Source organism: Leptodactylus fuscus, chromosome 2, assembly GCF_031893055.1.
Source record: "Leptodactylus fuscus isolate aLepFus1 chromosome 2, aLepFus1.hap2, whole genome shotgun sequence".
NCBI lineage: Eukaryota > Metazoa > Chordata > Amphibia > Anura > Leptodactylidae > Leptodactylus > Leptodactylus fuscus.
Genome location: NC_134266.1, coordinates 219,400,525 through 219,534,895, shown reverse-complemented (window position 1 = coordinate 219,534,895; position 134,371 = coordinate 219,400,525). Strand labels below are relative to the sequence as shown.

The 134,371-nt window shown below is 42.1% G+C and overlaps 2 protein-coding genes across 2 annotated transcripts; both read left to right on the top strand.

Annotated features, from left to right (window-relative positions):
* Nucleotides 1-14,804: 14,804 nt before the first annotated feature.
* Nucleotides 14,805-18,939, top strand: RPS26 (ribosomal protein S26). Its single transcript, XM_075265704.1, has 4 exons — nt 14,805-14,896; nt 16,066-16,243; nt 16,339-16,469; nt 18,859-18,939. The coding sequence occupies exons 1-4, from the start codon at nt 14,894-14,896 to the stop codon at nt 18,892-18,894; spliced, it is 348 nt and encodes a 115-aa protein (XP_075121805.1). The 5' UTR covers nt 14,805-14,893; the 3' UTR covers nt 18,895-18,939.
* Nucleotides 18,940-64,540: 45,601 nt separating this feature from the next.
* On the top strand, nt 64,541-130,460 carry ERBB3 (erb-b2 receptor tyrosine kinase 3). Its single transcript, XM_075265585.1, has 28 exons — nt 64,541-64,667; nt 92,038-92,189; nt 96,790-96,976; nt 99,101-99,226; nt 104,930-104,995; nt 105,394-105,512; nt 105,603-105,741; nt 106,176-106,289; nt 107,144-107,258; nt 108,432-108,505; nt 108,608-108,695; nt 111,122-111,324; nt 111,611-111,743; nt 111,833-111,923; nt 112,022-112,173; nt 112,905-112,961; nt 115,791-115,932; nt 121,990-122,109; nt 122,318-122,416; nt 122,603-122,794; nt 123,438-123,593; nt 125,038-125,113; nt 125,279-125,425; nt 125,521-125,618; nt 126,283-126,459; nt 126,874-126,945; nt 127,704-127,971; nt 128,544-130,460. The coding sequence occupies exons 1-28, from the start codon at nt 64,592-64,594 to the stop codon at nt 129,107-129,109; spliced, it is 4,005 nt and encodes a 1,334-aa protein (XP_075121686.1). The 5' UTR covers nt 64,541-64,591; the 3' UTR covers nt 129,110-130,460.
* The last annotated feature ends 3,911 nt before the right edge of the window (nt 130,461-134,371 follow it).

The following is a 134,371-nucleotide window of genomic DNA, read 5'->3' as shown; positions in this document are numbered from 1 at the left end:
GAAAAACTGAAAGAATGCCACTGTTTTACTACAATTTTACATTCTACATTTTAATGTGGAAATTGTGTTAACAAAAAGTGTGATTTCTCTTCACTGTGTGAATATACCCTAAGGTCACATTCACATAGCCATGATGTAGTTTCACATATATTTTCAGTGCTAATAATGGCATCAGGTCATATTAGGATACAGCAGAGGAACATTTCCCAGGTAAAAATCATGGGGAAAGGTTTCTATGTTTTGACCAAACAAGATCCAGTCTTATTCTTGGTAGTTTCCATACCAAATTGTACTATGCTAACTCAATGCAAAGTGGAGGTAGTCAAGGGGTTGTACCATGAACAAAACTTCTCTTCTATCCCCAGGATAAAAAGTGACTGATGGGGACTGAGAACAAGCATGTCTAATGGCGCTCTATTTAACCCTTTGGGACTGCTTAGGATAACCGAGTATAGTGTGTGAATAGGGAATAGGTCTTGTTCACGGCACAACTCCTTCTAATGTCATTAAATGTAATATTTCACCACTTTTTTCCATATAAAGTGTTTACCGGATCCTAGAGCCCCATTCCACCTCCAAAGAGCAACCTATACTGTGAGTTAACTCGTGTTGTCAAAGGACGTGCGCTCTCACTTGTGTAACAAGTGTCTATTAACTAAGAAAAATGTGGAACTACACAAAAAGCAAGCAGGTATTTCATACTCTGCTAGATTCCAGGATTTCAATCTACATATTACTTTATAAACAAATATCCTACCGTTACCAGTCAGTATAATTTATGGACATATCGTACAAGTGCCTTCAGTACTCTGGCAATCTAGTTGGAGAAATATAGCACTGGCCAGGTATAAGAAGATGAGTTTTCTACAATACTGATACCTAGAAGAAGTCCCGTGAAACAAGACTTAGCAGTGTTGTATGCATTGGGGAAGGGGGGTTTATCTACATTGGTTTGTACATTGTTCCCTTTAAGCCATCCATTGTTTGAGTATTGGTCATCATTGTAATTGTTCTTTATTCTATGTAACTCTATTATGTTCCATTTGTATTAGTGTACGTCTGATTTTACATAACATGTATTATAATTCTGTGATTTTTCTTTTGTGTAATACAGTAGTATCTCAAGCCTGGTGCCTGAAATAGAAATAAAAGTGAAAGCCCTTAGATTAAATTTGCACTATAAATCTTAAGGAAAAACCTTCTTATTTGACACTTCTTTCCTGACACCTACAGCTTCCATGTAGAGCAGTATAGTGTCATTTATTTGTGAGGTGAGCTTATTTTTATCTGTCAGTAATTTAGTTTGCCATCTGGTATGTGTAACCTGATAGCTTTAAAGTCTGCCCAGCTGACATGGGCTTCATACCAGACATATTTTATACATTGATCCAGAATTGTAAGCATTTACTCATTATCCACAGGATAGATGATAAATCTATGATCAGTGGGGGTCCAACCACTGGGACCTTCACAGATCATTAAATGGAGGTCCTGAGCCTCCTATTGTGGAGGCATTTGGCTATGTATGCACCTTTGTCTTTTCTTTTGAAAGTCCATGAGATGGTCAAGTTCAGTGCTCCACTATCTCCATCAGTCCAAAATAAACAAAAACAAATGCCGACCTGTCCCCGGCGCTTTGCAACCAGTACCATTTCCATCTTGAGCTGGTGCCACGTTGCTGGAAGTCTTGAGGCTCACGTGATCACTGAGACCAATCTGTGACCTCAGAAGTCGCTAAAGATTTGGTGATGTGAATGGCATCACTGGTCCCTCTCCAGCAACCGAGGTCACAAATTGGTCTTGGTGGTCACGTGAGCTTCAGGGCTTCTGGCAATGCCTCCTAGGCAGACAAGGGAGCCCTGGGGACAGGTCAATTTACTTTTGTTGTTTTGGGGGGGGGGGGGGGGGTTTGCACCTCCCTCGGCTGTCCCAAGGGTTGCTCCAATTCCTGGAAACACCTGTAAATCCAGCAGCAGTGCATATGTGACCACTATGACATTCAAACTCCTAGGGGTCCCAACACTCAGACCCCCCCCCCCCCCCCCCCGATCATACACTTATCATCTATTCTGTGGATAGGTGACATGTTTTTTTAAATAACCTGTTAAGTGAAATATGATACTGTTTTTAAAGCTTTTTTATTCCCCCCCCCATATCTATCCCCTATAGTAATAACCTATAGGATCTGCATTTGGGGCATCCACGACTCAGCCTAGAAGATGGGACAAACCATACAATTCTTTTTAGAAACCTATCATCTTTTCTATCACCTCTGTCCTAAGTAATGTAACCTGTTTTTTGTGTATTTTATATGTTATGATACAAACTGTTTCCTAGTCTCCAGCAGCTAAGTGATCTCTATGGTGCGAACAACTAATCTCTCCCAAGAATAAATCTATTCCTTTCACTGGGTTTATTCCCAGACTTAAACCAAAGGCTGTTTTTAAATCTTTGTAATAAACCGAGCAACACTGAACACCTCTGGAATAATTTTTATCTAGTGTAACTGGAAGTAAGTTGTATTTTCCTTCTGTTCTGTAGTGGGATACAAGATGACATTCCCATCAGCTTTTGGGCTCAAGCTCCGTGCATGTAATGAACAATATTGTGGGGAAGGTCTTCAATGGCGAAATGTAACGCAATTGCACTAAACTGAGCTTTTAAAGCTTACCTTTCATTCAAGAAACCTCACACGCCTCAGGCATTGGTAGTTGTATGTTACATATAGTGCAGCCAGAAGTTACCGTATGTATTTCCAGTCCGCATGGCTTCCATATTCAGTATGTATTACTTATGCTTGCCTGCTTTCTGAGTGGTTAGGCTCTTTCTGCTGCAATGCTTGCTGGTTTACTGCTACCTCTGATGTTTCTTTCCCCACTTTTGCTATTCCTCAACTTTTTATGATAACAGGTTTTTGGGGCCAGAAGAGGTTTTTTCCATTGGTAGAAGGGGCTACAGACTGCTCGATGATAAGGTATGCATTAAAAGTTAAAGGTATTTTCGGGACTATCTATTGATGATCCCTCCTAAAGCTAGGTCAGTATTGGTTCTTAGCATCTGAGACACACAAGACAGCGCTGTTCTCTATGTAGTGGCCAGACCAAGGTACTGCAGATGAGTCATTTGAATAGGGTCTGAGCTGCCGTGACTCGCTTTATCTATTACACAATAGTATAGAGCTGTCTGCTTCCTGCTCGATTGTCTGTTTCAGCTGCTGAGAACAGTTCATTGGTCAGATCCAGGTATTGGACTCTTACCAACATTTTAGCCTGTAAAACCTCTTTAAAAAAAAAAGTGTAATTCTACAATTAAATACAACATGTAAACTTGAGACTTTACAGATTTTGTATTCTATTCATATAGCTAGGTTATAACAATCTCTTTAAAGGAAACCTTTAAACCTAGAACAAGCTCTTTACAGGAAACTTGTCACATTGAAAATACGGTATAAGTGGAGGCAACATGTTACAAAGTAAGCGAATCTGAGCAGATTGATACTGATTTTTTTGGTAAAAAGCAGTAGAACAAAAGATGCAAGCTTGTAATTCTCTGCTCCTTCTGGGCACTGGAGTCTAGTGGGCAGTCCTATACAATGATTGACAGCTCTGTATACACATACATATATATACTCTGTCAGTCTCTGAATTGGACCACTCAGTGAACTGCTAGGTCCAGAAAGAGCAGAAATTTAGATGCATAAACGTTACAGCCTGGAGACCTGAGCTCAAGCATCAACATTAACTATTATGCTCGGAGTCCGGTCTGCGGACTAAATTCAAGCTGGGAAATTTCAGCATATATGGATTTTCCAGACCATATTCCCTCCTGTGTAGTAAATAGATTCAAGCTGCTCATCTACTTTTTCTCTATAACATGCCACCTGCAGGTTTAAATGCATTCTCAACATGAACGGCTCTGTTTGAATCAATTGTTCTAGCTCCCCCTACCTGTTACATATATAATATAGCAGACTTAGTCCTTAATCTGTGGTGCGAAACAGTGCAATGCAGTGGAATGGGGTCATACTTCTCAACAAACAAACAAAAACCTGCTAAATTTAACATTAAACATGAAATTTAATAATATTACTATACGCATATGTCCTTGTCTCTTTTAGTAATAATAATAAAATTCATGTTTATTGTTAAATTTAGCAGGTTTTTGTTTGTTTGTTGTCTTCTAGTCTGTTCTGATTTAAGAACAAAATATCTATAACTTTTTAGCAGTGCCCCAATGTCCAAGGGGAAAGGATTAAGGGCTCTTTTACATGGGCAAATTTGTGCCCAGAACGAGTGGTCCTTTAATTGGAAACCTGTATGGGGAGGACAGTTTATTACAACTGGTAAATCCCTCATAGCTTGTAACCTAGTTAGCTGCACCTCCACTATATACACATGCAGATGCCTTCAAAAACAAATCCCCTCTCCTTACAAGCTTCTTATGGCTGATCACGGCCCTGTTTACATGGGCCAGCACTTATTCACCTGGTCATTGGCCTGTGTGCATGGGCTCCAACAGTCCTGCGCCAGTGTTTTAGTCCCCTTTTAGTAATTTAGAGATGAGCGAGTACTATTCGAAACGGCCCATAAGAATGAATGGAAGCAGCCGGCTGCGTCCATTCATTTCTATGGGTGCGTGCTATTCGAAACGGGAGTTTCAAATAGTACTCGCTCATCTCTAGTAATCAGTAAGAGGGCTACTTCCCCACTAGTTATCTTCAGCACTATGCATCATCATGAAAGATTGGTCTTCTATGAAATTACACATTTGCATTTTTGGGGGAGATTTACTAGGATAAAACTAACATGCATGCCTTGGCACACTTGACACACTTTGCAATTTACTAGTTTCTTTTAAAATTCATCTAGAAAAGGCGAGAGGATTCTTATTGTGCTCCAGATTGCTCCAAAATTTTGTATAAAATATTGGTCTAAAGTCAGTCAACCAAGAGGTAGAATCAGGAAAACTGTCTAACATGCCTCGTAAGCTGCCACAAATCTATTGCACAGCGTAAGCCACTGTGATCGTCTTCTGCCTGTCTGATCTAGTTCTAAGTTGCCTGACTTTAAGACCCTAATATCACCTATTCTCCTTTTTTTTAAGTTTTAATATAGATCACAGTATTTGTACATCCTCGATTTCTGGTCTTCCGTCCTATGAGTTCCTGTGTGTGCAGTCAGGACGTGAACCAGCACCGTAAAGTACCCAAAATAACATTCATTGTAATTTTATCTGTAGGATACTCAATTGATCTGGTACCATAGTATTCTGTATTTATACGTCTAGCAAAGCAAACCTTTCAAAGTGCTTAGTATAATAAGAGAGGTTCTTCTTTGTTAAACCAGAGATGTGCGCTCAAAGCATTACTTTACTGGTGACAGATTGTAGGCTGCTTCTTACTCTGAAAATCTGGACTGCTGCAGTGACAACCTGTAGGCTGCTGACAGATGTTCAGGGCAACAACACAGAATTTGAAATGGTAAAGGTGTGAATGTGTTTGTTCTCCAAGGAATATATAGGTAAATCTGCACTTTACAGTGACAGATCTAACAGTGCTGCTTAGTGATCACTTTTCAGGACTTTCCATACAGGGTAAGTGATCACTTGTAAGAAGCCATTGACGTTCTGATCAAGACACTACAAACTTTAAAAGAAAAAAAAAAGAAAAACACTAAAGGATCGGGTTTTCGGCACTTTGAGAAGCAGTTGCAGATTAATCCGAGTGGCTGCCATACTATATTTAAAGGGGTTATCCCACCACAATTTATGACCAATGAGTGTCTGACCCTTGGGACCTCCACCATCACCCCCTTGTAGTTTTAAATGGCACATGCATGCACACTGTCTCCATTCAGTCTTCTACAGCACTAAACTAGGGCAGATGCAGTTCCATTTTAACAACAAGCATGTGACTCTTGCTCTTATGACTGCGAAGGGCCCCAGTGTTGGGATCCCCAGGAATCAAACTTTTACCACCTATCGTGTGGATAGATAAGTTATTACGATGGAAATTCCATTTTAATCCCGAGCCTAGGTCTGGCTGCCACTCTCTTTAGCCTGGGTGGTTTCTTCTTTTAAAGTATGTTTTTATAAACTAGGTCAGGTGCCTTCACCAATGTAGTATTCTTTTAAATAAAACTGGGGGGGCATAAAATGTGGCTTCATGTAATAAAGGGCTTTTTAAAGGGCAGCTGCCAGAGGATCTTCCCTGCTGAGCTCAACCTCCTCACTGACTACATATAGTCTTACATAGAAACTAAGAGAATAACATTTGCCCAATTGTCTTTCCTTGTTCCTACCATTTAAGCAGCAAGTGCAATATTTCTACCACTGGGTTCTCCTTCTATTTTATTTTCTCCCTTTTGTTTGTGAGGTTATACTTGCTTTTCAAAAAAAAAATTAAAAAAGTTGCTGCAAAGCATTTTTGTATCTGTAACATAGTGTAAGTAAACATTTGTGTAATGAAGATACTGTATGTTTTGTATTGTTCTGGCTGAAGATCTGTTATAAATAAAACATAAGTAATTTATGTTCTATTTCTTTTTTTCCTCCTATATTATACTGCAGATAGTAAATGATGTTTTGCGTTCTGAATTTTAGAATTTTTTTCTATTGCGTTAATGTAATGACACCATTTTACGCTAGGTTCACACCTGCGTTCAGGGTCTCCGTTCTGTGGTTTCCGTCTTCTGCATGCCAGAAGACTGAAACCACAGACCGGGTGCAGCGGTGAGCGGTTTATGCTCTCCGCCGCGAAACCGTTTTTTTTAATCCGGACACAGAGTACTGCATGTCCGATTCTGTGTCCGGATTATAAAAGCCAGTTTCGCGGCAGAGAGCATAAAACGCTCATGGCCAGACAGCTTTCCTGCAGGTTTCAGTCTCCTGCTCTGTTTTATGCAGGAAACGGAAACCTGCAGTACGGAGAGCAGAACGCAGATGTGAACGAGCCCTTAGAAGTATTTATTCACTTACCTGGTCCCAGAGATGCTTTTAATGGATATGAGGGATTTTTTTCAACATCACAACCCCTGGGTCAAGTGATTGGAGGCAGTGTTTGGGCCCCTTCACATGGCGTAAGCGCAACGCTCATTTAGACACATATACACGTGTCCGAGCACGGCGCTTCAAAACAGAGCCCATTGATTTCAATGGGAAGCGCGCGTATATCGGCATATATGCGAACTTCCCATTGAAATCAATGGGCTCTGTTTTGAAGCGCCGAGCTCGGATACACGTCTAAATGAGCGGCTCGCTTACACCGTGTGAAGGGGCCCTTTGGCTTCCCAGGTCGCTCCCTTTCCCCAGAGCACAGGTATTTAATTACTTTTGAGATATGGGGAGGAGTGGGCCGAGCAACCCAGGGAGCCGAAACCCCCGGGTCCATGAAAAGCAAAATACCTTTTTAGGCTAAGGAATTTTTTTTTTTTTTTTTTTTTTAAGCCAAGAATGGCTACAAAAGGAATGGGAATTTTATTATACTTCTCCCTTTTGCTCAGTCCACTCCTGACTTTGGCTCAAAAAACCGCAACAAAATCTGCAACAGAAAAAGCTGTGTTTCCCCAACCTGGGGCCTCAGCCTAAACGTAATTAGTTTTGAGAATTTTGGGGGTTTATAGGAACTCCAAGACTGCATTCCTATTAGGGTCGCGCTGGTTACTTGAACACCAGTTCTGAAAAATTCAGGCGACCCTCCGGTAGCTCTGGTTAGTTGACTCCGCTCTTGAGTGCGCCAAAGTTCTTAGCACCCCCTGGGATAATCCTCTTTCGCCAGCTAAAGGCTGGCTGACCTCCAGGCAGTGAGGTTGAATCTGTTCAGGCCTTGATAGGGCCGACTGTTCCGGATTACCAGAGTTTACACTGGTGGAAGCCTTCAGGTGTTCCTCCGTCTCATGAGAGTGAAGACGGTGAACCATGCCCTTTCTGACCAGAATGGCGTGCTCCTTGCCAAGCTCTGGTCCTGCCTGAGTTTCGTCAATACCTTCCGAATCCTCTGTAGAGGAGGGTAAACGCCCTTCCGTTTGAACCTCCCTGGTATTGACAGGGCATACAGCGCTAGAGGATTGTCTTCCCGAACTGGGGAGCAGTGCTCCTCTCTTGCCGCGCTGTTTGAGGTGGCCATCAGATCCACCTCGGGGAGACCTCATCCCTTGGTAGGATAGTGGAAAGCACCCTGGTCTGGGGATGACCTGGCTGAGGTCATCCGTACTCTGGTGAGTCAGTCCCACAGACTGTATAAGTAACCTGGAATTTGAACCGCTGGCCGCTGGGAGATTTCTAGATCTGAATAGATGAGGATCCTGGCGTCTGGTAAGGTGGAGAAGGCTCTGATCCTCCATCCGTGACGACTGTATTAGGCTGTGATCAGGTTGTCCATCCTGGTCCTCCGTTCCCGAGAACGTGGAGTCCACGTCTGAAGCTTCACTTGAGCTCTGGTAATCTCTCACCAGCTGGGTAAGCGCGTTCTCTTCAGGTAACGCCAGGTGCTTTGTACCAGGGTCTCCCCCAGATGAGCTCCCCCGGACAGGGAAGCATCTGTGGTCAACAGGGTCTAGGTAAACCTGACCGAGGACCTGCCATCGCGAAGATGGGTCTGCCGGGCCAGTAATGGCCGGGCACTGATGGTCTACTGGATAGGCTTTTTTAGTCCCTAGGGACAGCGATTCCAGACTCGCAGTTTCTTGACATAGAGAAGCTGCCTCCAGGTAAGAGAGTCCCTGGTGAATCCCCGGAACTGGATTCGATTTGATGGAATCGTAAATAATCCTAACGGGTCTTTGGCTACAGTCTGAATGTGCCTGAGGTAGCCCTCCTTGATCCTGGCTCTGAGAAGCCTTCTGCCCAGTTAAAGGGCTCCCCAGCCTTACTAGAGGGCTGGGGGAAGACCCGTGGATACTACTCCCCTGGAAGTAGGGGGGGCTGAAGTTCTGCCGTCTGGGAGGGTGGAAACTTGAGGACAAGGTTCTCCATCTAGGTATTCGTCCCCTTGATCTAAGGTCCTGGACCGAGCTATGGGAGCTCCTGCGAGTATACCTGGCCTGAAGATCTCTTAAAGAAACCGCATCCTGTGGAGGAAACGGTTTAGGTAGAAGACGATGAACCTGAGTCCTTCGCCCAAGATCCTGGGTACCAAGAAACCTGGAGAGAGATCCTTCTGGTCGGGCACTCACAGATGAAGTTGTTTGGGGCCCTAAAAAGGGCAAGATGTTCTCTCGGTCGGTGGAGCCTTGATGTACTGAGCGACCCCGGGACCCTTGCATCGGGGCCCTAGATGGAGGATGGGCCCGATTTCTCCCAAGATGGCAGACCACTGACGGGTCAGGGATCCTTCTTTCGGTCGCGGGAAGTACTGCGTCCTCTGCCCTGGGGAGCGGAGCGTCCACGCCCCCTGAAGCCTCTGGTGCAGGAACCTCGGCCCCGGAAGGCGGTTCTTCTCCTTTCTGACGACTGCGGCAGATTTTTGGTCTTCGTGTCCGCCAGACCCTCCATAATCTTGTCCAGGGCTTTGCCAAAAAGCCTGCCTGGCTCGAAGGGCAGTGTACAAAGCCCTAGTCTGGAGGCCGATAGGAGGTTGTCCCGGTGGACCCCTGTGTCTATATCCCTAGCAAGGGATGATAATTCGGCCTGTAGGCCAGAGACCATCATCTCATTTGCCGATATGGCCATGGAGGCCTGAGACGAGGCGACAGAATATGCCTGCCTCAAGGACTCCTCTACGCAGCGGTCCAACGGGTCCTGCAGGCTTGACCCGTCTTCGGCCAGAAGGACAGGACGGCGGGATAATTTGGCCACTGTCACGTCAACTTTGGGTGGTGGTCCCCAGGCACCCTGCTGGGACTCCGACATCGGGAAGAGCGCCCTGAACCTAGCGGAAGGTGTAAATGCTCTCTCAGGACACCTCCACTCTCCTTCCATTACCTGGACCAGGTCAGAATTAGCCTTAAAGGACTTCGCCCTCCTGCTTGGCCCTTCCCCCGCCTCCCGATCACTTGATCTGAGGACTCTGAAAAGTCTGCCCATCTTATCGAGGGGAAATACTTCCTTCTCCACCTCCACAGGGTCCTCCTCAGAGGACTCAAACTCCCCAATGTGAAGCCTCTCCAGAGGCGTGAGGGAGGGCTCAGATGCCTCAAGCCGGGGCCTTTTGGCGAGGTGGGAAATGGTCTCATCCATTTTTTTCATGGAATGGGACACAGTCCTTTACCCAGGAGACCATTTCTCTAATAGGGGTAGCCTCAGAGGGAGGAGCTCTGCATCCCTGGCAGTACCTGTATTCACAGGCATCAGGGAGGGGGATCCTACACCGGGCACAAGACAAATGTCTCCTCTTTGCTGTGGTCTTCCTCCGAGGGAGGGTTGAGGAGGATGAGGACGAAATTCTATAAGGGGGAAGACAGAGACAAGCACCCAACAGAAAGAGTAGCATAAAAAATTCGGACCTCCTAGGTTACAGCCCCAGCCCCTATCCCCTCCACCAACCTTGATAATAAGCACTGGTTGTTCCAACTTCTGGAGATTCCAATCCTGAGGCAGCAGCACTCAGGAGTACCTGTAACCGGAGCGACAGGTACCATATTGTGGTGGAGGGGGGTTTAAATAGGCGGGCTGGGGGAGGGACAGGGGGCAGAGCCACACCCCCTTACTCAGGTCCAACTTCTTTCCCCTGTGCACTTAAAATAACTCGCCCCCCCTCCTCCAGAGCACGGGGGGGAAGGGGGGGGGTAACAATGTCAGCAGTACTCTTACCTGCTGTTTCTTTAAGTTGTTTGCCGCCGCAGCCCTCCCACGGGTCGCACGGCCTGCGCATGCGTGGTCTTTCCGGAAGCGGTCCCCGCAGGGTCGGACTGGGGTGCCTAGGGCCCACCAGTGGGATTATTTCCAGGGGCCCACCCTACTGCCATATGTAATATCGCCCGTCCAGTTTTTGCCATTATACACGTTTAAAGTGCATTTTCACGCACAATACAGTGTGCAAAACAGCTATGGCTACACTACTACTTCCTTCATGCAACCAAAGATCGCAGTGTCCCTTTGGGACTCTTTCACATTAGTGAATGGAGTCGCATTGGGTCCCTCAGGTTGCAATGTGACTCCATTCACTAACATGAGTGAAAGAATCACAGGGCGACATCTTTGGTTGTATGACAAAAGTTATAGTGTAGCAACAGCGGCAAGCTCTCCGTCATACAGGTCCACAATGGGACCAGAATGACGGAGAGGTGGACTATTAAAATGGCGGTTACACACAGACAGTGGCAGACCTCATTAACATAACGAGGTCCGCCAGGTGTCAGCCATTTTCAGGCAGATAAGGGTATGTTCACACATCAGTATGCCATCCGTCCGTTTGAATTCAGTTTGACACTTCAAAACGTATGTGTATCAGTCCGTTTTGAAGTGTCAAACTGAATTCAAACGGACGGATGGCATACTGATGTGTGAACATACCCTAAGTCCTCAGCGTTTCTGAATCTTGGATATTGTTATGCTGGAGCTCTAGAAAAGGGCACCAGCATAACAATAGAGTGGGACATTATCTATAGGGTGGGTGGACTACAACTCTCAACAGTTCCAGGGCATCTGGAGCTGCTGGGAGTTGTAGTAATTGAAAGATTTGGGGGCATCTTTCGATTGTCCACCTCAGACAGCGGGGGGATTGGGGGTGCTAGCAGTACCATTACAATAAATCACAACATTACAATAAATACAATGCAGTAATATTTTGTGCAGTAATACTCACAGGAGACGTCTTCCCACATTTCCCGTCTCTTCCCTTTGGACCGCCATGACCACTTCTTCCAGCTGTGACTTGACTCTGTAAAGTTTGAAACACAGACATCTTTGACTCCTCACTTCTCCACACATCCACACCATATATATATATATATATATATATATATATATATATATATATATATATCACAGCAGCCCCTGCAGCCTATATTATGCCCCACGGTGGCACAATAGACTGTGGGGCATAATAGAGGTTGCAGGGGGGCCACTGTAGGGCATAATAGAGGTTACAGGGGCCACAGTGGACCTTTCAAGCTCTATTATGCCCCACAGTTGCACACCCATGAACTATTATTATACTCAATGGTCTTTTCAGACCCTGAGTATAATAATCGGAGCCCCAGGAGAGGTGAGAGAACATAATAAACACTGTTACTCACCTCTCCGGGATCTGATGTTACGCCTAGCAGGCTTTGGGCCTATATGGTAATGTGTCAGACGTCACGTGGTCTGGGATATTACCATATAGGCCCAAAGCCTGAGCTAGAAGTAACATATAGGCCCAAAGCCTGTGGTAGCAGTAACAGGTTATTACTACTACCACAGGCTTCGGGCCTATATGTTACTGCTAGAACAGGCTTCGGGCCTATATGTTACTGCTAGAACAGGCTTCGGGCCTATATGGTAATATTCCAGACCACGTGACGTCTGGGCATTAACATATAGCCCCGAAGCCAGCTAGGAGTAACACTGGATCCCGGAGAGGTGAGTAACACTGTTTATTATGTTCCCTCACCTCCCCTGGGGCCCCGATTATTATACTCGGGGGTCTGAAAAGACCCCTGAGTATAATATTAGCGGCAGTGGGATCGCGGCCTGGCCCGGGCCTATTCACTACCGCCCGCCGCGGCCTAAAGTACAAGGGGAAGCGGGGGCGGCAGTGAGCAGGTCCGGGTTGGTAAATAGGCCGCTGCCTGCTGGTAGATACTCCAGCAGGCAGCGGCCTATTATAAAACAAAAAAAAAAAGTTATTATACTTACCGTCCGACCGCACGCTGCTGCTCCCGCTGCTGCCGCATCCTCTTCTGTCAGACGTCTCTGTATCAGCGTAGGCGGCGTGATGACGCCGCCTACGCTGATACGTAGATGGCTGAACAAGCGCAAGGAGATCAGTAGCTCTCCTTGCGCTGGTTCTTAGGATTAGGGGAGGCGCCCTAAGCGCCTCCCCTAATCCTCCTCTGACATGGGCAGGGGCCCGATTGAAATCATTTTAGCATAGGCAGGGGCCCGATCGGGCCCCTGCCTATGCTAAAATGATTAGTAGTATAGTCCGGGCCCGGGGGCCCACCGGGGGATCCCCCGGTGCTCCGGCGGGCCAGTCCGACCCTGGGTCCCCGGCTCGGGCGGAACCCGGGAACCAGAAACTAGTTCCCAGACCCCGCCGGCGGAGAAAGGTTCCTACCTGCCGGCTCCACAGACAGACGACCGCGATGCTGCCGACCGTCGCCTCAGCTCAGGACCCGGACCGGAGCAGGGAAAGAGACCCCCATCAGGAACCACGCAGCAAGGTACAATCTAGGGGGGGGGGGACTCTATAAGAAGCCAGAGCACCTCTCCCCCATCCACCTGTCCTGTCCCACAGGACAGAAAAAAACACAAAGGGGAGTTGGTCCTCTGACCTCTTATAGGGGTTGATTGCTGTTAGGACAGGTGGAATATTTAATTACCTAACAGCTTATAGGGGCAGGATTACCCCAGTTGTGCTGCTGTTGGGCATAGGGGGAATACATTTTATGTTTTATGACTAAAGTGCTAAAAATAATGTTTTTGTAGCTCAGGAGAAGCATGGAAAAAGAATTGCAAATGGATAGCAACCAGTTTGTGTCCTTTTTGCAATTCATTTTTTCCCTCTGCGCATGTTCAGAATGAAGAAGGGGGAAGAAAAAAAAAACGGATTGGTCAAAAATAGAGATGAGCGAGTACTATTCGAAACGGACGTTTCAAATAGCACGCACCCATAGGAATGAATGGAAGTGGCCGGCACGCAGACTTTGCCGGCGGCCGGCCGCTTAACCTCCTGCGTGCCGGCTGCGTGCATTCATTCCTATGGGTGCGTGCTATTCAAAACGGGATTTTCGAATAGTATTCGCTGATCTCTAGTCAAAAACTGATATAAATGGTCAGGTTTTTTTTTTTTTAACTGATACCCATTGACATTTATATATATATATATATATATATATATATATAAAATCTCTGCTGTGTAACCGTTTGGAATCCTTTTTGTACCAAACCGTTTTTCTCTTAAGATGGTTTGTAAGCGGACAGATACCAGACACAGATGTGAACCCAGCCTTACATGAAGATAATTGTATGGTATGTATGGATCTTTATAGTTTTTAATAATTAAGCTGCAGATGTTAAAGGTTGTCTCCCATATTAGAGCAGTCTTGTAAAACGGTATACCTGTCCCATGTGATGTAGCGGTTTCCTATAACAATACATGGCTCTCTTTCTCTCGGATTATAGCAGTCTCTTAGAACAGAATACTGCACTGTCTCTTGTACTAGTCTCATAATAGTAGACAGTTCAGTCTCCAGTATTACAGCAGTCTCACATAACAGTATAGTGCTGTCTTCTGTACTAGTCTCATACAACAGTACATCCCATTGAACATTTGTACATCGCTGTTTCTTGTGCTAGTCTCATATAAAAGTACATGACTCTGTCTCCTGTGTTAGAGCAGTCTCATATAAAAGTACATGACTCTGTCTCCTGTATTACAGCAGTCTCATAGAACATTATACTGCTGTCTCCTGTATTACAGCAGTCTCATATAACACCGGTCTATATATCTACACCACACATGTAACGTCTTTCACTTCCTCACTCTCACGCTGTATTTTTCTACACGCATGCGCTCAACCAGCCTGCCCTACAACTCATCATAATCACTCGCACATGTCATTGATACGTCCGCGACGCACAGAATATAGTCCCGCAGGCCAGAACTCGATTCTCGCACTTTTATGGGCGGAGCTTAGGACATTGGCTAATCCCAGTGAGTCTTCACGTCCTACATCATGTCCGCCGCGGAGGGATCGGCTTTATAAGCATTGCACAGCGGTTTCCGGTCCTCTTTTCAGCCTTCGAGTCCAAGATGGTGAGGGAGCGCGGTGTTGGCCGGCATGGCTTCTCTCCGCGTGTTTCTGTCTTTAGCTATTGGATGTGTTAGGCACCCGGCTGTTCCATCTTGTATTGTAGTCTCTATTCCCGTGTTGTATCCGCGCTGCCGCCCGCTTATATTACCCGCGCGGGTGACTTAGGCCGCGACCACGTTCACACCCGCCCTGCTTAGTATTATGCTGTAATGCTGCATAACGTCATCTGGGTGTATTACTCTGCCAGCAGCCTCCTTGTGGCCTCGTCTACATACACAATGCAATTCTTAGAAGGCAGATGTCATGGCAGCAGATCTCTGCCCATAGAGTAGTTATGTCTGTGTGTGGTGCAGTGGTGATGGGGGCTTGTACTGTGGGGCATGGCGGTGGTGGCTGGTGATGCTCTATGGCGGTGATGGGAGCTGGTACTCTGTAGTATGGTGGTAGTGGGTGCTGGAACCGTGGGGCATGGCGGTGTTGGGTGGTGATGCTCTATGGCGGTAGTGGGTGCTGGTACTCTGTAGTATGGCGGTGGTGGGTGCTGGTACTCTGTAGTATGGCGGTGGTGGGTGCTTGTACTCTGTAGTATGGCGGTGGTGGGTTCTGGAACCGTGGGGCATGGCGGTGTTGGGTGGTGATGCTCTATGGCGGTGGTGGGTGCTGGTACTCTGTAGTATGGCGGTGGTGGGTGCTGGTACTCTGTAGTATGGCGGTGGTGGGTGCTGGTACTCTGTAGTATGGCGGTGGTGGGTGCTGGTACTCTGTAGTATGGCGGTGGTGGGTGCTGGTACTCTGTAGTATGGCGGTGGTGGGTGCTGGTACTCTGTAGTATGGCGGTGGTGGGTGCTGGTACTCTGTAGTATGGCGGTGGTGGGTGCTGGTACTCTGTAGTATGGCGGTGGTGGGTGCTGGTACTCTGTAGTATGGCGGTGGTGGGTGCTGGTACTGTGGGGCATGGCGGTGTTGGGTGGTGATGCTCTATGGCGGTAGTGGGTGCTGGTACTCTGTAGTATGGCGGTGGTGGGTGCTGGTACTCTGTAGTATGGCGGTGGTGGGTGCTGGTACTCTGTAGTATGGCGGTGGTGGGTGCTGGTACTCTGAAGAATGTGCTGGTTCTGCCTTGTTTTTAGCTTTTGTTTTGTATATTTTAAAACTTATTTTCTTAAAACAGACCAAGAAAAGAAGGAACAACGGACGCGCCAAGAAGGGCCGTGGACATGTCCAGCCAATCCGCTGCACCAACTGTGCTCGCTGCGTCCCTAAGGACAAAGCCATCAAGAAGTTTGTGATCAGGAATATTGTTGAGGCTGCGGCTGTCAGGGACATCTCTGATGCCAGCGTCTTTGATTGTAAGTTTCCTTTAGTGTGTGTGATATCTTTTTGTACATATTTTTGCGGTTATGCATTGTGAGTCAAATGTGAATTGGATTTTCTTGTCTCCTAGCTTATGCCCTGCCCAAGTTGTACGTGAAGCTGCACTACTGCGTCAGCTGCGCCATTCACAGCAAGGTGGTCAGAAACCGCTCCCGTGAAGCTCGTAAGGATCGTACACCACCTCCAAGGTTTAGGCCAGCGGTATGTATCTCTACATAAACCACATTCAACTCTTTACTTGTGTTTTAGAATGTAGTTCATGTTTGTCTAATGGAAATCTGTAAAGGGTTAAAATGAGTGAATTATCAGAGGACACCTACAGCTTCCTGGACTGCAATTTTGGGGTGCCCACTAGGTACATGGGTTTAGAGGATTTCTACACTTCAAGTGCAGTTATTGTAGTTCATTAATTGCATACAAATGTTATGGAGCAGATTTCTGCAGATTTGGGTATAACTGTCGTTCCTGTGATCACTCTTGCAGAAATGGTCATGGAAGCAGAACATAAACATGTTAAATGTAACTGTAAATCCTCTATTTTTTAAACTTCTGATTTAATATATAATTAAGAACTAGTTAGTGAGTCTGTTTCCACATTTTCTTCTTATGTGGTGAAAGTTTGGTTAATGCCCAGCCTGTGGAGTCACCTATATCTAGATGAACAAGCTGTCTTGTTTCAGAAAACCTTTTCAGATTACAGTTGCAAGTGACTGGACCAGTCATAAGAGATTTCTTGCACACCTTATTCAAACATATACTCTGCAGCCCCTAACATAGGCTCGCAGGAATCTATATGGGACACTTACATTCATGGGAGAGCCTCTAAATGTAAGTGTTTCTTGGTGTTGTGACTACTATTAGGGTGTGCAGTGGGTTGTTTCCTGTGGATGCAGTCTTAGGGCCCCTTCACACAGCGTAAGCGCTCGGCTCATTCCGAGCCGTACACGCGAGCGCTTCTTAACACTTCCCATTCTCTTCAATGGGAACGCTCGTAAAGCCGGCTTTACGTGCGCTCCCATTGAAGTGAATGGGAAGTGTTTAGAAGCGCTTGCATGTACAGCTCGGAATGAGCCGAGGTCTTACACCGTGTGAAGGGGCCCTTACGCTTTTCTAAATCTTGGTTTATGACTGCTCCTTTTTCTGTTAGGGTGCATTCACACTACTGATACGCTGCCTGATTCTGAACGTTAAAACACGTTCAGAATCAGCGCGTATAAAGCAGTTCCCATTCATTTGAATGGGAGCCGGCATACGAGCGCTCCACATTGAAATGAATGGGCTGCTGTTTTCACTACGAGCGCTCCCATTGAAGTGAATGGGATGTGCTCGCGTGTACGGCTAGGACACGGCAGTACACGTGCACGCTTTCCATTCACTTCAATGGGAGCGCTCGTAGTGAAAACAGCCCATTCATTTCAATGTGGAGCGCTCGTATGCCGGCTCCCATTCAAATGAATGGGAACTGCTTTATACGTGCTGATTCTGAACGTGTTTTAACGTTCAGAATCAGGCAGCGTATCAGTAGTGTGAATGCACCCTTACTCTTTAACAGCCAGAGTAGAGCAGCTTGGTGCACTGCCAAGTATCCAGTAAGTCGATGACTCTTGCCTCAGGTTGAGGCTCGATACACATGACTGAGGTCCATTTTTCTGATGGGGACCAATTTTCATTAATCACCCCTCAATTACGATTAATGGCCATTATCTAGGGCATGCACATTTTACAGTATTAAGTATTTGGGGAACCCCCACAGAATTAGTTTTGCGGGGTTTGCTTAGTGGTTTTATTTAGTCTAAACAGAAAATTCTGTTATACTCGGAGGTCTCTTCAGTTTATGGAGCTGGAAGGAGATGGCGGTATACACAGCAGTGGCCTGGCTGCACTATTACAGCCAACTCCCCTCCCATTTATTTGCTGTCTGTTCACTCTATAGAGCGTGGAACTGTCCGCTTCCAGCTTTGTACACTGCAAATAAGTGGTGTTGAAGTTCCCCCCAGTCATCTGGTTTATGGCCCATGATAATTATAGGTCTTTCCTTTTGGGTCTTGGATAACCCCTTTAAGATACTGGGAAGGCTGATATGCTGATTTATGGGAAAACTTATTTGACGTTCTAAATTCTCAGTGATAGTTTGACCCATGCTGGACTTTCATCACCCAGTGATTGTGTATGTACATAAGAGAACAGGATGCCAATCACTGTAAGGTAGAGATCTTTTCTTTCTGGCCTGGTTTTACACATATCCTCGTTATGTTTGGTCTTTAAAACTTCGACCTTTGTGTACTTGGCATCTCTCTTAAATAGAAAACAGTTGTATAGTGTCATATTGTGAGTCCCATAATTCTATATGCTTGGCTGTAGGGCTTACAACCACACAGGAGAAGGGGCAGAATTGTAGCCGGTGGATATAATTCTCTTTAATAGCGGCTAACATTCTATTACAACTCAGGTTTATTTACAGACGGCTCATCTAAGACCTAAGTGATTTACTCACACGTAGCTGTTTGTTATGGAAATTGTATAAAACAGATCTGTATGCTATTGTATATTTGGTTGGTTGTACCTAATTCTTTCTCTTCTTTTTTTGTAGGGTGCACCTCCAAGAGCTCCACCAAAACAATTGTAGAAAGCCTGGTTAAGATGCATCTTGTCCAATAAACTGTCCAAAAGATGTTGGTCTTCTGTGTCAATTTCTTAAGTTTATGAATGTAATTTCTTATGGTGCAGAACTATAGGTTTTGTTATGGAGGACCTTTCATGTCCTACAATGTCACATATTTCTGTAATGCAGACAGTGCGCTGATTTTAGTGTATTGTCACTTTGTTGGCATGTGCCAGAGAGATCTAGGCCATTAGCTTTGGTTACTGATATCACAGCACTGTCAGAGGCTTGAAGGCCATGAGCAAACCACTGGATTTTAGGCATCACAACTCAGCACCATAGCCTGGCTGTGGAGAATACTCCATTGACAGTACAAGTCTGTAAAAGTCATGAGGCTGGCTTCTCTGACATTGCAGTGATATCGACAGCTGAAATGAACTCCCCAGACATCCCCTTTAAAAGGGTATGTTCACACGGGGGGTTTTGGATCGGAACCTGAGGCGGAGGCCGCCTCAGGTTCCGATTCAAAAACTAGGTAGCTGTTACTGAAAGCCGGTGCACTGCACTGGCATACAGCCGCGCACTCTGCTCCGGATTAGGGCCTAGTCCAGAGGAGGGACTTTAAGGCACCTCAGCCTGAAGAATGAGCACCTTGCTTCTGATTTCAATGGGAGCTGTCTTTTTGGTCAAGATTTTGAGGCAAATACGGCCAAAACCCTGACCAAAAAACTCAGTGCGAACTTACCCTTACAAATTTGAGAAATGGCGCTAATGTCCCACAAAAAACAGTGGAGCTGTGGAGTCAAAATTCTCATTATGCCCCTTGATAAATTCCTGAAGGTGGTTTCTAAAATTGGGTCACTTTTGAGGGGAAGGGAGGGGGGGTGGTTCTATTGTTACAGTTCAATTGAAAATGAATGTCATGCCAGCTTGTTGCACTGAAAAGTCAGTTCTCCAGTTGTTATGCTCAGTTTCCTGATCTTCGAAATGCAGCCCTAATTTTTTCCCTGAAAGTGTGACTGGATTCACAAGTGAGAGCACACAATTGAGGCCTAATTTGTTTTTTTTTACACCATATTGGGGTACGATTGCACAACTAAGAATTGACCCCTAAAAGAGGGGACAACTTTAGAAGCTACACCCAACCAAATAATTTATCAAGGGGTATATAGTGAGTATTCTGAGCCCAAGTACTTAGAATTAGAGTGACTGGTGTTTGGATGCATGTCACTTTTTGCAAAGTGGAATTTCTGAAGCAGTGACACTGTTTTGTAAAGAAACCTTGAGGGGTGAATTTGTTTGCTACACCCATGGATAACTTATTTGAGGGGGTGATGGTTTAAAAATAGGGTCCCATGTCAGGTGATTCTACTATACTGGCATTTCATGGTTTCTGTGAAAGTGGCAATGGTGTCCAAAAACCAAACACTCAACCTGTGGTCCAAATATGTCTCTTTCCCTTCTGTACTCAAACAGCATTTTATATGCACACGGAAGCACGTTGTTTTTTTTTTGTTTTTTTTGTTTGTTTTTTTTTTGGAGGTGCCCTTGAACTGGAATTCCCCAAGAAGTGACATTTTGTAAGTGTCATATTATGCTCTCTGCAAATGTGATCCAGAAATCACACAGCACCCCTTCGTATCTGCACTGAGCCCAAACAGCAGTTTCTTCCAACATGTATGACATTATTCTACCCAGGATATCGTACGTAATGTCATGTGGGTATAAACTACTGTTTGGGCACTAAAGGGAAGGAGCGTTATTTTGGTTTTTGTATGTCATACCACTTTTATAGAGTCACTGTGACCAAAAGATGATTCCAGCAATTGATCCCGTACTTAGCCTTTATTCTAAAGTCATTCGGAATATAGTACAATCCATTCAATTTAAAATGCTCATGATGGCAAAGACAAGAAAGACAGTGTCTGGCTGATGCGTTTCGGAGCGTATAATAGCCCCTTACTCAGCCTGGCGCTGTGAACACATAGACACACATAAATACAAAACCCAATTACCTAAACACCTGTGTTTGGACTGGAAATAACAGGGAAGTCAACACGTAACAAAATAAAACATGAACAATATCCATAAGTATATCATATAACAGAAAAAGGGAAACCATATCCTACCGTCTATTTTGCTTTGATATACATGCAAAAACACCGATGACGGTACTGTGAAGCTCTTTACTTAGAGCTTAACTAATTGTTGCTCAACAAAAATGGCCGATAAATTCTCATTACGCATGCGTGCCATTACTTAGGCTACATGATTTTACGGAACTATCCAAACACAGAAAACACGAAACACCACAGTCAATAAAAAAAGGACAACAAAATGCCAATATCACCGCATCTAGTCATCTATATTTGTATGTCTCCATAAAGAACTGCAAGATGAAAGACAATTTCATATCCCTGATTTTCCATGGATAAATCTACAAGATACAGTCGCGGTCTTAGACCATATTGGCCTCGGCTCTGCCATGAAGTCTTGGATCTCCTCCTTGTACTCTGTTCCCCGGCGTCCACTAGGGTCAGTGGGGTTTTGTCCTCCCCTTTCCCGATAGGTAATGGCACGCGTCAGGGATGTCCCCTTTCCCCTCTAATTTTTGTCCTCACTCTCGAACCTCTCCTCCGGAAGTTTAGGGCAAACACCGCCATACTAGGTCTTGAAATGGGTAAGCACCACCTTAAGATTGAGGCTTACGCAGACGACCTCTTGTTCTTACGGGACCCGGTCACCTCCCTCCCTGTCCTGTTGTCAGAACTGGACGAGTTCCACCGCCTGGCTAACTTTAAAATCAACTACCAGAAATCTGAGGCGCTTGACGTTTCCCTGCCGCCGGGGCTTGGGTCTTCTTTAGCTCTTACCTTCCCCTTCCGATGGTCCTGTTCGGCGATTAGGTACCTGGGGGTTTGGATCCCTAGTGATCTTAGTGACCTCTTTGCTAAGAACTACCTTTCTCTTCTCAGAACTGTCCGACTAGATTTGAAAAGATGGTCTAGAGCAGGGGTAGGGAACCTTCGGCTCTCCAGCTGCTGTGAAACTACAACTCCCAGCATGCTCCAATCACGTCAATGGGAGTTCCAAGAACAGCAGAGCAAACATGCATGCTGGGAATTGTAGTTTTGCAACAGCTGGAGAGCCGTACGTTCCCTACCCCTGGTCTAGAGGTACTTACACCTGGTTCGGCCGTTGTGCTATTTATAAAATGAATGTAATGCCTAGATTCCTCTACCTGCTGCAGACTCTGCCAATTCACATCCCTCCTAGTTTTTTCAGGTTACTTTACACGGATCTTGTCCGTCTTGTCTGGCAGGGTAAGCGAGCCAGGTTGGCCCGTTCCATCCTGACTCTTCCGAAACAGTGGGGGGGCCTGGGCCTCCCTGATCCTCGCCGCTATTATGAGGCCGCCCTCTTACAAAGAGTTATAGACTGGTGTCGTCACTCCCCCTTCAAGCAATGGATCTCCCTGGAGTGCTCTTTCTCGCGTCTCCCGCTGCACTTGCTCCCCTGGTTGGACTCGGTTGCCCCTTCCTCTGTCTCTACGCACCCAACTATTGGCCCCACCCTTAGAATGTGCAGGTCGCTTTTTAGAAAGGACTGTCTCTCTCCCTCTCCTTCTCCCCTCTTCCCTATCCTAGGCAACCCAGCCTTCCCGGCGGGCCTCTCCCTTGGTCCGTTCCGGTCCTGGTTTGATGCGGGAATGCAAAGAGCTCTCCATTTCCGATCTGATGGCTCCTGGTGCGCTCTCGGAGACGTGCCTACTGCCCGTGACCTCCCACCTCTTGGCCCCTGGAGGAAGATGCAGCTTTCCCACTTCCTTTCCTCTCTGACTGGTCCGGAGGCCTTTGACAGGCCTCTCACGGGCTTTGAGAAGGCCTGTACAGGTTCCGGTCTCCTCCGCCACTCTCTTTCGGAGCTCTATCTGTTCTTGGTCTCCCCTCCTCCTGGCCACAGACCCCCCTTTCTAGCTAAATGGGAGTCTGACCTTGATGATTCAAGAAGAATGATTCAGTGTATGGCCAAGGATAATGGATACATCTACTATTGGACCTATGTGAATAGCATCCAATATAGAACAAAATCGCATGGCATAAAATTATGTATATTATCCTAAGATCATGTTTGTTGTGTATTGAATAAATATATAGATGTTAAAGGTTAAACTACGATATATTATTATTTCCATAAATAAAATGGACAAAAATCAACAGAAAATCTAAAAAGACAAAAGCTAATTAATTAAAATTTATAAATATAAGATAGATCATGTTTGAAATTCATGCCCTTTGGTGTGCGTGTTTCTAATTTTAGTATCCAGAAAGCTTCTCTTATACGAACTAAATGTTCACAATTCCCCTTTCTTTTCGGTTTTACTATTTTTTTTAATAGCTTTAAATTTAATTTGTGAATTTCTCGGAAATGTTTAGTAGCTCCCGTGATTTTTAATGAGTTCTCATTGTTGATACTTTGGCCATGCTCTGAGATTCTTGATTTTAGCAGTCTAATGGTGCAACCTATGTAATACATGTTACAGATAGTACAAGTAATCATGTACACCACATGATCTGTAGTACAGTTCATGAACCTGTTAATATCAAAATTTTTTGCTGTCTGCTTGAAAAGTCGGACATCTTTGGGAACGGACAGTTAAGGACACCCACGGACAGTAAAAGAACGCACCCGATGTCCATTTAAATCAATGCAAAATGTCACGGACACAGCTAGTGTCCGATGCTAATGTCCACATAAGATTTTGAATGGACATTACCAGCAGATACTAGCTGTTGGACACCGACGGTAGTGTGAACGCTCCCTTAGCTCCAGGTATCTCAGGTAGCTATGGCGACCACTCTGCAGCAGTGTGGCTGCCATCATCTTTACAGACCCAGCATCTGCTGTTATAGCACGGAGGATGCCGGGATGGGTTCACACTGTTTCCTCCAAGACCAGCGCCCACACTTCATCCTACTCCTGCCGCTGCAGGAAGCCAGTGGTGGTAGAAGTGGGGCAATGCCATGACCCCACTCCCCTGCCTCCCACCAACATTTGGACTATAAGACGTACCTCCATTTTCTTCCCAAATTATGGGGGAAAAAGTGCGTCTTTTTGCATAGACAGAAAAATATAGAAGATGTTTGGTATCTGGATGCCATGTCATGTTTGCAGAGCCTCTAAAGCAGGGGTAGGGAACCTTTGGCTCTCCAGCTGCTGTGAAACTACAACTCCCAGCATGCTCCATTCACTTCCACAGGAGTTCCCAGAACAGCAGAGCCAGTATGCATGCTGGGAGTTGTAGTTTTGCAACAGCTGGAGAGCCGTACGTTCCCTACCCCTGCTCTAAAGTATCAATAACGTTGAATCCCCCAGGAAGTAACCCTATTTTGAAAATTGCACCCCCTCAAAAAATTTATCAGAGGGTTTAGTGAGCATTAGTATCCCAGACGAGAATGCACAGCGGATGGTACATTGGAAACACCAAATTCCCTACAATTTTTCCAGTAGGTCCTATGATTGGGGAAAAAGGGGGGCCCTCTGGGCTCACTTTTGATTTTTGGGGTTTTCTTGATCGTCACATTGTACAAGTTATCATTTTTATTTTTTTTTCTTGTGATGTAGCCATATAAGAGCTTGGTTTTTTTTTCCAGACTGAAATGTATTTTCTAATAATAGCATTGTGGGGTAACAGCATTTTATTCATTCTTATGAGTAAGAAAAATAAGTAAATAAATAATAAAAAATATTTGTGTGTAAAAATTAAAAAAAAATCTTGCATTGCTTTTTAACATTTAAAATTTATGCCCTTTTGCCATACAACATAAATAATATATTACATTTATTCTATTGGTTGGTCCGATAACTGCGATATCAAATTCATAGTTTTTTTTTACTGTTTTTAACTTTGCAGAATAAAATTTTTTCCATCACCATCGTCTGAGAGGCATTACATTTTTTATTTTTATTTATTTTTTTTATCGGAGCTGGTTGAGGGGGTTTTTTTTGCGTGAAAAGCTGTACATTTTATTGGTACCATTTTGGGCTATGTATGACTTTTTGATCACTGTTCCATATTATATGAGGTGTTATTGCAAAAATTGTTACTTCTAGTATTTTTATTTCCATTTTTTTTCCTCGACGTTTACCATGTGGGGTAAGTAATGCTTTACTTTTATCCAATATATCAAATATACCAAATATGTAGTATTTTCAACTGTATTGTGTTTTTATACTGTATAAGGGGTATTTTATTGTTTTTTGTTTTTTTTTATACTTGTAAATTATTTATTTATTTATTTTTTACACATATTTCATTTGTCCCAATAGAGAACATGAGTGCTTCAGTGTTATACACTCCCATACAGGCCTGCATAGTTTATCCTGAACACAGGATCAGAAGACCTGGGGCTACAGAACAGACCCCGGGTTGCCAAATAAGGATCACCTCCCCCCCCCCCTCCTTGAGACAGAGTAGGAGGAGTCATAGAGATACCGGGTTGCTAAGGCAACCCATTAGATGCAACAGTTATGACTGATAGCGGCATCTAAGGGGGTTAACGCCCACGATTGGAGCTCAGTTTACAGTTCACACCCGCTCTCGAGCTTCTGAGTTTGTGACATTATCATGACGTACAAGCAAGTCATTTTGCGATAAGGGGTTAATTTTGAGATTTAACAAAAACCCATTTGAGGACATAAGTCAATTGTTTTTGCATTGCTATCTTCTGAGATGTGTAACATTTAGATTTTTTTTGTTGGCAGAGTTTGTTGAGTGTTTATTTCTTGCGGAATGAGCTGTACTTTCTATGGGTACTGTTTGGGGGTACACATGACTTTTTAATCACTTTCTATACCATATTTTATATTATGGCAAAAAATACTTCCGGTGTTTTTTCTCCACAACATTTACCATGCAGGTTAAATAATGTTTCAAGTTCATAGTACCGGTTGTTGCTCACGTAGTGAAACCAAATATGTGCTGTTTTTTAATGAATTTTTAGGTTTCTTTTTACATAATCACTTTTTTATAGAAAAGGGGCATTTTTTAGGTTTTATTGTTTTGTTTTGTTTTTGGGTTTTTTTAACATCCCTCTAGGGGACTTGAACTAGTAAACTTCTGATCACTGTATAAACTGCAATACACTGGAACACTGTATTTTGTAACTTCATTTTGTTCCTTATTTGCTGTGGACCTGGCCGATTACTCCAGTAGGTAGCATTTGCTACAGATTCACATCAGTGTACTATGTTTGTGATGTGCTGAGTGCCTTTGTTGGTAAAGATCTTTTCATACTCATTACATAAATGTGCTGCACGTTTTTGTTTTTTTTTTGTTAAATGTGCCATTATGATTTTGATTAAAAAAAATATTGCGCATTCTTGATCTATGTCACTAGATGGCGATACAAACACAACATCACAGTGGTGGAAGACTTGACAACGTTCTTCTCTAATTGTCACACATGAACTCCCCTCTCCTGGTGCCCCTGTTTAAACTGGGGGCAAATAGAGGGGGACATTCAACAGGGGGGTTAGTTGGATGAGGACATGAAACTGAGGACAACCAAAGGGGGACATGAAACTGAGGCAGCTGGAAGGGGACACTAAACTGTGGGGGTAGCTTAAGCGGGACATTAAACTGGGGGTAACTGCCCCCCAGTTTAATTTCCCCCTTCATCTATCCCCAGTCTAATGCCCTCTCCATCTGCCCCCAGTTTTTTTTTAAACTTGTTTTATTGAAAAGTGCATAACAGAGCAAATAACATTTGAAGAGAACAGAATGGAAGCACAAATCAAACATAAAGAAAAATCACAAACGAACAAAGATAAGCCACATCATCATCATCATCATCATCTCCTTCCGTCCCTAAACCTCCTCCCGTTCCTAAACCCCTTCCCACCACCCATACACTTCAGAGCAAAACATGACATATTATACAGAGAAAAGGAAACATTATCATGACAGAGGGGGGCCGTGAACCTAACCGACACGGGCCACCCCTTACGGAGTGAAGGCATCAATAGCCGAACACATTGAAGGGGCAGAATATTGGGTTATGGGGGAGTCACACCAGGCTCCCCAAACTTTATAAAACTTCTGGGGACAGCCTCTGCCTTTATACAGTCCTATGAAAAAGTATGGGCACCCCTATTAATCTTAATCATTTTTAGTTCTAAATATTTTGGTGTTTGCAGCAGCCATTTCAGTTTGATATATCTAATAACTGATGGACACAGTAATATTTCAGGATTGAAATGAGGTTTATTGTACTAACAGAAAATGTGCAATATGCATTAAACCAAAATTTGACCAGTGCAAAAGTATGGGCACCTCAACAGAAAAGTGACATTAATATTTAGTAGATCCTCCTTTTGCAAAGATAACAGCCTCTAGTCGCTTCCTGTAGCTTTTAATCAGTTCCTGGATCCTGGATGAAAGTGTTTTGGACCATTCCTCTTTACAAAATAATTCAAGTTCAGTTAAGTCTGATGGTCGCCGAGCATGGACAGCCCGCTCTCAAATGATCTGAAAACAAAGATTGTTCAACATAGTTGTTCAGGGTAAGGATACAAAAAGTTGTCTCAGAGATTTAACCTGTCAGTTTCCACTGTGAGGAACATAGTAAGGAAATAGAAGACCACAGGGACAGTTCTTGTTAAGCCCAGAAGTGGCAGGCCAAGAAAAATATCAGAAAGGCAGAGAAGAAGAATGGTGAGAACAGTCAAGGACAATCCACAGACCACCTCCAAAGAGCTTCAGCATCATCTTGCTGCAGATGGTGTCACTGTGCATCAGTCAGCAATACAGCGCACTTTGCACAAGGAGAAGCTGTATGGGAGAGTGATGAGAAAGAAGCCGTTTCTGCAAGCACACCACAAACAGAGTCGCCTGAGGTATGCAAAAGCACATTTGAACAAGCCAGCTTCATTTTGGAAGAAGGTCCTGTGGACTGATGAAACAAAGATTGAGTTGTTTGGTCATACAAAAAGGCGTTATGCATGGTGTAAAAAAAAAAAACAGCATTCCAAGAAAAACACTTGCTACCCACTGTAAAATTTGGTGGAGGTTCCATCATGCTTTGGGGCTGTGTGGCCAATGCCGGCACCGGGAATCTTGTTAAAGTTGAGGGTCGCATGGATTCCACTCAGTATCAGCAGATTCCTGAGAATAATGTTCAAGAATCAGTGACGAAGTTGAAGTTACGCCGGGGATGGATATTTCAGCAATACAATGTCCAAACACTGCTCCAAATCCTCAGGCATTCATGCAGAGGAACAATTACAATGTTCAGGAATGGCCATCCCAGTCCCCAGACCTGAATATCATTGAATATCTGTGGGATGATTTGATGCTCGGCGACCATCAAACTTAACTGAACTTGAATTGTTTTGTAGAAAGAAATGGTCCAAAATACCTTCATCCAGGATCCAGGAACTGATTAAAAGCTACAGGAAGCGACTAGAGGCTGTTATCTGTGCAAAAGGAGGATCTACTAAATATTAATGTCACTTTTCTGTTGAGGCGCCCATACTTTTGCACCAGTCAAATTTTGGTTTAATGCATATTGCACATTTTCTGTTAGTACAATAAACCTCATTTCAATCCAGAAATATTACTGTGGCCATCAGTTATTAGATATATCAAACTGAAATGGCTGCTGTAAACACCAAAATATTTAGAACTAAAAATGATTAAGATTAATAGGGGTGCCCAAACTTTTTCATAGGACTGTATATAATCTGATTAAACGGGAGAACCGCGTTAACCAGTTTTCCCCACTGGGGAACGGATGGGGATTGAAGGGACATCCACCGCAAAGCGATGGCTTTCCTTGCATAAAACAAGCATTCCCAAAGGAAAATGTGGGTGTGATGCTGCCACAATTCCTCCTCCAACACACCAAACAGGCATACTTTGGGAGAAAATGGGACAGACGGTGCAGGACATCTGTCAGGAGGTCTACCACCCCCTTCCAAAAGGCCTGAATAACTGGGCAGCTCCACAGCAGGTGCCAAAAGTCCGCGCGGGGGCATGAACACTGAAGACAGTTAGGGTCAGGTAGCCGACCCATCCGGTGTAACCGGACTGGAGTCAAATAGCATTGGTGTAGAATGAAAATCTGAATCAATTTGTTATTAGCCGAGGGTGAGACGTAGAGAGGAGATTCTAAAATCTCCTGAAACGTCTCCTCAGTTCCGGAATATTTGTACGCCATCTCGTCAATGTCGGGGCTTCGGCTAAAGATACCTTCACATGAATCAAATGATCATAAAGAACTGAAATAAGGCCCCCTGGGCCCTGGGATCGTAGCACACCAATAAGCGGGTATTCTGATATGGCACAGGGTTGATAAAGAAAAGATTTTTCTGGCACTCAAAAAAAACCACTTTGAGTGCCAGATAAATCTTTTACTTTATGGACTATGGCAGTGAGATGCCTTTTCTGAGCACCTAATCCCCTCATACCGAGTGACGGATCATTATATCCAATATGGCACAGGGTTGGTAAGGGAACAATGAGGAAAGGGCATGTCGAATCTGAAGGAATCTCATGGGAAGAGACCAGGGAATCAAAAGTGACAAACACCCCTTGTGTGTATAAGTCTGCGAGGGAAGATACCCCATATCTGGACCAGGTCCTGGCATCAGGTAGTTCAAACAAATCAGATAGCCCCGGATTGTCCCATAAAGGGGTCTCTGCGGGGGTGTCAGAGTACGAGGATACCTTCCGAGCCTGTTTCCAGACCTGTGCTGCCAAGGCGTGGATGGGCAGCAGCCGACCTCTAAACAACCGAGACTGGTCCAGAACCGGCCACAATACGCGTAAGTCCAGGTGGTGAGCCAGGTGCGCCTCAAGTCCCGAGAGCTGGGTCGGGGACAGCCAGGGCTTTATAAAACGGAGCTGTGCCGCTAAATAATAGAGAAGTAGGTTGGGGAGTGACGCACCCCCAAGCTGTTGCGGCCTCTGGAGAGCAGATAATCGTAATTTGGGTCTAGAATGTCCCCACACAAAAGAGGTCCACACAGAGTCCATCTGTCTAAAAACATCGGAGAGGGACGGGCACGGATGATTTACTAAGGGAATATAGGCACTTAGGCAGAACGATCATTTTTATCAGGTTAAGTCTACCGGCTACAGACAATGGCAATGTAGCCCAGGTCTGGAATTTAGAGCGAAAGTGCGGGAGGAGAGGAAAAATATTGAGGTCCAGGTACCTCCTATAGTCTCTAGGGATCATAATTCCAAGATATTTAAAAGCCGAGACCACCGGCAGTCCGCACACCACCTCTTCCTCCGCTGCTGTCAGAGTACGAGCTATGGGCATATAAGAGGACTTGGACCAGTTGGTACGCAGGCCCGAATAATTACCAAAAGTAATGGGCACGCGTGTGATTTGGATTAAATCAGCCAGAAGAAACGAAGATGGAGGCGGGGAAGCAAGAGCCCAATCTTTGTTTCACTGCAGCCATTTGCTAAAATCTAAAACGTTCATTTCATTTCTCATTAAAGAGATTCTACCATTAAAACACATTTTTTTCTCATTGACATGTAGGAATAGCCTTAAGAAAGGCTATTCTTCTCCTACGTTTAGATATCTTCTTCGTGCCTCTATTCTGTAGAAATCCCTGTTTTCCTCGGTATGCAAATGAGTTCTCTCGCAGCACTGGGGGCGGTCCCCAGCACTCAAACAGCACTCTCCAGAACTCTCCAGCACCGCCTCCATCTTCTTCAGGAACGGCCTCTTCACGCGTCTTCTTCCGGTGCAGGCGGTCAAACTTGTAGGCCTCAGGCAGAACCGACTGCGCATGCCCACACGCCACAAGAAAATGGCAGCTTACTTACTGTGTAAGTGGCCATTTTTCTTGTGGCCGCGGGCATGCGCAGTCGACTCTGCCTGAGGCCCGAGGCCTACAAGTTTGACCGCCTGCACCGGAAGAAGACGCGTGAAGAGGACATTCCTGAAGAAGATGGAGGCATCGCTGGAGAGTTCTCTCGCAGCATTGGGGACTCCCCAGAGCTGCGAGAACTCCTTTGCATACTGACGAAAACCAGCATTTCTATGGAACGGTGGCGCGGAGAAGACATCTAAAGGTAAGAGAAGAATAGCCTTTCTTAAGGCTATTCCTACGTGTCAACAAGAAAAAATTGTGTTTTAATGGTAGAATCCCTTTAATGTACACTCAGCTCCATCTTGACAGAAAAAAAAACAGAAATGTAGATGTTTTGGCAAATTTATTAACAAAGAAAAACTGAAATATCACATGGTCATAAGTATTCAGACCCATTACTGTGACACTAATATTTAAAGGGATATTCCCACCTCACATACTCATCAGTCTTTACTGCTGTAAAATCTTCTTTCTTCCTGGTTTCTTGCATCATTTGGTGGGCGGGGTTTCACAAGCAACCTGCCGTTTAGCTCCGCCCCAAAATTTGCATGTAGCTCCGCCCACCCATATTGGACTATGAAGTACAGGCGGCAGCAACTCCATTCTGTGTTACATACAGAGACTGCCTGTCTCTGCCATAATGAACACAATTGAATTAGCTAGCCTGATAACTGGGAGAACAGAAGAAATGAAAGCAGCTCCTCTCCCCTATCTGATAGCAGGAAGCTAGGTCACGTGGTGTAGACACAGGAATAGCTAGATACATAGGCTCGCTCCCCTGCACTTAGCCCCTCCTCCCTCCCCCCTGAGAGCAGCAGATACATCACTTGACTCATGAGCAGCTAAGTCAGGGCTGTGGCCACAAAGAATTGAATAAAGTAAGATAGTGGACAAACAAAGCAGTTTTGCTGAAGCAGTGTATTTAGGAAAAGTCTTACATCCACATTAACAAGCAGTATAGATAGGATCCTTGTGACGGGACAACCCCTTTAACTCACATGCTGTCCATTTCTTTCTTATCTTCTACTCCTTCATTGGAGTCCAGCTGTGTTTAATTAAACTGACCTCACAGCTCACAGTGCATGTCAGAGCAAATGAGAATCATGAGTGCAAAGGAACTGCCCAAGGAGCTCAGAGACAGAATTGTGACAAGACACAGATCTGGCCAAGGTTACAAAAGAATTTCTGCAGCCCTCAAGGTTCCTAAGAGCACAGTGGCCTCCATAATCCTTAAATGGAAGAAGTTTGGGACAACCAGAACTCTTCCTAGACCTGGCCGTCCAGCCAAACTGAGCAATCGTGGGAGAAGAGCCTTGGTGAGAGAGGTAAAGAAGAACCCAAAGATCACTGTGGCTGAGCTCCAGAGATGCAGTAGCGAGATGGGAGAAAGTTCCACGAAGTCAACTATCACTGCAGCCCTCCACCAGTCGGGGCTTTATGGTAGAGTGGCCCAAAGAAAGCCTCTCCTCAGTGCCTGACATATGAAAGCACATGAAGGACTCCCAGACTATGAGAAATAAGAGTCTCTGGTCTGATGAGACGAAGATTGAACTTTTTGACGTTAATTCTAAGTGGTATATGTGGAGAAATCCAGGCACTGCTCATCACCTGCCCAATATAATCCCAACAGTGAAACATGGTGGTGGCAGCATCATGCTATGGGGGTGTTTTTCAGTTGCAGGGACAGGACGACTGGTTGCAATTGAAGGAAAGATGAATGTGGCCATGTACAGAGATATCCTGGAAGAAAACCTCTTCCGACGATTCACCAACGTTCACCATCCAACCTGACGGAACTGGAGAGGATCCCCAAATCCAGGTGTGAAAAGCTAGTTGCATCATTCCCAAGAAGACTCATGGCTGTACTAGCTCAAAAGAGTGCAAATACTCAATACTGTGCAAAGGCTCTGAATACTTGACCATATAATATTTTAGTTTTTCTTTTTTAATAAATTTGCAAAAATATCTATATTTCTGTGTTTTTTTCTGTAAAGATGGGGCTAAGTGTACATTAATGAGAAATAAAATGAACGTTTTGGATTTTAGCAAATGGCTGCAATGAAACAAAGGGTGAAAAATTTAAAGGGGTCTGAATACTTTCCGAACCCACTGTGTGTGCTGTATGGTCCATGACTGCATTGTACTGCATCCATAGACTGACTAAACAGGAAGACATGCTTATATGATCTTCACCTCTCTTTTGCTCCTTGGCACTTAGAATAGTAATGTGTAAAATTTCATCCAGTGACTGAAATACAGCAATGGTGAAGCAAATGCAATATCTACATGCCTGGGCGTCTCTGGCAGCAACAAGCAATAACAGCATGTGCACATCTCTAGGCAATACCATCTAGGAAACATGACATGACTTCATTTTTCCTGTACAAGTCTTGTCCGACAAGAAAGCAGGATGGGCATTGAAACTGGGTCATATAGGTATCTGTGTCAGGTGAATGGAGGGGCAGGTATATGTTTCAAGGCAATGCTGGTTGTGTAGTCTGGTCATAAATAAAAGGAAATAATAATAATCATTTGCTATAGTAGAATGACACCCGTGGGTGGATTGAGCATGGCGTAGTTATTATCTGAGGCGGGAAAGGAAGGGTGTTTCATAATAACAATATAATACGAAGGAAACAAGATGAAATACATGACTGTGGGTGGAGTGACGTCGTAAAAAGACTGAACTCTTTATAAAACGGCATCAATGAGGTCTCGGAAACCTTGTAACAATATCTGAACAGTTGCAGATAGGTCTCTATAGGATTGCTGCTGCTACAATCATGGCTGGGCATGCAAAGTGGGCTTAAAGTTGTAATTTTTTAATATCCATGGAAAAGTAATAAAAAATTCTATTTGCTTTCCCTTTATGCCTTTATATACAGAATGTATAGTTCTGGGTCATCAGGGATAGGTTTTTTTGGTTGTAGACACTTATTTTAATATTATTTTAATTTTTTTAATTTGACATATTGTGCCACCAAATACATAGCTCTATCTAGGGAAACATCCATACAGGAAATATTGTCAATCACTGAGTAGGACCGCCCCCATGACTCCTTAATCTATAATCAGATTACAATATTACATTATTATATATTATACAGAATCTTTTTCCACAATATATGAACCTGCTCAGCATAACTTGATGCCTGCAGATTGGACTGCATTTTCATGATGACAGGTGCCCTTTATGCTAAGGCCCTGTGTAGCGGACCGCAGCAAAAAACTATACCTATAGGGAAAGCGCCGGTGTTAGGTATAACTGACATGCTGCAATTTCCAGTAATGTGACGGTTTTGGAAGTTGCAGCATTTCCACTGCACTTATTTTTCAGCAATGTGTGAATAGGATTATCTAGAATCCCATCCACATTGCAGGGACTGTAAAATGCCGGCCTTAAGGTCACTTTTCATTTACTTTGATCTAAGTCTACCCTTGTACTGGGTTACAAATTCCTCATAACCACACAGCAGAAGGGGTCATTCAGATTTGTTCTCCTACCATCTACTTTCCTATGTGTTGTACTAGCTCCATGACAGGGAAGTGATACAATGCTTCTTGTTATAAGAGATGCTCACATGCTGGAGGTGCGCTGGACAAGTAAATCAGACGGAACTGTCACGGAATTTTACTATTCTGGAACAAATCACTAGCCTTGGTGTTACCACGTTCACAAGCCTGTAGACTGATTTTCCATAACCCATGTTAACCTATAACTAAGTATTATGAACCTTTGCAATGCAAAAGCATCCCCAAAGCATTATTATATCCTGGACAATCCGGGCTGTCCATTGTCCTCCATTCCATGAGGGGAGCTCAGATACAATGTGCTCACTTCTTTCACATCCTTACTTCACGTGGACCCTTAGCTCTGAATGAATGGGTGAATGGTAATGAACCTATGCAGCCTTATGGAATATTTTCTGGACTGTCTGGTATGATGCGATAGTGTATAGGTGAATAATTTTGGGATTCAATTAATGACATATAGGCTTGTCAAAATGTATCTCATCTGAGAAAGTCTCATATAACTGTACAATTGCTTCTTAAAGGTTATTTCAAGTATTTTAATGTTTTATACACATTCTCATGATTGGTGGAGGTCCCAGAGATGAGACCCCTGTGATCATACACTTTTACCCTATACGGTATACAAGGTATATGTGTTGTTCCTGGGAAACCTTCTGCTTCATACATCGAAAATATTTGTTTTATGTATCATTCAGGTCTTTAATGCTCTGTTAAAAAGTCCTATTCTGCATATGTATGTAAATGTATGCTTCTAAAGTCAAAAAGAAAAACCAGAGTATCACCAGAGATATACTTTTGTTGTGGAAAGCTATTGTACTTCATAGGCAGCACTGTTTTTCAATACAGTTAAAGAAGATCTTTCACCACCTTCAACAAGTCCAGTTCTTTACATTATTTAATAGGTGCTGCTCCACTGATTCTGGCACAGTTGGAATTTTTTTCTCTACCCCCACCATTCCTGAGCAATCCTCCCTGTTAGTTTTGGTGCCTGATATGCTATTTATCCTCTGTACTGTCAAGAGGGTGGTGTCAGGCAGGAACAGACAAAGGGCGTGATTCTGAGCTCTGACACTGGCTGTCTCTGATTGGTGCTCTGAATCACACCCCTTGCCTGACACTGCCCTTCTGACATTACAGAGCTTAAACAGAAGATTAGGCATCAAAACTACCTGTGCTTGCTGTTCAGGAACAGTGGAGTCTAGATAAAAAAATTCCAACTGTGCTGGAATCTGTGTGTGAATGTGTGCTGGTATCTGCTGTGCTGAGTGGAGCAGCACCTATTAACAGATCCTACAAATATGAATTGGTGGAGGGGGTGAAAGTTCCTCTTTAAAGGGAACGTGTCACAAAAAAATTACCTATTTTTCAAACAGAGTTTTTGTTAAACATATGTTTAAAAGTAATACCTGAGTTTTGTTTTTTTTTTTAGGGGTCTATGGGTCTCTGGCTGTATCTGTTTACTTTGCTGCAGTTAAAGGGGTTGGCCACTTTCAGACCAATATTAAGAAACAAATGTTATTGTTTGTACAATAAAGAGATATACAATTTTGCAATATGCTTTCTGTATCAATTCCTCACGGTTTTCTAGATTTCGGCTTGCTGTTATTCATTCTGTTACTTCTAGTGGATAAAACGCTGACCATGGTCATGTGATTTACAGTCCATGGTCATGTGATTTATGGTCCATGGTCATGTGATGAGCACACAGGTGCACAGCTGATTACCAGGCAGATGTCTGATTACTGTGCTGTGACTCTAACGAGCGGCACCTGTGTGCTCATCACATGACCATGGACCTTATATCACATGACCATGGTCAGCGTTTTATCCACTAGAAGTAACAGAATGAATGACAGCGAGCAGAGATCTAAAAAAACCATTAGGAATTGATACAGAAAGTATATTGGAAAATTGTACAACTTTTTGTTATACAAACCATAACCTATCTCTCAATATTGATCTGAAAGTGGCCAACCCCTTTAATGTCTGAAGCCACCAGCCTATGATGGATGACATCAGTGGGCATTAGAAACAGTAATGTGAATGTCCTCTAAGCGTTCAATTATTTATACAATGTCAATAATTGTTTAATATGATTAATAATAATTCATCATTTTATTTTAAAGCCGGATTTGGTAACTTTTTTCTGACTCCGATTCTGAGTCTCCCCAGAAATGACCTATACTCTGACTCCATGACTCTGACTGCACAGCCTTGAATAGAACTACAGTTGACTTGAGTTCTTTGGGTATACTCTTCAGGTTGGACGATAAGCTCAATCTGGATCTACCTTTTGATATTTTTAATACACTCCAGTATTTCAGCACAATAGCAATTATTATGTAAATGTAAAAGAAAATATTCCAAGAAACCTGGCTTGTTAATAAATTGTTGCCGTTGAGTGTTGTACAATGGTTGTGGATTGCCTAGTAACAAGTACTTGTCAAGCCCTGCTACTCTTGGTTGAATGGACTCCATGAATTGTGAGGTGCTTCATGCATAATGTCACATACATTCCTGGTATCTGTCCCAGCAAAGTTATCTATTAATGTTCCTGTAAATATATATCAGGTCTAGCATACCTCAGAGGTTCAGTATCAACCACTTGTCATTTGTTGTGTGTAGAGTCAAGTAGGGTGGAAAAAATACCCATGAAGATTATGTGTCGTGTTTGATTTGGTGTTTATAGACACAATGTTATGAATAATATGTTTCAATTAATTCTGGAGCTCCTCCTGAGGAAACTGTTATGTCAACATGGTTAGACTGAATTCACACTTTGTTTGCATATACTAAACATAACCTAGTCTTTTTGGTCTAAGTATTTACAGTGGCTTGCAAAAGTATTAATTCCCCTTGAACCTATTTGCATTTTGCCACCTTACAACCACAAACTTAAAGGGATTCTACCATGAAAATGCTTTTTGTCTCGATAACACATAGGAGTAGCCTTAAGAAAGGCTATTCTTCTACCTTTACATGTCTTCTCCACGCCACCGTTCAATTGAAATCCCGGTTTTCTTCTTGTCACTCTTCCATAAAGGCCAGATTTGTGGAGTGCACGACTTATAGTTGTCCTGTGGATAGATTCTCCCACCAGAGCTGTGGATTTCTGCAGCTCCTCCAGAGTGACCATGGACCTCTTGCCTGCTTCTCTGACCAGTGTTCTCTTTGCTCAATCTGTTAGTTTAAGTGGACGGCCATGTCTTGATAGGTTCTCCATTTTTGATGGATGATGGATTGAACAATACTCCTTGGGATTTTCAAAGCTTGGGATATGTTTTTTATAACCTAACCCTGCTTTAAACTTCTCCAAAACTTTATTTCTGACTTGTCTGGGGAGTTCCTTGGTCTTCATGATGCTTTTTGTTCACTAGTGTTCTCAAACAAACCACTGAGGCCTTCACAGGACAGGTATATTTATACTGAGACTAAATTACACATAGCTCGACTCTATTAACTAATGAAGGGACTTGTGAAGGCAGTTGTGTGCACTGGAGTTTATTTAGGGGCATCATAGTACAGGGGGCTGAATACTTTTGCAAGTCACAATTTTCAGATTTTTATTTGATTAAAATTTTGAAAACCATGTAACATTTTCCTTCCACTTCACAATTATTTGCTACTTTGTGTTGGTCTATCACTTAAAATCTCAATAAAATACATTTAAGTATGGGGTGACATAGCCATCCATTTAATAGATACAACCCCTGGAAGATTGTATATGAACTAGATCTTCCAGGTTACATAACCTATTGACTGTAATGGAGTTTGCCAGGTGTTTTATACTGAAAGCAGCGGTATCTCCAATGTCAGAACCCAATCTTACACAGAAGCAGGTAACATTGATAAGAGATGAGGGCAGCATGGTGGCTCAGTGGTTAGCACTGCAGCCTTGCAGCACTGGAGTCCTAGATTTGAATCCAAACAAGGATGACATCTGCAAGGGGTTTGCATGCGGTTCCTCCTGGTACTCTGTTTTCTTCCCACACTCCAAAGACAAACTGATAGGGAATTTAGATTGTGAGGATAGTATTGGCAATAACCCTGTAAACCGCTGTGGAATATGATGGTGCTATACAAGTAAGAGAAATCAATAAATAAGAGATGACAGAACACCTCCAGGCAAGATGTCCTGAGTAAATTCACACTGGCTTTAATTCAGAAACACAAAGTGTTCCCTTTGCACACAAGTGTTACATTCAACAGCTGCCAAGATGCCTCGTTCAAGGGATATGTTTTATTAGGATGATGCAAAAAATCTTCCTGTGCTCAAGAAAAAGTTATGTTCCTTCCGGTCTAGAATCCTCCGGAGCAGAACTTCATGGGAGATACTTGGGTTTGGCATAATCCCCTGGGAATCAATGCAGCATGCCATAATGTAATTGTTATTTCATCACTGACAATTCAGATCAGATTTTCAAATACACAATTGTGGGATTATTTGTCCTATGTGTAAAGATCATCTGTCTTGAAATACTAGCCTTCATTTTGCACAAGTCTGTTACGTATGATGTAATACATATATTGTGTCCCTGGCGTCAAAAGAAGAAAGAGGCAATGAAAACCAATGTACTTACCTGATTTGTGAACGGTTTTATAAATCAGATACTTTAATAACCGTAACAAAGCACTGAGATCAAAAATATAGCGAGCGTAAGAAACGAATACAATTGTAATACAATACAGAAATTTCTGCAAGGCCAGCACAGGAATAAAATGTTGAAGGATATTACAATAGTAGAAAAATGAATTACAAGAAATCTCATCCATATGTTGCGGAACAAAATCTGCACGAAATATGTGGTGTGGATTTTAACCAAGAAAATTTTTTTTTTCAAAATTTTAGACGGTTGTAAAGATATTAAAATATAACAAAAACAATATAACATAACTTTAATACTGCCAGTAACCTGTCATTCTGGCTGCACAGTGGATACCATAAAAAATCCAAAAATCCAACTTCCCAGTACATTGTACAGAATATTAATGAGTACCCATTAGGACTTATGCCTGTTATCTATGGGTGTTGGACAGCTTATAGGAGAAGGGAACAGTTTGAGGGTCTGTGGAAAGCATGAAGGTTCAGTGGTCAGTTTGTGGGGTGTAGCAGACTCATAACTGCAGAGGATTGGCTCTATGGTGGTGGGCAGTACATTCCCCATGTCTGCAGAGTTGCCCCAGATGTGGCCTGGAATCTTGTGGAGCCAGGCCTAATGTTTGTATGTTATCTGTCATCTACTGTGTTTCTCCGAAAATAAGACCTACCTCAAAAATAAGCCCTTGCATGATTTTTCAGGAGTTTGGAGTATGCTTGAAATATAAGTCCTACTCCAAAAATAAACCCTAGTTACAATTTATTTAAAAAAAAAAAAAAAAGTGTCCAGACAGGTATACATGTAAAAAGGTAAATAGAATACAGCAGAACCGATACAGTAGATCTTTCAACAATGAAAGCAGATACCCCAAAAAGAATTGCACCCCAAAGAGAATCACACGTTGACTTTAAGGGAGCTATCTGCACAAGATGGCGCTAGTGAGAGTTTGCCAGAGCAATATGGGTTGTATGCCGCTAGTGCTGGGCTCTCACACACAGATCAGGTAGTCCCGCTGGCATGACTACGTTGTGGCTGCCTCTGGTCACCAGGGGGAGCTAACTGCTACACTTGGCTGCAGTGGAACACAGCTGCAATGCCAAAGGACCTGAGACAGGAGTGACACAGATTTGTGTGTGAGAGCCTATCCACCATTTGCACTAGCCAGCTCTAAATTGTTTTGGGTGTAAGGGGGTCTGATGAATGGATTGTTGTTCATGGAAAAAATAAGACACCCCCTGAAAATAAGCCCTAACCTATCTTTCAGAGCAAAAAATAATATTAGACCTGTCTTATTTTCAGATAAACACGGTATCAACTGTAACTTCACTGAAGAGTTCCATACATTCTGTCTTCAATCTGTGAGGAATTGAGTGTCATGTGTCTCCTTCATTTCTGGTGGGCACTTGGAGAGGGCAGACCAGGTACAATGTTATGTTGGCTGTGGAGGAGTGTGGTGCCAGGCAGAGCAAAGCCAAAAGGAAGCAGTCATATTGCCATTGCCCATCAGCACCTTACATCATCGCAATTTTACAATGTTAATGACTCCATAGTTGTACAGTGTTAGTAAGAAGCATTTGCATTGCTTCCCTTTGTACTAAATCCATATAAATGATGTCTGTAATATTCCACTGCTCAGGATAAACCATAGCTATAGTTAGGCTGCAGGCAGTGCTGAAAGGTACTTTGCAGGCCCTATTTTAGAGCTGGCAGCGTTTACCCAGCTTCGCTTTTTATCATTTTTGTGTACAAGGACTCGCTTGTCTACAGTCTCCTTTGAAGTCCTTTGTCACAATGTCATCTCCTTGTGCACAGACTGTTGTAGCCCATGTGTCTGGAAGAGTTTCCATTAATCCAGTGCTATTAAATAAATCAGTACACTGGCATTATACTATGTTATGTATCACAAGGTGCTTATTATGTAGCGAAGATCTGTAATAATAGTGCATAAAGCAATAAGTACAAGCATTGACAAAGATTGTACTGTGTGTTCTGTATTGGTATATACACATTAAACAAGTGCTAGTATATGTCTTGTTATTGCAAACTATAACTTTTCAAGACTTTTCAGGGGTTAAAGAGAATTTCTGGTAGTTGTGACCCAGCCATCAGGATTGGGTCTGGGCTTATGTGGTTTTTGGCACCGTGTACTCACAGCTCTCTTCTTCTACTTCCACATCTTATCAGACTACTGGCATTGGCTGCCCAATTGAACAGAAATAGACTGGGAATCTGCAAGGAGCTGGAAGAGAACAGCATAAGAAAGCTGCTCAGATACCCCATAAAGTTCAAGGGGTTCTTCAAGACAATGATATTGATCACTTGACTTTAGGATAGGTCATCAATATCAGATCAGTGGGAGATTGGTGTCTGAAACCTCCATAGATCAGCTGTGTGAAGGGGCTGACATGTTTGGATAAGGGCTGTAGCCTATTCCCTGCTTGCCAAGCATAGCGTTGTTATACATTATGTAGTGACTTTATTTGGATTTGATAATACTGCATTTGAATAGTCTGAGCTACAGCTTGTGCGCCATGTGACCGGTGGATGTGATGTCACTAGTCTGGGAAGAAGAAGGAAAGCTAACCCTTTAATTTCTTAAAAAAGCTGATTGTGAGGGTCCCTGCTGTCAGACTTTACTAAAGATAGGTCATCAATATCATAGTCCTGGAAAAATTCTTGTGGCTATGGCCCCAAGTCGCATCCCGCAGAAAAAACAGGCTGTGGGATAAACCATGGCGCAGTGCTTTTCACAGAAAGTTTGCAGAGTTTTACGGACTTTCTGCTTCAATTACATCTATAGGGAAACTGATGGCGTTTCTGTAATTTTGATTGACATACTGCAATTTTCCAAAACAGCAATGGTGTCTGCAGTGCGTATTTTAATGCAAAGTGCAGATGGGATTCGCTAGATCAGATCTCTCTCTTCTAGTGCGTCATGTAAGGCCCGGTTCATGTCTGCGTTCGGGTTCCGGTTCAGGATGTCCGCTTGGGGACCCCCGAACAGAAGCCTATACGCATAAAAAAGCAATTACCTAAGTAAACCCGCTTACCACATGGACTGGAAGCAGCATTTTTTTCTCCGCATGTTTCATGCAGAAACCACACGGACCCCATTTTAGTCTATGGGGTCCACGGGTTTCCTTAGGCAACCTGCTGTTTTTTGCGTATAAGTTTCTGTTCGGGGTGTCCCCAAGCAAACTCCCCAAATGGAAACTTGAATGCAGATGTGAACCGGGCCTAAGAGTAAACAGCACATAAATAAGGCAGGTTTATGGGATCTGGAGGTAAAACATAACTAATTATTATTGTTATTATTATAATTCATTTTATTTAAATAGCGCCAACATATTTTGCAGCAGTTTACAATTTGTAGGGTTCAAGTACAGGAAAAATGAGAATAATAAATCAATTCACACAATGGCACTGAGGGCCCTGCTTATAGTTTATGTATCACTGACAGCAAGCATTGATCATATACACTTTAGGAAATTGATACACAAATATATATGATACAGTTTATATAACTTTTCACATATAATGAATACATTTTAGGTTCAGTACATGCAAAATTCTAATTATTGTTATATATATGTTCCTATATTGATCAGTTCTGACATATTTTGTTACTTTGTCATGTGTCCAGGACTTCACTTTAATTTCTCTTGGATACTATAATAGTCTGAACAGTTTTCCATAGAGGAGTCATTCTAGTCATTGCAGACATCTCACAATGTGATGATCAGTGTGGTAAAAGGGAAAGTCATATATGGAGCACATTGACCTGTGTATGGTTTTAATCCTGACAATTTGCCCTGTTATTTGACTGCATCCACAAAAAGCCACCTCTGCATATTCACAGAAAAAGTGGAAAAGGAATAGAAGCTTTGACTTTCCCATTGAACTTGTATTGTGAGTGTGGAAATATATTTACAAAGAGCATTCACTATATTATACACCATTCAAGTCTAGTTCAAAAGCCTACTGTATCTTTCTGCATGACTTCTCCTAAGGCTCTGTTTAGGTCTAGTTGTTCATTCTCATCACCGTTGTCTTTCCCAGATCCTTCAGTCTCCACTGTGTTCTGCCGGCCTCATTCTTTAGCCACATTCATCAGTCACTGCTATGACTAGACTGGACACCAGTGTGGGGCCATTTTATCCATTCTGAAGAGTTTGGCAGGAGCTCCAAACCCTGCAGGGGAGATACAAGCGTGAAACCATGAACAAAACCTCATATGGAAGCTCCTGGTGCTTGTCCTTGGGCATCCATGGACAGGAGAGGCTCTGTTCTCGCAGTCACTAAAAGCATATTTTATGTGTATTGAGCTGTCAGCAGTAAGTGATTATGTGGATGGGGAAGAATTTGTTACCACAAAACAATGAAAAAAAGTTTAAGAGCCCAATTTTCATGCTAACTACACTATGTCTCAAGCCGTTCGCTTCTCTGCAAGGGAGACTGTTGTGTGGGGCCATTCACTACAGCTATTTAGTTCACCCGTAATGTAGCAACCTAAACATTTCTACATAGACTATACTGTAAATAGTTTTTGTGAAATTGGATTTTGCACATTTTGGCAAAAAAAAAAAAAAATTGTTTACTGAACTGTGGTGTTTGGAGGTATTTACTTTTGCATATATACGTATAGAAAGAAAGTGCCATCAAATTCTACATCACTTTACATTGAAGTCAACACATATTGAGCCTGTCTTACTATTAATAGTGCTGTCGGTTGATGTGTCAGAATTATTAAAAGGGAGGTCCTATTCTCTAGCATTGAAATCTATGGAGAGTGTCATGCAAACGTAAAGTATGCAGTAAGTCCGTTTCATGACCTGTGTGAATACAAACACAGAATTTGCATATACTTTGTTTTCAAGTGTGAAATCCTTTCCCTAGCAGTGGAGGCTCATCCTCAGTAGAGATGAGTGAAAACTGTTCGGATCAGCCGATCCGAACAGTACGCTCCCATAGAAATGAATGGAAGCACCTGTGACGCTGACTTTGCCGGCGGCCGGCCGCTTAACCCCCCACGTGCCGGCTACTTCCATTCATTTCTATGTGAGCGTGCTGTTCGGAACGGCTGTTCCGAACAGTGTTCGCTCATCTCTAGTCCTCAGGGCTCTAGGGAATCAGATGTAGGTGAGTATAATGGTTTATTTATTTATTTATTTATTTATTTATTTTAAACTTTGGGCATTTTAATAGGGGGGAGTAATACATGTAAGAGGGCAATTCGGCGCATTGTAAATTTAAGGAAGCACCTTTAACAACATAAGGGGCATAACTGATATATGGAGTATTTGGGGGTATAATTTATAAGGAAAGTCAGTAGCAGTAATAATATAAGGGGGGCATTGAGGCAGTATTGAGCAGGCTTAGTTCACACAGAGTTTTTTGGCAGCAGATTTTGACACGGAATCCGCCTCATAATCCGCTGCCAGAAACGGCTCCCATTGAAGTCAAGGGGAGCCACTCAGTTCTTTTTTCCGCTATCTAGTAGTGGAAAAAAGAAGGAAGCAACATGCCCTATCTTGCTGCGGATTCCGCGGCTGAATCGGCTCCGGTATCCACGTCTCGAGACAAGCTCCAGCTGGAATTAGTGGTCATGGCGATCAAGATGGAAGAGAAGAGAAATGTGAATGAATTTAGTCACATGAGTGACTAAATTTGCATATACTTAATTTTCAAGTGTGAAATCCTTTCCATAATAAATGTTCTGAATTGGGACCCTATTATCACACCCTAAACCTTGCATGAGCCTGCACTGCTGTCACTGCCACTACTCACTGGAAAGCACCTGATGCAGAAGGCGCAGGACAGTGATGTCATCATGCAGACGTCCTACGGCAGCTCGTAGACCACAGGCCTGTAGTGGATTGTGACTTACTAGTTACTTACTAGTAGAACAGAATGCGAGAGGCTTCCTCTTCTACTCTGCACTTCAATTGCATTGGGTTATGCAGACACCGATGCAGTTGACGTGTAACTTGTGTTTCGGTCTGGGAGTGTACCCAAGGCTGCTGCACTCCCCCTCCCTTGGGTAACTATGTACCTGGTGGTCATGTATAAGCAAAGGAAATAATACATAAAATAAGCATTTAAGAAAACAGAAAAAGTTTTGCTTATATAAAAAGGTATGTGCCCAAACAAACAAATGAACTAAACATGGCTAGGTTTACATCTGTGTTGGAGTCTCTCCAGATTGGCGGAGAAAAAAGTCCTGCACCCTGCACATAAGACTTTTGTCATTACAGTCTGCGGGTAACCACTTTTTTAGAAGACAGACTGTCTGTCTTTTGGGTCTCCATGCAGACATGATCGACGGAGCGACAAAAACTAGTGTGAACCTAGTGTAACATGTCTTGTTACCCAATGTATGAGAGGGGAGGATAGGGGACAGGGAAAGATATAAGGGAGAGATGGGCAGATGGAAAAAAGAGGTTGAGAACAGATACAATATCTTCAGGAAGCTCTTAGATTTTTATATCTTATACCTGACCATGTGAGAGACAATGCTCAATTTTATCAGATGTGTGCTCTTGATTTACGGAATCTCGCAGCACCAAATGGTTGGAACAGATGACATCATTCAAGAAAAACTAGTGGTACAGCCAACAAGATGCACTTTTGGAATCATGTGATCAACTTAACACAGGCCATCTTCATTCAAAACAATGGTTTATCTCAGAACAGTCCGAAAGAGGGGGCAGATGGTTGGACTCATGTATACAACAGGAATTTTACCCTAGTAGAAAAACCATATGCAGAAGTTTTCTTGAGTGCATAAGGGAGAGGTTCTATATATCCAACAATTGCCCAGGGGATGTCAGATATGTGGCAGACAGTAGTTTTCTTAAAAAGTAAAATTTAGTTCACAAGTCTTTTTAGGACACTGATAACGTAACTGAATAAATACTACTTCTGCTCAGGGGCAGATTGAGGGGTTATGGAGTCAGTTCTATCCTATAAAAATGTACATCTAACACTGTATCTGCTAAAGTCATCTTTTACTCATAGCACGTGTCAGTTGGCCAAATAGAGAATTATACTGACGTCTGTCCCTCTATTAATACAGAAAATTTCTAATTTTAATTATAATATAATCTTTGCCATTATCATTGCACATACCAGACATATCCTCACTATGGTATAATAGGTTATTTTTGATTCATCCCAATAGAAATAGACCCCAGTGATCCAGAGTCAGCTATATGTGATTCCAAAGACTGTTTCTCTAAGTCAAATCACATAGTAAGAAGGTAGACTGTAGTAATAATTATCAAAAACTTAAAGGGAGTGTATCATCCCCCCCACCCCCCAAGCATTGCCCCACCATATTACAGAGCACATTATATACAGTGATAAACAACATATAGTGGTGTGAAAAAGAACAACATGGACAAAAATGGTATCCAAGGGAGAGTTCCAAGGCTGGCCAAAAAGAACACAAAGGCTCGTCTCACAAATGCCATAAAACATCTCAATAAGACTTTTGGGGAAATATTCTGTGGATTGGTTGAGAAATAAACAGACATTTTTGGAAGGTGTGAGTCCCATTACATCTGACGTAAAAATATAATATCATTACAGATAAAGAACGTCATACTGACAGTCAAACATGGTTGTGGTAGAGGGATGGTCTGGAGCCGCTTTCTGTTTCAGATGACTTGCTGTAATTGATGGAACCATTAATTCTTCTCACTACCAAAAAATCCTGAAGGAGACTGTCCGACCATCATTTCGTGGCCTAAAGCCCAAGTGTACTGCAGCAGGACAATGATCTGAATCAGGGGTCCTCAAACTGCGGCCCGAGGGCCACATGCGGCCCGCCAAGCACTTCTGTCTGGCCCAGCCGACAACGCTGGCAGGCGTGCATTTATAATGAAGCTCCTGGGGAGCTCGGGCCAGGCCATGGAGTGCACTTCACTTTACCTATTGGAGGGCACCGCTCCCGATGTCTGTGCGTTTGCTCTGCCTCCGGCACCCTATTTAAAAAGTTTGAGGACCCCTGATCTGAATGATCTGAAGAGCACCATGAAGTCCACCTCTGAGTGGCTGCAAAACAAAAAAAAAATATAGGTTTTAGAGTAGCCTAACCAAGGTCCAGACTTAAAGAGGACCTTTCACATCCTCACAGATGTGCAGTATTATATACCACTAGAAAGCCGACAGTGCACTGAATTCAGCCTACTGTCAGCTTTCCCGGTATGCACCCCTGTGCTGGAGGTATTGGTGGCAGGCCTTACAGGTTAGAATGAGCGCTGGGATGTGAGGAATGCTCCCCATCACAGTACTCTTCCATAGTCTTGTAGTGTCAGGTGGGGCGTACCTCATAGTTGGCTTTCTATTGGTATATAATGCTGCACATCTATGAGAATGTGAAAGGTCTTCTTTAAATGCAATTGAGATGCTGTGGCACAACCCTAAACAGGCCAATCCTGCTCAAAAAACCTCCAATATGACAGCAATATAACAATTCTGCATAGAAGAGTGGGCCATAATACTCCACAGAAATGTGGAAGACTCATTACCAGATATCGCAAACTCTCAATGGCAGTTGTGGCCACCAAGGGTAGCACAACCAGTTATTAGGTTTAGGGGGCAATTACAGTTTCACATAGAGCCGGGTTGTTTTACATTGCTTTTTTCCCTTAATAAATGAAATCATCATTGAAAATCTGCATTTTGTATTCTCTCGGGTTATCTTTGTCTGATATTGAAATTGTTGGGTAATCTGAAAAATGTAAGTATGACAAAAAAAGCAAATAAAAAAAGAAATCTGTAAGGGGAAATACTTTTTCACAGCATTGTACCTTTGTTATGTATATGACTTTTTAGATTTGGAGAAAACAACTTTGAAGTCTTATGCAAATGAAGCAGTTGTGCACTGGAGGCGGGCCTTAGCTCCCAGTGGACTCTTGTTCCTCAAGTAGGATGGTAAAGATCATAACAGCCGGAGGATCAACTCTGTATACACAGGGTCTGCACAGACAGGACATGTAGGTGTTTGTGTGGCAAGGGTAGTGCTCCAGAAAACTGAAAGCCCGCCTCCAGAGCACCAACTGCCTCATTTGTGGACTTTCATGATCTGTGCCCCCGATGAAGAACTATTGGTGCTTGTACTGTAGCTCTTCACCAGTGGCGTAACTAGGAATGGCGGGGCCCCGTGGCAAACTTTTGACATGGCCCCCCCCCCCAAACCGACGCCGAAGACCTCGATCGACCCCCTCCTCCGCACTCTATTATGTCCCTTAGTAAGCCCTGCACACATTATTATCCCCAATAGTGTCCCCTGCACACAGTATTATCCCCAATAGTGTCCCCTGCACACAGTATTATCCCCCATAGTGGCCCCTGCACACAGTATTATCCCCCATAGTGGTCCCTGCACACAGTATTATCCCCCATAGTGTCCCCTGCACACAGTATTATGTCCCACTGTGGACACCCATAAACAATTATTATACTCTGGGGTCTTTTCAGACCCCAGAGTATAATAATTGGAGACCCGGGGGAATAAAAACATTTAAAAAACAGAAACAGTTGCTTACCTGTCCCCCAGCTCCTAGGCTGTCGGCCGCCGCTCTTGTCCTGCTTTAATGATGTCGGACATCACATGACCCGGGAAGCAGATCCGGGTCATGTGACGTCAGAGACGTCAGACACGAATGACGGGGGCCTGGCAGGATCGTGGAGAGGTAAGTAACAGTATTTTTTACATTCCCTTACCTCTCCCGGTCCGCCGATCATTATAGTCAGGGATCTGCAAAGACCCCCGAGTATAATGATAGTATTTGTGGGGCCCGCGGTGTCATTTGCCGATCCCGGCCCAGCCAGGATCGACAAGTGAATAGGGCCCGTAACGGCCTATTTAAAAAAAAAAAAAACGCAGCGGTAGCGGCTGTCACCAGGCCCCCTAATGGCCCGGGCCCTGTGGCAGCCGCTTCCGCTGCCTCTACGGTAGTTACGCCACTGCTCTTCACCGTTAGAAGGGCGTTTCTGACAGTCAGTCAGGAACGCCCTTCCTCACAGCAGCGCCAATAGTGCTGTATTGTGAGAGCAGTGAGGAACTTACTGTCAGAAACGCCCTTCTGATGGTGAAGAGCTACGGTACTGGCACCAATAGCTCTTCACCGGGGGCACAGATTGTGAAAGTCGACAGTACGCCGAATTCAGCGCACTGTCGGCTTTCTAGCGGTATATAAAATCGTATGTTCCCCATGTGGTGAAAGGTCCTCTTTAAAGCTGACAGTTTTCTCATGTATACAGCATTGTGTCATACATAGCATAAGTAAAGCTCCATAAGTAAAGCAACGCACATTGTATTACATTCTAAATCTTATAAATGTATGATATCAATATACTGTATATATGTATAATAAAAATGTACTTGTGACTAATAGCAAGGCAACTTATTTCTTCTTTATTTAAAATATAATTAATCTTTACAGTGCAATTAATCAATGATTGATCAATAATTGTATATTTACATATATGATATACTGTACATGTTAAACCGTGTAACTGCCTGGAAATTAGATTATATAGACAATTCTGTGACACCTAAAGTGATTCATAGAGACCAAATAGTGTAATAATCCGCAGACAGATCAGTCATCCGCTGCTTCCCACATTCCCCCTCGCAGATCAGTACAGCATTGTACAGAGACATGGGGGCAGAGCACACAACATTCATTACACTTGTCAGCAGCCACTAACATTAAAGAACACAAGAGACCTCTAGTAGTGATGGGTTGTGGTAAAGTCACCTTTGTTTTCTATGATGTCAGGCAGTAGACAGTGAACGACCTGTCTGTATGACTGACGGCCACCCTACACTATATAACAGCAGATAAACTCTTCCAATCGTTCTATAACCAGAGAATAAAATGCATTATGTTAAAGGAAAGCAATGTTCACAAAACCTAGAATTTAGAATACATATCAACAGGAAGTATCCATTGAGATGTCTGTAAATATTACTTATATAAATATAATATTCCAGTGTTACAACCTGATGCCTTTACCATACCTGTGAAAATGCAATGAAGAACGTTGCAGGAAAAAAAAATTGATGTGTTTCCATTGCATTTTTTGCTGCAGAGGTTTTTTTTACTGTGTCTCGCTACCTGGGGCCTAAGCCTTAAAGGGGTTTTCTCCACAAGGGCAAGTTATCGCCTATCCTTGGTTTGGTGGGAAAACCCCTTTAATAAATATAAATATAGGGGATTTGGGTACCGTGTGCTGAATGAATGGAGTGGCAGATTAAATATGTGCACTGTTGCTCCATTAAATCCTGCGAAATTGCAAAAGATATTGCTGCTGTTGGAATACCGTTAGGCTAAGACCACATGTTGTGGAAAAGCTGCTAATTTGTTGCAGATTTTGATGCAGTGGCTTTGAGGAAAAGCTAGGAATGGATTGAGCAGAAAGTGAAGTATACTTTGCTTCCTAGATACTTCCCATTACTTGTGGGAATATCTGCATAAAAAAAGCTGTGTTTCTGCAACGTGTGGCTTCAGCCAAAAGGAGCTTTCACATGGCACAAAATGGTTCGGGTTCTGGCACGACTCCACGCGGAATTCACACAGTGTCCGCGCAACTTCCATGCGGGATTGCCGCCAGAATCCGCGCAGTTAAAAAGCCTCCCCATAGACTCTATAGAGAGGCTTTAATCACGCAGATTCTGGTGGCAATCCCGCACGGAATGTGCGCGGAATTCGCGCCAAATTCCGAGCCATTTTGCCCCATGTGAAAGCACCCTTAGCCTTAAAATTCTCTGCCGTGCTGCTTTATTGCACTATTGATCAAGAGGGAGGAAAATTATGATCAAGTAATCAAAATATCAATTCATTCAAAAGAAGGAACTCTATCCTAACTGAAGATATAAATGCAGAATATAGCACTGAATCTATACCAGAAAGACAGCAAATACAGCTCTATACGAATAAGGCCGTTTCACATCTGCGTTCGAGTTTCCGTTCACGGAGTCTGCTTGAGGATCCCCTAAATGGAAACCTGTACGGATTAAAAAGCAGATACCTAAAGGAAACCTGCGGACCCGGTAGACTATAACTATAGCAGCACTTTTCTCTCTGCATGTTTTGTGCGGAAACAGCCTTTTAATGCTTATAGGTTTCCCAAAACCCAAATGCAGATGTGACCAGGGCTTAAGACAAAGAAGAAATCCCAGTTTAGGCTAATCTTCTGTCCTACAAAACCAACTTCATACCGCTAACATATGATCTCAGATTATTTTACCATTAGTACTGTCTGGTGGTAAGGAAAATTCTACTAATACAAAGGAGAAATCTGGTTAGAAGTCAGAATTTACAGGTAATTGCCGAAGGTTTCCATAAGATTGCAAAAAGTATTGCATTTAAATAGTTATGCCAAAAAAATGTATCCTCTATCCATAGGATAAATTGCTGACTAGTGGGGATCTGACTGCTTAGACCTCCACTGATCCTGAAGATTCCCCATTGAGAATACAGAAGCTTCATAGCCAGCCAAACCCCTGGTGGACACAAACGCGCTTCCGATCCCATTCACTTCAATGGCGGCACCGGAGATAGTCACGTGCTGTACTTCGGCTATCTATCATGGAATAACCCCTTTATAATAGAATTATAAACCCTGCAACAATTTAGTTCAGAGTAAATTCAAATGAGTATGCAGTTATACAGACTACCACCAGGGGGCAGAGAAGGGGACAGGTGCAACATATCAGAATTCTATATCTGCATATTAACAGCAAAAAAAACTCTGAAGTGACTCAACTTTGACTCACTACATCTAGTTGTTAGAAGCTCATTTCTGTGTCCTCGCCCTGAAAATAACATGTGAGTGTTTTGTTGTTCAGAAAGGCTGCTAATCCAGCAAGTTTAGATATAACACCCAACCAGATTAACCCTTCCCTGCCATCTAAACAACAAAAGAGAAACATCATCTTTAAGGGAGCGTTCACACTACCGTCGGTGTCCGACATGTAGTGTCCGCTCAAAATCTGTCACGGACATTAGGAGCGGACACTAGCTGTGTCCGTGACACCTGTCATTTATTTCAATGGGCATCGGGTGCGTTCTTTTGCACTCCGTGCCCGTCCTTTCCTGTCCGCAAGTGAAGATGTCCGACTTCTCAAGCGGACAGAGGAACCCGGTTGCCCATTGAAACGCACCCGATGCCCATTGAAATAAATGACAGGTGTCACGGACACAGCTAGTGTCCGCTCCTAGTGTCCGGACAGATTTTGAGCGGACACTAGGAGCGGACACTACATGTCGGACACCGACGGTAGTGTGAACGCCCCCTAACCCAGCTGCTCTGACAACTAATAGTGTTAACCCTGTGTGTACTGATCTGAAATACAGAGCACAATATAAATTTAAACTTTAAGTATGTCGTCCGGGATTACTGAATGAACGATTTGCATCCAGAACCAGTGCCAGTCTTGACCCCGGGCTGAATATGGCTTTCAATGAATACCAGATACAGTCTATTACCAAGATTTGTGTTTGTTGCATTGGAAAAAAAAGCGAATATTTTTTTTTTCTAAAATCAGACAACCCCTCTATATTACCATTAGATGTTATTTAGAGAGTGTCCTAAATAAAATAAAAAACTACTTCTGCTCCACTCTGTTTTGTATGGATTCCCTTATATATGGGCTTAAGAAGCTAGACATGTTCAGAGACACATTAAGTAGGAATAAGTCTAATATATTCTTAGATATGTTCCTGCTCTTAACATAAGACAAGGCTGTGAAAACAATAGATGTCACAATAAACAGCTCAGAAATCCAAACCAGGTAAAAACCTTGAAAAAAATGACAGTGTCATAAGGAATTTATGTCATTTGGGTGGAGTTACATTTTACCTTTTGCACACATTGCATGAACCGAATGACACGTAGATTATAAAAGTATTCCCAAATGAATATGAGAAGAATCTGGATAATGTAAAGGTCACTCCAGGCCGATGCTTGTTAGACTGGCCCGCGTACTCTGCTATGATTTACTAGTGAAATCTTCAAGTTTGGCCTTACATTGTAGATAGCTGTTGGCCAAATGCTCATTCCGTTTTTCTGTAAAACTCCTCTATACATATGCACATTCGGCCAAGCGTGCATATGTTCTGAAAAAATGCAGCATGTTAATCCAGTTTCTAAGATTGATGGTCTGTCCTATGTCCATAACCTATGGCACTGCAGTACCTGCACTCACCACTACAGTTTGTACGGTGAGTGAGCAGCATGGTTCTTCCGTATGCCTTGGGGGCCCGACCTCACTCAGGGGCCCACGGAGGATTCACCTGCTTCTCTGTGGATATGTCTGAGCTTTGGTCAAGAGATTGGTAGAGCATCATAACCTATTTAGTTTGATTATACTTGTCAAAATTTGACCATAGCTGTGTAGGAAGAAAATTTTGGAGCACTGCCACTACCCCTTTTGGGAAGTGACAGATATATTTTAATGCATACTATGCCCCTTTCTGTGCTGTGGAAATGAAGTGTTCCTATCACGACCATCAAACTTAACTGAACTTGAATTGTTTTGTAAAGAGGAATGGTCCAAAATACCTTCATCCAGGATCCAGGAACTGATTACAAGCTACAGGAAGCGACTAGAGGCAAAAGGAGGATCTACTAAATATTAATGTCACTTTTCTGTTAAGGTGCCCATACTTTTGCACCGGTCACATTTTGGTTTAATGCATATTGCACATTTTCTGTTAGTACAATAAACCTTATTTCAATCCTGAAATATTACTGTGTCCATCAGTTATTAGATATATCAAACTGAAATGGCTGCTGCAAACACCAAAATATTTAGAACTAAAAATGATTAAGATTAATAGGGGTGCCCAAACTTTTTCATAGGACTGTATGTATGTAAAGCAGTAGATGTATTACATATTATATTCATGTAACCGTCTCTACCCATAGCCAGTACTCTGGAACATGCTATGTAATTTTTTATTGCTTTATGCTAAACCAAATTACTCTTAGACCTGGTTCACATCTGTGTTCGGTAATCCGTTTGGGGAGTCCGTATGGGGACCCCCAAATGGACTACCGAACGCACTGGCCAGCGGTGAGCTGGCCAATATATAGTTACATGTAGTTGCTACTTGCTTAGATACCTTTACTAGATGTGCTTTTTCTGAGGAGAGGTCTGTTTGTTATTTTTCTGTGGTCCCATTAATGTATGTTTACATATCTTACATTTTCTTATGTGTTAATAAATTAAAAAAGAAAACATTTGGCTATTTTTGTGCAAAATAAAAGATACTAGACTGTCGATAATATATTGTTTCATGTAAACAGGGGTCAGTGTTGCCCTAATACAAACAGTATGGGGGTGAATGATAAGTTTCTCCCCATACAGTAGTGATGATCTACTGCATGGAAATGCAATAAAGGAGCCAATTATGACTAGTAACAAACTCTCCTAGGACTGTCCATTCCTGAATATTGTCTGCCGGCTTGGCGCATGTGAAGGGACCTCTAGCCAGGGATGCCAATCATTTGCCTAGGGCAGAACTAGTTCTTGTTTAGGGCAAAACTATACAGAGAATTACATTTATTTTTATTTCTCTTCTTTTGATTAATTAATTGATTGATTAATTAACTAATGATGGATTGTGGTTTGATACTTAATCGTCTTTACACATCAGAAGAGGTGTTTGGTAATAGGGCCTGTACATGTAGGTGGTGACATTGACAGTTCTGGTATAATCACTCATAGTACTAGCTCAGACAGCCCTAAGCAAGAAGGATTCTTTACTGTCGTCCTGAAACTTAGGCTCTCCGTGACAGCTAGTGTTATCATGAAAACCCTAAAGGGATGAAAACTTAATGGTCTATTCATAAGACTACAGACAAACAATAGACACTTAGCCAACCAATTTACAAGACAATTGTAAGCAAGAAATTCAGTCTTGAAGGTTTAGTGTAAAATTTGCAGCAATTAATTTCAGGAAACAATAGGAAACAGGCGACATGTTTTGCGTGAAATTTGCAATTTTTCCAAATGTCTATTTGGGATCAGAGCCATTGGGTCTATGTAATTAAATGTATCTTTTAATGAATTGCTAGTAATTAATCTTGTAAGGATATACTGTACTATTTTTAACATTTATCCATAGAAGGCTCTGTTCATATCTGCTTTGTAGGCAGTGTGCACCTTTATTTTCAAATAATTTATAGGATGCATTTTTTACATCAAAATATCGAAAGTAGAGACAACTTCAATAAGTAAATTAAATAATGTGGAAGCCATTTTAGAGGCAAATGTAGTTGTTTAGAAAAAAAAAAAATTAAAGAGTTCTTCTATGAAAAAAAATTTCCGCCACCACTGAGTACTGGTGTAAAAAGAAATTGGAGCACCTGTGTAGAAGCCAGTGGAGGTGTAAAATATTAAAAAAATAAGCATACTCACCTGTCCCCAGTGCTCCATTGTCCAGCACTGCAGTCTGTTGAGGTACATGCTGGGGCCTAGTTGTCAGAAGTTCTGCAGTCCATAAGATCACTAAGACCAATCAGTGGTCACATGGGGCACTGGACTTCCAGCAATGAGGCCCCATCACAAGCCTGGATGGACTCCAGCAGCAGATAACAGACCACCCATACGTTGGTCCCTTCATTGGTTCCGCCCAAACAGCGGTGCTTTCAATAGCCTCCCATACTTTATATAAAGGGGTTGTCCATGAATTGGATCGACCCCTGTGGTCGCCAGAGAGGTGTAAAATTAGAAAGAACAAAATGCTCACCTGTCCAGAGCATCTGGCTATCCACTGCCACTGTTCATTCAGTCTTGTACCGACTCCTCATTTCTGGAAGTTCTACGCCTCATGAGCACTGAGAGCAATCAGTGACTTCAGTGGTTGCTGGAGAAGGATCGGTGACATCACTCATATACATCACCAGTGTCTTACCAGCAGATGCTGAGGCCACTAATAGGTATCAACAGTTATAACAGGCACAGGACTCCCAGCAAGGTGCGGCTGGTGAAAAACTGAATGGACAGTGGCGGTGGACAATGGAGCGTTGCGGACGGGTGAGTATGCTTTTTTTTCCCCTTACTTTTACACCTTTTCAAGGGGTAATACACACTGCTTTAATTCGTAGACAGCTTCTTGAAAGCTAAGGCGCCACGTAGCAAAATGCAGTATAAAAAGACTGCAGAAAAAAACACAGTGGAAACGCATTGTGTATTTTTGCAGTTTTCTTCTGCAGACTTTCTGCCTTTATTATACCTATATGTAAAACAACAGCATTTCCGCAGGTATAATTGGTACGCCGTGACTTTCGACAATGCAGCTTTTTAGGTTGATTTCACGCAGCATCTTTTACTACAATTTAACCTTGATATTTTTGTATTTGTAATGATATGTGTAAGTAAATAGAAGTGAGGAGAGGCGAGTATAAAGGTCCTGAATGAACCATGCAGAATGTTGGGAGGTATGATTATAGTAACAAGTATGTTCCATCATGATTAGTTGTGTAATTGGTTATTTAGTGTATACAAACCCTTGTTACATGTGATGTTATATGTGATCTGATGACTAATAGTTATGGGGAAGACACAGGAAAAAAATCTCTCTGTAATGAAGCCTTGATTATTTTCAATGGGCCTATAATTGTACAGAAATCAGACCCTTCGCTTCATGTTGTATTGACTTAAAAGGGTGTCTACTACCTCCCCCGCAACTTCAAATCACTGCCATAGTAGAGGTTGTGAATATAATTCATACCATACTCTCTAAAGTCACTGAGAGCGGGTCTGAAATCCTGAACATGCACAGTACACTTTTGATCGGCTCTCCGTGATGTCAGAACAGTAGATTAGCTTCCACTACCCTGGGGAACATACTAGAATCCAGGATGGGTGTGTTTAACGATGACGTGGCTGTGCTTGGGGACTGCAGTCCACGACCCCTGTGCACCTCATTTACGTAAAAAATAAAACTGCTATTTAGATGCATCCCTGGGGCTCAGAAGATATTATTTAAATTGCATTTACAGTCTAAAAACTATTACAACAGTGGTCTAAAGTTGCTTGGGGAGGTGATAGACACCTTTTGAGGTGGGGGTTCCAAGTAGCGTAAACACCATGATTTTACCACAGTGTTTTACAGTACCTGCAAAGTGGATGGGAATCTGGCTAATCCCATTCACACATTGCAGGAAAATATCTGCAGCAGTTTCCACCGCGGTTTTTCCTACAGCATTTTTTTTGCTGTGGCTTCTACATGGGGCCTTAGCTAAAGACTTTTTCCTGGACTTTTATATTGATGACCCTTTTTATTTTTTTCCCTGTCCCCAGTTTATTTCAACTTTAAAATTTTTTGCCTGGATAACCCATTTAAGAATGCAGACAGTTTTAGCCTGGGACACACTGATTTTTTTATTCTTTTAATTTTGCATTCCGAAAACCATTACTTTTCATTTTATTTTTTTTTAACAATATATCGCTTTTGGACTTTTTTTTGTGGGATGAGTTGTATTTTTTAATAGCAACATTTTTGGGTGCCTATAATTTATTAAATAAATTTTATTCACAGTTTCTAGGGGATAAATTAAAAAATACCAATTCTGGCATTATGGGTATGCCTAATTTATTAATTTTCAGTGGCTGAAACAGATGATCAGGACCAGGGGCAGGTTAGCAATGTACAGTATATTACTGGGAAAACTCTTAGTGGGCTCATTGGAATATGGGCTGCTGGGTCAGCAAACTACCTGCCCCAAAGCTCCTTACCCTAAGTATTACTACAGAGTGAATTCCAGCGGCCCCCACTCTATACCATTAGAGCAGAGGCCGCTGGGCGGTAGTGAGAGTATTTTTTAATGAACCTCGCGAGACACATCACATGAGGTTCACCCAGCAGTTTAATTTGAACTAAGCAGGTCCAAACTGAAACTGCTATTATACCCTGGGGTCTCTTCAGACCCAGAGGATAATAAGTGGAGGCCCAAGGGAGACGATTAAATAAAATAAATAGTGTTACTCACCTCTCTGTTCTGGCGCATCTGTTCTGGCGCAGGTTTTACAGTCTCTTCTGGTCTTAGAGAGGCCATGAATGATGTTAGAGAATGAGGCCTATGACTGAGCCTTAACAGTTACATTGGCGTCATGATGCGAAAGGACAAAGACGTAATCCACGTCACTTCATGATGTCTATAAGACCTGAAGAGGCCAGGAGACCCGCGCTGGAGCCTGGGAGAGGTCAGTTACACTGTTCATTATGTTTAATCACCTCCCTTGGGCCTCCATTCATTATACTTTGGATTCTGAAGAGACTCCAGAGTATAATAATGGTTCATGTGTGGCAAACCCAACAATTTTGTAAAGAAAACTGTATTGGCCATCATAGGACACTATAGTGTGTGAAGGGGCTACTGTGAGACATTATACTGTGTTCAAGGAACAGTATAGGGCAGTGATGGCAAACCTATGGCACGCATGCCAGAGAGGGCACACAGAGCCCTCCATGCTGGCACGCGTGCGGGTGCCCGGATCGTTCAACAACGGGGAATCCGGTACAGGATTCCCCGTTAATGAACGATTGCTGCCTTCAGTTGTATGTGCAAATGCACTTACAGCTGAAAGCTGTCAGTGTAGGGCGCGGATCACGCAACTACAACCTACACTGACTGCAGAGTTTGACCTCTGCCCCGATACGGGCGAGATGGCGTCATTAGCGCCCACACTGAAAAGTAGGTGGACACCGGCAGCTCTTCATGGGTGAGTATGAGAGTGTGTGACTGACTGCGGCTGACTGTGTGTGAGTGTGTATATGATACTAAAGAGCATATAGTACTGGGGGGGCGTATTAAAGAGCTTATAATACTGGGGGGGGGGGCGTACAAAAGAGTTCATAATACTGGGGGGGGTGTATTAAAGAGCTTATAATACTGGGGAGTATACTAAAGAGCTTATAATACTGGGGGGCGTACTAAAGAGCATATAATACTGAAGGGGGGCGTACTAAAGAGCATATAATACTGAGTGGATATGTACTGAGGAGCATATAAGATGGGGAGGATATGTATTGAGGAGCATATAATACCGTGTGGGGGGGTACTGTGGAGCATATAATACTGGGGGGGCATATTTATAAGCATATAATACTGTGTGTGGGTGCCTCTGTGGAGCATATAATCCTATGGGGGGGCTACTATAGAGCGTATAACACTGTGTGGGGGGCCTACTGTGGAGCATATAACACTGGGGGCTACTGTGGTATTATGGAGAATATAATACTGTATGGTGGGCCTACTGCGGAGCATATAATACTGTCTGGGGTCCCCTCACTATTTATATCACACAGTATCTGTTTTATAGCAGACGTGATATTAGTACAGGATGTAAGAATATTACACGGTCACTATAAAACCGATCCTGTGCGATGTAAATAGTGAAAATTAATTGTTCAAAGTACAAAATGCAGAGACCTTTACATTTCAGTACAAAGTTGTTTGTATTATTGAAAGCTCTGTAAAGTCCCATTCACACGACTGTAATTTGTGGTCCGTAACTGTCTGCAATTGTGGATCCACACCGTATTAAGTTTAAATTGCCGTGTTGGCACCCCGCGATAATTTAGTGGGTTTTGGGTTGCAGTTTGGGCACTCGGTCTCTAAAAGGTTTGCCATCACTGGTATAGGGCATTATAGTGTGAGTAGGGCCACTTTGAGACATTATACTGTGTGGAGTGGCTACTGTGAAACATTATACTGTGTTGAAGGGCCAGTATATGGCATTGTAGTGTGTGTGGGGGCCACTAAGGGACATTATGCTTAAATAAATAGTCGGGACAGATGTAACATGAAGGAAAAAAACATACTCACCTGTCCCCAGGGTTCCAGTGTCTGTCTAAAATTACAGAAGCTTATTCAAACGCTCCTTTTCATGGATAATTGTAAAACCCCTGTAATAGGTACATGCTCTGCTGGCAACTGGGCACAGAACACAAATAAAGAACAATGTCAGACAAATTCCTTTCCTGTTAATCAATAATCCCTTTCTATTCACAAATTGGTCGCATTGATCTTAGTAAACAGAGGGTTACTCTGTAGTGGCATCTCCAAGTCAATTTGTACCATTGTCAAGAAAACAATAGGATTCTGACAAATAGTCTCTATATTATATTTAAAAGAATATACAATATATGATTATTTTCTGAATGTAAGTCCCTAACAGAGGAGGTGGTGGTGAGAAACATATTTTCTGGACAATTTGGTAAAAAAAAAAATCATGGTGTCTACAATTTTAGGCAAAAGCCCCATGTAGCAGTCAAAAAGAGCTGCAGAGAAGACCTCATAGACCTCCGTAGAGATTTCCAAAATCGCAACATTTCCGTTGTGGATATTTTTCTGCAATGTGTGTATAGTATTAGCCAGAATCCCATACACTTTGTAGGTAATGTAAAACGCTGCAGTTTCTGCCATGGTGTTTTCGCAATGTGGGGCCCATCCTTACTCACAAACCACAAGGTATTCACTGTGAGCTGTAAAATGATGATAATGATAATAACTAGAAATGAGAGAACAGCGTTCGATCGAGTACATGTTCGATCGGATATCAGGCTGTTCGAGATGTTCGATTCGAGTCGAACACCAGGTGGCAAACTCGCTAAAAATTCGATTTCCCTCCCACCTTCCCTGGCACTTTTTTGCACCAATAACTGTGCAGGGGAGGTGGGACAAGAACTACGACAACGGAGGCATTGAAAAAAAAATCGGAAAATGTAATTGGCTGGCTAATTCAGGTGACCTCCAATTTATACGAATAGTGGATTTAATATCCGGTTCATATGAGACTGAACTATGTGACTGTGAGACAGGGATAGATGTACTGGCAGGGTTATCTAGGGATTACCTTTATTTAGGTGGGAATGTCACTCACCCAGCTCTTTGGGGCTCTATCTGGTCGGGATCCCTGTCAGCTTGCGATATGCGCGAGCTGACTTTTTTCCATAGGAATGCATTGGTTCTGCCGGAGACTCGTCTGTGAGGAGGCGGAGTCTAAGATTGGACCAAAATGGAGACTGCTGTGGACCGATCTTAGACTCCGCCTCCTCCGGCAGAACCAGCGTTGTTTGGCTGAATGCTGTACTCTGTATGGTATTTGGGCAATCAACGCTGGTCAATGCATTCCTATGCCAAGATGTAGCAGTGCTGGCCGTGCATTCAGCTCGACTACTCCGGAGATGTAGCCGAGTTGAGTGCACAGCCAGCACTGCTACACCGGAGATGAAGCAGAGCTGGTGAAGCAGAGCTCCGGTGTAGCAGTGCTGGCCGTGCGCTCAGCTCGGCTTATCTCCGGAGTAGCCGAGCTGAGCGCACAGCCAGCACTGCTTCATCTCTGGTGTAGCAGTGCTGGCCGTGCGCTCAGATCAGCTCATCTCCGGATTAGCCAAGCTGAGTGCACGGTCATCACTGCTTCATCTCCAGTGTAGCAGTGCTGGCCATGCGCTCAGATCAACTTATCTCCGGAGTAGACGAGCTGAGCACACGGCCAGCTCTGCTACATCTCCGGTGTAGCAGTGCTGGCTGTGCGTTCAGCTCGGCTCATCTCCGGAGTAGCCGAGCTGAGCACACGGCCAGTACTGCTACATCTCCGGTGTAGCAGTGCTGGCCGTGCGCTCAGATCAGCTCATCTCCGGAGTAGCCGAGCTGAGCGCACGGCCAGCTCTGCTACATCTCCGGTGTAGCAGTGCTGGCTGTGCATTCAGCTCGGCTTATCTCCGGAGTAACCAAGCTGAGCACACGGCCAGTACTGCTACATCTCCGGTGTAGCAGTGCTGACCGTGCGCTCAGCTCAGCTCATCTCCGGAGAATCCGAGCTGAGCGCACAGCCAGCACTGCTACATGTTGGCATAGGAATGCATTGACCAGCGTTGATTGGCTGAATGCCATACAGAGTATAGCATTCGGCCAATCAACGCTGGTTCTGCCAGAGGAGGCGGAGTCTAAGATCGGTCCATAGCAGTCTCCATTCTGGTCCGATCTTAGACTCCGCCTCCTCACAGACGAGCCTCCGGCAGAACCAGCGTTGATTGGCCGAATGCTGTACTCTATATGTTTCTCCTATAGGAAAAAGTCAGCTCCCGCATATCGCAAACTGACAGGGATCCCGACGTAATACAGTGACTTGGGCATGTTAGATGCCCCCAGACATGCTTCCCCTGCTCTCCCAGTTGCATTCCAGGGTGTTGGCATCATTTCCTGGGGTGTCATAGTGAACTTGGTGACCCTCCTGAGTCAAATAGTGGTTTCCCCCTAAACGAGTATTTATTCCCCATAGACTATAATGGGGCTCGATGTTCGAACAGTCGAGTATTGAGCGGCTACTCGAATTGAGCATCAAACTTCGAACATTTCACTGTTCACTCATCTCTAATAATAACCTATACTAGCTCCTTCAGCTTCAAAACAATCACTAATAGGTTTTATTTTTTATTAGGAACACAAAATTCTAAAAATTTTATAGACTGCGCACATATTTATGGTTGGCTGACTAGTCTGTGTTGTTTATGCTGTTGGGTTTGTAGTCATTTTGTTATGGGTGATTCACAGCACTAACAAGTTTCTGTGTATGAGATTGATATCTTCCCTCCTATGCTAATGGATCAGGCTGGGTTCACCTCTGCTTCAGAGTCCTGTTAAAGACTCTGCCACAGAGACTGCTGAAAATTGGCGGAGAAAAAAGTTCTGTACAGAGGACTTTTTTCCTCCGTCACTTTCAGTTTCTACATGGAGGACACCTGAAGACCCCACTAAAGCCAGTAGGGTCTGGCAGACTCCATGTGTAACCGTAGTTGTTGTGACGCATCTCTCCATCATTCAGGTGCCATTGACTGCCATACAGTAGTCGCTATATACCTATTGATGCATGCCACATGCAAGCCTTAATACATATATGGCTGTAACAAACTTGGGAGCCTTCACAAAGCTCCAGGCTGCCATAAAAAATGGGATTGGGCAGGGGAGGCACCACAGGAAAGCCATTTTTAGGACCCAGTTTGAAAGAGTTAATTCCCACGATTCCACATTGTGGAAATGCTATGTTTTTTTGTTGTGGATTTAGTGGTTTTTTTGAGCCACAGGCAGGAGTAGATTTAGCAGAAGGTGGGGTCTAAGGGTGCTTTCACACGGTGTTAACGCTCCACTCATTCTGACACTTAAACGCGTTCAAAGTGAGCGGCGTAAAACAGAATCCCATTGACTTTAATGGGTTCGGTCTTACGTGTGCTACCCATTGAAGTCAATGGGAGGCTTTTTTACCTATTGCTTTCAATGTGATACGCGTGTTCACACGGCGGAAAATGGATTCCGCATGTGAACATACCGTGCGGCTAGCTGCGACGAGAATGCTGATACATGCAGCATTCCGCTCAGGATAAGGTCTGAATGGATGGGCCTATTCAGGAGGGAGTCTCGCACCGCGGAAAGATCAGGCATCTCACTTCTTTTTTCCGCTACTAGCTAGCAGAAAAAAGAAGCGAGCAGCTCCCATTGAAGTCAATAGGAGCCGCTTTGGCAGGTGGATTTTGAGGCGTATTCCGCGTCAAAATCCGCTGCCTAAAAGCCCAGTGTGAACTATCCCTCAGTTCTCCCTTCCTTTCCTTTTGAAGCCACTTTTAGCTTTGTCTCAAAAAATGCAGCAAGATTTACAATAAGAAATGCAGCTTTTCTACAACACGTGGCCTCAACCTTAGTGCATGTCAGGGCATACCTTAGGCACATATTCCCTAAAGGATGCTGGTACAGTTTAAGAACATATTCCCATCTTTTAAAGAGATGGCACATTGCCAGGATATATCACCATTTCCTCATTGGTGACGGCAACCTCCTAAACATGAAGTTGCTAGATTAGGGCTCCATTCCCTTGTAAGTATAGAGCGCCACTCCCAACTGTCTGGATATGTGGGGAACTGCAGAAAGCCTCATTCATTTCCTGACACAGTGGCTGACCAAGGCGCAATGTTGTGTTCCTCTCATTCTCAGGTATCTCCTGACTCATAACAGCAAATGCACTAAAGATGTCAATGGCAAAACTGTTTTTATGCATTTCATCATAAAAAAAAATAAAAAATCCTAACCTGTAATACCCATGATAACGTAAATGATACCAAACACTCTGCATATCATCCCTCAAACACAACAGCTTAAGCAGCTACATAGTCTGATAAAATTTAAAAAAGACTATTAAATGTTGTAAAGAAATAACTAAAGAAAAACCCCTGATTTTTAAAGATGAAGTTGGAAAATTGGCTTGGTCTTCAAGGGGTTAATCTATACATTCCCACCTTCCTCTTATAGGCAGCCTTGGAGCAGTAGGATGACATACACACAGGTAATACAGTAAATCCTGGTATTTGTCTTCTGCTGAGGGTTTCCACACTGCACAGACCCCCGCAGCCTGCACTCACCTCTCAGCAGACGAGACACTGCGAGCTAGTGAGTAACACAAGCCATTGACTGGTCTCGGCCAATCAGGATGGCGGTGGGCGGGGCCTGAGTAACTTTCTCGTGAATGAGGAATGTGGAGGAGACAAGTGCTGTCACATAACGTGCGGTGCCGCGGCGGTAACGGTGTGTCGGACCACAGCAGGATATTATACGGCTCCGCCTGTCATGGCCACAGCTCGCTATTAACCCTCACAGCCCCGCTGTCACTGGCCAGGATGGAGCACTTGGCGGGGAGATGGACTCTCTTATTTCTCCTGGGTCTTGTGCTGGAATGTGTCACCGCTCAGAACGGTAAGCGGCATCTACAGAGACTCAGGTGTAGGCAGCCCGCAGTGCTGGAATAGTCCGGGCACATCCCGGGGGCACTGCCAGTCTGTGCCCGGGCTACGAATGGCCGCTGCTGGGGTCTTGGCTTTGAACTTGCTGTGGGGAGCAGAGGAACCTGTTCTCTCCTCTCAGGCTTTTGATGCGATTGTTTTCGCAATTTGCTCATTCTGACTGACCCAGCAAGTCATTGTGTGAAGGAGTTTCGGGAAGGTGTGTCTTAAAGGTGCAGTCTGAGGAGCTGGTGGCAGACTGGGTATGACATGTACAAAGGGTTAATAAAAGATATGCAACATGAATATGCAATATGATTGTGCAGGGGATTGTATGTGCTTTGTTACCTCGGATAGTGGGCCAATTAATATATAGAGAGAGAATTTATATCTCTATATAGTTATATGTTTATACTGTATATAGATAGATATTACACAAATATTGTGACATGTTTGGAAAATACCTTTACTTTCTTCCTGATCTGCTGCTATTCCACCATTAAGTTCTTGCTAATACCAGACAATTGTCACCCCCGTCTAGTTTTTGCATCTGCTATGAACTCTGGCTAGCACAAGGCATGCTGTGATCTGTAGTACCACACCACAGTTCACACTGACTGCCTTAGACATTGTACTGATGCCTGACGGAGATGGCCTGAATGTCGCTTTGCACACCTGTAAGACCCGTGTTCACATTTATCATTCTCATCCAGTCTGGTGTTTTATGCATGAGCTGGGTAATAAAGCTGATGATAGTTTTGTCTACAAATCCTGAATCCCGAGTCAGACTGAGAACGTTTGATGCAATGTTTTCTCTCCAGCTCAAGGAGATGCCAGAAGTGATCCCGCAGACAGAGTAGGATCAGTTCTGGTATCCAGGGTTTCTGTGCCATCCCAAAGTGAAAGTGCTGGACATATGTCAACCCAGCCGTAGGGTATGTTTGGCTGAGGCCACACATTGCATAAACGCCGTGTTTTTGGCTGTTGTGGGAACGCAGTGGAATAAAGGTGCATTACAGTCTCAGCAAAGTGAATTATAGTTCATTTAATCTCATCCGCACATTGCAGAAAACACAGTATTATACAAGGTTCACACCTGCACTCAGTTTCCATTCTTCAGGTTCGCTTGGTGACCCAAAGAATGGAAACCTAAGCTTAAAAAGCGGTTACACGAGGAAACTCGCGGACCCCTTAGACTATAATGGGGTCTTGCAAATTTTCGACTGAAAAATGAGGAGGAAAAGTCAGGCTTGCAGGACTTTTCTCTCTACATTTTTTAAACAGATTTAGGAACAGAAATCCCAAATGCCATGGAACCCAGCCTTACCTCCATTTTCCATGTAGACTTATATGGAGAGAGGCAAAAATGTAAAACTGTGTGCAACAGCAATGAAAAGCACAAGCGTTTTTGCTTAGTTTTTTTTCTGCTAAGTTTTTTTGATGCGTTTTACTACACATTGCTTTGGCCGTTCAGAAATTTGTGCTGGCTAGTTAGGGATCTTGATATGGCACACACATCGCTTGTCATATATAGATTTTTTTGCAGAAAACAACTGTTGATCTAAAAAATTTAGGCTTATTTACCCGCCTTTTTTATTTCTATATTTCTATTCAGACTTCACTCTTCTTTCATAAATGTAAAAAAATATATAATTTTTGTCCATCTTTCAGATCAAACACATGCATGCTAGTGACTGGTCAGAAGCGTAGCTATAGGAAGTGCGCTAGTAGCGGTCACTATTGGGCCCCGGACCCTGAGTGGGCCCCAGAAGGTCCCTCTGCCACATAAAGTATACCACTTTTCTAAATGGCAGGGACCCCATTACAGATGCCATTAGACTGCGACTAGAGGACACGCTGGAAGTTGCATTTATGCTGTCATGTGACCCTTTTCAATAAGTTAGACCTCCTTTGGATTTTTTATATAAGATATAAAAAGAAGATGACATAACAATGGAAAGTCACAGAGAAAACTGATAAAAACCCAACAGTCATAGATGAAAATATATCTGTTTATCCACAGTTGAAAACCAGACACAGGCGATAAATAATGCGCATTACCAAATATTTTAAAAATAAACACTTTCTTGGCACAAATGCAATTTTTTATACATTTGCCCTATTTTGTTACGTCCTCTGTTTGAGACCACTTGCTATACATTGTGGATATAAAAGGGTTAAGGAAAAAAAATGACCTGATAGCAAAGCTTTTCGTATAAGACGCCTTGAAGAGCAGTTATTCAAGAAAGCCCAGTACTACAATTTAACACATGAATTTCCTACATTCCTTATTGCTGAGAACAAGTAGGGGTGGAGAATAATCACTTATTGATATACAGCTTCCTGCCAGATTGGGAACAATAGTGCACAAGTTGGTCAGGCAGGATTTTACTAAGGGCACAAAATGGGGTAACTACTGGGTCGCTTGGGAGTAAGAGCAAAGGTTTTCTGCCATTATTACTAGGCACCTTTACTAAGCTCCAAGCAGGAGGGCGCCATTATCAGGATTAGGTTTGTACATTTCTTGGATCAGGTGCTTGTGGATTTGGTCATATCATATGTAACCAAAGTGCCCAGGCTGAGATTTCTTGAAACCTCATCTGTTTACCTGTGTATTTGCCTTGCAAAGCTTTCATGATGCAAACAAATTCTAGTCTTATTGCATTTGGCTTTCCTTAAGTGACCTCTACTGGGTTCGTTGTCAGTAGTAATCGGGGTAACATCTAGTTATCAATCTATTCATCCATTTCTAGGAGGAATAACAGAGGAATAGATGCCCCAGAACTATTATATGTCGCTGGGTTCACACTAGCGCTGGCTCTGTTTTGTTGGGGGACCCAAACAACAGAAAGGCAGACCGCTAAAACAGTGTTCTCAGGATCAGTGAGGGTCTCAGCGGTCAGCCCACCACCTATCTGTAACATATTGATGATAGATATTGTTTGTTGTATAACTCTCTGCTCTAGATAACCCGCCCTGGCAGGACAAGACGACTCTAAGGCCCTTCTCAGATAATTTGCATAATAATACAATGATGATTTTCATGAAAATGGAGTTGCTTGGCAGAATTAGAACGGCATCTCTGGAAATTGTAGAAGGTATTGTCATTAGGTTGATACTGACTTTCCTGCTGACAGACTCCCTTCAAGTGTACTGGGCTGTCTAGCAGTTCCTTGAGTCTTGCAGGACTGCTGTTATGAGGGGAGAGTTCAGAAAGAAGCTTTGTCTATTAACTGAGGATTAGTCGGTGTCTGAATGCCTTTTACGTTAGGTTGTCCAGTTATGCTATAACTTGTGGTCTGACTGTTGGGACCCCCACAAACAACCAGAACCAAAATGTAATAGCGCTTTCTGGTTTACAGGTTGTATGGCCCTCTCATTCAAGCTGTGAGCCTTTGACGCCACTGTCTTATCTGATCTTTAAAGGTACCAATGAGGTTAAAGGGAGCCTATTACATGGAGCAATCAAATCTGGCGGCAGCATGTTATAGGATAGGAGATGCTGAGTGATACGGGGGTGGGGGGCAAAGTATAACCTATCTTTCATCCATTGAACTCTCAGCACTTTCTGTGCTTAGGGGTCCAGTGGGCGGTCCTTTCAGTGACTGATGGCAATGATATTACATGATGTATACACAAGGCCCCTAAAACTGATAATAGATGCTAGGATATATTTTTATTAACTATGTCAACATTACCAGAATATGGGATTGAATATTCAGAAATTGCAAAAATAACCGTTCTTACCTTAAAGGGCACACAGGACATTGCAGAATAGTCCATTATTGTTCCCAGGACTGCACTGTATTGTGAGCCTTGTTCTACTGTATAAAACATCCCTGTCTATCATCTATAGGAAAGACTACAAGAAACATGGTATAATAATCTGGATATTTATATCATGTAGGCTGGAAAGACTCCAATACTGCACAGTCTCTGATAGTGGACTGTGGTTGGAGACACTTTTCTTGTATAGTTACAGTTTTAGTTCTGTACCTGCAGCATTTTACCTTGTATTGTTGGATTTAGGATGGCAGGATTTCTTTCCCCAGAACAGGATTGCTGGGGGATTGTACATTTTTGGACAATTTTATTGATCCGCGTTGTAGTAAAAGGCTGTGTGTACAGGTAGAACAGGTTTACTACCTACTGAATGTTTTCTGTGACCTTGGGCAATACTCTCTCTTGCGGTTGATGGGAGTCCAGGGACTCAAGGGTTTGGATTCGAAGTGTATTTTGGCGTTCAATGTTAGTGACAGTTGTCTAAAATGAAAGTCTTCAGATATAGTAGTTATGTCTTTATGAGCTGAGATATGAATGTATTTTATTTTGTGCCCTATTGAGTGAAAATGCTCAATTTCTAAAGAGGGGCATCAGGAAGTCACTAAACTTGGCATAATATATGGCCAGTATATGGTCAGTACTGCTGATGTTACAGCCGTCTCTATGCAGAGGCCTGTTGCCATTAAGTGCGTCTTGTCATTAAATTTTTCGCCCCTAGATCTTTTTTTTTTTAAAGGCGTTATTCTCTTTCTACAATTGGAAAACCTATCCTAAGGAAAGGTCATCAATCCATAGTTGTCAGACACCTATTGAAAGCTATAGGACAATTCTGCATGTACCTACACTAGCTATTGACCAGCATGGCTCTCTGTGCTGCCTCAGGACTTGTGATCTGTGGGGGTCTTGGGTGTCGGACTCCCACAGATCTAATACTGATGACCTATCCTAAGCATTGGCTTAATTGTAGGAAGTTGATAACCCCTCTAATGGATGTGACTTGGACGTATGACAGACAAATGTATGAAAATGTCTGGGTTTTTTAACTGACCATTTTTTGGTCCAACAAAAATCTGATGCATGAACACACTCATTTATTCTTATTGTTTTTAAAACAGTCGCAATGTGTTGTTGAGATAAATCCCATTCACCTTGCTTGTTCTGTAAAATGCAGCATTTTTTAGGGGTTTTTTTTTGGCTGTGTTTCCAAAGCAAAAAAATTGATTCCGCAGTCAAAATAGCCTGCTGCTCTAATACTTTCCTGTAAAAATGACCTCTTATAAGTAAATGGCATCCATTAGGAGGCGCTATACAACAGAGCCATCATAATTGGTATAACCTGGTAATAAGAAAAGTTGTAATGCTATTGGGAACCAAGAAGAATGGTTTCCTTACGATAAGTACAAAACATAACAGATAAGAAAACCTATGCAATAACTTATGTATAGATGGTGAATAGATTGGGATTTGGCTATTTGACTATGGAAACATAAAGCTTCAATGGGACAACATAGAAATGTTGATGTTAGAAATATAGCAGAATATCAGTGTTACATAATGCACAAAAAAAGTTGTGAGGGTATTACGGAGCTGAAATGGCATAGATACTGGGGACAGGAGATTTCACAATTAGAAATATGAGAAGTATTTCATTACATCAATAGAGAGCAAACAGCGGAGTGACTCTTTGAAGGAAATAGCAAGGACAAGTAGTGCGGCCAACAGGACACTATGCAAAGCCTTGTGATGACATTATAACAAGAGTATACACTGCTATGTTTGCCTTTATGATAAGTGGGGCACTGGGATCACTGCATGCTTCTGCTTTGTTCTGATGTGCATGGCAAATCAATGGTGGGAAACATGATATATTCTATAAAAAAGATGGCTTTGATCCCCCAGGAAAGTGCTAAATCACATTTGCACTGAAGCATTGGAATAAAGGGCTCTTTGGTAACAGTAGCCTCTACAGTGACATCCCACACGTTCCTGTGTCCAGTGTATAGAAACAGAAGAGAATCTGCAGCATTAGGAGACAGCAGTCAGTTGTTACAATAAAGTCTATATTGAAATATAAAACATGCTACATATAAAGCACTTTCATCAATATTGTGGTGATTTTTATGGATTTTTTTTTCTAAATGCAGCCCACCCTGGGTGCAGCATATTTTCATTATACTTGAATATAGTAAAAAAAAAAAACATGTTACAAATGTAAAAAAATAAAAATGCCACCAATAATGCTTTAAAAAACACTATGAGAAATTCATGGTTTTTTTTTCTTTGTTTTTTAAAACATATAGACTGGGGTGTGAGAAATGCCCCTCCCTCAGCGTAGTCTTCCATAGCCTTGTACTGTCGGGAAGGGGGGGAAGAGGAGACGTTCCAAACATGTCAAATGTTTGCCTTGTGGCCCCGCCATTCCTAGTTACGCCACCGGTGCTGAAACTAACAGTACCAATATCTCTGGCACTGGGCGCATACCGGCAAAGCTGACAGTGCGCTGAATTCGGCATACTGTCAGTTTCTAGCAGGATATAATACCGCCGATCTCAAAGCACATGAAAGGTCTTCTTTAAATTCACACAAAAGTTACACCCGTACGCATGTACTGAGCCACACAAGTTACTGCTTTAGTGATCCAATAGATGGAAGGAGGCACTCTGATGTTTCATTATATTACTCTAAGAGTATTATTATTCAATCTATTGGAAAATATCCATTAAAGGGGTTTTCAGAGCAAAAAATATTGATCGCCTGTCCTAAAGATCATTATCAGTTTAGTGAGGGCCTGACTCCTATTACCACTATGGATCAGCAATTTATACTCAGAGAATGGAGCAGGAAGCAGACAGCGCTGTTCTCTGTGTAGTGGCAGGATCAGATACTGCAGACCGAAATTGCAGTGAATTAGTTCTGCCACTACTCAGAGAACAGCACTGTCTTCAGGCCTGGTGCTGACATGTCAAGCAGGAAATTTGAAATTAGGGTGCAGATGGAAACAGAGTATAACTGCAGGATAAAACAAACTTGGTATGCAGCTTGTAACCATGGGGGCACATAGGTCTGACTAGGAGCTGGAAGTACAAGACTGTAGCTGACTTTTAGGAACGTAGAGGTGACCATATTGGATTTCCAGAAGTTAAGTTGTTTGATAAATGGGCAGATGTGGACAAATCTAAGATATTTTTTTATTTTAGGAGTAAAAACACTTTACAGTCCTTTTATCTGTGCACTTTAGCTTCTTATCAGCTAAAACAGCATATATGCCTTATAGGGCTTTCATGCGGTTACATGGTAAGAGGGTCCTTTGATACAGTATGAGCAGCCAAGAGGTGGAGAATATCTTCTCCCATGTCAGGATTAAAGGCGTTTTGTTAGCGGTGAATGAACCCGCCACACGTCACCTCTTAAAGTCACAATCGCTCGAATACTCTTTCCATAACAGGTGCCTTGAACTGTAAATTTGGAAATCTGATTCTGATATAGGGGATCCTGGCAGGGAGAGGAAATGGGAGGCTGTAATGTGTATTAGAGGCTGTAAATTATGGCATTGCTGGCACCTTAAACAGCAACTGAGTTGGCACACTTTAAAAGAGTAAGTAACAAAACCCTGTAAGACCTCATATAACCTCCAGCAATACATTGTAGGAGTCTGACAGCAAAGGAATCAAAGTATCACAATTAACAGATGACTCGTATTAGTTCCATAGATGCTATTTAAGGCATGAATGTAAATCTACTATGTGAAATAAATTGCAACCGTATAGCTTCATAGACAGCACTGCCCAGATTTGTGCTGCTAAGAATAGTTGTACATCCCGGGCTGCTGCAACAGTTGTCTGTATATAGCAGGAGGTGGATTATAGTTTGTAGGTCAGGAGATGGGTGGAATTCTCTCTCATAGGTAAACTTGCTGAGATCATAAAGCTCAGTCATACATGGACTTTGTTTTGGAACAACTCACATTTATTGGAGGTTTTATGACTTGAATAAATTGGTTTGCTTCATCCACTAACAGCTGCTAAATGATAAGGTGGAAAAGTAATAGAACACACAGGAATAGCTGGGAGCCCTGCACAAAAATACATCAATAGCACTGCTATAAACCCTATTCACATGATGTAGAGACAAATATTGTTTGGGGGTATAATTTGGGTGATGAATAGATTTGCTACTTGATACATCACTACTTGTGATCCTTTAGGCTGATGCCCCATTTCTGCGGACTTTCTGCTTCCATTATACCTATAGAAAAACTACCAGTGTGTCCATAGATTTAATTGACATGTGAGGATTTTGGATATCGCAGCATTTCCGCAGCAGATTTTTCTACAATATGTGGATGGAATTTACTAGAATCTCATCCACTTTGGGAGTGTAAAATACCATGGTTTATGCGACATGGGGCCTCGCTCCTTAGGATTTTTCCTCTGGAAGGTTATACTCATATGCAAATAAGCATGCAGGTTCATGAAGTGGATTTTAACAAGGATTTTATTCACTTGCGATAGGTTCACATCTGCGTTGGATTCTCTGCCGCAGAATCCACCTAGTATAAAAAACGCAGAAACCCAGCGGACCCCATTATAGTCTATTGGGTCTGCGGGTGTCCGCAAGTAACCGCTGTTTTAGAAGATAGTCTCTTTATCAAACACTTTGAATCTTGTTCAAGTCTAAGTTTGCATTGTCTAGCTTTTAGATAGTATTAGGAAGGCTAAGGCCCCACGAGAGGATCTGCAAAGTGCTGCGGGAAAAACCGTGGCAGGAATGCATCGCGGTTCTTCCACAGCGCTTTAAACTGAAAATTCGCAGAGTTTTCCTCTGTGGATTTTCTGTTACAATTATATCTGTGGGGAAGCCGCCAGCGTTTTGGTAGATATAATTGACTTGCTGCGATCTCCAAAACCGCGTTTTTGCTGCAAAGTGGACATCAGATTCACAAGAATCCCATCCACTTTGCAGTTACTGTAAAACGCCGCAATTTTTCCCATGGCATTTCCATTACGGGTAAATCGCAGTGTTTCCAGCCCATGGGGCCCTGGCCTAAATCTGGGATAATGTCTGTTAAATGAATCCATATTATCAGTAACAAAAAGACTGTTAACACAATGTAGATGTGAACGTAGACTATGCTATGGTACTCTAGATGTAAACCATTTATTTACGGTCACATATTTATATTCTGCTGTAAACACATTACCGTATTTTTCGGACTATAAGACGCACTTTTTTTCCCCCAAATTTGGGGGGAAAAGAAGGGTGCGTCTTATAGTCTGAATGTGGCGCCTGGCACCCGCTGTACTAGAGAGGCGGAAGCCGGCAAGGGATAGACGCCGGGGCCTGAGACATCGCTGCCCTGCCCTGCATGAAGCCAGCAGCGGGAGGAGTGATGCTATTCTGCTCCTCCGTCCCCCCGCCGCTGGCTTCATTTAGGGCAGGGCAGTGATGTCTCAGGCCCCGGCGTCTATCCCTCCCCGGCATCCGCCTCTCTAGTACAGCGGATGCCGGGTCAGTATCGGTGGCCCCTTCTCCCCCGGGACCGGTCCCCACCGGCCCCGTACCTGTAGAGTTGCAGGCCAGCTCCTGCGCGGCAATATCGCAGGAGCCGACCTGTTCGGGTGACAGCCGGGAGCCTAATGAGGCTCCCGGGCCTGTCACTGCTGTATTAGTATTGCGGCTGGTCTCTATGACCAGCCGTAATACTAATAGACAGAATGTCCCATAGACGGCAATACAGTTGTATTGCCGTCTATGGGACTTGCAATCAAGTGACCGCAGGCTCAAGCCCCCGGGGGGGAATAAAATAGTAAAAAAAAAAAAAAAAGCTTTAAAAATATAAATAAAAGTTCTAAATCACCTCCTGTCCCTAGAAAAAAAAAAAAAAAAAAAAAAATATATATATATATATATATATATCATAAACCACCAGGTTTTTTTTCAATAAAAGGTGATCTAAGCAATAGATATTCCCCAAAATGGTATAACTAAAAAGTACAGCTGGCCCCACAAAAAAAAAACACTCTATGCATCCCCGTACAGCTGCAGGGTCACCTGTCAATGTGGCCTTGCAGCTGTTGCAAAACTACAACTCCCATATATTAAATATTTTACCATTTTTTGCTTCAAAATTTTTTTCCCCTATTTTCCTCCTCTAAAACCTAGGTGCGTCTTATAGTCCGAAAAATACGGTATATTTAAGAACTGTCCCTCAGTCCCACCTACACCTTAGTGTCTCCATTATGGTGAATACAAGGCCTCATAGAGTGAACTTATAATTCATCAGAGCAAATTGTGTTAAATGCAAATCACTCATATGTAGGAACTGACTCTCCAGGCTCCAGGCATAAGATGCAAATCTGGATATTCAGTAAACAGAAAGGTCAGCACTTAAGAGGAAACCTGTTTTGCAGCGAAACTTTTTCTTTATTAAGACATACGTGGTGACATTTATCAAGTTTCAGTGCCGCAGCATTGGCAGCTTTTGTTTTGTCGGTAAAGCAAGAGGGCAACCTACTATTGCTTTGTGTTGATCCACCCACATCGGGAACATTGCTACATCAAAGAAGCAGTTAATCATATAATATGTAGTACATGCTATTTAATGTGTAACCATAGTCACATTCTAGGAAGTGGCACTATAGATCAGCAAGGTGGATGACAACTGGGTAAACCCACCATTGTTCACATCCATAATATAGCTAATTAAAGAATTCATGAATTAATAATATCGACTATAGTACATGCCCTTATGATATTAAAGTCAATGTATAACTGCAGCCACATTCTAGAAAATGGGAATATAGCATTACTGTGACTAGTTGGATGACAACTGGATTTCTCTGTAACATTTCTACATTATAACATACTAGGTGGCTGAAAGTGAAAGGGTAAGGGTCCTCTATAGTTATCTATTTCCTTATATTCTTCTTCCTGTTAGTCACACGGTTGCCTGTAAAATCTTCAGTCTCAATGACCGCTTTAAGGCTACCATCAACAGTATTTTATGGCAATGTGTACACTTACTGGGAAGCCATAAGTGGTTTAGTCTGTTATGTATGTACACAGAGTCATTGACTGCGTACCTGAGTGTTATATATGTACTGGGTTTGCACAGTCCAATCTAACTTCTCTATTATACACTGGATTTCTCAACAGTTCATAGAGCGGTGAATAAAGCCGGCCATACACTTTCAATAGCTGTTGGCTGACAGTTATTCCTAACAAGCTCCACATACACAGACAAGCATGTATCAATGAGGAAAGGAGAATAAGCCGCTGTCAGACACATCTAGTAGTGGCTTATAGCATTTGAGTACAAAGGATTGGGTAGGTTGAAATTTACAAAGCTCATTTATCTCTATCCCCAACATATGGCAAATGAACATCAACCAAGTATTTCATACACATTACATAGTCAACTCATCTGACCAGAATTATTTCTAATCTATATGAACACCTGTCATTAAATGGACGCAAGAGCTCCTGTAAGGTTTACACAGTAATAAGGCTTCCTAAGTAGCCCATAAAGTACTCTATGTTGCCACGCTTATTGTAATGTAAGTATTTGGAGGTAATTCAAGCATCCCTCAGTTGCCAACCTTAGGGTAAGTTCACACAGAGTTTTTGATCTGCATTTTGACGGGGAATGACGCGGAGCCATTCCCTTCTTTTTTCTGCAAGCAGTTTTCTCCCGCTCGCGGAAAAAAGAAGCAAGCTGCCCTATCTTGCTGCAGATTCCGTGACTAAATCAGTGGTGGGCGTTCGCAGTGCAACATTCTTCCCAACTAGGCCCATTCATTTGGGCCTAATTGGAAGCGGAATGCCGCGACTGGATGCCGGTGCACGGGAGGCGTTTTTTGGAGCGCTGAGGGCAGTGAAAATTTTTAAAAAAAATATACTCACCTGTCCCCATTGCTCTGGTGTCCTCCCGTGCCTCCCCATTTATGGGTCTCTTCCGGAGTTGTGCTGAAGCTGCTGATTGTCCTCAGCGATCATGTGACCACTGAGGCCAATCAGCAGGCTTCAGGAAGAGGACCTGTCCTGTGATGTCACAGGTAGTGACATTCAGGCTCTTCGCTGATTGGCCTCAACGGTCATGTGACCGCTGAGGCCAATCAGCGGCCTCAGCACAACTCTGGAAGAGACCTGTCAGAGCAGATGAACACTGGACACTGGAGCAATGGGGGACAGGTGAGTTTACTTTTTTTTTTTTTTTTACTGCCCTCAGCTTATTTAAACGTTGAAAGCGTTGTCCACTTTTGCCTGGACAACCCCTTTAAGGCGAAAGCGCCACATTGCAAAAATGCAGTGGCAAAAAAAAGCAGCGTTTTACATTACCTTCAAAGTGAATGAGATTCTGGCTAATGCTATCCACTTATTGCAGAAAAGAAAATCAGCTCCGAGAAAGCTGTGTTTTAAAAAATGTCCATGTTTTTGAAAATCCCAGTGTGTCATTTATACCTGTGGAAACACTGGTGTTTTTCCTGTAGGTTTAATAAGGGAAGAAAATCAGCAGAAAAAAACTCATGCTATGGAAAACGCTGTGGAAAAAAAATCAGTTTCCACTGCAGATTTTTTTGCTGCATCTTTTAGCTGCGTTTCTCTAAGTGGGGCCTTAGCCTAAGGTGTCTTATGGATGTGTCTGACAACAAGCTTATTCACTGTTTCTACTGACTACAAAATTAATAATGTGGCATTAGGCTATAGAAAGGTTTTACGTGCAACATAAGTAATAAAATGTATTTACAAAGTTATTTCACTTCTGATGTTGATTCATATTATGTCTACAATGGTGTTGAAGCCATGAAGCCATAGCCGCATCTAACCAGACACTGTGTGGCAGCTTGTAAACTGATCTTTTATCATTTCCTCTGAATGACTTTGTGTGATAATGTCTGCATCATCCCTGTGATCTACAACTATGAGCTGGAAGAATTGTTGGATATTGTTTGCCCTGTATAATGGCCATACGTAAAGCCACAATGTATACACAGAATGTGTTATCATGAAAACATGAAGCTTTATTGTAACAATGTGGGAATCTGATGGATGACTAGACATTAGAAGATGATAAGTTCTCAATCAGCTGTTCCGGCTTTCCACTGTCTGTGGACCTTCAAAGTCACCCCAAGGGGGGCCCCTTCCCTCAAAAGGCACTTTGTAGTAGTGACACATTCTGCATCCTCTTGTCTATTTTTACCCTCCCAGCCACAATGGATCCCTAGCTGAGCCTTTTCACCCTCCCCCTGTCTGTATCTGAATCATTGGTCTTTTATGAAGTCAGAACACAGGCTTGGTTTAAGAAGCTGCTTACACCCTGCAAGGATCACAATGCAAAATAACATGTTTATTAGGGCCTGGATTTGCTACAAGGAAGCAATTGACTACAAATGACTTTGGAGGCAAAACATAGACCTCCTGGAAGACTATTGAAGCCAAAGGTGTGCCTGCCATTCACTGAACTGCCTTAACCCCTAACTGTCTACATACTTCTTTTGTTTTTCTCTTCTTCTGACTTGTATGGTAACATGACTTTGTTGTATGGTTAGAAGGATAAACTGCTTGTCCCAACCATAAAAGCAAAGTAAATATTATCTGGGCTGCTAGTTATCCACCAGAACAGAGTTTATGAGCAATCTTTCACACTGGTTTGTATTCATCAATCCATTAGAATTTCTGAATTTTGGTGCCCATTTGAAATATTTTAAATTTCAGAGTCATGGAGCCAACCAAAACCCAGGCTCGATGAATGGCAACCCATCAAACTCAGCATGGACGCCTCTGATGTGCTGCATATGGTGACTGAAGAGATTTAGATTCTTTTTATAAAATACATTTTAGTCTTTCGAGGTTAAGACCCCACGTTTCAGAAACACCACTTCTTTTGTTGCAGATTTTGTTGCGTTTTTTTGAGTCAAAGCCAAGATTGGCTTCCAAAAGAAGGGGAAATATATAGGAAGTTGTTAAACTTCTACCATCTGCTCAATCCACGACTGAGTTTGGCTCAAAAAACCACAGCAAAATCTGCAACAAAAAAATCTGCATTTTCACAATGTGGGGTCTTAGCCTAAGGCCCCACATTGTGGAAACACAGCGTTTTTTGTTGCAGATTTTGCTGCGTTTTTTTTAGTCAAAGCCAGAAGTGGATTTAACAGAAGGGAAACAGATAAGTACCTTCATTATCTCCCCTTCCTTGGCTCAAAAAACTGCATCAAAATCTGCAACAAAAAAATGATTTGTTCAGTGAGTTGTGAATATGAGGATATAATGGACAGTCCTGTCACCTGACATTATGTAGACAGTACAAGTAAGTTATATTTTCTATTAAGGTTACAATAGTTATTACTCATGTTGTGTTAAGTATATATATTGTGAGACTCATTGTTATCATGTGTAATATTATAAAACATGTCATTTTGAGGTGAAATACTTTGAAGCTCGACCCTCCATTAAAGGGAAGGTTCCTAATACACATCTGAGGTCTTTATTGAGGGTTTGTGCCCTGTGATCCCTATCCTCACCAACCAGCAGACCAGTATATTATGCATCATTGTGCTGTATATTTACAGCCTGCAATAAAATTAACAATATTTGGCAAAGTTGGCAGCTTTTGGGCAATGATCGACCATCTTACACAGACTCAACAGTGTATTTTTTTAACAACTGAACTGCCTCTTGTACGGCCAGTTTGGTTTTTATTGTTGATGGTGGGAGGTCTCATATGATGATCAAAATCTGCTGTAGATGTTCCCTTTAGGAAGTCATGTACACCACAGGTAAGCATTGCTTTAGAGTGTGCAGTATGTGTAGTGTCTGTAGCTATAATCCTTTTGGGAGGCCAAACTAGCTTTTCTACACTTGGAGTCAGGGGAGGAGAATGTTTTTCTTATAATACAAAGCAATAGTGCAAAATTCCAGATGTCACTCATCACAACCTGTGATATGAACACACCTCACCCCCACCCTACTCTGTGGTAGAAATACCCAGACAGCACATTTATTGAATGAGATCATCCTATTCACTATGGAAAGAGAAGGCATGTACACATATACAAGATGCCAGCTATCCACAAACTCTGCACTGTGGGTAGTGTTAGTGCTCAAAATAGCTGTGACTTGGTTCCTAATGCTGAATAATCAAGTGGTGATGTCATCATTTCACTAATTATAACTGATGATGACATCACCAGAACTCCTAAGTTATATGTTTATAATCAAAAACATAAATATTTTTATACTAACTGAGAGATATCACCAATAATGAAATGTTGCAAAGGCCCAATATACAGTCCTATGAAAAAGTTTGGGCACCCCTATTAATCTTAATCATTTTTAGTTCTAAATATTTTGGTGTTTGCAGCAGCCATTTCAGTTTGATATATCTAATAACTGATGGACACAGTCATATTTCAGGATTGAAATGAGGTTTATTGTACTAACAGAAAATGCGCAATATGCATTAAACCAAAATTTGACCGGTGCAAAAGTATGGGCACCTCAACAGAAAAGTGACATTAATATTTAGTACATCCTCCTTTTGCAAAGATAACAGCCTCTAGTCGCTTCCTGTAGCTTTTAATCAGTTCCTGGATCCTGGATAAAGGTATTTTGGACAAACAATTCAAGTTCAGTTAAGTTAGATGGTCGCCGAGCATGGACAGCCTGCTTCAAATCATCCCACAGATGTTCAATGATATTCAGGTCTGGGGACTGGGATGGCCATTCCAGAACATTGTAATTGTTCCTCTGCATGAATGCCTGAGTCGATTTGGAGCGGTGTTTTGGATCATTGTCTTGCTGAAATATCCATCCCCGGCGTAACTTCAACTTCGTCACTGATTCTTGAAAATTATTCTCAAGAATCTGCTGATACTGAGTGGAATCCATGCGACCCTCAACTTTAACAAGATTCCCGATGCCGGCATTGGCCACACAGCCCCAAAGCATGATGGAACCTCCACCAAATTTTACAGTGGGTAGCATGTGTTTTTCTTGGAATGCTGTTTCTTTTTGGACGCCATGCATAACGCCTTTTTTTATAACCAAACAACTCAATTTTTGTTTCCAAAATGAAGCTGCCTTGTCCAAATGTGCTTTTTCATACCTCAGGCAACTCTATTTGTGGCGTACGTGCAGAAACGGCTTCTTTCTCATCACTCTCCCATACAGCTTCTATTTGTGCAAAGTGCGCTGTATAGTTGACCGATGCACAGTGACACCATCTGCAGCAAGATGATGCTGCAGCTCTTTGGAGGTGGTCTGTGGATTGTCCTTGACTGTTCTCACCATTCTTCTTCTCTGCCTTTCTGATATTTTTCTTGGCCTGCCACTTCTGGGCTTAACAAGAACTGTCCCTGTGGTCTTCCATTTCCTTACTATGTTCCTCACAGTGGAAACTGACAGGTTAAATCTCTGAGACAGCTTTTTGTATCCTTCCGCTGAACAACTATGTTGAACAATCTTTGTTTTCAGATCATTTGAGAGTTGTTTTGAGTAGCCCATGATGCCACTCTTGAGAGGAGATTCAAATAGTAGAACAACTTGCAATTGGCCACCTTAAATACCTTTTCTCATGATTGGATACACCTGGCTATGAAGTTCAAAGCTCACTGAGGTTACAAAACCAATTTTGTGCTTCAGTAAGTCAGTAAAAAGTAGTTAGGAGTATTCAAATCAATAAAATGATAAGGGTGCCCATACTTTTGCACCGGTCAAATTTTGGTTTAATGCATATTGCGCATTTTCTGTTAGTACAATAAACCTCATTTCAATCCTGAAATATTACTGTGTCCATCAGTTATTAGATATATCAAACTGAAATGGCTGTTGCAAACACCAAAATATTTAGAACTAAAAATTATTAAGATTAATAGGGGTGCCCAAACTTTTTCATAGGACTGTATATGTTCAGAAGCAGTACTATGTCTCCTTAGGAAGACTGCCTTTGCAGGCCACCTTATGGTGTGTAAAAATTTATTTGATGTTATTCTGATCCAAATCTGGTATTGACTCTTTGCTGCGGTAAGTGTTAGGCTACATGTACATGAATATGTGTGATAGCTTTGTTTTTACCATTATTTCTTATGACCCCATACACATGCCCATTAATCCTATTCCTTTCTGTTTTGTAGCCCATGTTCACTGTAGGAAATGAATTGGTTCATGAATGGCACATAGATATCCTCTATGTCCTGCCTGTGCCATTTCTCCACAGACCCATTTTTGTACACGTTCTTGTGCATTTCGCCTTTCATTGCATTTTTATGCAGCTTGATACGGGTTTCAGTTCTTGACACAAATCACAATGTATCTACCTTTTCCTGTTTGTGACTTCAGTTGTACTTTGACATGTACACAAACTCTGCCAGTAATCTCAGGAGCAGAGTACATTGTGGGAAAATTAATGAATAACAAGTTGGTCAGTCCGGCCATGTAGACAAATCACCTAGCCTGAGATTGATTAGTTTCTTATGGGATCAGTGTAGACATTCTCGTGTTAGGTCTCATGCACATCATGTACAGATGTCTACTAGGGCACCCATAGAGGTACATAGGAAACCTCTAAATGCATGTCAGTGTACAGAAGTACATGTCATAGCACTAGAAAAGGACAGAACTTGAAACGTATATGAAAAAAGATGATGGTATATGAAATGCATGATGCAGTTGGCTACATGCTGACAAGCTTACCTTGGTTTGATTTGAAGATGGAATTTGAATGGCGTTTGTGTATCTTTTTTTTTTTTTACTTTTTTTTTTAGGATTTTCTCTTAAATACGACAATCCCTATTCACTGTTCTGCCTGCCTGAGAAAATCTAGGATATGTATTTTTTTTAAAGGGAGTCTATCATTAGAAAAACACCTTTTCAACTAATGGAACGTTCGAATAGCCTTTAAAAAGCCTTTAAATTTGGCTTTGGGTGTGTGAAAAAAATATAAAAAACCCCATACCTTTCACCAGCGCTCCGGTGTCTCCTAGGGTGGTCCAGTTCTGCCACTCCAGCGTTTTCTACCAGCGGTAGACCCCATCTGCACATGACCGCTGAGACCAATCAACAGCCTCAGCGAAGGACACGGGACGTCATTATCTGTAACATCCCTGCTCCTTTCCTTAGGTTGCTATGTTGCTGATTGACCTCATACACATGTGACCGCTGAGGCAAATCAGTGGCCTAAAGAAAGGGACCCACTATGTCACAGCCAGCAAGGACTGAACTACATGAGAACATCACAGAAGCAGGACTGGACCGCCGCTTCCTGACTCCCGCACACATATGCATGCTTGGTTCGGCCATGAGTGTCATGTGTTGTGACTAAGGACACGGGCAAAGCTACAACCCGACTCTGATACTTGCTTATTTCCTGCCAGAAGAAAATGTTTGCGTGTTAACATTTATGGTATCCTGCTTTCCATCGACACTATCTGCTTTATGAGAGTTAGAAGGTCCCCATACACATTAGATGGTTTTTCAGTTGCAGCAAAAACAACAGGTTCAGCTAACATTAATGTGTATGAGGATCTTAAAGGGCCTCTCATCACTTCAACCAACTCCAGTTATTTTCATCATTTAATAGGCGCTGCTCCACTGATTCTGGAACAGTTGGAATTTTTTCTCTAGCCCCCACCATTCTTGAGCAATAGGTGCAAGTCGTTTTGGTGCTGTTATGCTATTTAGGCTCTGATTCTGAGCTCTGACACTGTCTGCTTCTGACTGGAGTTCTTAGCCTGAGCCCTGCTCCTGTCTGATATTGCCCACCTGCTAATAAAGAGCCTACATAGCATATCAGGCACCAAAACTAACTGCACTTAGGAACAGTGGGAGCTCAAGAAAAAATCCCAACTGTTCCAGAATCAGTAGAGCAGATGCTAAGAACTGGAGAGTTGTTGGAGGTGATAAAAAGCCCTGTGTAAGCCATACTGTGCATGTAATTGTATGAGAATGTTCAGCATTGTTGAATAAGTAAAAGATGATAAATCAATTCTCTTCCCCTGAGTATTACATTTTATATTGTAGCATTCATCCAAAAATAACTATTATGGAACACATAATGTATAAACATGATAGCTGTATCTGAAAAATGACCAAGGTATTGCACGGAAATTCCCACACCAATTGCCAAGCCTTACTGTAAAATGACTTTCTCCCAGGTCACAGCTATGTATGACTGGAGACATGTGTTTCTCTAATAAGACTGTTGGCATCTGGGTATGGATGGTATGTGACAAGAATTTGACCTGACTGCTGGCATAGAGTAGAGGAGAAGGGGTGGTAGATGAGTAGGTGGGGAGATGTGTAAAATATTATTACTGACTAGTGTATTAATAAAATACCGCCAGTCTATTCCCTATATGAATCTGCGGCTGACTATGAATCTGTGGAGCATGAAACAGTGAAACTTTCCCATTCTCACAACATTCTCAATAGGCACCATTGTCACGAGGCTTGATCAATACAGACGTGTCAATGATTAATGACCACTTGCATTGGGGGGGGGGGGAAGAAAGGGAATAGGACACAGGCGAGCAGCAGAGTTATGGGCAGATATTTTTTTTTTGTCAAAAGAGAAAAAAAACAAGACATAACTGCAGGTGCAGCTTTAGAGGCCACGGAGGCGGCTTTAGCTCTTGTTCAGTTTGTTTGTCAGACTGTTGCTATTGTGTGTATTTTAGTTGTAAAGCCTTTTGATGTTATTTTCATATTTTCCTTTGTAGCAACAATGTGACAAACCAATATTGAATTTAAAAGGATTATTTTTAGATTATATTCTGTAAAGCAAACAAGTGATCATATGACCAGGAAAACCAGTATACAACCCAGTATGGCCAGTGGTTGTTTCTGCATGCCTTGTTCATGAAGGAAGATTGCATACATAGTGATTATATTCTTCATCCATGGATAGTCTGCATGTAATGGTGTGCATGGTTTGGGACATGTATAGTTTAAGCATATTAATTATGTTGATAACACCCCCCTAAACAAACCCCTTGAAACTGCTAGTTGTCAATAGTGCCCATTCCCAATGAAGTGCTAGCCCCTAGTGTGTCATGTGTTAGCTCTTGGCTCTGCTGAATAGATAAGGGTAAGTTCATACGGAGTTTTTTGGACTGGAGGCCGCCTCAGGTTCCGGTCCAAAAGCCGGGTAGCTGCGACTGAAAGCCGGTGCTCTGCATCGACATCCAGCCGCGCACTCCGCTCCGGATTAGGCCCAATGAATGGGCCTAGTCAGGAGGAGAGAGTGTCTTCAGGCCAAATTGCGAGGAATCTCGCTTCTTTTTTCCAGACGACTCCTGGAAAAAACTTTAACTTTAACTTTGGAAAAACTTGATTTCAACGGGAGCCGTCTTTTTGGTCAGGATTTTGAGGCGGCTACGGCCTCAGAATCCTGACCAAAAAACTATGTGTGAACTTACCCTACGTTTACACAGGGTTTTTTGGTCCAGAACCTGAGCCGGAGACCACCTCAGGTTCCGGACCAAAATACGAGTAGCTGTGACTGGATGCCGCTGCACTGCACCAGCATCCAGTCGCGCACTTCACTCTGGATTAGGCCCAATGAATGGGCCTAGTCAGGAGGAGAGAGTGTCTTCAGGCCGAATCGCGAGGAATCTCGCTTCTTTTTTCCGAGAGCCGGAGGAAATGGCTCTCGGAAAAAAAACTGACCGGCTCCCATTGAAATAAATTGGAGCCGTCTTTTTGGTCAGGATTTTGAGGCAGATACGGCCTCAAAATCCTGACCAAAAAAACCCATGTGAACTTACCCTAAAAGGGATCACAGAGAGGCATATCTATTTTGTGGTCCCTGGAGGTTATATAAAGGGGTTGTCCAGGCAAAACTGGACAAAAAAAAGTCCAGTCCTCCCAGTCTGTTGAAGTCCCCACCGCACGTGACCGCTGAGGACACTCATCGGCTTCATTGGAAGGGATCCGGGTATGTCACAGACGGCAAGCAGTTTCACTTTGAGACTACAGTACAACTGCAGTGTCTACAGGGGTTTCTAAGATAGTCTGAGACACACTCTGTCTATTGTCATTGGTTCAGGCTGCTGCTCTCGCCCTCCTTTGAATGGCCTCTGTATATAACCACCAGCCTACCGCAGGCTTACCAGGATGTCAGTGCAGGCACAGCTCATTTCTATCAAAAGGACGAGGGATTATAAAGTACAAATTAGTAAACCACATACAGTGAGACAAATTAGCCTGAAGAGTCGCCTTAAACCATAGTGATTCAGTATTAACTATTTATGAACTGTACAAACTAAAACTACAATATGGCCTTTTAGTTAGACCGCTGATTTGTTGTTTTTTGTTCTATGTGGGTTTTGGGCATAATCTTTATGCCAAGATGTCACTCAGCCTAATCTATTTACACGAAGAAAGACATGAGCTCATAGTGAGACATGTATGTTTGTAGGTGCTAAAGATTGTCTGGGCAGTGGATTTCTGTCCTAGGGTCATTAATGTTTTCCTCTTCCATCTATCTATTAGGATGGCTTCCACCCAGGAGAGTCGGAGCACAGACTGCCCTTTGTCATGTAGAGTCCCATTGCTTCAGTTGTGCGTTTGGCTACTGTGCAGAGAAATTAATTAGATGGTAAACCACATCCTACACTGCGTGAGGAACACAAAGATGAAGGGTTTAATCTCTCCTGCTGCTTTCTGCCAGTGCTTAGGAGGCCTGGAAAGTAGACAAGGTCTGCTCTGTTTTCCTGTCACCTCCATTGGAGGACAAACAGGGACACTGTACAGAGACCCATTCCTTATCTTTTGACCCAGGAATGCCACCAAGCCCTAAAAGAGACAGCATTCAATATGAAGAATGTACCTCAGGGCTTAATGACTTTGCCTTAAGTGAACAATATATAACACTATATATATACCCCACTGTGCCAGTTGGTCACTGTTAGTATTATATCTACCTGTATATTTTGTTTATTGTGTGTAACCCCCAAATGTAAAGCACCATGGAAATAATGGTGCTATATAAATAAACAATAATAATAATAATATATATATATATATATATATATATATATATATATATATATATATATCCCACTGCTGAGCAACATACTCATCCAAGCTTCTGGACCCCAATGCAAAATATACTTACCATATGCTATGTATAATACTGCTGGCTACCTGTGTTGTACATTTGGACCCCTTGAGGCTCTAGGGCCTGGTAGTGATTGCTTCCTCTACATCATCTGTAGCTCCTCCCCTGCATTCCTTTTATGACTGTAAACTGATTATCTTTTTCCATATATGCAAATCATCTTGCAAGTGTAACGGAAGCTGACCTGATTTGCCAGAATTTCCTACAGACAGCCAAAAGTTCTCTGGCTCACCTTTGGAGCACTTTTCCCTCTACATGATTCATTCGCACACCACACGGAAACCACATGAACCCCATTATAGTCTATGGGGTCCATGTGGCTTCTTAGCTAACCGCTTTTTAATGTGTCCGGTATCCGGTGTCCGGACTACCTGAACAGAATACCGAACGCAGATGTGAACCAGGCCGAAGTCCGCAGCAGAGATATTCCTGGTGGCAGAAAGATTTCCTACTCCCATTCCCTTCAATGGCTAATTCAGGCAGAATTTAGTCAAAGATCAAGCAGGATGTTTTTTTTTCTGCTAGTAGATTTTTTTCAGAACTTTTGCGGCACATTCCAACCCATAAATTCTCCCATGTAAACCTGCCTTTATACGCCATAAAATGGGTGCTTTATAATACTAGTGACTTGTAAACTTTCATATTAGAACCTTTCTATTATTCAAAAACCACTTAGCTTAAACTCCACATGTCAACATTCAATTTTGGAGTGATCAACTGATCCCCCTGAGTACTTCTCCCAAGACCCCCAGCAATATCAGCCAGCACTGTTAGTACTTGCAGCACTTGGGTCCTGGGTTCAAATCCAGCCAAAGATAACATTGGTATTGAGTTTGTATCTTCTCCCAATATTCCCCTCCAATACTCCTAAAGACATACAGGTCAGCTTAGCTTGTGAGTCCTATTGGAATAGTGTTGACAATATCTATAAAGCGCTGCAAAATATATTGGTGCCATATAAGTTAGAAACACATATGCATTTTCCTAGCAAGGTAAATGTAACCTTACACGGAATACATGGAAATGAATAGTTGTCTATGCAATAATAGGTAACAAAGTAAGGTCCTAGGACAAGGTCTCTATGACATTAATATAGTGTATTAAGGCATATGCACAGAATTTGTTCCATCAGGGCGCCATTATTAATAGGCGTATGCTGTCTCATCTTATAATTACCCTGTAAATAAATGCCATTATATGGTTATGTGAGCACACACATCAGAGTCTCTTGTAATGATTATTTACAATGAGTCATTGCATTGCTTATATAGTCATTTATAAGATCTGGAAGCTGTTGTGCAGAAATGGTACTTGGTTTATTGTAATGTTCACATTTTTTGTATATATTTTTTTTATTTAATTTTAGAACTGGCACACATTCAGTTGTAGTTTAGGGTCAGTCCCATGGAGGTTGTGACCCAGCATTCCAGAAAGGGGACTTTTCCTAGTCATACAGCAGTATGGTGTTATGGGATGTATCATTGTTCAGCTCTTTAAGTGAATCATCAGTGAGTAAAGCCACCTTATTTCTTATTTAGTGTTGTACAACATAGGGATTGTGGGGGGGGGGATACCACCTCCATTATTGCTTCTACACCACTTGTATGCTATTTTAGGGGCTGTTAATGATATAGTGAACATATCTTTTTGTGGCAAAGTGCAGTCTTGCTGCCTAGAAATTCTTCTATTAGTCTGCATGTAGATGAGCTCTCAGTGCATCTGGGGAATGGCTGCATCTGGTTATCTGTGCCGCCTGCTAACATAAAGGTTGACCATTTTTGATATTTGTTGACCACAGGTGAACATAGGTGCTTCGGGAGGTGCAGCCACACTCTGGATGCACCAAACACCTTATTTACATATGGAATAAACATTATTTTCTTGGCAGAAAGATTGAACTTTTAGACATGAGAAAGATGTTCACTTTGTCGCTAACCACCCCTATAAGTGACTTAGAAGAGATTTTGGTGGTGGTGGTGGTTGACTCCCTTTAAGAATTTTTTGTAACAATATCGTCTGCAAATGAGAACTTAACATTTCTGTCACTTTTACTTTTTATATTAGTGGGAGGTCATGGTGCCATAAGTGCTGTCTCTTATCTATGAGAGATTTGTAGCTTCTCTGTTGCATACACCTCAGTATAAACCAGTCTCATGTCCATTTTTTTCTTATGACCCAGGCTCTCTGGTCATTCGTGGTAAAGTATCTAATGGTCACGTAAAGGTTTGTCAGGTCAGAACCCACCTATCTCATATCTGTAGCATGACCATAGAGTGCTGACTGATACACCTCCTAAACCACTTACTATTCTGGCACATTGGGCAGTGAGTTCATTATAATAACACCAAATACTTTTATATCTTTGGCATGGGTATTTATTGCCTGAAACTTTTTATGAATACTTTGGAGCTTAATTCTAGAGGGACCTAAAAATATTCAGCGTATCTACAGTATCTAGCAGAATGGTGGCTTTTAATTGAATTTGACTTCTACAAAAGGCTTTTTGTTAACTGTAGTAAGTATGTGATTATGTAATAGTGATATAGATGATGCTATATGTGACTTTGATGGCAGGCAACATGTCCACAGAGCATGGATGCTTCTAACATGGTAAGAACTGCATGTGTGTTCCCTACATATTAAAGCATGATACAAGAGCTACATTCAACAAAACTTGTGAATATTAAGTATTTTAGAGATTTAAGAAATACGTTACTGTCTGAATCCAAATCTCCCTCCTTCACAGACCCTGCCCTTAGAGTCCCCCATTAAATTCCTGCCCGAGGCACAATGAGATGCTGTGTCCAGCTGCAGAGAAGGACACATTGTGTCCTGCACAGAGAGAAGCCATTCTCTCCAGGACAGGCAGAGGCGGGGGCAGCATTGCTTGGACGATTGTCAGTGTTCTTGGGTTTGTTTGGATCCTTTCTAATGTTTGACCTTTCCCAGTTCTACGTCTGGAGGGGAAAATCGCCCCTATCTGTCACTGAGCTCCTCTCAAATTTTCAATATTAACAACAGTAAAGGAAAAGCGAAGAGTAAATGGAGGCCAAATAAAGGGGGGGAGGGGTTCTCCATAATTAGACTGTGCTCCTGTATTGTTCAGGGTTGTAAAAAATATTTGGGGGTAAAATGGCATATTTGTTTTACTCCATAGACCTACAGCTGAAAAATTTACTATGCACAGCTGTGAAAACACGATGTCCACAATATACTGGACCCTTGTGTATGAGTGTCATAGCGGTACACTTGTCCTCCCTTCCATTTATTCCCAGCTCAGATAGTTGGTTAACATCTAGGTAGTGTGTAGTGAAACAAATCCCTGGTCTGCTTTGTACACCTAAGGTGGCACTACTCTTTAAGGTGTAAATTCCTTAAAGTGAGTCTACTACCTTCTCCAAGCATATTCATCTATCACCACCATACTATAGAACACATTACATCAATAAACAACAAAACTTTATTATGTCTTTTATAGAGCTTGAGAAAACTACTGTGAAGTCTGCAAATTAGGTGCACTGGGGGCGGGTCTTCAGTTCCCTAGAGCACTGCTCTTACCAGGCCGACCCCTACCACTTCCTGACTGCACCACCCCATGCAGTGATCATCCCATTGCTCGTAGAAAGTGGACAGAAGCGTTAGACTTATAGTTGTGTCAAATTGATCAAATATCTTCCAACAAAGACTCCCACAATGTCTGTTTTGTTCGGAATAAAACACTTTTCACCTTCCTCATCTGTTTTGATCTTGATGATAAAACAATACCTCTACATACTTGTAAAGGCGCTATGTCAATGACCTGCCTGTATTTTTCAGATGTTTATTGCTTTCTTAGGGACTGTAGTTTTTTACCTTGTTTTTACTGTGTAGCTGACATTTATTATCCGAACTGTAATCTCTCCTGCACACTCCAAAGAGCACATCTATAAACCGCCTATAAATTTCAGATTATCTTCAAAGTTAAAATGTAACTATGGTGTGTTATATTATATTCTATTTTATCTCCCAATATTCCCAGACATATTTCGAAATAGTCCAATGTGGCGATGTTTGTTCCTTCTTGGAGTCATTTTATTATTTTCTAGCTATGCAAACATATTGAAGAAGGCTATCCTGACATTCTTCATAGTGTACGAACAATAACGGCAGATGATCTTTAGTTTACTTCGGAGTACGTACGATTATTCATGGAAGGTCGATATCAACACAATAATATGTCCACCACTGAATCTGTAGATTGGGGACTTGTCCAAGTACTGTTTGCCCCATCTTCTCTTCTTCATGTGTAATATTGACCTGTGTAGGACTCCAGTGTATACAGTGGTCCTTCTCTAGTACAATATATGGGAAGGGTGATCCAGTGTATACAGTGGTCCTTCTCTAGTACAATATATGGGAAGGGTGATCCAGTGTATACAGTGGTCCTTCTCTAGTACAATATATGGGAAGGATGATCCAGTGTATACAGTGGTCCTTCTCTAGTACAATATATGGGAAGGGTGATCCAGTGTATACAGTGGTCCTTCTCTAGTACAATATATGGGAAGGATGATCCAGTGTATACAGTGGTCCTTCTCTAGTACAATATATGGGAAGGGTGATCCAGTGTATACAGTGGTCCTTCTCTAGTACAATATATGGGAAGGGTGCCATGGTGAACTAACATTGGGCCTTCCTATCATGAGATGGATTTGTCAGAAAGTGTAATATTGACCTGTGTAGGACTCCAGTGTATACAGTGGTCCTTCTCTAGTAGGAAGGGTGATCCAGTGTATACAGTGGTCCTTCTCTAGTACAATATATGGGAAGGGTGATCCAGTGTATACAGTGGTCCTTCTCTAGTACAATATATGGGAAGGGTGATCCAGTGTATACAGTGGTCCTTCTCTAGTACAATATATGGGAAGGGTGCCATGGTGAACTAACATTGGGCCTTCCTATCATGAGATGGATTTGTCAGAAAGTGTAATATTGACCTGTGTAGGACTCCAGTGTATACAGTGGTCCTTCTCTAGTAGGAAGGGTGGTCCAGTGTATACAGTGGTCCTTCTCTAGTACAATATATGGGAAGGGTGATCCAGTGTATACAGTGGTCCTTCTCTAGTACAATATATGGGAAGGGTGATCCAGTGTATACAGTGGTCCTTCTCTAGTACAATATATGGGAAGGGTGATCCAGTGTATACAGTGGTCCTTCTCTAGTACAATATATGGGAAGGGTGATCCAGTGTATACAGTGGTCCTTCTCTAGTACAATATATGGGAAGGGTGGTCCAGTGTATACAGTGGTCCTTCTCTAGTACAATACATGGGATTGGTGCTGTGGTGACCTAACGGTGGGCCTTCCTATCATGGGATGGATTTGTCAGAAAGTGTAATTTTGTTGTGGGACCCCTGAATTTTAAGGCTCAGATTAATAGTTTTATTGTATGTCTTTTTCTTGCAGTCTGCACTGGCACAATGAATGGACTCAGTGTAACTGGCGAGGCCGAGTACCAGCATCATACCTTAAAGAACACGTATAACAACTGCCATATAGTGATGGGAAATCTTGAGATTGTGCTTGTTGAGAACAACAAAGATTTATCCTTCCTAAAGGTAATGTACACCACAGAGTTCATCGTGGGAGACTGAAATAAATATGGCAATGTTTTCTTTCTAAATTGTTCTTATGCAGTGTGCAGCAGATGGAAATCAGCGGGCATACTGAAATAATACATATCTGGTAATATTCACTGCGCACCTGTATTACAGATGTCATCTTCACATTAGTAAATGGTTTGAAAGTGCGTTCAGCGCTTCTGTCATTGGAATGTGACTCCAGCCTATCCTGTTTAACCGGCCTTTTCGCCTGAATATTGCACAACTGGTTTCCCCTCCCTATTCCGCCTACAGAGTTTAGGAGGCAAAGTACTGCCGTCATTGGGAGAGGCTTCCTGCTGCTTCAAGTGAACATGGCCAACCTTGTCTTACATTGCATTCCAGGGGTTTAGCAGCTGTTCACCTACTAATAATGTAATATATTCATTTGCATTTCTTATGTGCAGCATTAATATAAGATAAAGGCTATCATCATTGAGTACTATTTTGTAGAGTTAAAGGGGTATTCTGCCTGGACCTACGGGAAGTGCCATATTTCTGTCAGCAGCAAAGGGCATCTGCCATAAGAGCTTTATTTTACTTGAGACCGAGGCCCCACGTCGTGTAAATGCTGCAAAAACCATGACGTTTTACAGTACTTGCAAAGTGGATGGGATTCTGGTTAATCTGGCTGCTGCTATTTACGTACCTGTGATTTACTTATACCTATAGAAAAACTGGCATTTTACGTATAGGTGTAGTATAATAAAAGCAGAAAGCAGAAGAAAACTCTGTGGACTTCCTGTGAAAATCGCTGCGGGAGAAACGCAATGCGTTTCCACCATAGGTTTTCCTGTAGCGGCACGCTATATGGGGCCTTAGTCTTAGGGTGGGACCCCACATTGCAGAAATGCAGCCCTTTTTGCTGCAGATTTTGTGGCGGGTTTTTGAGCCAAGGTCAGTAGTGGATTGAACAGAAGGTAGAAGTATAAGTACTTCCTATATAGTTCCCATTTCTAATGTAGCCATTCTTGGCTTTGGCTCAAATAACCACAGGTAAATCTGCAACAGAAAAAGCTGTTTCCTCAACCTTAAAGGGGTTGTCCAGGCAAAAATGTACAACCCATTTAAGTTTTAAATCAGTCAGGCAGTGAAAAAGATTTTAAAAAACCCAAAACATACCTTTCTACGGTGCTCTGGTGCCTTCTTGCCCAGTCTTCTCAGTCCCATTCTGACGTGTGGCGGATGTTGCAGCCACATGTGACGACTGAGGTCAATAAGCGGCCTTAGCAAAGGGCATGCAATGTCATCACTACCTGTGACACCATGGGTCCCTTCCTGAGGCCACTGATTGGAGTCAGTGGTCACGTGACCACTGAGGCCATTCAGTGGCTGCAGCGGAACTCAGGAAGAAACCGCCCAAGCAGAAGGACTGAAACACGCTGGAAGGACACCAGGGACAAGTAAGTATGTTTTGGGGGTGGACTTTCAGCCCTGGGAGATCTGCTCTTGCCACTCAGACCCCTACCATCTCTTGTCGGTGCCAACCTGTGTTGTAGAAGTTGATCCTCCTACTGCCAATCCTACTTGTGCAACAAGTGCTCACAGGGAAGAAGGCCTGAACCCAGTATAATAACTGCCTCAATTGCATAAGTTGTTTTTCTCCAAATCTGCACAAGTGACATATATAACAAAGGTATGTTTGTTTATCACTGCAGTGTGCTCTGTAACACAGCAGTGGCAATTGAATATTCTTGGAGGTGGTAGACCCCCTTTAACTTTAACTGCACATACACTGTGGAGCAGATTATTTTGCCTTGGACATGTTTTTTGGCAATCAAGGCATGAAAAGTCACAATTTTTTTTGTTGCACTTAAATATTGTGACTTTTTCTGCCTGTTCTTCCCTTTTCAAAAAAAATGGACAGAACAGGATGGGAATCTTGGCTTGTGGGGATGCCTTAGCCCATTAAATTCTTATAACTCATGTAAAAAAAAACTGGTATAAATGTTTAAGGGTGATGAAAAATCACAGCAAAAACAGCAAAATTTCTGCAAAAGAAAACAATAAAAACACAAGTGCGGGATGGTTTTTTTTTTTTTGCATTGTGTCTTATGTTGAGATTTTACTGTCCTATTGCTGGATCTTTTTTCTGCAGTGGTTTCTGCTGCACTTCTACAATATGTGGCCTAGGTCTTATACAGGTTAGGCTACTTGACCTAATTGTAAAAACTAAACTAATTAAATGGGTTGTCTGAATAAGCAGACAGATAAAACAATAAAACAAATATCTTACACAGTTAAGTATTTTAAGGTATACCGTAATTGTCATTTTACTTGTTTTTTTGTTTTTTTTTGTTATTTTGTAGGAAATGGTTTGATGGACATTTTTGTAATTTACTTTATTAGTATATGGTAGTTTCACTAGACAGATAAGAGGTTATAAACTTCTCCCCAACAATGCTCCATCCCATATTCACCCTGCACCACCGGAATATACAGATATAGCAGTTGCCATGTGGTGGGCGATCACTTTAAATAGCTGTATCTCTAGTTTTATAACGCCTAGAAAAGTATTTCTGGTGTCGTTTAAAAGTTGAGACCCCAGCTATAACAGAAACATAGAAATCTCTGTCCGAAATATGATTTTTTTGATATGCTAAAATATTGGTATCATAAGTTATGAAAGCTGAGACTCACAGCTGTCAAATGACACCAGAAGGTGGTGTAAAAGCAGTAAAATAAAGTACAATCGGTTAATAAATTATATTGTTCAGAAAACACCTCCCTGCACAATAGTGAAAAAAAGATAAGATAAGATAATCCTTTAATAGTCCCACAGTGGGGAAATTTCAGCATGTTACAGCAGCATAGTAATACAGATACAGGATAATACACAGTAATATATTACAAAGTGAAATGACACGAGGCTTAGTTCCCACCTTGTGGAAAATCAGCTTTTTTTGTTGCAGATTTTGCTGCGGTTTTTTGAGCCAAAGTCAGCAGTGAATGGAGCAGAAGGTTTATATATTTCCCATTACTTTTGTAGCCATTCTTGACTTTGGCAAAAAAAACACTGTGTTTTACATTACCTGCCAAGTGGATGGGATTCTGGCTAATCCCATCCACACATCGCGGGAAAAAATCCATAGCGGAAAAATTGCATTTTTTAAAATTGCAGCATGTGAATTATACATGAGGAAACGCCGGCATTTTCTATATAGGTATAACAGTGGCAGAAACTTTCTATGAAAACATTGCATGAAAAATGCACATTTTTTTCCGCAGCATTTTATTTATATATATTTTTTTGCTACGTGGGCCTTAAACTTAGTCACACTTTATAACTAAAGATATTAGTTTTCTGTTTTAGTTGTCTGCTTCTTCATACAGCCCATTGTAATGTATCTGTACTGTAAAAGTGCTGCGAGTTGCCAAGGAAGAGGGACTGATCAATAGCCTGTGCCAGAGTGTCTTCACATAGGCTTCTTTCAGTTAGGAAGAGATAACATCAAAGACAACCTGTTTTGGTTCTCTTGCCAGGGGTATGGTTCTCATCACCCCTGAAAAGGCATTTCGCCTGCAGGGTTTAGTTCTGATGAACTACATGGTATTACAACTCGACCCTTACCCGTGATGGACTTTATAATGCCTGTCATTGTATACACCTGTCTATATAGCTGAGGAGAACCACCATCTAGAGAAATGCACTGTAATATGGCATTATTTGTGGAGAAATATGTGGTTTATAGGAAAAACAAGGAACAGGGAAATGGGAATAAAATAACGCATTTCTGTGGTTCTTCAGACAATACTTATCTTCACAGATTGTCAAGGCTCCTGAACCTTTATGCTATAGAACATGGTTCCTGAAACAGAGTCCAGCATTTTCCTTTATATTTCATCCTTTTTTATTAAATCTATAGGGAAAATCCTTGTAATTCTGCAGCTAAAATTAACATGTTGCATTTTTCAACACAGCTTTTGTTTTCCCACAGTGTATGGATGACATTAACCAAAATCTCATTCACTTTGCCCGTGTAGTAAAATACAGCGTTTTTTCCCCTCTCTTTCAGCAACGTAGGCCTTAGCCTTAGCTTATTTTAGATTATTACTTTACACCAGTAAAAGTGGTGCATATTAGGACTACTGCATACGAGCACATTTAGCACTGCAAACATGGTCCGCGCGAGGGCTTTATTTTCTGGACTGAACATGGCCGTGTGGGATATGATACAGAAAGCTCATGAACAGCCTGATCATTACTGTATTAGATTGTCATAAAGCTGCCAGGCTAATACAGTAGTGATCGAGATGTTGTGGAGCTGAATGTGGTCATGTGTAGGAAGCCTTACAACTAGATAAAACCACACAACCACAGTTCCTAGCTAGGTGTAAGAATCAGTAGTGTTTGGGTCAAATAAGTGATACATTTTATAAGTGATAATTTTCTCTCAACCATTTTGTACCAATAAGAAGGTGAAGCTCACGTAAGAATTCTAGCACAAATGCATTAGTAAATATGAGCCATTGTCTTTTGTGTAGTTGACTATTTCAGTAATAATAGATTTAGATATGAAGTTTGGAAGTAACATGTATTTCTCTGCTTTACTTTCAGTCTATACGTGAAGTGACTGGATACGTGCTTATTGCCTTGAATATTTTTACCTATTTGCCATTAGACAACTTGCGTGTCATTCGAGGGCAGAGTCTTTATGAAGACAAGTATTCACTTTACATGATACTTAATAACCAGGTTAATGGTACCCGTGGTATCCAGAAGCTCAGCTTCTACCATCTTACAGGTAAGAAGAAATGAGCTTGTACACACTGGGTTGGTTGTAACATGAATAAACTGAAATCAAAAAGGGTACCCCTTTGTCAAAGTGATAACACTAAAACATGACTTTTATTCCTTTCTATTAAAATTTTTATTCCTTTCGTGTCCCCACCATAAAAACCAAGCAATAGGACTCTATAAATACAACTAGACCTATTATAATGTTTGTAACTGATGTAGTGGGTGGAGAGCCCCTAATACACAGCTGGGTTGACACCCCACATAAATAACTGCATAGGCCAATTTCAGCTGGAGAGGGCTACAACCTCCATTCCCCCACCTTTGATATTTCACACACTATAGATAGTATAACTAGGTGAGTCCATGGGTAGATACAATAAAATGCCAATGTGAATAGACTGCTGCCTTAGTGAAACTGATTAGGAAGCCAAACCCAAAAGTGACACCTGTGGGTCGGTTCTACACAGGTCCTTTTATATTCACCAGGGCTGATAAATTCAGTCCGCAGCAACTAAACGGCATATAAACCCGTGATAAACTCATTCCTATGTAAGAGTACCCTATGGATACCCATACCCCTATACTATGGTCTCTCAACGCGTTTCGCCATTAGCTCATCAGGAGATTGATAAGTATAGTTTTGAAATATCCAAAAATAAAAAAGGATTGCAGTAAGAACTGCAGTTCTTGCGGCCAAGATGGTAGGTCGCAGTACTAGTGAGTCGGACTCCAAAGTACTTCATGATCTACTTTCCTGTCCACATGATTAGTGCGGACACCACACGGACCCCATTATAGTCTATGGGGTCGGTGTGCTATCCAACCCTGAGTACAGCACTTGGCTATCTCCAATAGTCTCAATGAATGATAAATGAATAGGCGGTACATGTATGACCAGACACTTTATTCATTTGAGACTACGAGGGACACCCCCTCCTTCCCCTCTTTCTCAAGATTCTTGAAGGTTGGTAACTTGAAATAACCTTTAAATTTACATTGTAATGAATGCCAAATGCAGAACATGGACAAGAGTGAGGCAGGGAGATAAAGCAGACACTTTCTTCCCTTGGGCAAGCGTTTTAATGTTTGTTATATATAATTTGATGCAATTCTCACTACATAGCGCACGCCATCAAAGACTTTTACATTTCATCACTTCCCAACCTTATGCCTATTCCAGATAGATTGTAAAGTCATTTTGCGCGCTGTCTCCATATACACTGTTTTTTGTTATTCCACCTCAAAAAATGCTACAAGGATCTGTAAGCTTTTTCATGAATTCAGTATGTATTGGTGAAAAAGAAATCCCTAACCTATGCAGTACAATACATTTCTACCAATCTCCATCCCAAACTAGAGTTGGATTTAAGCGCTCCTCTTCAGACTGGAGTTGCATTGAGCGCTTTTCCTTCCATCTATCACTCCCTGTCAATTAGAGCTTGAGAAAATTAAAAGAATTACTTTAACCATTGTGATTTTTTTTTTTTTTTTTTTTTTGGGGGGAGGGGGGTAGAAAAAACCCCAATAGTTCTAAAAATAAGCTACTTTCCCAGAACACAGACTCATTGAGAGGACACGCTGATTTGCCCAGTGGGTAGAGCCTCCTACAATAACCTCTGTCATTGGCAATCAAGTTCTACAGCTAGCCTTCCTTGTGCCCGCTCTAATCAGACAAGTGGCACAGCCCCTATTGACCTCTCTACATACTGCTTACTCCTTCCCAGCTGAGATACTCCCTTATGGACTTTAGACCTTTGTTATGGTAGTCACTGCTTTACTACTAGTGGAGCGCTGCCAAAACTATTGTGTTTTCTTCTCTATCAGACAAACAGATAAAATAAGAACGTGTCTCTATCGTTGGATAAGCGCACTGGTTATACAGGTTTGAAACTTTAGCAAACAAAACCTGTTCACAAAAGAGCATACATTTTTCCCATATGAACAGAACACATTAAAATGTCAACACTTCTGTGTACAGGATCCTGGATACTGACAATCTTAAAGTACACCTGTCCTCTGCACGCTCTGCAGTCTACCATTTTATACTGAGTGTTTGTATAGCTCACAAAATGGCAACCTTCACATTGTTTTAATTGCAATCTTTATTTCTTGTTGTACTTGTTTTCAGAGATTCTAGCTGGAGGTGTCCATATAACTAAGAATGAGCAGCTGTGTTATACTGACACCATCGACTGGAAAGACATCATTCGGGATTCAAAGGCTCAAGTTGAAATTAGTGAAAATGCGGTGAATTGTAAGTTCTGCTCAATTCCATTATTTACATATCACATGTAGATAGATGGGCATATTATATAAATCTCACTGCCTTTACGTTTCCTCCATCATTCATTGTTATCTGCCTTTACTTTTGCATATAAGCTCCATTTCATAAAAAGTGGCAAGTGCGGCACAGAAGGTAAACCATGGCAAGAAGGGGATGTGTGCCAAAGATGTGTCCCATTTACACCCATCTACGTCACGGGTTAATAAATGTCATCTATTAGGCCGGGGCCCCATGGGACGCTGTGAAACCACAGTGTTTTACAGTATGGGCAAAGTGGCGAATCCCATGCCCACTTTGCGGTAAAAACCGCTGTGCGGACACAATGTGTTTTCCAAAACAGGCGCAGTTTTGGAAATCGCAGCATGTCAATTATATCTACGGAAACACCAGTGGCTTCCCATAGATATAATAGTAACAGAAAGTCTGCAGAGGAAAACGCACCTGCGTTTTTTCCCCACAGCGCTTTTTTGCAGTGGTACATCCCGTGGGGCCCTAGCCTTACTCTAAAGTGCAGAGGAGTAAAATGTGGCAAAAATTATTTAAAAAAAAGCTCATGCCCTGTTATAAATGTGGCGCATATTTTTGGCAGTCCATACACCCAAAAAAAGCAAAAATCACTTTCTGGCAGTTTCCACTAAATGGTCAAAATGTTACAATATCTGGAAGATAAAAAAAAGTTGTGGCCCAGATTTTCAACCAGATTTTTTTACACTAAACTGGTGGATTGGTAAATCCTCCCTCATGTGCAGAGGATAGTGAAGATAAAACCAATGAAAAATGATCTTCAATACATAAATATCTTTGTCTAAAAAAATGGGCTTTGTCAGGTAGTGAGACAGTAGTACTGTTATCTTATAGAGATCAGAGCGTCTTTTGCTCATGACAAAGGTCCATGGTGGTTGTTAAAAGATGAAGGCAGCTTCGTAGTAAACTAGGCACATAAAAAAACCACATGGCATTGTGTAGATTTTTAGATACATTGTTACAATCAGGGCAGTTTTGTAAAGAAATGGAAAATGTAGAATAAAAATACTGAAATTAAAAAGTATTTAAATATTAAAAAATGTAAATAAACTAAATATGATAATACGTTTGTAGGAATAATGTATTCATATATGGAAGGGAGTTGTTGTTTTTTGGCAATAAAGTGTGATTTCTGTAGAAAGCAACGGAGGGCAGTACATTCAGCCGTTGGAATATAAATGGAAACGGCGCAGACTAGTTTACACACAACACTGAACCTGTTACTATGTATCCCTGAAGTATTTGCATCCAGTACTCTTTAGAACTTGGCAGGCTCACTTGGGCCAAGTCCAGAAGTCTTATCGATAAGATTACAACTGACCGGGTAAAGATTTCACTTGAGAAACGTGCAAATCTTCATATGCAGGGCTAGGTGTCAAGGGAAATAACCTCCGCCCTTTGTTACTGATTTATATGAAAGGTGTATTTGGTTTCCATATTAGGAACCTGGGCAAATGTGTATGAAACTCTATGCGCTCTCATAGCTACACACCTCTGTTTACTTTCTGTATAACAGAGCTAAGCTTTGGAGGTACATTGCACAAGTGACTAAGAAATCACTGAAATCATATTTCACTAATATATGTCTGTTGATCACCAGTCTCCCCAGATCACCTATAGGCCTTCAGCACAATGAGGGTTGCTGTTTACATGGCGAATGAAAATCTTTGAAGTCCATTAGCTCTAAAAATCAAAATATCAAAACTAAAACAGAAAAATGACCAATGTGTAAAGTAAGGTTTCAAGGCAAGAGACAGCATCATTTCTAGGCACTAAATGGCAGCTTTGTAGAAGGAAACCCAGGCCCCATCTTGTTATGTAGAACGATAGCATAAGAAACCAGAACCCGTTTCGTCTATGTTCACATCTCTGTCGGGGTTCCCGTTCTTTTGCTCTGTTATAGAAACCTAAAAGCTTAAATGCTTACAGGGACAGATCCGTCATATGGATTTATCACAAATCTGTTATTGTGTTCATCATTTTCCTGGAAGAAAAAATTCTGATAGCAGTGAATTCAGTAAGTTATATGTAATGTACAAGTGTAGATGTCCTCCAGTGCGTAGGTGCAGTGTCCTCCAGTGCATAGGTGCAGTGTCCTCTAGTGAACAGGTACTGTGTCCATCAGTATGTAGGTGGAGTGCCTTCTATTGTGCAGGTGCAGTGTCATCCAGTGCGTAGGTGCAGTGTTATCCAGTGCGTAGGTGCAGTGTCATCCAGTGCATAGGTGCAGTGTCCTCTAGTGAACAGGTACTGTGTCCACCAGTATGTAGGTGGAGTGCCTTCTATTGTGCAGGTGCAGTGTCATCCAGTGCGTAGGTGCAGTGTCATCCAGTGCGTAGGTGCAGTGTCATCCAGTGCATAGGTGCAGTGTCCTCTAGTGAACAGGTACTGTGTCCACCAGTACGTAGGTGGAGTGCCTTCTATTGTGCAGGTGCAGTGTCATCCAGTGCGTAGGTGCAGTGTCATCCAGTGCATAGGTGCAGTGTCATCCAGTGCGTAGGTGCAGTGTCATCCAGTGCATAGGTGCAGTGTCCTCTAGTGAACAGGTACTGTGTCCACCAGTGTGCAGGTGCAGTCTCCTTGCAAATTTAGTGTTCTCCAGTGGATCAGTAAAATTTTCATTTGATCATAAATGGAAGCCCCCAGTAATACGTCTGTATGACTTAATAGTCCTATAAAGTGGTGTTATCTAAAGCCATTCTTAAGAAAACTAGAGTAAGAGCAAAAGTATTCATTACTGAAGTATGTTCATACAGAATGCTGTTATTACAAAGCACTGGCCTCATCCACAATGGTCTTCTCTAAGTGTTTAGGAAATCGGAAAGTGGTTGACAGTAAGAGACTATGGACAATGACAGGTATCAGCACTGGAACTATTGTCACAACTGTAACACTGTCATTTACTGCTTCCTCATAGAGAGCATGATGGACGGGTCCTGTCTTACCATCTTGTAATATCCGACAAAATCAGAAGTTAAAGGAGTTGTGTTTTTTCAGACAAAAATGGAGGAATAAAGCTATCCATGCATGTTAGATAAGTGTTGACTAAACAGCCATTCCTCCTAACCCCACTATATACATGCACACTTGATTTGGCAGAGGATGTATATGTTTTAATAGGAAAAGGAAATGCGTTGTGGTCAGAATCCTCTCTGGCAGCAGTGTTCCTCCAGTGTGGACAAAGAATCGGAAATGTTGACATCAAACATGACTAATTCTTTCTCTTGACATCTGCCACCAAAGTTGAGACACCCCATACGAACTAGATGGATAAGTTAGGCCAGTGGTCCCCAACCTTTTTTTGCACCAAGGGCCGATTTCAAGCAAGACGATTTTTCCATGGCTCATCAGGACGGGGCGGGGGAGACGCAGGGAAGGGGCTTTGATTGTATGGGGGTGGGATTATTGGTGGACGGGAAGGCTCTCTGCTGGGATGCTCTGCAGGGAAGGCACGAGCATCTAAGTGGAATCACTAGACACCGAGGCTGGATACTTTGCGCTAGGCCACATTGCTATGGTAACGTGTAAACTATTGAGAAGCATGGCGTCCTTAGCAGCTACAGGACGCTGCGCTACCCGATAGTTTACACATCACCATAGCAACGTGGCCTAGTGCAAACTATCCAGCAAAGACTGAGGCCAGCCTGACACCCTGCCCCAGGGGTTGGCGACCACTGGGTTAGGCCACACTTCATCTCATACAAAATAATAGAAATAATCAATGGTGCCCTTTTAGGCTGTATTTACTTTATAGTGGGGGGCCCCACTTAGGACCTTCTCTATGAGTCCAAGTCCTTGTATTATAATTCAAGGGTCAGCAACTTTTTTCACTCCAGTATGCTTCCAGCATGCCAACTTGCTCAGAACTGCTGAAAACTCCTATAGAAATGAATGGAGCATGTATGGAGTTATAGTTTCACAGCAGCCGTAAGCCTAATTCACACGGGGACGGAATAGCGTATATTGATCCTGATTTTGACGTGGGAAGCCGTGTCAAAATCGGGACCAAAATATGCTTGCCGCGACTCTCAGTCACGGCTTTCCGCTCCGGAGTAGGCCCAAAATGAATGGGCCCAGTCCGGAGGTTGCTGCCGCGAGGTGGACGCCGCAGCTCAATGAGCCACGGAATCCCCCTGAAGAAAGGGCAGCTCGCTTCTTTTTTCCATGAGCGGCAACATACCAACCATTGTTAGGGGGCGGATTATGACGTGGATTCCGCGCCATAATCCGCACCCTCTGTGCCCGTGTGAACGAGCCCTAAAAGGTTGCTGACCAGTGAACAGGGCCATGCATTCACATTGAAAACCTGCCCTAAAATTGTTCTGTGTGAATAAGGTCTTAAGGTGCACATACATTTCTCCTTACACAGACAGCCCAGTTAGTTCTCTCCTGACCTTTTGGAATAGTGAAATGAGATTGCATTCAGATTTCTTTCACTTTAATGTGAGAAGCCGAGCCTTTGTCTATCAGAGTACCAGTGCTGTGACTACCTTTCCTGGAATGCTCCAAATGGTTTCACAATCTTAAGTGTTTGCAGTGGATTACTACATATTGTTAGCTATACAGCCTATATAAGCATCTCATGCTATATACTGATAGCAATGTATGCTGCCTCATCTGTAGTTAACCCCATCCCTTCCCTTCTTAATGTCTGGCATCTTTATTTTTTTAAGTGTTCATGATAAGACACCACTGCTCGTTTCTGTACATTACGTGTAACTCCCCATATATGTCTGTGGTGACAGTGATAAGCTCGATTCAGGTGCCATACAGTTCAGCTCTACAAACCCTTTTAACAAATATTAGCTCATGCCATCTGGGTGCCAAGATAAATCCTGCTTTGGCAAAACTTCTGCCACCCTTATCCTGTTTCTAGAGGCCAGCCGTATTTCTGCTTAAATGTAAACACTTTACAAGATGCACCAGAGTCTTATATTTATTAATAAAACCCAGTAATAATCCTAAAAGTAATGTCGCGGGCACCAGCTGGTTAATGTGGTACTGCAGGGTCACCATTTCACGGTATTTGCATAGCTCTATGAGCTGCATAGCCTGGGAAATTTAGGGACATCCCGAAGTGAGTAGCATTTGGTGCTGTACATTACTCCAGGCCAGTTGATGTATCAGATGTTCCTCATAGCAGATATTAAAGAACTGGTATGTGCATTTCCTTGACTGGAGTGACCGTGACACACATTTCTAAATTTAAATGGGTATATTAGCATGTGACCTATTTCTCTGACTGTCCCATACATCTAAATGGGGTTTGTACAACATCATTCACATGCTGCAGATACATCCTATTCAGATTTATAGAATAGATTTTCATCTGCAGACTTTTTTTTCAATAAGTCTGTTGGGCAAATCGTGTCCGACACGGGGAAGACTTTAATAATATGTAATATTCACCTGTAGAATGTCTGTCTCTGTCATGTATTGGTGAACGCTTTATTTAAAATATCCTACAAAATTTTTAGGAAGTGCAATATTTTATATAACATAAATCTTACCAGAGTTTAGGTGATACATGAGATACTAAAAACAGAATAATGATTATCAAGAGAAATATTTTTAGAACAATCCATGTATGGGGAATGTTCAGATTATATCTTATGCGTACTAAAGCTAAAACTTTGCTGTTTGCTGCAGGTAAACCTTGTCATCCATCTTGTAATGGGAAGTGTTGGGGACCAGGAGAAGAAGACTGTCAGAAATGTAAGCATTCACTTGCGGATGATGGCAGTAATGTTTAATATTGCAAAAAAATTATAACAGATTCCTAAAAAGAATTAAACAGAATATTATTATTAATAGTATCATTATTAATATTATCAGTAGTAGTAGTAGTAGTAGTAGTAGTAGTAGTAGTAGTAGTGTAGTAGTACTAGTAGTACAATGGTCATAGCACTATAATTCCTAAGCTAGACTGTTGAAATGATAGGGCCTTCCAACTAGAAGTGTCCACATAATGGATAAGTCTCATCTATAGTTTTCCTATATAAAACTAACAGACGCACAGGTATTAAATATGGCATCAGTGATACTAGAGAATATTGTTAATTTTTGTCAAACATTACAAGATATATCTCTAAGAAATGTTTGTGTTCATACAGTGACAAAGAACATCTGTGCACAGCAGTGCAATGGACGTTGCTATGGACAGGCCCCCACTGAATGCTGCCATGATGAGTGCGCGGGGGGCTGCACCGGCTCCCTAAACACTCAATGCTTTGTGAGTAATGCTCAGTGAATCGTACTAGAAACTTCTTTTATATCCCAAGTTCAGTCATTTCCCATATTCATATCTGTCTCTCACATCCAGTCATGCCGGCACTTCAATGATAATGGAACCTGTGTCTCACGATGTTCTCAGCTGATTTACAACCCTCTGACCGGCCAGATGGAACATGGTCCTGATTCCAAATTCCAGTATGGAGGATCATGTGTGAAGAGCTGCCCCCGTATGTATAAGACGACACAAGTAATAATGTCTGATCCTTCCAATTGATTGTATATGGATAATCACAAAGAAGATATAAATATGTTCCTCATGAAAAAGTGACATAAAAAGTGATGTTTCCAACTGTACTTATTCCAAAGAAAGCCATTCAGACTCCCTAAACAATACTTACTCTTAAGTCAAGTGAATAGGGCTCATCTTCAGCGCCCTTCCACAATAGATAGAACCTTCTTAATGAATACTATTGTAATAAACTGTATATGTATATCTTCTCATATATCACACACTGTCCTCATGAAGGCCAACATGATGAGCTTATAAGGTCCATCTTTCTATAGTATTAGAAATAGTGTTTGCAATTTTTTTTGTTTGTAGAGAGAATTGTTTTACTGCTGTATCTGTATCCTGCACTAATGCTGTGTTTGTGTTATTTAGATAATTTTGTGATAGACCAGAACTCGTGTGTTCGTGCATGTCCTAGCAACAAGATGGAGGTGACAAAAAATGGAGTGAAGATGTGTGAGCCATGTTCGGGCCTTTGTCCCAAAGGTAACCTTTATCTTTGGGGATGTCACTCCTGATAACGGATTTAGAGGTCTAAACGTGCCCTTGTCTTAAGTTTCTGTTGCTGCATTAGGTATAAAATAAGTTGTAATACAGTACACACTGTATGTAAGTTACTGAAGATGGGTCAAGAGAAGATTCTCCTGACATCTGGTCAATGCACAGTGGCGTGAGCTGTCCCGATCGCAGCTTCATCTATGCCAGATGCTGTAGGACTCCTCTAAATTCATCTCTGATACATATATACATTGTGCACTGCATTATAACTTTTATTTTATAACTAATGCACCAATGGACACTTTTAACATGATTCAAACTGTATACCCCAGTAGTATCACAACACGCTGGTAGTTTAGTGCACAAAAAGCTATTCACAACTTTACTGTAATGAAAAAAATATGCAAATAATTCTCCTGCGAAAAGGCAGCATTTTATATCACCTGCAAAGGGGATGGGATTCTGGCTAATGCCATCCACACATTGCAGAGAAATATCTACAGCCGTAAAAATGTGATCTCAAAAGTGTCCGCATGTATGAAAATCGCAGCATGTCAATTACACCTACAGAAACGCTGGTGTTTTCCATATAGGTTTAATAGGGGCAGAAAATCTGCAGAGGAAAACTCTGCTGACTTTTTGTGAAAAATGCTGCAGAAAACAACCCAATGGGTTTCCACGTGCTCTTTTCCGCAGCATTTTTGTGCAGCGAGTGCGACCTTCGCCTAAAAAAGGAAGATGTCTCTTCTGCTTTACTTTACTGGAATATTAGACAAACAAGATTATACATTGCTATTGAATTGGTCTGCTTCACTTTTTCTGTTTCCTCTTTTCCTTTCCAGCATGTGAGGGAACTGGCGGTAAATACCAGACGGTAGACTCTAGTAACATTGATAGATTCATTAATTGCACCAAGATTTTGGGGAATCTGGACTTCCTTACCATTGGATTAGATGGGTAAGAGGAAAGCCTTTAGTATATTTACATTCAGCACTATATTAAGAATCCACATATAGGAAATGCACAGTTATATTGTATACTGTATTTTGGGAATCATTTAAACTGGTTAGTAGGATATGGTATTGTATGTCAGTATAACAAATACTCATCTATATCTGCATCTTATATTCTTTTATTTCTATGCATGCATTCACATTATTGGTCTGTGTTTGGACCAAATATGAATAGCAGTTAACATTTGATGAAGACTAAAAAATGACTGTGAAGAATGGATGAAACAATCGATTTTCATAGCTAATGGAGAGGGAGCATGACAAGGGTGTGCAAGAGGCAGGGGCGATTGGCTCGACAGATTTTTCGTCAAAGTTCACACATAGTAATGTGCCGCGTGATGTGCACGTATACGGCGTGTGAGACTTTGAGCGCTGTATACGCTCCCATTGATTTCAATGGGAGCCAGGATTGTATACGCCGCGTTAATTTGCGGCCGTGATTTTGCACACTAACACTAACTCCCATTGAAATCAAAGGGAGCGTATAAAGCGCTCAAAATCTCACACGACGTATACGTGCCAGGTCACGCGGCAGGTTACTCCGTGTGAATGCACCCTAATTATACACCAGAAATCTGCTGTAAATTATATGGGACATGTACGCCAGCTAGAACATTTTCCTCTGGGCGCACAGCCCCGAGGAGGGTGTGTTGAGCTCATCATGTACGAGGTGTACAGTATGCTGGCTCTAGAGCTATGAAGACTGGTGTGAGTAATGCCAGTCTTTGTAAATCTGCCCCATTGTTTGTATGCTTACTAAGTAATCATAACGGATCACCTATGGTTCATCCATGTATGGGGCCAGCTTTTCCACAGATTTGTATATTTGGTGCTAATCCAGAGAGACTTGATCTTCCTAATACTGGCTATGAATGTATATTGTATTAGGATTTTAGTATCTACACACTTGTAGACCTTAAAACATGCAAAGAAGCTTTAAGCCCTAACTTAAAATAGCAAGACAGTCATGTATCTATTTTGATCCGAGGGCAAAAAATTTAAAAAGACTATTTATAGTTTCAGAATGATCTTGTGAGTGCAACCACATGTGAAAAAAACAGAGGTATTGTATATATTGTTTCTTCTGTGTTTTGACTGACAACATGTATGATTCTAGGGATGAGTTTATGAATATCACTGCTCTGGACCCCAATAAACTGAACGTCTTCAGAACAGTGCAAGAAATAACAGGTAAGAGGAAGGGCACTAAGATTATGGGTGCAAAAATAAGTTATACTTCAGGAATAGGAGCGTAATAGCTTGTTCTAAAATCAATCACACTTCTTACTTTAGGATACCTGAACATCCAGTCATGGCCAAAACATATGAATGACTTCAGCGTCTTCTCCAGCCTGACTACCATTGGTGGTCGGACTCTCATGTGAGTATAATATAAGGATGCAAATATGAATTTATTTTTGGTATGGTTTATAAGCTGTATGATTTAACATCATCTTATCAGGACAGAAGTCTAGAGGCCCCGATACACATTAGGTAGTCACTCAATCCTGTCAAATTTGGAGGGTTTGAATTACTTTTTCTAAAGTGCATGTGTTCTATGTATATGTCTAATGTGTATGAATGTGTATGTATTTCTATGTATGTGTTCTATGTATGCGTCTAATGTGTGTGTAGAGAAAAAATAGCAGGGGGCCTAGGACCGAGCCCTGAGGAACCCCGACAGCAAGGGAAAGAGGGGAGGAAACAGAGCCCGCAAATGATACACTGAAAGCGCGGTCTGAGAGATAAGAGGAGAATCAGGAGAGCGCAGTGTCATTGAGGCCGACTGAGCGGAGCATAGTGAGGAGGAGATGATGGTCAACAGTGTCAAAGGCTGCAGAGAGGTCCAGCAGAATAAGAAGAGAGAAGTCACCATTGTATTTAGCCATTAGGAGACTTTTGTGAGAGCCGTTTCAGTAGAGTGCAGAGCGCGGAAAACAGATTGTAAGGGGTCAAGCAGAGAGTTAGCAGAGAGATAGCGGATTAAATGAGAATAAACCAGGCGTTCCAAGAGTTTAGAGATGAAGGGGAGGTTAGAGACGTGTTGATAGTTAGCAGCACAGGACGGGTCCAGGGAGGGTTTTTTCAATAGCGGAGTTATAACAGCATGCTTGGAGGAGGATGGGAAGATTACAGAAGAGAGAGAGGTTAAATATTTTAGTAAGGTAAGTCATGACAGCAGGCAACAGAGATTGGAGAAGGTGTGAGGGGAAAAGGGTCACTACTTCAGGTTGTAGGGCGAGATGAAGAAAGTAGCTGGGAGACTTCCTCTTCTGTAACAGGTTCAAAAGATGACAATGGACAGTCTGAAGTGCAGTTGAGGGGGATCAGTATTATGGTAGGTGTGGGAATCAATGCCACCTGGGGCTTGGTCAGTTATTTCCCGACGGATCTTATCAATTTTATCATGGTAATAAGTGGCCAGGTCATCAGCACTAAGGTCTGTGAATGGTGTCTGCACCTTGGGTGTGAGTAAGGAGTGAAAAGTTTCAAAAAGCCTTTTAGGGTTGCTGGAGAGAGAAGAGATGAGGGCGGTGAAATAGTCTTATTTGGCGAGGTAAAGGACAGAACTATATGTTTTAAGCATAAATTTGAAGTGGAGGAAATCTGCAGGTGAACGTGATTTTCTCCAGAGACATTCGGCACACCTAGAGAACCGCTGAAGAAATCGTGTCTGTGGCATGTGCCAGGGTTGCTGCCTCCTATGTGGAACTTCATGAGTGGAGGGGGGGAGCCACCTCATCCAATGCATTTTTAAGGGTTTCATTATAGTGACTGGTGGCCAGATTGGGACAGGAGATTGAGGAGATGGGGGACAGAGAGGACTGTAGAGTATCTGAGAGGTGCTGGGTGTCGATAGCACGCAAATTTCTATATATGTGATGGGTAGGGGTATCTTGTGAAGGGGATAGAGCACTGATGGTGAGAGATAGAAGATTATGATCAGAGAGCCGCAGAGAAGAGTTAGTAAATTTAGAATCTGTGAGGAGTCGATGGAAGACTAGATCAATCGTGTTTCCATCTACATCTGTGGCAGAAGAAGAACATTGTAAAAGACCAAGAGAAGTGGTTAATGAGAGAAACTGTGAGGCAGCTGGGGAGCGAGGGGTGTCAATAGGGATGTTAAAGTCACATATGATGAGGGTAGAACTTTCACTGAATAAAAAGTGGGGAAGCCAAGAAGCAAAGTGGTCCAAAAATTGGTAGGGTGAGCCAGGCAGACCGTAGATCACAGCTACACGTAAGGAGAGCGGGTGGAAAAGTCTGATAGCATGGACTTCAAATGAGGAGAATGTGAGTGAGGGTACCGGTGGAATGGCCTGAAAAATGCACTGTGGTGACAGAAGTAAGCCTACCCCACCACCCTGCCTGTTGTCAGGCCTAGAGGTATGTGAGAATTGTAGGCCACCATGAGACTGAGCAGCAGGGGAGGCCGTATCTGCCTGCTGGATCCAAGTTTCAGTAAGGGCGAGCAGGCTGAGGGATTTAGTAAGGAATAAGTCATTAATATATTCTAGCTTGTTACACACTGAGCGGGCGTTCCAAAGAGAGCAGATAAAAGAGACAGGGGAGAGATGAGGGGAAGGGACACGGTAAATATTGATGAGGTTTGTAGGCCTTCTATGTGTGCATTACACATCACCATGCCAGCGTATTGATTTATGGTATAGATAAGGTGTTTTCCGCGCACATTACTGTCATAACATTGGTATTCTGCGTCTATATTACTTCTCCTTTGTCCTGCATTGTGTTTTGGTTGTCTTGTGCTTTCGACAAGAGACCTGATCCCTCAATGATATATTACAGACGTGGGGTGTCACTTCTAGTGATGAAGAACAACAATGTGACGTCTCTGGGCTTTCGTTCACTGCGAGATATCAGTGCTGGGAAGGTTTATATTGCAGAAAATGAGAACCTTTGCTATTATAACACCATTAACTGGAAAACCTTATTCCCAACTAAAAGGCAGAGCTTTGATATTAAGAACAACAAGTCTCCAGCTACTTGTGGTAAAGCGCTTTCTTATTCTGATCTTTAATTCTGTTCTGTCACTATCTTACATAATGATGATGACATTTTTTATTGGAAATTGTGTTGATGATGTAGTCCATTCAGTTCTTATCCTATCCGAATTAAGGAAATAAGTAGCAAAGTAAGATTTTAGCCATTATCGTGATTGGATCTGTAAAACATTTATCCACATCTCTATTACTGTAATAATTTTAGAAGAATTCTAGTTTATCCATAAATGAAATTAAAATAATATGTTCCAACTTAGTATCTTATCTTTTGCAGTCAAAGAAGGAAAAGTATGTGACCCACTATGTTCTGATAATGGCTGCTGGGGTCCGGGACCTGAACAGTGTCTATCTTGCAGAAACTTTAGTCGAGATGGGATCTGTGTACCATACTGTAACCTATACCAAGGGTAATTATTTTGCATATGTTATATCAATGACTAGCATTGTATGGTTGGTTCTATATGGTGACACTTTTTTCTTTATTTTTACTGAATAGAGATAGCAGGGAGTTTTCAAAGGATGGTGTTTGCTTGAAATGCCACCCAGAATGTCAGAGGGTGGAAGGAGCGCTAACCTGCAATGGAACAGTAAGACTTGCCTGCAAATGCTAATTCCCAACGCTCATCTATTTTTCCTGACACGTTTATACATATGCTCCAAATTATACTCTTCTTTATCACGTCAGGGTGCAGACTCTTGCACACAGTGTGTCAACTTCCGAGATGGGCTACATTGCGTGGACAAATGCCATGTTGTCATGGGAGAAAAAGGACCAATCTACAAGTACCCCAATGTGAATAAGATCTGTCTGCCTTGTCATGAGAACTGTACAGAGGGGTGAGTTCATATTCTTCATTATAATGGAATCTATATTTGTGGTATACGTTCTACTTACATTGAGGCAGCTAGTTTTGGAGTGAACCCCATATTCAGCCCACAGATGTACAAGTAAACAATAATGTTATTGCATAAGCAGCTGACTACAGGTTGGCATTGTCAACTTTGTGCTGTGCTGTTATTCTGTTATTCCTCCAGACAATGTATAATTAAATTGACAATTATTATGATTCAATACAGTGTGTCTTCCTACACAATTTACAATAACAACCAAGAAAGTGATGATCGAACAGATGGAAAAAACCTATTGAGAACCTATTGATTTCAGACTGTCCTCGATATGTCAACAATAATACTAATAATAATATAAGCAAGGTACAGATTATTTCTTTAGGGTCTTTCCCTAAGGATATAACGTGTACATGTGCTGTTATGTTATAGCCCTAAGGATATTACCTCTACCTTATGTGTACTTATTATTGACATTTGTGGAGTTTACCTATCCTCGCAGTGCCATGCAACCATTATACAATATATGTTTCCCCACAGTCTGACAATGTTAGAACTGTATTGACCTACTCCAGTGAAGTACAGTATGAGAGACCTCACAGAGCGGCCCCTACTAACCTTAATGCAGTTTCTAACTGTCCATTAATAATCACTAATGGTATTTATGTGACCTGAATCCCTCTTGCTACTATTAGTAATACCGCAATCCTCTCTTCTGACAGGTGTAAAGGACCAGACATACAGGACTGCACCAATAACGATCCACGTGCTGTTCAAAGGTAAGCTTAGCAAATACTGTGAGACTCAACTGTAGCAGGATTTATTTATTGTAATCATCCTGGTAAACTGGTGGGGGTCCCTTTATGGTTTTAAGTTTTATATATGTCGCATGACAAATGTGTCTAGTTGATGTGCAGTGAGTTGTGAGGAGACTATAATAGCAATATAGCAAGCTTCATCCAATATACTGGAGTGCTGGAGGCATTGGACAGCTGTCAGATAACCTGATGGTTCTGGAAAGTTTGGCATAGGTACCATATGACCATAGTAGCTGAATGAGAGGGATTTGTTCAGCCACTGATTATTTTCCTAAGGTCAGAATATGGCCACTCTGAATGTGATTGTGCCACCATAAATCTGGACAGTGTGTATGTGTGATTTTCATAAGGGTCTTTGCAAAGGAAAAATACATTTTGGCAGAACCATAGCCCTCTAGATGAAAATATATTGCACTCGGGCTATGGTGTACGTAAGCCAGACCACAAATCAGACTCGCACTCGTATTTTCTCACAGTCCGACTCCTGCTCTGACTCCGATTCCTTCATAGAGGGCCATGGTCAGTCACAAGCAGTAATTCATTAAAAAACTAGTGATTGAATTTCTATGAAACATCTAGTATAAGGAAAATGTTTGTTCTTGAAACATCTAATTATACAATATAGTAAATTGTATATGATTAATGGTGAGTCATTTATTTTGAAGCCGGAGCTGGTAGCAGTTTTTCTGACTCTGACTCAACAGCGTTCTATTACGCACAACAGACATTTTATAGATATAATATATTTATTGAAGGCAATAACAGTGATAAAAAGATGATGTTGAGCAGAATAAGAAGAGAGATCTAGCACAGGACAGTGAAGAATTAGAGTACCTGCACTGTCGTATTGTCCTGGCATTCCCCTTATTAACCCAGTGGGATAAGGAGAAGTCACAATCTTTGGCTGGATTCCTTTTCTCCATTAAACATGTACCAGTCAGTGAGAGGAACTGTGAGAACAATCATTCTGTGTTCCCCATGCAACCAGCATGTGATGTCAGCTATGATCTGCAGAATTGGATTGGAAATGTAGCTTTAGCTGTGCAGGAATTAGGAGAAAAATGAAATCCCATAGCCATGCTTTACACCCTTCCTGCCTCTATCATGCTGCTTCAGGCACCGGCATCCGAATATTACTCATCATATGACATCGCTGCAATTATCCCAATATTTCGGTGAAGTATTTCTGCTTCCCTCAGCCAAACATCTCAACTACTGCTGCCTGAGGTTAAAGTGTGCGTGGGTAACTCCTAGGTATCAGCCGCCAAGCAAAGCTCACTATATTATTACAATGGATAAACCTCCTAACCCTTAACATTGATAGACATCATAAGGCTCACCTTGTGGCAGGGGCAGGAAGGGTATTAGAAGTAGCCACCGAGCCACCTCCTTATTGCCTCATTGATCAAATGTTTAATCGTACTAATATTACTTGTGAGTGGTTAAACAATATCGGCATATAAAATGTGCGCTATTTTTGACAAACTATACAAATGACATTATGTCAAATATACAAGTAAATTAAGTGAAAATGACCCAATATTACTATGACATAAGATATCAATTTGTTAACTATTTTTACGTCTTTCTTCCACATAAGATCATCTTCATCTAATCTTTTGCAGTTGCACAGAATATTTGCATGTACAGGACCTTTTAGGCCCCCATGTTGCAAAAACACTGCGATTTACAGTACCTGCTAAATGTACTCTGGCTAATCCCATCCATACATAGCAGAAAATAATTGCAGCAGAAATCGCAGCATGTGAATTATACCTAGAGAAACGCTGCCGTTTTCCTTAGAGATATAATAGAGGCAGAAAGTCTGCAGAGAAAAACTGAACTTTCTGTGAAAATCGCTGCTAAAAAAATGCGATGCGGTCTTTTACCCTGCGTTTTTTGGCTACAGTTTGCTGCATGGGACCTTAGCCTAAAATAGTTGTGATCAGTATTTTGCTGCCCTCTAGAGGCTGTTATTGCTTTGTTCACAGTTAGTACATAGCTTTATATGTTCTGAGTTGTACAGAACAAAACCATCTACCTATTGAAGTTTATGGGCCCCTACTATACCCCTGTTTGTCTCCAATTTCATACACTGGCAGTCAGATGTTATTTTACTAAGAATCACTGCAAAGGAGGCAGAGAAAAGGTGCTGCCATGTTTTGCTGGATGTCATACGAAAGTGAGAATAATGCAGAACATTGGTAATAAGGAGCCACCTAGTGGCGACACAGGTTATGCGTATGGTTCTGTAACATGGAACAATGTAGACTTCATGTATCATTGGCTCTATGCAGACAGCTTTGCATGCAAATCAGTGGAGCGCTGCAAAATATCACCATGTAACCCCAGCCTATGACCTTATAAAGCAAATGTAAGCACTTAAAGTCATGAACATTGAATATGATTTTCTATTGTGTCCCCTTGTGAGAAGTTGTATACCAGAATTCTAAAAGTTCAGCTGACAACCATCATGACCAGTATAACTTCCACAAGGGTTGTCAGTCTCCTAGCTTTCCTAGCATCCTGTATAGCTAAATCACTTGACATCTTGTGCCTGAATGTATAACTAGAGTGAGTGAAATTTCCACAACTCTTCTGAAGAAGACAACTCAAGGACTCATATTGACTGGTAATTTTTCTTGGGTCTTAATTTTTATTGCAGCACAAAATAAAAGGGCTGAATTGGAGCCAGAAACTTTACGCTATTATTATCCCATAGTCTGAGACTTTTACATAAGAATATTAGTCCCAGGCTATAGCTACAGTTTTTACCTCTTTTCTTTACAGTAAAACCCAGGCGATGGTGGCAGGGGCTGTGGTTGTGTCTATATTTGTTCTGTGCTGCGGCACTCTCCTAGCACTACTGTACTGGAGAGGACAGAGAATCCGAAAGAAGCGAACTATGAGACGCTACCTGGAGAGAGGAGATGTAAGTACTATAAATGGATGCTGTTATTTTGGTATTTGGTGTCATCTTAATCATCTTAAGCTTTATTTGTGTTTTTTTGCTATATAATTATATAAAATTTTTGTCTGTTAGGGTTTCTGAGGCAGCATACTCTTAGGCCTTATTCACATGTCTACATATATCACATCTGTGTGGCCTCTGCATTTTTTGTGGACACCACATGTACCTATTCTTGTTTACATTTTTTTTTCCACTGATGCTGATGGATCACGGATACATTACACCAATGAAAGTCCATAAACCCATGGAAAAAATGCATAACATCAGTGTGTCGTCTGTTTTTCACAGATCCAGATACATAGAAACTATAGAAAGTGAAAGAAAACAAAAAGTTTGCTTCTCACAGACATCAAAAGTGGATCAACCAAGCACAGCACACCAATTGAAAATGTGGAGGTTGGGGTGCTGTCCAGGATCCTGTCCAGATGTGGACGTGTGAATGAGACCTTAGGCTCCATGGACACGGGCATGTGCATGTTCTCAATTTGCTAGTCATGTGTTTTATGGCTAGCACACTTAATAATTATTTTCTAGGGCCTCATATACATGTCCGTGTATTATTAGGGGTTTGTGTAGGGGCAAAACACAGGACAGGTCGTATCCCTGTTCATTTTGTGGGCTCATTTCTTGAAATTAATGGGACCATGTAGGGAATGGATGGTACATGGATATTATCCATGTGCCAGCCATGCTGTTTTCCCACTTGAAGATGCACACATACTTGTGTATGTAGCCTTAGGGAGCCTTCACACGGAGTTACGCTGCGCTCATTCTGAACGTAAAAACACGTTCAGAATGAGCGTGTAAAAAGCAGCTCCCTTTGACTTGAATGGGAGCCGGCATACGTGCGCTCCCCATTGAAATCAATGGGAGGCTTTTTTCCCTATTGCTTTCAATGTATCACGCGCGTATCACATTGAAAGCAATAGGGAAAAAAGCCTCCCATTGATTTCAATGGGGAGCACCCGTATGCTGGCTCCCATTCAAGTCAATGGGAGCTGATTTTTACGCGCTCATTCTGAACGTGTTTTTACGTTTAGAATGAGCGCAGCGTCACTCCGTGTGAAGGCTCCCTAAGGGTGCCTTCATACACGGTAGGTTTTGTTGCAAGTGAAAATCACTTCAGTATATCTGAATGGTGCTTGCAGAAATGCATGTGCTTGCTGACAGAACAATCACATTCAGATGAATGGAACTGGATTTCCGTTGCATAAATTTGTAGCGTGTGATGGCAGCCTTGGGAGCTGACAGATTACAATTGGAGTGACTGTATAGTGAGTGTCTATTATGTGCATGTATAATATCAGTGTAGTGTTGTAGTGAGGATGCAGGTCTTCTGGAATAAGTCCACTATGAGATGGTTACTCTTGTAGATCAGAACACTTTATTCCATGCTCCATCATGGCTCCCTGTCTAACAACTCCTCCCCCTAAGCTCGGCTCCTCCTCCATTACTACCTCACTGTTGCTAGGCAGACAAAGCAGAATAAGTAAGCAGAACAGAACATACAGAACATACTTATAACAACATCACATCTCTCCCCTTCTTATAAAAAAAAAAAAAAAAAAATGCAAACATTATAAATGAACAATAAATAAAAGGTCCAAACTGAAAAGAAAATTTTACTGCAGAACATAGTCCCTGAGGTGCGTTGGTGGCCTTCGACTTATCCTTGTCGGGTAGCGTTGAGACATCTCGTTATCAGAAACAGTCTGTGAATTTTCGGAGGTGTCTCTTGTTGGTGTTGCTGAACCAGTTGTACCTGGTGAAATTTCCTCATCATCTGTCTCCTCTGCACTTGCTCCTGGGTTGTAGTCACGAAGCTTTTTAAAATGGGAGATATTTCGTGTCACTTGATGACCCTGGCGTTGAGCAGTAACCATGGTACCTTTAACGTGTGTGATTTGAAAGGGTTCTGGATGATAAGGGGATGATAACTTGTCACTGGGTCTCAGCCTTTTAACAAGGACCCAGTCTCCCACATCCAGCTGTTTGAAGCGACAACTTCTCTTATCTGTATATCTTTTCATCCTGCCTTTGGCAAGGGAATCATTGAGGACCAATGGAGTCTGGACGTGAACTACTGGGATGTTTGGAAGCTTAATGCGCAAAGGCCTGCCGAAAAGCGCAGTCGCTGGCGGAGTTCCTGTAGTAGAGTGCGGGGTGGCTCTGTACTGTCTAAGGAATCTGTACAATTCTTGCTGCAAATCCTTGTGTTCCATGGTAGCAATCCGAAGAGTTTTATTGATTGATTGCATGAAGCGCTCCACTTCACCATTGGCTTGAGGCCAGTAAGGAGTTATTTTCCTGTGGTTAAAACCAAGATAAGTTGCAAAAGACTGAAAATCTGCACTATTGAAAGGTGGCCCATTGTCAGTCTTCACTGTTTCAGGTATGCCATATGCAGAAAAGATTTTGTCCAGTTTTGGTATGACAGCTCTTGCAGAGGTGGTGGAAACGGGTTCAATGACTGGAAACCTAGAAAAATCATCTATGACAACCAGTAAATAGGAATGATCTGGCAAAGTGCAGAAATCAACACTCACAGCAGTCCATGGATTGTCTGGCAGAGGTGTCATTTGTACTGGTGCTCGGCTATGGTCCACCGTAGTTGCTTGGCAAGGTATACATGTGGCAATAAGTGCTTCCACTTGTTTATCTAGTCCAGGAAACCATACTTTCTCCCTAAGTAATTGCTTTGTTTTAACTATACCTTGATGGGCCTCATGGGCCAGATCGATCACTCTACTCTGAAGTTTCTGAGGAATGACCAGGCGGTTGTCACGTAGTAGTATGTTTGAGTCAGATACAGAAAGAGAGTGTCTTGCATTAAAGAAGGCCTGCAAATATGCTGTTTGACCCTGCGGTTGAATACGAGTCTCAGCTAGAAAAGAGTTCCAGTTCTTAGACCGAACAGTGTCAATTACCAACTGAAGTTGGGGATCAGAATCCATCGCATGTTTAATTTCTTCGAGGGTCATTGCTCTTGGCACAGAGTGAGTAACAATGAAATTTACATGCTCCTCAGCTAAGACAGTGGCAGGCAAGTCGTCTTTGGTAGACTGTGGTGAAGGGTGTCTTGAAAAATAGTCTGCAGGGTTCCCAGCTCCTGCCTCATATATCAAGTGAAAGCGATAGTTCTGCAGGCGTAGTAGCCAGCGTTCAAGTCGTGGGGGTGGCTTTGATGAATGTTTATTGAAGATTGGAATGAGTGGTTTATGATCACTGACCACTGTGAATGGACGACCAAAGAGGTAAAGATGAAAATGAAGGCATCCCCATACAACTGCGAGAGCTTCCCTCTCAGTTTGAGAATAGCGCTGTTCCGTTTCTGTTAAAGCCTTGCTCGCATAGGAGACTGTGGAGATGCTGCCAGTTTTGGACACCTGAGTTAAAATTGCACCAAGGCCTACAGGACTGGCATCCACAATGAGCTCAGTAGACTTTAGTGGGTCAAAATAGGCCATGACCGCGTCACTAGAAAGACTGGACTTAAGTGTATCAAAAGCTGATTGATGTTCAACTGTCCATGACCAAGGAGTATCCTTTTTAGTGAGTTGTCGTAGGGGTTCAGAAACAGTAGCCAGATCAGGTATGAATCGTCCACAGTATGTGACCAGACCAAGAAAACTTCGAACATCTGAGACATTTTGTGGCTGGCTAGCAGAGGTTATGGCTGCTACTTTCTCAGGGTCTGCAGAAACACCATTTTCAGAAAAAATGTAGCCAAAAAAATTCAATGACGTCTTGTTGAACTCGCATTTTGATGGATTAACAGTTAAATTGCAGGTTTGCAGTCTCTGAAAGACTTGTTCTAGGTGATTGTCATGTTCCTCTTGGGTTGTGCCAAAGATAAGGATGTCATCACTAACATTGAGGACTCCAGGTATTCCTGAAAGAACCTGCCTGATAACATTCTGAAAGATTTCTGCAGCCGATGAAATGCCAAAGTTCAGCCTCTTGAACCTTCTTAGACCGACATGAGTGCTAAAAGTTGTGATATATCTGGAGTCTGGATGCAATTCAAGCTGATGATAACCAGATTTTAGATCAATTTTTGAGAATACTTTTGCACCATTTAGATCTGTGAGAATATCATCAATGGTAGGTGTAATGTGCCTTTCTCTTTGAATGGCTCGATTGGCATGTCGCATATCCACACATAACCTGATTTTACCAGGCTGCTTAGGTTTAGGCGCAACAACAATTGGTGAGACCCAGGGAGTTGGGCCCTCGACACGTTCAATAACATCATCTGTCTCAAGGTCTTGTAGCTCTTTCTCCACTAGCTTGCGGACATGGAATGGGATGCGCCTGTGAGGTTGGACTGACGGCTGGACTGACTGGTCAATGTGTAATTTCACTTGAAAGTCTTTCAGCTTTCCTATGCCTTGAAAGAGTTGAGGATATTTCTGCATAATAGTTTGGACAGAAGAGTGTGTTACGCTGTTTGCCAGTTGCACTAGGCCCAGAGATACCGCACTATTGCAGCTGAGAAGAGTGTCTGCAGAACACTCCACTACATAGAAAGTGTCCGTGATGGATTTCCCTTCAGCCGTTAGTAATGCCTGAAATTTGCCACATAGGGGTAATGCAGTAGCTGAACCATAAGGATATATCTTCAGGTTAGTGCCTTGCAAAGCAGGTTTGTTCTTTAGCTGGCTATAAGTGGCATGACTAATAACATTGACAGACGCCCCTGTGTCTACCAGTGTCTCCACCGGATTGCCATGTATTAAGATGACTTGTTTGGGATTAGACATTGCATGCACATTGCGAGACCCCTCAGTCACTGAGAATAAGTAGGTGCTACTGGGCTCATCCGCAGGGGACACTGACTGCACTGCCTGAACTTTCTGTGGCAAGGCTTGTTTAGCAGAGAGAGAAGATTGTGATTTTGATCTGCAGACTTTTGCAAAGTGATTTTGTTTCCCACAGTTATGACAAGTTACTCCCTTTGCTGGGCATGGTTTCTGATGAGGATAAGGACCTCCACAGTTGTAGCAGGCTGCAGCCTGTGTGTGAGGCACATGTGGCTTCTGAGTGAGCTTTGCTACAGAAGATGGCTGCTCTGGTATACAGTCTGTGTTCTCTATAAGTTTAGCTTGATTCTCTGCTGCATCATGAATACGTGCAATGTCCAGTAGCTTTGCTAAAGTCATGGTGGGATCTCTGAGTGCCTGTCTCCTTAACTTAGAGGACACACAACCTTGTATGATTTGCATCAGAATTTCCTTGTCTATATCTGCAAATTCACAGTAAGCTGCAAGTTGTCTTAAGCGGACATGATATTCATCAATGGTTTCTGTTGCTGACTGTTTTGACTGTCTAAACTTGAAAATTTCAAAAGCTGCATTTATGTATGGAGAGAAATGCTTAGTTAGTGCTGCTTTGCTTAGATCATAGTCACTGTCCTCCCCTGTATTGGGCAGAGTTGTGAAGATATCATAGACTTGCTCCCCTGCATAGTGTAACAACATGGCTTTCTTTCTTGCATTGTCAGTAATGTTTATTGCTTGCAGGAATATCTCAAAGCGTTTCAGCCATTTATTCCAGCATGCTGCTAAGTTTGCTTGGGGCTGGTGCACATCAAATACAGCAAAGGAGGGTAAGCAGGCCATGGCTGGTGCTAGGATTGCAGTCTTGTACACAGTTTTCTGTAGCAGTGAAATACCTTTAGCTGATTATTCTTAATCCTCGTCGCCAATTGTAGTGTTGTAGTGAGGATGCAGGTCTTCTGGAATAAGTCCACTATGAGATGGTTACTCTTGTAGATCAGAACACTTTATTCCATGCTCCATCATGGCTCCCTGTCTAACAACTCCTCCCCCTAAGCTCGGCTCCTCCTCCATTACTACCTCACTGTTGCTAGGCAGACAAAGCAGAATAAGTAAGCAGAACAGAACATACAGAACATACTTATAACAACATCACAATCAGTATCTACCTTTATGCTGCTAGGTAGATACAAGATGTTAAAAATATAGATTAAATAATAGTATTACTATTTCTTCTAAGGGTAATGAAATGTTGGATCCATCAGAAAAAAACAACACTGTACAGGCTCGAATATTCAAAAGCACAGAACTGAAGAAACTCAAAGTTTTGGGATCCGGGGTATTCGGCATTGTGCACAAGGTATAATAATTGTAGCAACTACTCTACATTTTAATGCACATTGGCTGTAATAGACGGAATGATTTATCTCAATATGTGCATACACCTACCAAAGATGATATTGTAATTGTTTGTTACTTAAATACATACAGATGAACTGTCCAGTCTTAATACATTAACCTGCTCTTTTTATTTCACCACATCCTCACATATACCTTCCTCTGTGCAGGGTGTTTGGATCCCTGAAGGTGATTCTGTTAAGATCCCCGTGAGCATCAAAGTGATACAAGATCGCAATGGTAGTCAGACATTTCATGCAGTCACTGATGTAAGTCCAGTCAGCTTTTTATGTGTTAGAAATGCAGATTTAAGATAACTGTCAGTAAATAGCTGGAAGAAAATGGAGACATGTTTGTAATAAACTTTCATTAGTTTTTAATCTATTTGTACTTGGAAAGTAAATTTCGGCCTTGTCACCATGTTCATGAATAGTAACAACTATCTTACTCCACAGCACATGCTCGCAATGGGGAGCCTGGATCATGCCTGTATCGTACGATTGCTGGGTATTTGTCCAGGGACAGAGCTGCAACTGGTCACACAGCTTCTGCCTATGGGCTCAATACTCCAGTATGTTAGGCAACACAAGGACACTGGTATTATCGGCCCTCAAGTGCTGCTAAACTGGTGTGTCCAGATTGCCAGGGTGAGTCTTGCTATTCACATACATAAAAGATTATTTTTACTGTGAATGTGGTTGTACAGTCCTAACCGTCTGGGTATATATTACTGTACTGCTTGCTATACACATATGATATGCTGACAGCTGAGCTGCTATCTTCCCTGCCTCTACTATGAATCCATTAAGTGTACATATTAGTTCCATTAGGGGAATACACCCCATCTAGTCACCTGTGACATTGCTTATTATTTAGTAAAAACCTATTCGGAAATAACTTACCTTGTCCAAACCTTACATGTCTGATTGGAGAAGTTAGAAGGAAGTCAGTCTGTTTCCATATACATTACCGGTAAAGTCATGATGGATAATATAAAGCAGCTAATCCCTGCACCAACAGTGACTAGTGTGACTATGTATTAGTACATAGTGCTAGGTATCACTATTTGTTCTATTTCTTATATAATAATATAGTTAGAAAATGTGCTGTTTGGTTTTTTTTGGGTTTTTTTCCCCAACATTGTAAATTTTATTGGACATCTCAGAAGAGAAGAGATGAAATCCCTGAATCTCATTAATCCACATGGAACAGTGTGATGTCAAGTAACTGGAAACTATCAATCTGTTCAACATAATCAGAAAATTATTTGTGTTGTTTGTTTTTTTCCAGGGCATGTACTACTTGGAGGAACATCGCATGGTTCATAGGAACCTTTCAGCTCGTAACGTCCTTATGAAAAATCTCAATCATGTACAAGTGTCAGATTTTGGTGTGGCAGACTTGTTGTATCCAGATGACAAGAAGTATTGCTACAATGAAATCAAGGTGGTGTTTTATATTTATAGATACATGTTTGCTGTAGAATTATTACACGGGAGACTGATCAAAACTAGTGCCAGGAAAAGTGCAGGCAAAGCCCATAATAACCAGTCAAAGAGACCCCAATCTAGTAGTCCGCCATAAGCGTCACCTGCACTTGTCTTCTGCAGTTGTGATCAATCACCCCTATCAGTTTGTACTATAATAAAACCTGACAAGTAATATTTTTGTCCTACACATATTTTACCGCATTATATCATATAGTATTAGAGTGTGTAATAAGCTGCAGATGAAGATGAAGTCTAGGAACATTTTAGCACCCAACCTTATTCAAAGTGAAACATGAATAGTGTTGTATTTGATTGTTTGAATTGTCCTATTTTATTGATGTGAATACACACAAGGTTTCATGTATCAAACCTGCCTACAGAAAAACTAAATACCTTATTGTTCAGATTCAGGTCATTTTTAAAGCGAAGGTAACAAAGTCAGAACATTAGATCCAATGTGTGTAATACACGTAACACAAGACACATTCTTACCTTCACATCATTTTATGCAATCTTAAATTACCTTATACTTGTGATATATTTTCTTAGCCTTAAAAAATCTATAAAATGTTTTTAGAACTGACTTTTTATGAAAAACCGCTACGAGTATAATTTACGGGTGATTGTTTCTATTTGTGATACAGATTAAGCAATTAAAGGGATTTTCCAACCAACAACACTTATTCTTTGCCCACAGTATAGGAGATCAATCCCTGATCAATGGTGGTCCAACCTCTGTCCCATGTGTCCCAAGTCCCATGTGTGAACAGAATTGTAGTGTACATGCATGACCAACACTTCCTCCACTTCTATGGAACTGTCAGTCACTGTACTTGGCTGTTTCCTTCAGTCCCATAGACGTCAATGGAGTAGTGGTCACATATTCACAAAGGGGACTCATCATTGCCAAGGGTCCCAGCAGTCAGACCCTAGAAATCAAACCCTTCACTCATCCTTCTTGTAGATATAAGATAAGCCTTTTTAGGGAGAAACACCTTTAATGCTGTTGTTTGGTCATGTATAAACTTAAGAAGGAGAATAATTTTGTTACTAGTATAACTTTGGATAACTATAAGGGGCCATTCACACGGAGTAAAGTGGCGCTGATTCTGCCACGATAACTCGCGGCAGAATCAGCACTGATAAAAAGACTCCCATTGAGTTCAATGGGTTCCGTCTTTCACGGAAATCAATGTTTTAAAAAGCCTCCCATTGATTTCAATGTGTTCTGCGTGGAAGATGGAACCCATTGAATTCAATGGGAGTCTTTTTATCAGCACTGATTCTGCTGCGAGCTATCGTGGCAGAATCAGTGCCACTTTACTCCGTATGAATGCCCCCGAACAGTGTTTTGCTCCCATTTTTTATTTATCTTTGTTTTTTTCTCTGACTCCTTGCAGACACCCATCAAATGGATGGCTCTGGAAAGCATACACTTTGGCAAATACACTCATCAAAGTGATGTATGGAGCTACGGTGAGTCTACTGTATTGTAATGGTCCTTTTTTGTGAAGTTTCAGCTTTTCTCTTACATAGTACATCATTCTATTACACTTTATTCATCACCTTGGAAAGATACAGATTTTCTTTAAATTGTGACTCTTCAGCACTAATATCACGTGGTGTTTTCCTTCCTCCCAGGTGTGACATTGTGGGAAATGATGACATTTGGAGATGAGCCGTACCCAGGTATCCGCCTGTCCGAAGTACCAGACCTTCTTGAGAAAGGGGAGCGACTGCCTCAGCCTATAATCTGTACCATTGATGTCTACATGGTCATGGTAAAATGTGAGTGTCAGCTTTAACCTCATCTGTTTTCTTCATATATCTCTGATAATATTCTTCATGCATCTGAATACTGACATGTTTGACTTCCATCTTAGGCTGGATGATTGATGAGAATGTTCGACCTACATTTAAGGAGCTGGGAAATGAGTTCACCCGTATGGCCCGAGATCCTCCCCGCTACCTGGTCATAAAAGTGAGAAATTTTTCTGGGAGTGCTCCATAACTGGATGCAGCTTCTGTCAACCTTATTTTAGTATACTGGGCTAGATGAAGGCCTTTGTATTCATATCTTGTTATGTATTTCACAAAACACCTCACTGAGGCACCTGACTTCCTAATTACATCATGGAAGACAGATTTGCATATTCTTCCCATGGTTCCTTGCAAGGTGGAGTGCTAAAGGCTTAATAAGTCTCCACACACCTATATGGTGGTCTCTCCCCAAGGAGTGACGATATCTCCCTAACCCTGTCTAAGCCTCTCACCTTTACCAGGTTAGTCTTCTCTACACCGGGCTGACGAGATGCAATAACATCGAAACAGCCGTCCTCGGTTGAGAGACTATACCTGGTAATAATCCCAGCATCACACGTATAACAAAGGCCTCTTGGAAGGTCGAGCATGATGTTAAAGGGAGCAGCCTTTATTGGGCTATCTCACTGAGATTCTGTCTTCCTAATTACATCGGGGAAGACAGGCTTGCACATTCCAGTGAGCGACCTCTGGTTTACAACACTGAGGCACCTGACTTCCTAATTACATCATGGAAGACAGATTTGCATATTCTTCTCACAAAACACCTCAGACAATGTCTTCCGATTTATCATTACATTTTATTCCTGTCTTTCTACTTGCAGCGAGACAGTGATGCTCCACACTTACCTCTCCTTGGAGAAGCGCCACAACTGAGTGATAAAGAAGAAGTGGAGGATATTGAAAATGATTTAGGCACAGAAGAAGATGAAGATGTGGAACCACATCCTAAAACTCCAAGCACTGTCTATGCATCCCGACAGAGAATAGACTACTCCAGGGTATGAGTTTAACTAACACAACTCCATCTACTATTCAAGTATCTTGTTGACAATTCGGTTCTTTATCTCTGTTTGTATGCTTCAAAGGTGGCTCAGTTTTCATGTATTAAGCATATATGTAATTGTTACTGGTTTATTTGTTGTTTCCCTACCAACACCAATTTTTAGATCTGTGTTCTAGCTGCTGTACTTCTAAGGTATGCATCTACAACCCTAACTTTCATGGTAGATTGTACTGTATAGCGCTTGGTGATTCAACAGATTGGGTTGACAGTTTGTCACCTGAAGTGGCATTTTGTTAACAGAACCTATATTGACCGATATGTTATATGGTTAATCTCAAAATGTGGATTCTGTGGTGCATAATATATGCTTATTTCAGGTGACCTTATGGTTTTGCCATTTGTATTTTAGAGTCAGAGTGTGCAGAGTTCTCTTGCTGGATACCTCCCTATGAGCCAGAGCATTGGTACCATCAACAAGAAGGTAACACATAACTGAGAAAATATTGAATTGCTTTGCAGTTTAGAAATATTCTTTATATATATACTGTATATATATATATATATATATATATATATATATATATATATATATATATAAAGAGAGAGAGAGGGAGTTTTACTTAGTTAAATGTGCCTGAATTCTGTTTCCATTGCCATGCAAAAATTGATGAATATGCCTTGCACCACAATTATTATACTGTATGTTTGAGATTTGTGGGGCAGATTTAGTAAGCCTGTTATTTCATATGCCAGTCTTAATAAAGATCTCAACTGGTGCAGAGAGAGACTCCGGCCTCTTCATAAATTTGTCGCACATCTATGTGCCTGAATGGAGATCTATGCCTGTCAGGAGTTGGCACAGATTTCCATTATAACTCATGAAAACTGCCATAAGTTATAATCAATATGTCAGGCCAAGGTGCCCCTGCCCCAGCACTTTACGTTTGCTGTCCTGATCCACACACTTTCACACAATGTGGCGAGTAAGGAGTAAAATGGGGTTGTGGCACACATTTGGTGCTAGAAGAGGCCTTGCGCCAAATGTGCACTACAATATCATCATACATCAATATAGTTCCCCCAATGTACCAAAATTTTCTTTAGATTGCCTGGTGTAAGTGTAGTATCACTAAGTCTCAGGATTAGTAAATCTGCTTCATTCTTTTGTTCTAATTTTTTTTATAATAATTTGTCACTTGGAACCGTGTAGAGGAATCTCAAGATGTTCTTCTGTTTCAGAGTTCAATTCATCGTGCTGATCCAAGTCCCAGGCGTGTGACCAGGAGAAGGCAGGATTCTGTAGGCCGCACTGTGTCAGAGTCATCTGAGGGCTGTTGTACTCTATCTGACATGGAAACAGCAGAGGAAACATCATTTGGATTTGGAAGTCTGAGTCGTAGCCCTCGCTCACGTTTAGACAGCGCTTATCGCTCCCAGAGGGAAAGCCTACTTGCTGCTACTCCAGATACTGACAGCGAGTACATTATGCCTCAGCTCAGCCAGGGAGGTACGTACTCATATGAACCGCAGTTAAGCCATAGCTGGACTTAATGCAGGAATAATATAGAATTAATTTAAAAAAATATATAATAATAGAAGTTGTTACATCCATGAGCCAAGAAAATAACAAAATGTTAATAGTTATAGAAATGTGAGAAATAAAGCAATGTATTTATTAGTTATACCATCAATGGACATACACATTACACATGAACGGTTCCTGAACAAGTCAACAATTCAATGTATGCAGGGGCAAACCTGATAATTCCACTCCTATGTTCCAAAAGACAAGGCATTGAAAATGCTTTGAGCTTCTGATCTAGAACACAAAGGGCCTTCATCTGGTCTGGTCATGCCATTAGTAGTATGTCAATAGACAACAGCAGTGTATAATTGTGATATAACAGAAATGATGGACCTTTCTCTAACTATGCACAATATGGAAAGTTTGTGTGTCATTTCCTCTGGCTTGCTAGGTCAGAAATAATAAGATTAAATAAGTTTAGCCAACTGTTCCACAATGGAAAGTTACTCCTATGCACACATTTATCCTGCTTATCTCTTTACATTCTTGCACAGATCTCTCAGAGGATGGAACACTAAAGTCCCAAGGCTCCAGATCGGTAACCCCATGCATGGCCAATGAAGAAGATGATGATGAATATGAGTATATGAACAGGAAGAGGCAGACGTCAGAGAGCTTGGAGTACGAGTATATGGACATTAGAGGAGCAAGGGATGGAAACAAGGAGGGCATAAACTGTACAAGACAGGACAGTAAAGATGAGTATTATGAATATGAAAACAAGGAGGACTACGAATATATGAACGAGCATGGAAGAAGTAGCCAGAGCCAAGAACTAGATAATGAAGGTGCAGAGTACACCTACATGAACCGAAGTAGCAAAATCAGTAAGGACAGCGATTCAGATGACAAACAGGGCTATGAGGACATGAAGTTAATCACAAGCCAGCCAAAGTCCTTGGACAAACCCACAGTGGTTCCACAAACATGCCACAGAGAGGCATTACAAAGAGGTTACATCCAGCCTCTGCGAGAACTGGAAGTAAAAGACTGTGCATTTGATAACCCCGACTACTGGCACAGCCGCCTGTTTGTTAAGAGTGACCTGCAAATGACATAAAAATACTAATGTGCCAGGCAATCTCATTCCTTCATCCATGTTTAGTATATGCTCAAATAGGATATCATCCTAATATGTACTGTCTGCAGTGGCAGAAATATAGTCCTCCATTTCTGGGACAAAAAGGATGTTCATTGAGCCAAATGTTAAGAACAACAGTGGTTTATTATCGGCTACTGTGATAAAAAGGGAAGATTTTATATGTTTGTCATGCTAAACAGCAGCCACCTGTCTGGCTATTCCCAAGCGACCGGATGCCAGGAACTGAAGTCATGAAGGGTATAATATAATTGTACAACATCAGTATTTACAAGGGACGCTGCTAAGTTTATAAATGAAATAATGCCACTCTGTTCTAGAATTTAAGATTCCAGATATTACATGAAATATTGTCTCTGAATCAATCTGAAATACTACAAATGGGTAGAACTTGTGTTTCTTAGAAATTATACGCTGTGAGTGAAAACAAGCGATACTGTGTAGCGGAAAGTGTAGTGGAAAGTTCTTCTTCCAGATCTCTGGTACTACTGCTTGTGCCATAACACAGGAATTTTCTCTTTATTGTTCCTAGAATTTGTTTTGTGCACCGAACTTTAAGTCCTGTAATAGGTGTAAGAGTATATTAGCTTTGCCTGCAGTGGTACTATAAGCATGAGATAGTAATATACGAGCGCGCATTCATAGTCCAGTGCAATGGTCTACACTACATTCTCATCTACTGTACCTGCAGCCTTGGGTAACCTTTAGCCTTTCATTTAAGCACTTACTATTTTCAGTACTTGTATATTTCAAAGTAAATGCCTAAAAGAGCAGAAACAATAAATGACAAGACTGCACTGCCATAGAAAATGTAGCTTGAGATGGAAATAGTAGAACCAGCCAACTACTGAATATTTTGACCACTAAAAATAGTATCCAATATATTGTATGTAGCATCTTTGTGGTCTTTTAAGGAAATATTCCTGGAACCGCAATCACGTCTTGCGGTTTCCATTATCCAAATTTCATAGTAAGCAAGGAAAACACAAAGATACCACACCTAAGCGTGTACTAAAAAGGCTGCATAACCACGTGGAAATGACTAAATCTCCATTCATTACAATTGTGTCTCTGGTCTTCTATGAAGATAATTTCAATGTAAATTTTATGTTGTTGGATTAAGAGTAGGGTTGAGCCGATCTTGAGATTTCAGGATCGTTTTTAAAATCCGACTTCCGATCATTTTCCATTCGAACCCGATCCCAATTCCGATCCCAATGCAAGTCAATGGGATTTTTTTTAGTAATCAAAGATCGGATTTTAAAAACGATTCTATTCACTACACAGCATGGAGTTTAAAAATTTAATGCTTTAATTGTTAGATGCCACGCTGTGTAGTGATTAAAAAAAATCCTCTGGCTACTTAGTCCCACCTGGTGTCCACTTACCTGCACAGATTGCTGGTCCGGTCCCCGTTGTTCTCGCTCCTCTTCTGGGGCTTGTGGCTTAGGAGAATGTGGGCGGGTACAGGGTGGCGACATGTGAGTGCATCACTCACGTCCCCCCTCTCAGTACCCGCCCACACTCTCCTAAGCCACAAGCCCCGCCTTCTTCCTAGGTCTGTAACACTAACCTGAGAGGCGGGGACAGCGAGGCCAGAAGAGGCGAGAAGAGGAGCGAGAACAGCGTGGACTGAACCAGCGATCTATCCAGGTAAGTGTTAGCTACTAGAGATGTTAGCTAGTCTCCCATTAGAATGAATGGACGCAGCCGACGTGCAGGGGGTTAAGCAGCCAGACGCTGACACAGGCTGTGTGTCGTCTGCATCCATTCATTCCTATGGGACCTAGCTAACATTGTTAGCTTTTGCCACAATGCTTGGCCAGTAGCTAAATAACCTCTGACCTCGATCCCGCCTAAAAAGATCGGGATCTGAATTCCAATCGCGATCGTGAAATTTACTCGATCGCCGATCGGAATCCGATCTTTTCCAATCCTGATCGCTCAACCCTAATTAAGAGTGAATTCACACTGCAATGTAAGTATGGGGTATGCACTGAAAAAGCACTTGGTATATATGCAAACATGGCCATAGGCCCCATGGAGGATAGGAGTGACCTTTTGGCCTCCGTCACGCCAGTATACTATTTTTTTCTGTATAGAAATTGACTAGTCAACAATGTTGTTCTTTACAAAGGCATTCAGTAAAACAAAAAGTGCCATACTATACCGTCTTTCAACCTAAAAGCCTAGAGGCGTGGTATATGTAGCATATGTAGTGGCATACATTGGGAAGTATTCCTGACGTATACTGCTAACACAGTGTAAATTCACTCTGACACTGACTGGGATCAGTTTGTATACTGATCTGTATAACATATATATAATATTTACATCCTTAAATGTTGTAATCTAATGGCAATATTACTACATATAATGTTATTTTGAGGTGTTCACTCACGTGAAAAAATTGCTGCACAGTGTAGATTCTCTTTCTATAGTTGTATTGTTTGTGACTTCCTTGCACCATTTTGTTTCACTGACACTTTTGTCCATGTTAACAAAGAGATCGACAAAATACCATAGGCTTTAGTAGATAGACAATCACAGAAGCCCGTGTGAGTTGATTTTGGCTTAGTTGTAAATACTTCCATACATATTAATAAATAACCGCACCAAAAATGATTTGCCGCGGCTACCAGTCTCCTGGAATTATGTCCAGTCCTTCCCTCGCGTGTGCCAAATGTCAGAACTACTGCTATTGTTTTGTTGCACCTCGAGCCTTATTCACATGTTAGTATTTTGCATTTGTGTTTTAAGCCAAAACCAGAAGAAGAGACTATACAAAGATAAGGTATAATGGACGTATCTGCACCTCAGTCAGGAGTATGGAGATGGTACACCAAACCACCCACTGCTTTAGATTTCTACAGCCCGAATGCAGCTTCTTAACAAATGGCTGACAGCCATAGTCAGCCAGAAGGAATAAAGCTTCTCTAATTCATGAAAAGGCTAGTGATTGAATTCCTATGAAAGTAAACATGCAACAACCTATACATCAAATTTATTATTCAATATTAATAATTGTATAATATTATTAAACATAATTCATCATGTTATGTTTGTTTTTTTTCCAATTCTAAGTTGACAACTCCACTCCACTCCAGCCCTAGCAACTCTTCTTTGTTTGCAGCCCACTCCTGGGTCTTAGGGTATGTTCACATGGTGGAATCTGGTGCTGAATTTAAGGCGGATATTGACACATAGTCAGCAGCAGATTCCACCCTGATTCTGGCTCCCATTATTTTTAGGGGGTTGATGTTGCCGCACATTCTGCGCAAGACACTCCACTGATAAGGCCTATTCATCTGAGTCAAATCAGCGGCAGAAAGTCAAAGCTCTACCTCCGCTTTCCACTGCGGAGATGTCTGCTTCAAGTTCCTCTTCATTTCCGGCCATGTGAATGTCCCATTAGGCTGCTTTCACATGGAGTAACGCTCCGCTCATTCTGACACATAAACACCTGTCAGAGTGAGCGCTGTAAAACAGAATCCCATTGACTTCTATAGGTGCTGTCTTACGTGCGCTACACATTGAAATCAATGGGTTAAAAAGCCTCCCACTGATTTCAATGTGTAGTGCGCGTAAGACGGCACCCATTGAAGTCAATGGGATTCTGTTTTACAGTGCTCACTCTGACACGTGTTTACGTGTCAGAATGAGCGGAGCGTTACTCTGTGTGAAAGCAGCCTTAGTGTGCTAGAGGGAATCCTAAGAACAGGCTACAGATGCTGACATTAACATCTAACAGTGGCTTGTGGTTAGCACTGATAACAAACATCAGTATAAGCTGTATTTCTGACTTCAGCCATTGCTGACGCTGTATTGCATGACAATGTGGATTTTCCACTGAGATGGATTTGGAGTATAATGTGTAAACCTACTGATAAGAAATTATATGTCTCTGTTTGTAGAATAATAATGGTGCTAAATGGCATAGACTAAGTATACAGCTACGTAGTATATATACCTTTATAAGGATCCTGACATCACCAAATCTATGCATTGTAATATAATATGCTATAAATTATAATATGGATACAACAGGTTCTCTCCATAAAATATTTGCCCCCATGCTGTGTACAGGTGACAGACACGCCTTAATCACGGAGCCGACTATTGTTCGCACCTTTCTGTGTATACGTTCTAACAATTGTCAGATGGTTTTGTACATTTGTATGAACATTGTTATCCAGAGTCTATTTTTGTACATTATTTTTGTACCACTCGAACAGGAATGAGAATTGTAACTTGTACATTGGTGCACTTCAAGGATCTCACCGAATTGTCAGAGAAAAGTGGCCTTGGTGACCACCAGCAACCAGGGGTCAACTGGTGTTTTGAAAATTGAAACATGGACATGGTTGCTACGGGCCGCTATGTTCCTGACATTTTATAAAGGGAAATGTACAGAAGGGTCACACATGTAACCAGTGTCATCTGCCTACCCGTGACTCATATAATGTGTAAAGTAAATTGTATCAAATAAAATGTCTTTTTATACAGAAACTTCTCACTGTTTTTTGTGCTGTTGACCTATAAAACAGAAAATCATCAGACATTTTGGACTTTACCATATTTGTGATCAAGATTTGTTGGGCACACATTTTTCATATTTAGGCCAGGGTCCCAGCTTACAAAAAATGAAGCGTTTTACAGTAGCTGCAAAGTGGATGGGTGTGAAGGATATTGCCAAGCCGCTTGGCACACCTGCAATCAAGAGTTAAAGAAGCTTTATTGGCACGTCCGAATAGATATTTGGCATTGCCAAAGCAAATAGTGTGTGAGGGGGGAAGGTGTGGGGTGGATGGATGGGTGATTTGGGGCATAACAGTCCATGGAGTCTCATCTTTCCCTCATTTGGTGGCCAGTGGACACATGTTGGACAGCGATCTCCACAGTGGACTCCTCTTCTCCCAGTAGGATGTAGAGCAGGGATAGGGAACCTTCGGCTCTCCAGCTGCTGTGAAACTACAACTCCCATCATGCTCCGTTCACTTCCATGGGAGTTCCAAGAACAGCAGAGCAAGTATGCATGCTGGGAGTTGTAGTTTTGTAACAGCTGGAGAGCCGTACGTTCCCTACCCCTGATGTAGAGTGTCCTCTTCTCATCAAATCAAATGAAATCAATCAGAAGAGCTTTATTGGTACCAATGAGAATGCTTGGTATGGTGGTGGTGGGACGTATGGGTGATTAGAGGGGGCAGTAATGGAACGTCTGGG

Excerpts from the sequence above, each read along its gene's own strand:
- ERBB3 (XM_075265585.1), top strand. The coding sequence starts at position 64,592 with ATGGAGCACTTGGCGGGGAGATGGACTCTCTTATTTCTCCTGGGTCTT. Across the intron at positions 108,506-108,607 it reads AACAGTGCAAGAAATAACAG|GATACCTGAACATCCAGTCA; the intron begins GTAAGAGGAAGG and ends TTCTTACTTTAG. Across the intron at positions 125,114-125,278 it reads AAGTGATGTATGGAGCTACG|GTGTGACATTGTGGGAAATG; the intron begins GTGAGTCTACTG and ends CCTTCCTCCCAG.
- RPS26 (XM_075265704.1), top strand. Across the intron at positions 16,244-16,338 it reads TGATGCCAGCGTCTTTGATT|CTTATGCCCTGCCCAAGTTG; the intron begins GTAAGTTTCCTT and ends CTTGTCTCCTAG. Across the intron at positions 16,470-18,858 it reads CTCCAAGGTTTAGGCCAGCG|GGTGCACCTCCAAGAGCTCC; the intron begins GTATGTATCTCT and ends CTTTTTTTGTAG.